The sequence below is a fragment of the Carcharodon carcharias genome, chromosome 16 (genome assembly GCF_017639515.1).
Source record: "Carcharodon carcharias isolate sCarCar2 chromosome 16, sCarCar2.pri, whole genome shotgun sequence".
Classification (NCBI taxonomy): domain Eukaryota; kingdom Metazoa; phylum Chordata; class Chondrichthyes; order Lamniformes; family Lamnidae; genus Carcharodon; species Carcharodon carcharias.
In genome coordinates this window covers 12,027,182-12,171,360 of record NC_054482.1, presented here as the reverse complement: position 1 = coordinate 12,171,360, position 144,179 = coordinate 12,027,182, and the positions used below count along the sequence as shown (strand labels likewise).

Genomic DNA, 144,179 nt, shown 5'->3' with positions numbered 1-144,179 from the left:
TGGTTACACATTGCACAGGGAAGAGGCCCTGGACTGAGACACCTGCCTTTATCTTGTGCAGAAACCAAGGTTTCACATCTGAGTGACATGAACACTGCTCATCGGAACAAGGAGCCGTAGACAAGGAGACATTCTTCGGAATTTACTTACAATAGTGAACATTATGTACAAGTGATTAACACCCGTGCCCAGGCTGTGCAACTAAATCTTCTTAACCTTCCTAACCCTGCCGCTATGTCTTGGCCATCCACAGCAGAGGTGGAGGAAGCCTGCTGACCACTACACCCGGTCTCTGATGACCTTGACGGACATCCTCTGTAGGGCCGAGACCTGGAGGATCCTGACCTGCTTTCGGGGTCCTGCTGTGTGGCAATGTCACCTTCCTCAGCCTGTGGAGCTGGAGCAGTAGGGTCACACGAAGAGGGAACTTGGATCGGCCGGACATTCCTGGAGTCACCTAGGTGGATGGCCCTGGGTGTCGAGCTGCTGGTCCTCCTCCCTATGGCTGCCTGAGGACCCCTGCCTGACTCCTTGAGGAGAAGGGGAAGCTGGAGTGAAGTTGAGCTGCCCTCCACCCCTCTCACGCTGACAACTATGGCATCAGTGATGGCGTTCAGCCCGTGCAGCAGTACTGAACCGATGTCATGGACCAAGGTCTCCATGGCAACCGACATCCTACCGGTGTTGACCTCGGTGCGTTGGTATGCCGGTGCTTTCACCTCAGCCTGAAGGTGGACGGACTCCTCCCTCATGCCTTGTAATCTGAGGAGTGCAGCGGACCTCACTTCCTGATGTTCCCGAGCTTGTCTTTGCAGCTCCAGCAACTGGGGTACGACCAAGTCCAGAGGCTCCCCATCTGACTCAGACTCAGCAGATTTCTGGCCTCAAGAAGTTCTTCAAGTGCCAGAAACCTGGGAAGTCCCTGCCTCCGCTTGCTGTGGATCAGACAGTCCTGATGTGCTCACCAGATTGTGACCCCAAGGCTACTCTGGAACTAAGAGCCACCAAGATGTGTGTCCCTGCGCTGGTGGAGGGTGTGGGTGAGCACTGTGATGGGTCTTCAATTAGGGTGTCATCAGATTCTTCTTCCGAGGTGCCTTCAGGACTTGAGTTGAGGTGTGCCTGCGAAAGTAGGGAGAGATAATTGGTGCATGGCAGGGGACTGCAGAACAGGGCAAGTGACTCACAGTATGGTTGTCTGATGGATGTTGCACTGCTGGATCCTCACTTGGTTGAGCACCGCCAACCTCACTGTCAGCACAGGACTGGTCCAGCTCGTCACTGGCCAGCTGGATGACTCCATTTTCAACACCTGTGAGGACCTTGATGTCGGACATTCCTCCACCAGTCTGTGACCTCTCTCTGTTGTGTGTCAGGTTGAAATGCATGAACACAGGTGGACAAATTGTAAGCAGGACGCCTGCCAGGCCAGATGAGAATGCCTGGCATGTGTGGTTCCACCAATAGAGGAAATCTCTCCCAATTCACTATCAAAACTCATCATCATTTGACAAAACTATGTTACTCTCCATATTTAGTCAGATGTTAATTGTTGCAGAATCTCAAGTCTCTCATCATAATCAAAGCTTCACATCCCTCATATTAGCCTAATGAATCATATTTGTATACAACAATTTCAGGAAGCCCATTGTAGTGAGAACATTAAATTATATGTCCTACTTATAAACCCAAAGATTGTTTGCCTTTTCCTCTCACTATCTATCTACACTTGCACATTCACGGAATTACATATTTGAACCCCTAGGCTGCTGTATGAATAACCTTCAGTGTCATTCCATTGTGCACATACTCTGATCACTTCTTAAAAACACATTACCTGTTAACCTATGTCTTTCCTGAAATCTTTTGAGGTTCACCTCACTATATTCTGTCATCAGCAGAGTTATTTATCTTGTTCCCTACAGCTCAAAGTCAAGTCATCTTTATATATTCAGAACAGAAGTGGCGCCAGCATTAACCCCTGGGATGCATCACTGGCAGCTTGTGATCAACTCTGCTATATCCATATATCCTAACCCTTTGTTTCTGATATTATTGCAATTTTTGATGCTTTAGATTAATCAGAATGCTGAATAATATTGACTATTATTTAGATATTAGTATAAATACTAGAAAATATTGCGGTCAGCTTCAACACTTATTTCCTAGATTTTAAAAGGGGTCCAATCTCACCTCATGCTTTTGTATAATCTCACCCTATTTGTTACTAGGGAAAGGACATGTTCCTCTTCTTCAGTCTCTTATGTGACACAATCTCTCTGATGTAATGTTCCAATTTTGCCATTATAAACAGGTTGAAATCCTGTCATTGCATCATGTCACATTCACGTCCACATTGTAAAACTGGTGACATGCCAGTGGAAATGAATGAATACTTCTTTAACAGAATAAACAACCCTGAAGAGGGCATAGAGTCTTTATGTTTCCGATTACTTTTGTTTTAAAATTGAACTTCTTTTGTTGAAATGCACATGCCACAGCAATGTAACTCATGATGTGGCACAGCTTGCCTCCAACAGTGAAGTAAATTTCATAGCTTGAGGTTTTAAAGCAGTGTCACTGTTGTCTTAAAAGTATTTTACAGGAGATTTAAGAACTTGCATTTGACAACTGGGAATGTAAACACACTATTGCAATATGGTCATAGTAATCTGTGGTCCCGTGGCACCTAAGGTAATCGGCAATACATTGAGGTTGTTGCATCATGCCTTGCACTCCCTTGTCTGTAGAATCCAATTAAATGTTGTTAGTATGGTTGAAATGTCCCTTTAACTGCAACAGAACTGGGTGGCTTGAGTAGCATTCACTATTGGATGACGTTCAATGGTTTGTGAGACAAGTAGAGGACAAAAAAGAAAAGCATCTTTAAGCTTTGCATTTGCAATTCTTTTGGCATTTTCCACAGTACAGAGATTTCCACTAAAGAGACATGTGTTTTCACCAGATAATCCAATCACTGTCCCCAAGGAGACTGTACGACTGATCTCAGTTTCCAGCACCAACACTCAGCTGCACTATGAGACGGATGTTGCTGTGCAGGTAGGTAGGTGCTACATGCCTCTCAGGCCAGTACAGTGTCAGCAAAGGTTCCTTAACAGTTTGCTTCCAGTGGCTGAATTCTCTGAAAGATAAATTTTTCACAAGCTTTCTGTGTGAGATGAATTAAGTGCCTCGATTCAAATATATTCTGCACAGTATTGGTTGAATGGAGTAACATCAAAAATTAAAGTCTTAGAGTAGCATGCAGTACCCATCATGAATAATTGTAACGTTAAATCCCAAGTGTAAAACATGAGGATTTTCATATTTGATCCACATGCCTGGAATTGCTGCTTTCTTTTGCCTCCATTAATGAGCACTCCAGGCAAAGCTCACATTAATCATGTTATAGAACCAGTAAATAATGTCATGCTAATATTCTACTTTTCCCTATTTCAGTATTTTTCTCTGTTGTTTCTTTTTCTCTCTTCACATTTGTGAGTCAGACCAGCGTAAAATCCCATATAACCAGACTCCCCCACTCTAGTGACTGTTCTTCACAGCTGAATTCAGTAACTGTTTGCAGGCTATATAACCATGGGGAAAGGGAGTGGAGGGACATACCAGAGACAAGCTGGACCCTCGCTCAGTAAACATACTTTCGAGCAACTTTAGCAGGAGTAGGAACCATTTGCTGATTTTTGCGCCATAGTTACAGAATAAGGGGACACTCATTTAAAACTGAGATGCGAAGGAATTTCTTCTCTCAGAGGGTAGTGAATGTCTGGAATTCTTTACCCCAGAGAGTTGTGGAGGCTAGATCACTGAAATTATTTAAAGAGGAGGTAGATAGATTTTGGAAATATCAGGGAGTTGAGGGTTATGAAGCGCTGGCAGGAAAGAGGAGTTGAGGCCTGGGGCAGATCAGCCATTATTGAATGGCAGGGCAGGCTCGAGGGGCTGAATAGTCTACTCCTGCTCCTATTTCTTATGTTCTTATGTTTTGTTCTCTCTAGCCCAAGAACCTGAGATCAGTTATAGTATCTCTATTACTGATCCAGCCAAGATCAACTAATTAGTACACACCAGAGAACAAAGTGCAGAGGTGCAACCTTCCTGGTCATCATGCCTCAGGACCTGTTTATTTTTCCACTGAGCCCATATGTAGAGCAAGACTTTTCTTTTTAAAGGGGCTGCTATAAGCGAAAGACAACATTTGTTGCTACAAGCTCTGGGCATCAGATAGTTCATATTTCAATGCTTTTGGTTATGGTTCAGAGTTGCATTACATAATTAATGCCGAGCCCAAGCTACATGTCCATTTCTTTTGTCCATTTTGAATGGGTGGTGAAATAGCGTAAGTTCTACCTGTGTCACTTTGTGTAGAAAGATAGATTGATTGCTCCTTCCTGGTAGGGGAGCATTTTGCTCCACTTGGTGCTTCACCACTGCCAACTTGGCTGAGACCTGATTTCCTTCACACAAAATCCAAGCACACATTTCAGCTACTGTCTTTTATTGATTACAAGTCAGTCAGTTGTGTGGTACCATACTAGACCCGTCAGTGGATTAACATCAGAGGTGGATAATCTGGGGCGTCCCTATGTGGCTCAAATCAATTAACATACTTTGTTTTGATGAACAAGAAGCAAAAATGTTTTGTGTGATTTTTCTGACTCCCAACTTGCTCATTTTTAACTTAGATCCCAAGTATTTGAATTCTTCCCCAAAGTCAATCATTTCCTTGAATCAATATTGTCAATTCCCACCATAATCTTGAACATGCCATGTAGATCGACTAAAAGTTCCTTAGTTTTAAAGATAAACGAACCCAACTTTTTAAACTTTTTTTTTTAACAACTTCAGCTTCTTGTATTGGAATCATCCAGGCAATGCTTGATCTCATGGAAACTAACCTGACAATAACAAAGAATGACATGTATTCCCATCATCCCATCAGGTGAACAAATCAGTACGTCAACTACTGGGAAAATGCAGAACGTATCCACACACTCTGTAATAGTTAATCAGTGAATAATAGCAAAGACCAGCTTACTATCTGTTTCCACTATCAACAGTCAACTCTTTGTTTCTATCGAATCATGGTTTCACAGCACAAAACCACTCACCTAATTTGGCGCAATTTGCAGTTAATTTGCAGTTTCAGTCATGACAAATTAGGATTAAGAATTTAGATCAAGTAGAAAGTTTCCATTCAAAGGCAGATATAAGCAAACGTGAAATTCTCATGAAAGGCCTTTGAAGTGGACAAAGATCATTCGGTGTGTTTCTGAGAGATAATTCAGATGTAAGAAGGAGATGGCAGCTGTGCATTATCTAAACAAAATCATAAATGCAAAATTTATAAATCTCCTTCACTCCAGCTGACAAGTGGTAAGTAACATTCACACAACACAAATGCCAGGCAATGACCATCTCCAACAAGAGAGAATCTAACCTCGCCCTTTGACATTCAATGCAATTACCATCACTGAATCCCCCACTATCAACATCTTGGGAGGTTACCATTGACCAGGAACTGAACTGGACTAGCCATATAAATACTGTGGCTGCAAGAGCAGGTCAGAGGCTAGGAATCCTGTGATGAGTAACTCACCTCCTGAGTCCTCAAAGCCTGTCCACCATCTACAAGGCACAAGTCAGGATTGTGATGGAATGCTCCCCACTTGCCTGGATGAGTGCAGCTCCCACAACACTCAAGAAACTTGACACTGTCCAGGACAAAGCAGCCGCTTGATTGGCACCCCATCCACAAACATTCACTCCCTCCACCACCAACACACAGTAGCAGCAGTGTGTACCATCTACAAGATGCACTGCAGGAATTCACAAAGGCCCCTTGGACAGCAGCTTCCAAACCCACAAGCACTACCAGCTAGAAGAGCAAGGGCAGCAGATAAATGGAAACACCACCACCTGGAAGTTCCCCTCCAAGTCACTCATCACCCTGACTTGGAAATATATTGCCGTTCCTTCACTGTCACTGGGTCAAAATCCTGAAACTCCCTTCCTAACAGCGCTGTAGGAGTACCTGCAACACAGGAACTGCAGTGGAGGGCAGCTCACCCCTCCTTCTAAAGGGCATTAAATGCTATAATGAATAAAAAAGATTTATAAAGGAGAGCAGGCTTGTTACAATCTTCATCTGCATCTAAACATCCTTGTATTTTTTTTATTATGTGCGATTGAAATATTCTTGCTCTACTGCATGATTTACTCAGGAACAGCTGCAGTTGGAGTATGGAGACCTGAGCGAAACTGGTTACTGCAACCAATTGTTTGGAGTATGTAAGCAGGCGATCGAGGAGGAGCAGCTATCCAGGAGCACAGGCCTTGTTCTGGGCAGTGGAACTGGTCTCATATCCTTCATGTTAACCCAGTTGTTTCGCAAGGTAACATTTTAACTGATCTTACATATTAACATTCCAAATTAATGTTTCCTTTTATCCTTTCCGGCACCTCCTGAAGTTACAGAATCCTGTTATAGTTCCATGGGTGCCAGCTGTGAACCTGAACCTCACCCATGTGACCATTCTATGGAGATTTACAGCTGAGTCAGGCCCTAAACTCACCTGATGCCCAAACTGTTTACAGCTGTTTACAGCAGGAGGGGGAGCCTTTACTGGCTTTTCTCACTCTTTCTCAGCGCTGTCTCTTTACGAGCAGCCATTGTTTGTGTCCCACCCATCCCATTCTCTCACTGACCTTCTGGCCCACTGTCTACGCCAGCAGCTAATCTTGCCTATCTCCTTCCCATCCAATTCAACCCTCTCAGTCCTGACCTGGTGATGTCAGCCAATGGATCAGCTCTCACCTTCCCACTCTTCATCTCCCTCCATAATGTCCATTCGCTTGTGAACATGGCCCTAGCTATCCATGATCTTATTGAGGATGATTGTATCAATATCATAGTCTTTATGGAAACATGGCTGAGGGGTGATGGCCCTCCCAGCTGCCTATATCTATCTCCACTTGCACGGTCAGGACTGCACCATACTGGTAAGGCTCTGTTCATTAGGTCACATCTTGGCCTGACACCCTACTCCTCTGATACTTTCTCCTACTTTGAGCATGTTACCCTGTCCCATCCTTTCACCTCCCATTTAAAACCCTCATTCTCTACCGCCCACAAGAAAAATTTTGGCACAAATATATCTTCACTGTTTTCCTCCTCCATCAGCCTCTGCATCAAATTACTTCTCAGTGATTTCAACCTCCGTTTCACCTCATCATGTTTTCTCTCCTCTGAGTTCACTGACCTCTTCTCCTCACTTAATCTCTCCCTCCATGTAAACTTCCCAATTCATATTCATGACCACCCCTTGACTTCGCCATCCCACATGGCCTCACTACTCCCACGGTGTCAATCACAGGTAAGGCCATCTCTAATCACTTCCTTGTATCGTTCTCCACCTATATCCCCTTTCCTCTTTCCAACATCCTTTTGCATTCATCCCTGGAAAAAAACTATTCCCAATTCACTTTCAACTGCACTTTCAAAATTTCAGCTGTCTAGCCTTTGATCCTCAGTTTGCCGTGGCATTTTCTGCAGCTACTGATTTCTCAACCACAGCCTTACCTCTAGTTTTGAAGCCCTAGGCCCCAGTAAAACTATACTTCTCTCTCTCAGTCTGGCCAATCCCACTCGTCCAGCCATCTCTCTGCTTCCTTATGTCAAAGGGACCCAGATTTGAAAGGAAATGGCAGCCAACTAGTTTAACCAGATCTGCCTGGGCCACATAAAAGTATGGTCAGGTCCTGCTCTAATCTGCTAAAATTGTTCACTACTCCGGATCATCCTGGAATGCAAAGATAACCCGCGGCATCTTTTTTCTACTGTAAACCATCTTCTTAAATCCCTTTATCCTATTTCCTCCAACCTCACCAACAATAAGTGCCAGGAGGTCATGGACTTCTTTGTCACTAATATTGAGACTATCCAATCAGCTGTTTCTACTAATTCCCTTCCTCTTCTAGCCCATCCGGGTCAAACTTGCTCAAAAGTTCCTCCATGTGCCAGTCCAGAGTTCGTTTCTTTCTCTAGTTTCTCTACTATAACCCCTCATGTCCTCCTCGAGCTCATCCTGTATTGAGACCCACCTCCTGCTTCCTCAACCCTAGTCCCACTGAACTGCTACCCACCTAACCTCCTTTCCTAGTCCCCAACACTAACTGACATTGTTAACGTTCCTCCCTCATCAGATCCTGACTCTCTCCTTTAAACTTGTTGTCATCGCGCCACTCCTCAAAAAACCAACCCTTGACCCCACTATCCTTGCAAACTATCCATCTCCTACCTCTCTTTCCTCTCAAACATCCATAAACGTGTTGTCACCTCCCAAATCCATGCCCAACCTTCAAGGAATCCCATGCTTGAACCCCACTGATCAGATTTCTGCCCCTGCCAGATGTCCCCAAGGATCTATCCTTGGCCCCCTCCTATTTCTTATCTACATGCTGCTCCTTGGTGACATCATCTGAAAACACAGAGTTAGTTTTAACATGTTCGCTAATGACACTCAGATCTCACCACCACCTCTCTCGATTCCTCCACTATTGCTAAACTGTCAGATTACTGGATGAGCAGAAACTTCCTCCAACAACTTCCAACCACATATCTGTGCCATCATCAAGGCCGCCTACTTTTATCTCCATAACATCACATCAGCTCATGTGCTTTCACGTGAAAGGTTCATCCATACCTTTGTTATCTGTAAATTTGGCTATTTGAGTGATTCCTGGCCAGCCTCCCACATTCTAATTTTGAGGTCATCCAAAACTCCACTGACTGTGACCTTATTCACACCAAATCTCATTCCTCTGTCACCTTATGCTCGTTGGCCAACATTCAATCTTGATCACACAGCACCTGGACTTCAAGATTCTCCTCCTTGCTTTCAAATCCCTCCATGGTCTTGCTCCTCCCTACCTCAGTAATTGCCTTCACCCCACAACCCTTTGAGATATCTAAAATCATCTAATGCTGGCTTCTTGAGTAGCTCAGATTTTAATCATTGCATCATTGGTGGCCAAGCTTTCAGCCACCCAGGCCCTAAGGTCTGGAATTCTCTCTCTAAACCTCTCCATCTTTCTGCCTCTCTTTCACCCATTACGAGGCTCCATAAAATCTACCTCTGACCAAGCTTTTGATCATCTGCCCTAATGTCACTTTATGTGCTCGGTGTCAAATTCTGCTTTATAACAATCCTGTGAAGCACATTTGGACATTTTATTCTGGAGAATGCACTATATATATATATATATATATATATATATATACAACCAAGGCCAATTATACTGACCATACACATAACCCCACTGGGAGCAGCTAACTGATCACAGGCCAGGGACTGAACCTCGTGCTCCCTGCTCAGTATGTAAGGCTGAATGCTGCATGAGGATGGGCAATTCCCTTTGAGGCTTCTCACAAGCTCTACTGTTGTGATTATTAAATCATAACAGGAAAGATTTCTTCTTTTTAGTGGAATTGGAAATATGTTTATAAAGAACATGTTTACAATTCTGTTGAACACAAAGAAAGTCTTTCACCAGCCACGCCCCCGTGCCCCCAGATATGAATGAGACCCCCATATCTGATTATGACACTACAATGATGCAGAGCTTCCTCCACATGATATATTGTTCATAACTGAGTATCGGATAACCAGCCACGTTGTGCATTAACTAGGGTTCTTTTTATTTCCTTGCACTAGGTGATCGGGATAGACTACAGCGGAAGGTTCATTAAGACCGCACAGCAGCTCAAATGTTCAGGGCAACAAACCTCTGAGGCCAAAGTTCCAGATTATTTGGACAGAGACAGGGTGGTGTTCAAACAGGTAAATGTTTTGAATACTGCAAATACATTCCTTGTGTTTTTCTTCTTGATATAAATGTGGCATTCACTGAGCTTTTAAGATAAAGACTTTTCAGAATATGTAAAGGCCCAGTCCTTTCTCACCAATCAACTCCCACCTACTTACTCCCCCCATCTCTCTGAATCTGCTTCCTCCTCAGAAAAGCATGTAATTGTTTTGTGAAGACACTTCACACTGACCATTTCTTTGATCTTCCCTTATAGCTTATTCCACAATTCTATTATACATTATATATTGTGTATTATACAGAATTGCATAGAGTATTATATAGAGTTATGTTATATAGTGTTATATATATTATAGGGTATTATATATAGATTATATATTTTGTAGAGTATTTCTTACTCCAAGACACTTGTATTCTTTGTCATGGACCACACTTTATCTTCCTACTGCCACCCTGACAGACAGCAGCTAAGTCAATACATAGCATGGAACTCAGTGATCGAGTGTTCAATCTATGGGACAGGTCCCCTAGGGAGATGTTGGAAGCAGTTTGTACTCATTCAGTCAAATATAAAATAAATAGATTTCTTTCAGAAAATAACATTTTGTGACACTGCACATGAATAATTTGAGACATGATGTATGGTAAATGTACCATGCTGGGGTCCGAACAGGTGACTTTGAACCTATGGTTCCCAAAGTTTTCCAACATTGGAGGTTTTCCTCACATCATGTCTACATCTGTTGTAGACTAAATGATAGAGATTGGCTGCCACGATTAGTCAACAATTCCATTATAGGTGTATCATGAAACTACTTGGAGGTGAACCAAATGGATTTTGGTCTTTATCATCTGGCAGTATCGGATAACCAGCCACGTTGTGCATTAACTATGTTCAAAACATTAGGCCTTCCTAGTTTGTGCAGTGCATTTACCCACTAAACCAAATGGATGTTATTGGAAGCATGTCTCATGTTAGTACTTCATGTGTAGACACACAAAAAAAAATGAAGACATCCTGCTATCTTATTAAGATATCTCCAGAAAATAATGGGAAAGACAGTAGCAATGTAAATGAGCAGGGTTCTCATTTAAGCTCCTTCATGATTTTTGAGAAAGTATTTTCCAAACCATTTGAACTAATTGTTTGTGCACATGTTCAATTTCTGCAGCTAACATGGATTCCTAATGAAGTTGGACATCACAGTTTTATACTCCTCGATTTCTTGGATCGTACCCTTAATCCCTCAGGTAAAATGCTGTGTTTTAATAAATGCCTGAAAGAAAGTAAAGAATTAAGTAGAGAATTGAACCGTGCTGTGCTGTTCTACTGAAGTTTGCCTTTTGTTTTAATTATTTTAAATTATATTTAAATATTCTTGTAGAAAATGGCTGCCAAACTAAAGGTCACCCAGCTGTGACCTCGGAAAAAATGTCTTAATATACTACTCACTTCTATAAGTACTGAAAGACCGTTTAAAGATCGGAAGCCTGCCATTCCTGTAGTAAATGGGAAATGTATGACTTTGTTGAGATGCTGTGTGTTGAGTTCAGCTGCAGCTGAGGTATGATGGAACACGTTCCACTTACCTATGATTTGTATCTCAGAAATCACTTCTGTAAAAATGCATGTAACTTATAATCTCAGGCTTCCTAATCTTTAAAGAAAATAATTTCCAGCTTTCCCCTCCTGCCCTTGAGAGTGCTGATTGGGATCCTGCTAAGATTTAGCTCCCACAAGAAGAGACAAAACATACTGGACTATTAGTTCTCTTCAATAGTTCTACATTAGTAAACCTATGAAAATCAAAAAAATAAACTACAATTTTCCATACATATGTTGCTCAATAATTTGGAGTGATATCGATGGTATGCACAGCATTGTGTTTCAGCTTGTAACACTGCATAATTTTACACATATAATAAGGTGCACTGAATAACAAATCTATTTTGGAAGGTTATCTGATAAACACATTGTTTTCACAACTGCAGGGAGGTTGCTTCATACCTCTCCCCAACTCCCCCACTATGATAAGACAATGTTCTGGTATACAAGAATCAAACCCAGTTGTTTTAAGCACCAAGATAAAAGCAAAAAACTGCGGATGCTGGAAATCCAAAACAAAAATAATCTGGAAAAACTCAGCAGGTCTGACAGCATCTGCGGAGAGGAACACAGTTAATGTTTCATGTCTGTATGTCTCAACAGAACTGTTCTGTTGAGTCATACGGACTCAAAATGTTAACTGTATTCCTCTCCGCAGATGCTGTCAGACCTGCTGAGTTTTTCCAGATATTTTATTTTTGTTTTAAGCACGGATGTTTTGCTAGAGGCCTGTTCTATAGATTCACTAAATTGTGTGTGATGTGTGGTGTTGGGGAAGGGTGCAGTTACATCCAGCTTCTGGTTTTATTTAAAGTGTATTGATTTCATGCCTTTTTGCGTTTGTAAGTATAATTCGTCAGGGGTTGGCACTAGTTTGCCAATAACGATCATTAGCCCATATGACTCAGAGACCTAGGGGAACCTGACTAGAACTGAAAATCAGTCTCCTAGTTCATAGATCTTTTATTGTTAAGAGGATAGACTAACTGTGGCTTTAAACTGGCACTGTTAATGAATCTATCTCTTGAAAAATCTTATCATGTGTTTCAATTAGAATCCAATTAGGGTCTTGTGAAGTGATGAAACTTTAGGCACTTGCCATGTGGCCAGTACTTGGCCCATCATGCTTTTTCATACTGTTGTATTTTTCAATTCCCTGATAGACTGATGATACAGGAATAAAAATGCCTCTTAATGTAACAGCCCATTGACATCTAAACTCCACACATGCAAAGCGTCCAGTAAGCTGAGCTACTAGGAAGGCTGAGTGAGGTTGTGTCTAATGGCGCTGTCTTCAGGATAGGAGGGTTAAGGAAGAAAGCAGCACATTTGGAGAAAGAAACTCATATATTACACATGTCTATAGCTGTAAGACTATATTACAATAATTTAAATTTGGGCATTGAAGAAATAAACCCTGCCACAGGTACTTTGGGTCCATAATTTTATTATTCTTTTCCATTGTGAAGGAGAATAGGATTCCACAGCCAGTGTCAATCCTAATGTGACTTTAACAGCTTCCACAATGTGCCCTGATGCAGGATTTTCCTGGTGTCAGGTTCAGTGTATCCCTATTAAGGAAGTGTGCATTTGTGAATATTAGGGTGACTGTAGGACAATGCTTGGATGTATTGGTAAAACATCGTGCCGGTGTTCATAGTTTGGGATTACATGGGAAGATGGCTAAATGCGGAATGTACCAAGATTTCCACATCTTCAGGAAATTATGAAAGAAAATTGGTCAGAAATGTACTTGAAAATTTATGAATAATAGGGAGAGCACCATCTTTGGACTTCACCCAACAAATATATGTGAATTATATTTATAAACATATTAATTTTGTGACGGTTTCTTGTTGAAAGTATGAAGTAGAACAGCATTGGCATTGTTTCCTGTGGCATTCCGGCATTGTTTTCATATTTTTACTTCATGTTTTCTTTACTTTTTACAGAACTAGTCAATCATCCCCTCAGCTCTCTCATAAAACAGTAATGCCATCTTGAGTTAGGCGTTTCTTCCCTGCAAATCCCAACAGAGATTTTATCTTCCTGCAAGTCCCAGCAGAGATTTATCTTCCCTGCAAATCCCAACAGAGATTTATCTTCCCTGCAAGTCCCAGCAGAGATTTATCTTCCCTGCAAGTCCTAGCAGTGATTTTATCTTCCTGCAAATCCCAACAGAGATTTATCCTCCCTGCAAATCCCAACAGAGATTTATCCTCCCTGCAAATCCTAGTCAAGGTTTTATCTTCCCTGCAAGTCCCAGCAGAGATTTATCTTCCCTGCAAGTCAATATTTTTTGAAGTTTTGCCGTACTGTTTAAATGAGTTCAGAATGTAACCTACTTTACTGGGAAAGTAAGGGTGGAATTTTACGGCAGTAGGATTTGATGGTCCTGCCAAAGTCAACGGACTTTTGAATGGCTTGCTGCATTTTAAGTCCCCTCCCCCACAACAATGGGGCCGTAAAATTCCACCCTAAGTCTTTTAACCTGTGGTTTATTTATTTATTTATTGACCCATTTATTTGTTCATTTATTCAATAGTATATTATATTTAATATAAATATAAGTAATGTATTTATTTAAAGGACTGATTAGAATGGGAAATATGATTTTACCACCTAAATGTCTCTGAGGTTTTTGTCCTGTTGAGTAAATATTTACACTATAAAAATTAATTACTTTTTGGTCTCTGACTCTGCATTTAATTCGGTGATGTCCTGATAATTGCAGAGTAAGCAAGTGTGAAACTTCTGCCAAAAATAATGGGATTACTCTACAACTAACAGTTAAAATGGTTTTTAAAAAAATGCAACCAACACAATTGGCTGCTGATGCAATTTCAGCCTGTTCGAGAGGAAAACATCACACTTGCTTCCTCATAACAGACACCATCACCAAGATACCATGAATTGGCAATATCCAAGAATCCAAGCCAGGCATAGAAAAATCTTAGAGGCACAACAAGTAATAATAAGGGCACATTTGCTCGAACAAGTGTTCATTTCCTACACTTACCTTCCCTTTTAAATGATTTAAAGTCAATGAGTATTTGTGTTCTATTGCTGTGTCTTTGTATGCAAAGTGCTTTCAATTAAAATTTTGTAAGTCTCATGGGTCACTACCTTCACGAAGACATGTTTGGCAAAGAAGAGAAAGGAAAGAACATAGGAGAAGGCTATTTGGCCCTGCGAGCCTGCTCCGACATTCAATGAGATCATGGGTGATGGGGTTGTGATCTCAGCTCTGCTTTCCTGTCTGTTCCCAATCACCCTTACTCCCTTACCTAACAAAATTCTGCCTAACTCAGCCTTGAATTTATTCAATGACCCAGCCTCCGCTAGTTTCTGGGGAAGACAATTCGACACACCAATGAACTTTTGGGAGAAAAAGTTTCTCCTCATCTCTGTCTTAAAAGGGAGACCTCTTATTTTTTATATAAGTCCACGTGGACCAGGACAATATAAGTGGAAGCATCCTCTGGGTATCCACTCCATCAAGTCCTCTCAGGATCTTATATGTTTCAATATGATCACCTGGCGTTCTTCTAAACTCTGGTGGCTATAGTCTCAACCTGTTCAACCTTTCTTGATAAGACAATTCCTTCATCCCAGGAATGAGTCCAGTGAACCTTCTTTGAACAGCTTCTAAAGCGATTATATCTTTTATAAATAAGGAGACCAAAACTGCACACGGTATTCCAGATGTGATCTCACCAAGGTACATCTGTAGTAAAATTACCCTACTTTTATACCCCATTCCTCTTGCAATAATCACTAACATTCCATATGCCTTCCTAAACACTTGATAAAGCTGCATACTATATGTGATTCATGTACTGGATATCCAGATCCCTCCATACCACCAAGTTCTACAATCTTTCTCCATTTAAATAGTATACTGCTTTTCTATTCTTCCTGCTAAAGTGGACAAGTTCATATTTACCCAGGTTATCCATCTGCCAAATGTTTGCCCTCTCACTTAACCTGTCTATACCCCTTGACAACTTATTTTCCTACATATCTTGATGCCATCAGAAAATTTAGCTACCATACATTCACTCCCTTCATCCAAGTCATTGATATAGATTGTAAATATTTGAAGCCTCAGCACTGATCCTAGTGGCACTCCATTAGTTACAGCTTGCCAAATGTAAAAGACCCATTTATCCCTACTCTCTGCTTCCTGTTAGCCAATCAATCCTTTTATCCATGCTAATATGTTGCCCCCACACCATGTGCTCTTATCTTGTGCAGTAAACCTTTGATGTAGCACCTTATCAAATGCCTTTTGGAAATCCAAGTACACCACATCTACCGGTTCTCCTTTATCCACCTTGAATGTTACTTCATCAAAAAAACTCAGTTAACAGGTTAGTTAAACATGACTTCCCTTTCACATAGCCATGTTGGCTCTGCCTGATCCAATCGTAATTATCTAAGCATTCTGCTATAAACTCCTTAATAATGGAATCTAGCACTTTCCCTGTGACAGGTGTGAGGCTAACTGGCTTATAGTTTCCTGCTGTCTGCCTCCCTCCTTTCTTGAATAAAGGTGTTAAATTAGCTATTTTCGAATCTGCTGGAACTTTCCAGAATCTAAAAACTTTTGGAAGATTATAATCAATGCATCTGCCATATCGGCAGCCACTTTTTTTTAAGACTCGAGGATGGGGCCCATCTGGTCCTGGGGACTTGTCAGACTTTAGATCTAATAGTTTTCCTAGCATCCTTTCCCCAGTGATGGTGATTGTATTAAGTTCATCCCTCCCTGTCACCTTGTGATTTCCAAGAAACTTTGGGAAGTTTTCTAAGGCTTCTACCGTGAAGGCAGACACAAAATACCTGCTCAACACTGCTGCCATTCCTTTGTTTTCCATTATCAATTCACCAGGTTCACTCTCTAGAGGACCAACTCTAGCTTTAGTTACTCTTTTCCTATTCAGATACTTGTAGAAACATTTATTATTTGTTTACCTTTTGCTCATACTCTGCTTTCTTTATTATCTTTTTAATAATTCGTTGCTGGTTTTTAAAATCTGTCCTACCCCCGATCTACCACTAATCTTGCAGATTTGTACAGTCTTTCTTTCAATTGTACTATATCCTTAACAATCGAATAAACATAGGCATTATTTACACCATGACTGATTTTCAAATAATGCAATGTTACATTCTATTACATTTTATATCATCACATGCAGCTTTTAAACAAATGAGAATATTTGTCAAATGTTGTTCATGAAGGTGGTGTCCCTTTAAATCTGAAAAAAACAAAATGTTCTTTGTGTTGAACATCTCCACCCTTAAACCTGAATGGGGAATTGGACTCACAATCTACTATCTCCAATCATGGTAGTATGGAACTTCATGATGTCAAAGGGAAACTCCATGATGTCAAAGGGAAACTCCATGATGTCATTGGGGAACTCCGTGATGTCAAAGGGGAATTCCATTATGTCACAGGAGGATTCCAAGATGTCACAGGAGAGCCAGTTTTGCACAAAATGGGCAGAATCTAATCTAGCTGGAGAGCTGGTGAAAGCTCCCCCCCCCCACCAACCTTTGGGAAAGGCCCGCTGTATTAAGTGCAGGTCAAGCACTCACGTGGCCAGCCTTCGAGTCTTCCCCAGGATCAAGAACCCCGGGAGTCGTCCTCCCTTCCCGAGTACTGCCAGCCAATCAGAGGCCGACAGCTCTTCATTGCCAGCAGCGCCACCAAGGTAGCTGCAGATAATGCACCCACCAGAGGTCCAGGATCAGCGAAGTACCCAGGCCACAGGTGAGTGAGGGTGGAAGGGGGGTTGCAGGGTGGGGCTCAAGGGATGGTCGGAGGCAAAGGCAATAGGGTGGTTCTCATTAGGCACCTTCTTCCCAGTGCTGGCCCCCTCGATCAGAGACTGAGTGCCTGATAACAAGGGACCCCTGCTGGGAACCTGCAAGGGGTTTGCTTTTCAGGTTTCCTGTATGGCCACTGACTGATCCACCACTGGTTGAATACCAGCAGTGGTGGGATGAGGCCCTTAAGTGGGCATTAATTACTCACTTAAGGCCTCAATTGGCAGCAGGGCAGGAGGGCCATCCACAAGCCTTCCCGCCCTAAACTTAATTGGGGCAGAGGTGGGAAAGCAGTGGGGTCTCCCCACGCAAAACTTTACAACTGATTAAATGAGCCCCTAACTCCAAACAAGTCTCGGGGAGAGCATTAAATTTCACCCAATGCCTACTCTCAGACCGCTCCTGGCCAGCAGCTCCACAGCATTAAATAGAGCAATCAGAGGACTGGTGTTGACTGCAGTAAGTATGTAGATCCCATCATTTTGTAGAGGGTTCTGGGATGATTCAACAACATTTTTCCCCCTTTAAGAGTCTGCACGGATTCCAGATGAATTAATTTTGGATTATATTTTCAGTTTATTTCTCAAGTTTGTGTGTTTTCAAAGTTTCTTACTGAAGTTTTTCTAATGAGATTCCCAGGTGTTATGTACCTATCTATATGCATGATTGAATCCATTCCTGTTTTTATTTTCTAGGATCTTCTAGAAAAGAACAAAATAAGGTCAGATGACAGAGTATTTGAAAGCTGAGGGTTGACTTAACAGTGATACTTAGAATTATGAAAATAAGATAACAGAGAAGATATTTCCACTTGTAAGAATCCAAAACAAGAGGCAAAAATATAAAATAATCATTAATGAATCAAGGAGAATCTTCTTTACCAGGAGTGGTAAAAATGTGGAACTACCACATGGCGTAGTTGACACGAATAATGTATTTAAGGGTAACCTAGGTAAGTATGTGAGGGAGATAGCAATAAAAGGATATGCTGATAGCTGAGCTTGGGTAGGATGGAGGGAGACTCGTGTGGAGCATAAATACAAGCACAGAACAGTTGGACGGAATAGCCTGTTTCTGTGCTGAAATTTCAATGTAATTCCAACTGCAAGTCTGAGATAAAATTCTTGCCTTTATTATCCTTCGTGAAAAAGTGGCTGCCCAACTTTTTGTTTGGGAGGCATCAGAGGAAGAGTGGGTCACCTCTTATGTATGATGCTGACATAAATGTGACACATTGATGCATTCTGAACTGATGTTACCTCATTAAAAACAAACGAATAAATGTTTGCCAAACACTTTTTCACATTTCTTTTAAATTTTGAAGGTGCTGAGTTTTCTTTGTGTTTGATTTTGACAAGTCCAGATGGAGAAGTAATACCAGGTAGATTGTGAAGAACAGAAAATAAAGAGAAGTCAAGTAGCAGTCAGATAAGTCTGACTTATGTTTTATAAATCTGTCAGTTGCAAGGAGAGAACTGAGAGAAGGAAGTTCAACAGTTTGAAGAATTGATAGAGTGAGATACAGTAGGAGATCTTGTTCTCAATATCAATTTTAACAGAGTGAGGTTTGAGGGAGGGGGGCAGGGGACAGTGTATTTGAACTTCAGGTGAACAAAGGTGTCACGGTACTGACCGTAGCGGTGTTCATAAATAAAATAGGCAAGGGAGGCTTTAATTGGGGATTTGGAAGATAGAAATGGGAAAAGTATTACCCATGAATTTTGGGATAATTTCATTGAGCTTCAAAATTTCCTTTAACTGTAGTCTTTAAAAATATCTCTTATTCAATATTTTAAAATCAGAATTGATTTTTTTTCTTTTTCTTATAATCCTATTTTCTTCCCCATTAAATAATTACCTAACTGCTGTCATACAGATCAAACAGAAGCCTTTGCTGCAGTGAACAGGACTGTTGAGTGCTGCTTATATTTTATTTAAAAGTCACTTTCTTTATCTGCCAGCTTGGCTAGTGCGTCTGTCACAAGTTGTACGAGCAAAAGGTTTGGTTGTCATCGCCTCAGAAAAGTGGAGCAGGAACAATCTAGATCAAAGATTTCAAGAGCTCAGAAAGCAGTAAGTGAACAGGCCATTTCATAAAGGAGTGTGATGGCCTTGACCAGACTATGCACAAGTGAATGTTAACATTGAAAAGTGAGCAGCCTGCAAGGGGTAGGTGGGATTTTCTTTGTAACCTTCTTTCCCCCCGACCCCGGTGCTGGCTCATGGTTATGCACTGTAACAAGATTAACTGGATAGTGAAAAGGAATGAAAGTGTTGCCATGTCCTCCTCAATCTAGAGCCAGTGCAGCCAATTGTTGCAACCCAACTATAATCAGCTGACTCTGCAAAGCAGGGATAAAATCTGGGTGCATCCTGGTCTGTCAGTACTTGTGTTTTCTGGTACACTGGAGAGTTGGTTAATTCTTCCCTCTGCAGCCAATTATATTATTCCTACCACCATCCTGGCTGAAATAAACTGAGATCGAGTCTAGGAGCCTGCTGGTTTGGTTTGGTTCGGTTCAGTATTACATCATTTATATATTTCAGCATTGGCCTTTATTTAAAAATCTCTTAAACCAGTTTTGTTTATGGAGCAAAAGTTCCTTTGGATACTTCACTTAAGCTCATGACTGCAACTAGTCCATTAATGGGGAGTTCTAATGATTGATCCTGAAGGATGGAAGAAAGTGCAAAGGGGCAATTTGCTGTGAGAACAACAGGTGTAAGGCATTGAAAGAATCCAGCTGATGAAAGGTCAGATAAACTTTTGCTTCAACCCACAGCAGGATTTGAGATTATGGTTTATTACAAAGCTAAAGTTTAGCTAATTTGAAATGTCCAGTGCAAATTTGTAACTGAATACCAGTAGAATGCTGCACATTGAGTTAACTGGCAATCTCTCTTTTGTCAGAGTCAAAATATATTGCGTATTTAGATGAACTAACCATTTTATTAACAGTGCCACCATAACACAATTAGTACCACCATAAAATGAAACATTTGAGTACATAAAATTGATCAAATATTAATTCAATTATAATTTTAAATATGACATCATAACTACTCATCATTGCATCATTTGGGTGTTACTTAGTACATTTCATTGTCTAGTATCATTTAAGTTGGCAGACCATTTTATGCCTACATTTCCTTGTATATCTGACAAACTAACAGCTTTGAACAAATCCATTCAGGTATGTTTGAAATCTATTTGTGTATGGCTGATGAGCTACTGACTTTGATAATATTACTCTTGGAGTAACCATGTTGGCCGTAGTAGAACTGGGTAGATCTGCCTCCCTCTGTTCTTGTGGTATTTCTTCCTTCTGCTGTCATCGTCTCTTCCTGGCAAATCTAACTTGCATTTTATGATACATGTGTACTCACACTGTTCAACAGTTCTTGGGAGTGTTAAATGCAAATAATGCATTTTAATTGCTTCCAGTTCTGAGTAAAACTGTTTGGATTCATTATTAACTTTGCAGAATGTTCAGCATTATTCCTGTTTCTCAGCCTGCTTCTTAAACTACTCTCAACTCTATCCAGGTTTTCCTCCTCCTCAACTTTCTCATTTTAGTGACACAATTTCACAAAGTCAAATCCCATTTTCGTCTAACTAAAATTATTTATTTTATTGCAAAGTATCACTGCAGATAGTAGTCATTCCGAACAGCCAAATGTCAAGGACTTAGAAAGAGCCTTGTCTTTTATTGTTCAACAAAACCTAATACTCATTGCTAGCTGGAAATTTCTTCTAGTATCCTCCCTCAAATAAGAAAATTGAACGAGTCCCGTCTGGTCTCACATCTGTCCAAACTCCTCATTCTTGGTTCAGTGGTAGCACTCCCCTCTCTGAGTCAGAAGGTTGTTGATTCAAGGTCAACTCCAAAGATTTGACACAAACTAGGATGATTCTTTAGTGCTGTGCAGGACAGCCCAGAAGTGCCATAATTTATTAACTGTTCCCTCAGGTGCAACTAATGGATCTCAGGACATTGAAGATCATCAGGAGAGTTCTCCCAGTGTTCTGGAAAATATTCATCCCTCAACCAACATCACAAACAGATTGTGTGGTCACTTATCTCACTAGTAGCTGTCGGAGCTTGTGTACATTACAGAATGTGAACAGTGCAATTTAATGCTCATCTTGTATTTATATAAGTAATGGCAGAAGGAGGATCTGTGGATAACCATATCCTCAATAATGGCATGAGGGTGCAAAAAGACAAGCCCGTAGCGTTCAACCAGAAGTACCAAGTAGATGATGCATCTCAGCCTCCTCCCGAGGTCCCCACCATCACAGAAGCCAGTCTTCAGCCACTTCGATTCACTCCAAGAAATGGCTGAACACATTAGATGCATCAAAGGCTATTGTCCCTGACAACTTCCCAGCAGTAGTGCTGAAGACTCGTGTTCCACAACTAGCCATGCCTCAAACCAAGCTGTTCCAGTACAGCTACAATCCTGGCAATTATCCAACAAAGTGGAAAATTGCCCTCTTATGTCCTGGACACAAAAATCAGATCAAATCCAATCTGGCCAATTACCATCCGCTGTCTCCTTTCATTATTGACAAAGTGATGGAAGGTGTCATTGACAGTGCTTACTAACTTACTCCCTATTTATCTGCTCATCGATGCTCAGTTTAATTTCTGTTTGTTTCACAGCTCCAACAACACTCAAGAAGCTCAACACTATCCAGGACAAAATAGCCCACTTGTTTGACACTCCATGCACAAACATTCACTCCTTCCACCACCAACGCACAGTGGCAGCAGTGTGTACCATCTACAAGATGTACTGCAGGAACTCACCAAGACTCCTTAGACGGCACCTTCCAATGCCACAATCACTACCATCTAGAAGGACGAGGGTTGCAGATGTATGGGAACACCACCACCTGGAAGTTCCCCTCAAAGCCACTCCCATCCTGACTTGGAAATGTATCACCGTTCCTTCACTGTCATTGGGTCAAAATCCTGGAACTCCTAATAGCACTGTGGGTGTACCTACACCACATGGACTGCAGTGACAGTTCACCACCACCTTTTCAAGGGAAATTAGGGATGGACAATAAATGCTAGCTTTACCAGAGACACCCATATCCCATGAACAAACATAAAAAAGTTTGTTCTTTCAGGCAGAATAACCCCTACATTATCTCTAGCCTGAAAATTTTGACAACCTAGATTTGCAGATCAGTCATTAACCAGGACCAGTTAGTTTTAAGAATGTTTTGTTTAAGAGTGCTGCCTGAACTTTCCAGAACGCATAGTATTAACCCCTTCTGTTTTAATACTGTTCAGGATATTTAAAATACCATTTTTAAGGGTATTTTTCCTACACCAGGGCCACTGTCTGACTGTTGTGTCTTGGCAATATCTTTACTACACAAATAATCAAGGGTCATGTAAAAGCAAAACAAAATTAGAAAAAGGATTGAAATTGGAAGTAGATCTTGTCTAAAACGTGCATTTCTCATATAGATTGTCTTTTGTGGAACAAAAGGAAATCAAAAGCAGAAGAAAACAAGGCAAAAGAGTTACTTTTGTGACCATTTGGAAACCGTGGCATCCCAATGGCTCAGAATTCAGTGGTGACGACAACAAAGATTAATGGGGGTGTCATCCTGGCAACCAGAGAAAAAAGTTATGTTCAGTTCTAAACATTTAATATTACAAGATAAGTCAATGAGAAGTGATGATTGTAATTCCTCAATTTCTGCAAGTGTAGTAGCAACTTTATTGGCTGAGGTTTGTTTAATAATCTTGCACAAAGATCTTGTGATTAAATAGACTCTCTGACCTTGCATAATGTGTTGTTATTTTACTGACATTCATCAGATCTCTCTTGGTGCGGCTATAAAATCTTCCTATTGTCTCCAATTTCCCTGAGCTACCCAACAACCTAAGCCAAGAGGGTGACTTGGCAAACGTACTCCAGCCCTTCACCAATGTTTTTAAGGTGGCTACCAGAAGATGTCTAAATGGAGATGATTCTGTCCCCCATTTTTAGAGTGACCAACTGAAAGTAACAAATTCCAGGCAGTCAATAGTCATTGGGTGAGTTTTCTTTGAAATAAAATAAATCATTTGAGCTCCATCAATATATTTGCATCACTGACAATCTGTGTGAATTTTACGCACCAATTATTTCCAACATTTCATTGACGAGTAGTTTAATAGACATGCACAATAATGATCTGTGAAATTAAACCTACTAAACCTAAGCAATACCAAAGTCATTTCTAGTCATCTATGCTCATCAGCTGCAGCATTTTAGTAATACAAGTGACATTGGTCTTTCATTGTACAATAGATTTAATTGAATGCTTCATGCAATAATTAGTTATTTACAAATCCTGGTTTAAGCTGTTTTTATGTGTTGTAAATCTGAAAGCGAATCACAGTAAATGATCAAGTAAAAAGTGTATAGAAGGACCTATTTTAACAAAGTTAAAAAGAAAAAAACTTGCATTTATGGAGTGTTTTTTATGACCACCGGACATCTCAAAGTGCCTTACAGCCAATGCAGTACTTTTGAAATGTGTTCATTGTTGTGATGGAGGAAATTGACCAAATGGCCAATTGCATTGGCTGAAGATAAATCAGAAAATGCTGGAGACAAGCAACTGTCAAAAAGAGAAATGTTAGCACCCAGATGGTGATCCTTCAGTGCCTCCAGAAAAGGATTTACTTAGCACCTTTAGCAACCTCAGGATGTCCCAATGTGTGTTACAGCCAATAAAGTACTGAAGAGTCTTCAGCAGGGACTGTAAATCTTCAACTGGACATTAAGATGATTACATATATCAGGCAATAACTTTAACCAACAGGCACTTGTCTTCCTGACTCGAGGTCTGAAAGTATGAAATGGACCATAGCTCAATCTAACATTGTTAGTTCTTGTTGCTGGATTTAAAGCCAGCTTAAAAACAAGTGGATATGTGTTAGACTGGTATAAACAGCCTTGAACATACCTCCCATTACAGATCTGAAACAATGGCAGTAAATGTGTTGAGCCACGAGACTGGTCAGATTAAAACAATGCTACTGCTACTAATGCACATCCAAATTCAACAAAGGGTAACTAAAATCTGTTATGAGCAGGTGAGAAGGGGTGAACTGGCTCTACAGTAATGGTTGGTGACAGCAAAGTTTTAAGTTTCTTTTTTCACAAGGATATGCCTTTTTCAAATCAGAATGTACTTAATTATTTAAGGTGTGAGCAATAAGAAGCCAATCAAACAAGGTTTTCTTGAGATGAGAGCAATTCATTAACCAGTAAACCCGAGAAAAACTAATAAAAACACAATGTCAGTCATTCGAACACAACAACACACGATACACACATACGTATCAGAAATGAGGAGAGTTAGAGTCTAATAAGAAAAAGGTAAAAGAATATACAAGTAAGTGTTCTTTGATTGTTCTTGAGGCATAGATACTAAAACGCTGCAGCCCATTTGGGTTAGCTGGTTTCTTGCAAGCGGTCAGATGTAGAAGATGTTGCAATTATTACGAGATCTCAGTTGCTGGTAGGTTTCTGATAGAGTTGGTTTCCTGAGCCAGGTGACACGTTTATTCCAAAAGAGAGACAGAGCAGTCCTCAGCATGTTTCCTCTGCTGAAGAATTTCTGGAAACTGCCTGTGTCACTTGCAATCTCTCTCAAGTAGCAGGGTAGTCTTGCCTTGAAATACTTCACCCATTGTGTATTTCCAATAGGTTTTGGGTGTATCTGTCTGTGGCAGTCATTGTTTCAATATCCAGTACTTTGTAGTCTTAATGTCTCTTCCTTAAATAGTTATGAGTTTCGATGAGTGTCTGGATTATAGGAAATGTCTCCCTCTTCACACTCCTGAGGGTAATTTGTTTCTCACCTTCACGTTGAAATGTGGTCTTACATTTTTAAGCAGTTTGCTCTGTCTCAGTTCAAATTGCAAAATTTCCAGTCAGTTGAAAGTTGAAAAATCATATTTTCAAAAATAAAGGGGCACAGCCTTGTGACAAATCACAATCAGTCTGGTTCATAGTAAAGACAAGTTGCATTGTGTAATAAGACATAATCATACTTTGTAACAAACATCATGAGTTGTATAATTGTGGAGTCAAAACATTTTGAGTTTCTATAACCATCATACTATATTACCGTGGTCCCTTCAGTCACCATTGATCTTGCCAACTACCAAAGAGTCAAGCTTTCCCATGATCTTCAACTATGTTGAATATTGATATGAATATGGACACTGACATGAATATGCGCACAGACTAGAAGTGATATGTTGGGAATAATGCAAATATTGGGCAGGATTTTATGGCTCCCAGGCAGTGAAAATTATTAGAGGCTGGGGAGCAGTCAGGGGGCTCACCTGCAGATCAATTGAGGCCCTTAAGTAGCTAATTAATGGCCACTTTTGGGCCTCATCCTGTCATGGCTGGTTGCAATGGGAGAGTTCCACGCCAAGAGTCCAGCCCTGCAACTTTCACTGCTCAGGCTGCGATAGGGGGAGGTGCCTCCTGGGCCCATTGGAGGACCCCACCCAAGGTCTTCCTTCCCACCCACCCAGCCTGCCTACCCTGGCACCTAGTCCACCCCCCACTTACCTTTCATTCCTGCTCATGGTTGGGTTCTGGGTGTAGTCCCAGCAATGGCCACTACTCCTGGGTGGGGGAAAGGAGTGGGGGTGGGGGTGGGGTGGGGTGGGGGAAAGGCAGGAATCCCGCGCACAAGAAGTCCAGCCCATTGTTGAAAACATTACATTGTGAAGTACAGACTGCACTGAGTAGTTAAAGCAGTAGCCAATCTAAACATAGTCACCTAATCACCATTTGTTCATCTTACTGTCTCCCTAGTTTCCAACTGTAATTGTGTTGTTTACGATGGATTTTTGACCCTCATTTCTCAGGAAAAAAGTTGCTTTGAAATGAACTTCCCAACCCACATCATCAATACCCCACAAAGTAGACTGATAAGGGGAGAAGTAACAGACAAATTCTTGCAAGAGTCATGTGCAGCAGATGCTGGAAATCTGAAATAAAAACAGAAAACGCTGGAAATACACAGTAGATTTGGCAGCATCCATAGAGAAAGAGAGACACATACAAAGGTTTATTGACTTGAAACCTTAACTCTGTGTCTGTCTCCAAAGATGCTGCCAGATCTATTGAAACAAATGCTTGCACTATTTTCCAAATTAAGTATTGCTACAAAAAGTTAAACACCCTCTTTCCAGGTTACTGCTTTAAGTTTTTGAAACATTATTTACTAATCGCAAATTTTATACAAATACAAGCCATAGAAATATGGTTTACTGTGTACCCCGAGAAAAATAAAATAAACACAACCAACTACCCCAATCATTTACATGCCTCAAATAAATTACAAATCGGCAAATATACAGGGCAACTAGGCAACAAGCTCGAGAAATTTCAAGCTTATTTCACAGAAAAATATTTAGTCAGGTTTAAAAATGAAAAAAAGAATTAAACATTTTTAAACATATCTTATTCCATTATAAAACCTTTGGCTAATTTTAAGGAAATCAGTCTTTCAGTTGCTAAAAAGGCAGTATTTTTTTTAATTTTATTTGTACTGCAGATCCAATATGTACATTTTACACCACATTGAATCTCAGCAGTTTCTTTTTAAAATTTCCCCCTTCCCTGCAAGGTGCCCCCATCTCCTGAAAGTACTGAGGAATGGTACCACTGGCACCAAGAGCCTTTGCACCCACCATTCTTTGCGTGTCTAAATGTGGAGGTCATTACAGCTGGGACAGATTCTGCTCTTACATGACATCCTCAATTGCAGTTTCCATTAGTTGTGACTTCAGTAGCGATCAGGTGGACAAATTCTGGTTGATTTGCTGCTGCCCCTCCCACAAAGAGGTGCATGAGACCAATTTTATTGTTCCCAAATCGCTCGTGGGGTCTTCCAATCTCAGTGGGTTTATTACATCCTGTCATTCCATTCCTCAATCAGCCTTCAGTACAGCCAGTTACTTTCTTATAAAAAAATTACACTTGTAAAATGAAAAATTTAGACCATGGCACATATCAACAAGAAGGAAAAAAACAACGTAGAATTTTGAAAAGGAACAACTTAAGTAGAGGTCAGACACTGTACAGCGAACACAGGGAGGGAGTCAGAACCCACTTAAAAAGGAGCAGACTCTGCTTAAGTCAGACACGGTACAGAAAATGCAAGAGGGTGTGAGCATCCACTTAAATATATTCCCAAATTTTATAAATACATTCTCCTCTCATATAAACAAATATGCAATTAGGATTTCACTGTACAGAAAATGCAAAATGCATGAAAATATTTCCTACTTCCATTTCATATATACATAACCCACGTTTATCAAGGAAATAAATCCCTAAATAAATACCTATCTTTTTATCCCCCTGTAGTTTGTCATTTGGAGAGTTTCAACTAATTGAGCTTTCTCTAAAATCTTAAACCGTGACACACTCAGATAAATTTATTTACAAACTGTATAAATATAGCTAGAAGAGGCTATGCTTACAAGTGTGACATTGCAATTATATACAAATGTAAAGAATTGCAGTTTAGCTCTTTCAGTCAATGTAACTTTTTTCTAAGAATAAGTACCATCAGTGCAAAAAAATCCAATTACTTTTTGTATTATATAAAGTGTAAGACGTTTGGCTAATATAAAAATACACATCTTTTGGATGTTCGAAATTCTCCATCGAGTGTCTCTATATCCAGTCCTTAACTGCATCATTCGCAATGGGGAGTCTGCAGGTCAGGTGGATGCGAGCAGCACAGCGCAGCCTCAGGGTAATCCATCATCCTCCATACTGAGTGCAACACGCTGTCGATGAAAGAAAAGTGTAATTTCTTCTTAAAAGCAATTAAGGAGGAAATTTAAAATCATGCTTATAAAGGAGGGGGTGATATTTTGCCCAACCTGCTCAGAGAATGGACCAGCAACATCAGCGGATATACTTAATTTAGTTTCAGTGCAAACAAGCTCCAGAGCAAAGTTTTATTTTTATGTTTTATATAACGTAAATATTGTAAAAAAAAGTGCATGAAGATAATTTAAGAGCTCCTTCATGTGTGGAGCTTCTCGTGATCCACTCTAAATGGTGCATAGGGATAAAAGAGCAAACCTGACCAAAACACAATTGCGTTAGGTGATTATTTAAATACCTTGGATCCTGAGGCTAACATAAAGTCAGTACAGAGGAGTACTTTTCTCACCATAAGAATAATGCTAAACCGCAGAGCCTGCTCACCTCATTTAGTGTTCCCTCCCTTCCAGCTGTGTACTGCTCTCTACTGAATCGGTCTTCTGGTTATGAACAATGTAGATAGACATGGTGCAACCTTACCTTATGGGCAAATATTAAATGAGACCAATTTAGCAAGCTGCTTTTTAGGACAAGTTTTACATGCACTGAAATTTTACATGCACTGAAAAGTGTCAGCTGCATCATAATTCTAGCTTTTGACAGATTTTTTGGCAGGTATACTGATCCAATCTTGGAAGCCGGCTCTTAAAACAGCCTTAAAAACGAAGAAATAGGAGCAGGTGTGGCCATTCAGCCACTTTACATCCTTCCGAAAGGGTGGTGCCCAGAATTGGACACAATACTCCAAGCTGAGGTTGAACTAGTGTTTTGTAAGGGTTTAGCACACTTCCTGGCTATGTATTCTATACTTCTATTTATAAAGCCCAGGATCCTATACGCTTTAGTAACTGCATTGTTAACCTGTGTTGCCATCTTCAAAGATTTTCGCTCAAATATCCCCAGGTCTCTTTGCTCCTGCACCCTCTTTGAAGTTGTACCATTTGGCTTGTACAGCCTCTCAACATTCTTCCTGTGTTGAATTTCATCTGCCATGTGTTCACCCATTCCACCATTTCGAAATCGTGCCCAGCAAATCACCACCCCCCCCCCACCCCACCTCCCAATCCAAGTCATTAAGAGCAAATCAAAAACAGCAGTGGTTCTAATACTGAATGTCTCCTTTCCACAGGGAAGGCTGTTTGCTTGATATATGTGTAGGCAGCATGTGGCTTGGAGGATCTTTTGGAATAACAAATTAAAGCGACAGGAACTTCCATGTCTACAGAAAGGCTTGTCCCTGTGGCATAATCTGTTTGCAGCTTCTCTGAAAGGCCAAGGAAAGAAAATCTGGGCCAGCAAAAACAGGTTCGGTGCAAAGAAGGATATATCTCCTTGTACAATTACACCTGCCTTTTCTTCAAATCTAGGAGTAGAAATCGACCCACAAAAGAATTCCCACACTGTCAACAGTGGCTGTTGCAAGCAATGGTTGTAAGAAACTGCTTTGAACCTAAGAAATCAGGCCTAAACTGCAGCAAAAAATTATTGCAATGATAAAATATGCAGAACAACAAACCTAATCTCACTAAAGTGTTCTGATCTTTAGAAGCCTATTCCCATCATATACTGCTGCACCTATTTCAAGTAGGAAAGAATGAATCAATAAAGCTGCACCAGCCATTATGGGATGTATTTAAATAAAGTCTATACATAAAACAAAGGTTGCGTGGTTCCCCAGCAGAATCTTAAGGAACCCATCATTTTCATCGATTGCAAAATGTTGGTGTAAAGCATGCAGGTTTCACATTTCATGAGGGCTCACCCTCAGTCAGGCCCTGCACCATCGAAACCTCCCTCATTCTCAGCCAGGCCCTGCACCATCGAAACCTCCTTCATTCTCAGTCAGGCCCTGCACCATCGAACCCTCCCTCATTCTCAGTCAGGCCCTGCACCATCGAAACCTCCTTCGCCCTCAGCCAGGCCCTGCACCATCGAAACCTCCCTCGCCCTCAGCCAGACTCTGCACCATCGAAAGCTCCCTCGCCCTCAGCCAGACTCTGCACCATCCAAACCTCCCTCGCCCTCAGCCAGACTCTGCACCATCCAAACCTCCCTCGCCATCAGCCAGACTCTGCACCATCGAAATCTCCCTCAGCCTCAGTCAGGCCCTGCATCATCGAAACCTCCCTCGCCCTCAGCCAGGCCCTGCACCATTGAAACCTCCCTCATTCTCAGTCAGGCTCTGCACCATCGAAACCTCCCTCGCCCTCAGCCAGGCCGTGCATCATCGAAACCTCCCTCGCCCTCAGTCAGGCCCTGCACCATCGAACCCTCCCTCATTCTCAGTCAGGCCCTGCACCATCCAAACCTCCCTCGCCCGCAGCCAGGCCCTGCATCATCCAAACCTCGTCGCCCTCAGCCAGGCCCTGCACCATCCAAACCTCCCTCGCCCTCAGCCAGGCCCTGCACCATCCAAACCTCCCTCGCCCTCAGCCAGGCCCTGCACCATCGAAACCTCCCTCGCCCTCAGCCAGGCCCTGCACCATCGAAACCTCCCTCATTCTCAGCCAGGCCCTGCACCATCGAAACCTCCCTCGCCCTCAGCCAGACTCTGCACCATCGAAACCTCCCTCGCCCTCAGCCAGACTCTGCACCATCGAAACCTCCCTCGCCCTCAGTCAGGCCCTACACCATTGAAACCTCCCTCACCCTCAGTCAGGCCCTGCACCATCGAAACCTCCCTCGCCCTCAGTCAGGCCCTACACCATTGAAACCTCCCTCATTCTCAGTCAGGCCCTGCACCATCGAAACCTCCCTCGCCCTCAGCCAGGCCCAACATCATCGAAACCTCCCTCATTCTCAGCCAGGCCCTGCACCATCGAAACCTCCCTCGCCCTCAGCCAGGCCCTGCACCATCGAAACCTCCCTCATTCTCAGTCAGGCCCTGCACCATCGAAACCTCCCTCATTCTCAGTCAGGCCCTGCACCATCGAAACCTCCCTCGCCCTCAGCCAGGCCCTGCACCATCAAAACCTCCCTCGCCCTCAGCAAGGCCCTACACCATCGAAACCTCCCTCGCCCTCAGCCAGGCCCTGCATCATCTAAACCTAAACTTCTGGGCCTCTTCATACACTTAGAATGTTGTCTTTCGCTCCACTCAACAAGCTACACAATACATAGTTGTATTAAAAAAGATATATTTTATATATAAGATATATATAAATATCTTTATATAAAGGGGATATGTTTGGAAGGAAGAACAGAAAAGGTAGAGCTCTACAACCTGGAAAGAAGGCAATTAAGGGGAGCCTGAGTAAAGAACATAAAATAGTGAATGACTCCAAGAAATTCCATATCATTACTTCAAAATTAAGAAAAGCCACACACAAGCCGGTCACTGATACTTCAAGCGCACTTTGACATCAAATTAGATTCTAAAAGTTTAAATTGCCATTGAACAATTTAATGTGTTAACATATTTGTATCTTGCGTTGGTAGCTCTCACATTAGATCAAAAACATCAATAGCAAAATATTGCTGGTTTGCACAAGGACCACTGTCTAAAGGTAGGGCTCAGTGATGTGACAAATCTGTTTAGAGCAATTCCTAACAGATGTTCAACAGGAGAGAAAACACTTACTGCAGGGTACACATGGCCAATCTGCCCATTTCTCCCAATGTGAGTCTCCTCTACTTCCTCTTCCTCTGTAGTTTTCCTATAGACGGGATTATCAAAGTTCATACTCTTTGTGTTCCTCTTTCTCCAGTTCCTCCAGATCAGGAAACCTCCCAGGCAGACTAAACCAACGATCACTTGAAAGAGTTACAAAAAATACTAGTTCAGTAAACTAAGATAAACTAACATAACAATCATTTAGCAGCTAAAAGATAGCAAAGAGAGACTGGCCTTCCTTCTATACACTGCACACATTTGCCTAGATCGTTTCAGAAGGGACCATTTAATATGGGAGCGATCAACCAATGGTAATGCACCATGTGAAGAGAAAAAATGACCTTCAAATTTCGGCTGGTTCAATCTAACAACTTTGACTAACTGAAGGTTAAATCAATGGTTTTAATGTCTGCATTAGACACTATCCTTTCCCCTCCATGGCCTTGCTTTGTTTGAGGGTTGGATTCCAGCTGTAAACAGGGATTGGGGGAGGGAATCCAGCCACTATTGGATTGGAGGATGGGGGAGGGAAAGAGAGCTGGGCACAAAGGAGGCCCACCAGGAATTCTCACAGAAATAACTTGAGAAAACTTCCTGTAGTCTCTTCCGGCCCGTCCCAAGAGGTGCTCCCCACCTTACTTTAACTGTCGAATTCCAGAGGGTGTCGATTGCCCCAACCCCATGTCAAAATCACAGCGCACCACCTATAACATCAATGGATGCAACTTTTGAATTTGAAGTAGGCCCCAATTGTTTGTGGCAGGAGCTTCAGTTGAGATCAAAGGCAGTGAAGATGAAATAATATCAGCCAGCGATGGAGCGGCATCTGGCCAGTAAATCAATTCAGCTGAATCCGAACCTCTTTGCATCATTCTCACTGAGTGAGTTGTCACAGTTATACCATAGGTTGCACAGTTCAGTGTTTGAGGTACAGTTTTAGCTTCACTAGCTCCATATGGGCATCTGATATCACTATCCATTTGCAATTTTGGCACATGTAATTTTCTGAACAACTGTACATGGTTGAAAGCACAACTGAAAACTGTACATGTTCCATGTTGCCATGACAACCCCAGAACTCTGCAGGGCCATGAATAAGCATATCCAGAAATGTATCATCATCATTGCACATCCTCCACCACAAAAGTGACAGCTCACTAGAGAAGGGCTCCCAACTTTGTCAAGTGCCATTTTGGATGTCCTGCCACCAGGCATTATGGAGTTATAGGACAAGGGCCTGTGCCCATAATTCCCCACGTAACCTTACTTTCCAATAACATTCCCTCACATGCTTCTTGTTCATCAGCAAAAAGTTGAAGAAAGACGTTGCATGGACTTGCAAAGAATTTATAGTCCTGGAATAGGCCATTCAGCCCAACTGGTCTATGTCAGAGTTTAGCTGCTCATAAACCTCCTCCCACCTTACTTCATCTGACCCTATTGACAAAACTTTATATTCTTTTGTACCCCTTGTGCTTATCCAACTTCCCCTTAAATGCATCAATGCTATTTGCCTGAACCACTCCACGTGGCTGCACATTCCACAATCTAAGCTGTCTCTCGGCAAAGGATTTTACCCTTAATTCCTTACTGGACTTATTAGTGATTATCTTATATTTATGGCCCCCAGTTTTGGGCTCTTCCACATGTGGCAAATCTTTGTCACATCTACCCTATTCAATCACTTCATATTTGTAAAGGCCTTGATTGGTCACATGTCAGTCTCTCTGCTCCAGGCTTTCTTGTCCAATGCCCTACACCAGTCATGTCACAAAGGTGGGCCAAAGGGACACGAGACAGAAAATCTGCCACGGACCACAGGCAAGGTAAGACAGGCTGCTGATGATCCTTGGGCAGTGTTAGGTGTATTACTGAACTGGCAGGTAGGACAGGTAGAATAATCTCCATTCCACCCAACTCCCTCAAAGTACTGGGGATCAAACGAGTTATATATGTATATTCGTGGGCACCACGAATGGAAGGTTAAGATGCAAGAATTGCTCATTAGTCCTTGCACTCACTTGCTCTTCAGAATCCACTCAAATCCCTGCACTCAGATGACATCAAATGGAGGGTATAGCCGAATCTCGGATGATGTTTAGTTGAGATTCCATGTATTATCATTCCACTGGATGTGAGCCGGAAAAAAAAAAGTACTGGCAGTCTCATCCTTGCCCCACAAAGATGCTGCCTGTCAGCTTTCATGGCTTTGCACTTAGTGCTGTAGAGGACTTAGGTTCAGGAAAAGATGAGTATTCCCTCCACTGCAGCCCCAAGAAAGGTGCTGGGTGAAGCAGTGGGTTTGTCACCTCTGAGGCCTTGTTTCATGAGGTAGCCCAGGCAGATGCAAGGAAAAAGTCTCTTCACTTAATTGCCCATATGAAACCTATGTGAAATGCAATGTACAGGGCATCACTCAAGTCCAATTCTATTATATCTGGCCAGCAGTAGTTGATGTGAACATCAGATGTTCAAAATTGAAGGTGTTTCATTTCCCTGCACTAACACAAAAATACATGCACAGGTATATGTAACATGGGAGCTAAGTATCAGTGGTCACCTACCTATTGGAATGCCAATTCCCACAATGGCATGAGTGGAACTCAACTTCTTGCTGTCCCCCTGGTTGTCTGCTGTGGAAAGGTAGAAAACCACAATTATGTTACTAACTGGTGCTTGAATGCCAGAGCGTTCCCTGGTGGAAAAACAGTGCAGCGTGAGGAACAACAGAGACCAGGTCCAAGGTGAGGTATGAGGGGTAGATCAGGCTTCATTTCCCCAATATCACTGGGCATTTCATCTGAGCTTTATTTTTGAAAGGCCTAGGTGAAGGCCCATTCTGCATAGATCTTTTGAGCTTTCTAATGAAAGGTGAAAGGTCACAGGCCTGAAACGTTAACTCTGTTTCTCGTTTCTCGAATGCTGTCAGAGCTGCTGAGTATTTCCAGCATTTTCTGATTTTATTTCAGATTTCCAGCATCCATAGTATTCTGCTTTGGGATTCTAAAAGCTCAGGCATGTGCACCTTGGGAAGATTGAGGGAGGCAAACTGCTCAAGTTTTGAGTTATTGTTAAGGAAATAGAAGAAGAACTGAGAAATCAAATGGCATGCAGGGAGGGGGGTGGGGCAGAGATAGGAAGGGGAGATAAATTTGAAGATACTTATTCGTGGAATGTGACAGTGGAATAGAGAGGGGGAGGCAAAGGAGAATGTTACCATCCCATGACACTGCAGCACCCTTGAGAGGTGGTGACGTTCCTACTCCTAGGGATGTTGGAATATGATTAGTTTAAGCCAACAGAAAGGGAATGGAAGGGCACTGACACCCAGCGCCTCCTTGGCCACCTATCTGCCCACCCAGAGTTGCATGACGAAGGCTGGGAACAAGTCACCTATCTCTCCTGGTCAGTAGAGCAAATACTACAAGAAATCATTAGGAGAAGTGCTGTATTGCACGACTTACACAACGGTGAGGAACTGTTACTTTGGATTGCATTGTCTGTATCGGTGCTGCCAGGGAAGAGCTGTTGTGGATCTGATGTGGTGATGCCAATCAGGACTGTTGCACCGGCAGTGTTGGTGATATTAGCAGAAATCCCTGTACTGGAGAAAACTGCGTCAGACGTTGAAGTTGTGTTCTTGCTGGTCACCGAGGGGACAGTCGGAAGCTTTCCAGCTGTTTTAAAAAGGCATGGAGATTATGAAATTCCAGCCAGAACGTTAAAGAGTTTGAAGTGACCCAACTCTAGAAGGCAACAACTCCCCTGGATCCAGATACAAGGATTGGATTTGCGAAAGATGAGAATTATATAGAACGTATAGCACAGAGAAAGGCCATTGAGCACAACTGGTCTATGACAACATTGAGCATCCTTCTACCTCTCTAACCTCATCAACATATCCTTCCCTTTCTTTCCCCCCCTCATGTTATGATCTAGTTTCATTTTAAATATATCTATGCAATTCACCTAAAAAAGCTTTTCCTAATTTCATTTTTGGATTTATTGATGACTATCTTATGCACCCTAGTTTTGGCCACTCCCAGAAGTAGAAAAATCTCCTCTACATTTATCCCATTAAACACTATCAAAATCTTAAAGATCTCTACCAGGTCACCCTATAGTTTTCTCTTTTCTAGTGAAAAGTGGCCTAAGACTGTGAAGAAATTTTGCCCTTGAGGACCTGAAAAAAAAATCCCTGAATCCACTAAAAATTCATAAATAGAAAAAAAACACACTTACTTGGGTAACACTTTCTCATGTCTTGACCAAGTTTCATGTCATCAGGGCAGGCGCATGTGTATTTTGGAGAATGGATGTTGATTTGGGGAGCCGACAGGCACAAGTACTGGCATCCTCCGTTTGGTGTAACACCATGCGTACAGAAGTTTACAACTATTTAAAGAAAGAAAACTTCAGGTTCTGGACAAACATAAATAAAATATTCAATGATTGAATATAAACTTTAGGTTTAGACTGCAAGATGACCCTGACAGGAATTACCTTTGGGCTGTTTTAGTTCATGGAGAATGACAATATCATGTAGATTGTACAGATTATTTGCGAGCGACACCACCTCTCTTCCACTCAGTCTGTTTGCACAGTAAATAGTGTCATGCTCAATGTCAGTCCAGTAAATCTTGTCCTGTAGCCACAAAATAAAATAATATACACTGTAACAGTTAAAGCAAATGGCTTTATGTGAGGGGTGACCAAAGGTGTTTGAATAGTGAGGTTTTTTTTAAAGTCTGCTTATATATGTTGCTATACTTACAATCTGTGATTCCGTGTTGGGTCATCCTCACTGCTCATTTATTAAACTGAAAACACCAGGGTTATGGTGTTAAATTGCTTTGATTTTGTTACTTTCCCTTTAATATTGGAAGGTCATGGATTTGACAGGCACAGGCAAAGTTCTAATTTGAATCCTTGCAGTGTATTTGTGATGCTGTGGCTGGCAATCGCTTTCACTCGCTATGTTTCAAGTACAGCTCAAGTACTGTAATAGGTCACAGTAGCAGAGGCTTAAATTATAATCTGGTCTGTGTCTGTCATTTTTATGAAGTGTTGGTATTTCATAGTCAGGAAAAAACAATGGGGAAAAAAACATTGTTATGTCAAAAACCAGCAGCATGACACCAGATTTGATTTAAAAGTAAGTGGTGCATAGGAGGCGATCACAGAATCACACCACTATGAGCTTGTGATTTGGATTTAATACATTCAATTCTACTCTCTGACAGAGGTCTGTAATGACATAGCGTACAAAGGAAAAAATAATTCATTGGGGCACTAGAAAATGCCCTTAGGTTGAGGATAAGAGGGGATGGAGAGTAAGAAAGGAAACTGAGAAAACCAGGGTTCCTGCTTATCATTGATGTTCAAGTGCATCCATGTAGATGTTACAGGGCTAGACTGTAATGTTCTCCTCAGTCAAATATCCTGCTGTCTCAGCTCACACATTAATAATGACCACTTGGGCAAGGTATGGGAGAGTGGTCAAGAACTACCACAGGGAAGGAACAATGGGAAGAGAAAACAAAGTGTGGAACCAGGTGAACTCTATGCCTTATTCCCACTGGGATAAAATCTTGTTTACCCAGTTGCACAAGAATGATTAAACTGTGAATGTACTTTAACTCACTGTGGCTTTGCAGACATGACAACATAGATAGAAATGTTCACCCAAACACGCAAGCTTTGGTACTGAATGAAACTATAAATTATGACTTTTGCAATTACTTTGGCACCAACGACAATACTCTCAGCTTCTAGCCTTACCTCAAAAACTGTGAGTGCAGAAGGGTGCCCCAGGTATTCTTCCGAGAATAGTAATGTCTTCCTGTTCCCACCGTTCAGGTCGATGCTGGACAGCTCATGCAGTTTGGAGTCAACCCAGTACAGGCGCTGGTTCAGCAGATCTGTAATCAGGTACAACCTCTGAGTCACTGCAGGCTCCTCAACACCTTCCACCAGGGACAATATGCACTTAGTCCTTTCAAAACTGATCTAAATCCAAAACCAAGACACATTGGGAGGGAATTTAACTTCTGGTGTTAGTGTAAAATGGGCAAAATCCGACCGATTGCCCATTTTACACCTGCCTGACTATCAGTTCCACTGACTATATCAATATGTCCCAAGGATAGTCAGACCAACTCCAATTTAGCCAACTTAGTTTACTTTCTACAAGTCTAGGAACCATTGCAAAACATTCAAATATCAGGGAACCAAGTAAAAAATTAGGAAATTAGGAGTCAGAAGGGAGGCCAGATGGATTTTTTTCCTAAATGATCATTCAGATAAGGAATAGTGGTCATTGTTAGCAAGGCCAGTATTTGTTGCCCATCCCTAATTGCCCTTGAACTGAGTGGCTTACTACGCATTTCAAGAGGGCAGGGTATGGGCATGAAGTCACACGTAGACCAGATCAGGTAAGGATGGCACATTTCCTTCGCTAAAGGACATTAATGAACCAGCTGGGCGTTTATGACAATTGACGATGGTTTCACGGACCAGCTTTATATTCCAGATTTTATTAATTGAATTTAAGTTCCCCTGGCTGCTGTGGTTGGATTGAACCAGTGTCCCCTGGGCATTAGCCTGGGTCTCTAGGTTACTAGTCCAGTGACATTACCACTACGCATCATAACAACTAATGTATTACTTGGTTGAATTACTTTTAACCTGTTGTGTTGGATATCTTCCCTCCAGCTTGTGCGTCCACATTAAGGAAAAAAAACAGGCAGGAAAATATGCCCTATTCTGCTTTGCTTCTCTGACCCAATCTGCATCAATTTCACTAAACTTTAATACTTTGCTGTAAAATCATCTACCTAAAGTGATTCCATTTGGCCATTCAATGTTGTCCGTGACAAGTGACTGACGATCGACTCCATTCAGCCCAGCTTTCTCAATCTTTGCAGGGTTACCCCAGTCAGACCAATACATGAACCTAATTAAACAGGACCAAAGGTTTGTGAAAGACTGGTAAATAAGACACTGTCTAAATCAATAATACTGTAAGACGCTTGATGAGTACCTACCCTCGAATTGGATCAACTGTGATGGCTCTGGGCTTTTCAAGCTCAGTACTGATGAGGGTCTTTCTTTTGGATCCATCTGCAGTTGCCATGGAGATAGACCTGGTGCCAGAGTCCGTCCAGTATATGTTTTTGTGAACCCAATCTATTGCTAAGCCCTCAGGAGTATGGAGATCATACTTGATCAGGTTCATATGCTGGCTTGGGTCACTGGCTTTATCCAAAGGGGCACTGCAACAAAGATTACAGAATAAGTGTTCAGTCCAATATAGCAATATTGTCCAAGTTAACCCAAGAGTTGTAATTGTGCCATATTTGCAAACCATTTCTAAATATATAACCAACCAAGCTGAACAATTAAATTATTCTGGATGTTTGGAATCTAAGTTATGAGAAAAAGTTAAGGAAGATGGCCTCAGTTTCCTTGGGAAAGGACAGATTGAAGTTCCTGCTCCTGACTGGTATCTACTGATGGACAGGAAACCCAGCTGTATGGGCATTGGGTGAGGAAAGAATTGCAATAATCCCATAGGGTCCACAAGTCTGCCACTGGGTTAAGGGAGTCAGTTGGTGCATAGCTACTGAAATCACCGTACAACTTGGTTACAAATACATAATCGAAAGTCATATTGAGGTTGTTGGCATAGTTAAGAATAACTTGGGAACCATATGCTTTGGGATCAGCGCAATTTGATGATCTCCCTCATTTTTCATATTCAGGAGGAGAAGAGATGAAATGAGTCTTCAGGATGGTATGGTGGATTGGTCACATGTGGTAGCTTTTGAAAATCCCAACCATGTGTGTGTGGTTAAATGGAATCATTGGCCTGAATTTTACCCTTGGCGGGCGCACGCAATTAGTGGGCCCATGACCAGTCGGGAAACGGGCCGCCGCCCGTGATTGGCCCCCGACCGTGATTTCACGCAGGCTGGCCAGTTAAGGCCCGCCCAGTGTGAAACGCGTATTCCCAATGGTCGGGAAGGGCCGGGCAGGGGGGGGGGGTGGCCTGTCGGTTGCCGGGTCCAATGGTTACTCAGCGGGCGGTTTATAAACGGCACAGGCAGCTCCTTGAAGGTTGCCATAGAAGAACATATCTTCTGCGTTCTGAAGCTCAAAGCCATGGCTGCAAATGCAGTTGAAGATGACAGGTGGGAGGCCAGGTAGAGTGAGCACGTGGCCCCCTGATTTTCAGATGAGTGCCTCACTGTCCTCATTGAGGAGGTGGGGACATTGCCAGGGGGGACACCCTCATCCCCAGAGATGGAAGGAGGAGGCCGTTGCACCTGACAAAAAGAGCTTGGGAGGAGGTGGCATCCCAGGTCAGTAGCAACGACACTGTGCAGCGCTCATGGGTGCAGTGCCATAAAAGGTTTAATGACCTGCTGCGCTCAGGAAGGGTGAGTACTATGTTGGCATAGACCAGTGCGGCGAAGTGTTGAGGTCTGGCCGTACCCCCGTGGAGCTCAGGGCTATTAGAGTCTGAGTGCCAACTGTCAATGACACCAGAGCTGGCCAAGGGGGTGAGCCCTGGCTGCTTGGACTGAGAGCCTTGTGGCTCGAGGACCACAACTCGGATGTGCCCTGCGAGGTGTTCCTCAGCTGGGGTTGGCCAGGCTGCAATGGTGCTGCAGATAGAGAGTGGACTAATCAATGCTCCTCTGTCCTTTCAGGAGAAGACAACCCATAACAACACTGAGACGTCGCGGACCAGCAGAGATCCCACAAACCACCCAGTCCTAACCAGATTTGAGCAGGATGCCTTGGAGCTGGAGAGGCACCATGCATCTCAGTCAGCCGGTCACAGAGACGCTGTGGTGTCAGACGAAGGTAAGAGTGAGGTGCACAGAGGTGAGAGCTTCAGATGGTGCAAACATTCTTGTGCAGTCTCATCATCAATGGGAGCCTCAAAACTGGATTCCCCATTGATCATTGAAAGAGGATGGCACCATGATGCAGATCTCTATGGTCCCACCAGAGCACCTGGCATGCACAGTGACAGTGTGATGACCTAAACTAATGACATTTCGTCTTCTCTCTTAGATTCGCCACCATGCAGCCAATTGCAGGACCCCGAAGAGCCACCCCTGACGCCAGAGCACCGCTGGGCTGCACATGCACCTGCGTCACATCCACTTTCTGAACCAGCGCAGATACCAGCACCTTGGTGGGTGTTAGAGTTCGACTAGAATGTCAGAGCACACCGGTGAGGGCTCTTCACAGTCGCTTGAGGAGCAGGTGGAGGCAGAGAGTGCCCAGGGGCGGCAGTTGGAGGACTGCTGGAGACCAGCATGATGCTGAGTTGAAGGCAGATGATGAGCCTTCAGGCGGCAGATGCTGGATGTCCAGCATGAGGTGAGGGAGGATCTAGCAGAGATCTATGAGGGTATGCATGCTAAGCTCTCTAGTTGTGGAGGAGTCAATGCCGGAGCATAAGCACTGTGTTGACCCTCAAGGCCGAGTGCACTGCCTCCTCCATTGACAGAGTGGCGACTCTCATGGAGAGGCATCTCCAGGAACAGAATCAGGGGTTCTTGGGGTTGGGCTCGGACCTGCAAACCCTCACACAGGCAATGATCTCAGGTGGTCAGTGCCAGTGTGAGAAACGGATTGGGCACCCAGTATCCCAGCCAGGTTCCCGTCCATCAATGGTGAGCAGGGAGGTCCAGAGCAACCTCACATTGGCTCATGAGCTGCTTGCCATCTCTGCGGGGTCCTCTAAGGGCACTCTGAATGATGGCAGTGGCTCCTCCGTCCCTCTGCCAGTGACCGTGGCATCTGATAAGGCTGCAATGACTGGGGAGATGCCAGCCATGGCACTGGCTGCTCCCTCCCAGGGGGGGCCAGCACAGGCTCCACTGGCCAGAGGACGACTGCCAAGGTCACTAAGGCCAACATGACAACAGAGTCAGCAGGCTGTCTCCAATGCTGCTGCCAGCAAAGGGACAGGAAGGGGGTTGGGGGGGGTGTGGGTGGTGGTGGTACCAAGATGCAGCACTCGTAAATGTTAAGTTTAAGGCACCATGAGCACAAGAGGGACTGGTCACGGGTGATCTTCTGTTCTGTAATGTTTTGTTTATGTTTACTGGTCTGGGAATGAAGACCAGAGAAAGTTATGTTAATTTGTTTGGATTGTCAAAGTTAGATAAATCTTGCTTGTGTTTTAATGGCCTAAGTATGCTTCACCTTTTTATTTATTTATTTTTTTATGCAGGGTATGCCAGTATGTAATGCTGGACGTGAGTGATTCTCAACTTTATTGCACAGGCACTGAGAGGACTTTGGGTTCAAATGAAAGGGATGGAGGTGGCAGCCCTGGCATGAGATGGGAGTAGATCTTTGGCAGCCCAGCTGAAGGAGCGTTGGATGAAGGCGTCCCTGGTGTCCCTGCCTCCCTGGAGGATACAGAGGTCTGCCTCCACACCCTCAGCATTCTCCTCACCATGCCACTCTTCTGACTCACTCCTGGGTTCATCCTCTGTGGCCTGTGGAGCTGCATCAAGATCATCTTCCTTCAGTGGGTCCCCCTCTGCCAGTGCCTGGTTGTGGAGAGTGCAGCATGCAACCACTATCAGTGACAACTGGGGTCAGTGGATTGGGAGACTCCACAAAGATCCCCCACTGACCCCTGGAAAGAGCCAGAGGTATAGAAGTTCAGGGTCACTGTGACCTGCAGAGCCAATGGCAAGGGGTGTCCACCCACACAGTTGGAGGTGATCTCAGCCCCAATCATCTGACAAATGGAGGTCATGGTCTCCCTGGAGAGGTGAAGCCTCCTTCGGCATTGCACCTCGGACATATTGAGGTAGCTGCTTCGCCGCCTGTATACCCTGGTGGCAGGATTGTGGCATCTTCTGCGGCTCCTTCTGCCTTGGACTTCCTACTGGCCCTGTGCCCCTTGTGCCTGCGCCTCCCCTCCCACAGGTCGCTCCCCTGGAAGCTGCATTGGGACACCTGGCCCCCTCTCCCTTCTGCCCCTCTCCTCCTCCTCAGAGGAAGTGTCACCAGCGGAGACCACAATCCCCGTTACCAGGGTTACAGAAGGCTGTCTGATACCTGGAAGGATCCACACAGTCAAAATCCTCCGGGAATAAAAAGGTTCAGCAGCATTGCCAGTGTGAGTAGTGAGGAGTTTAGGAGATAGTTTGCTGCTGGCTGCTTATTTGAACTTGACAGCTTCATCTCAGTTCTGTGCTTCACTCTGAGCATTTCCAGGCTTCATTTCAGGACTCACTGGTGTCTCCAAGACTCCCGGAGGATTTTGACCGTGTGGATCCTTCCAGGTATCAGACAGCCTTGTGTTACCCTGGTAACGGGGATTGTGGCCTCCGATCCTGTGCTGCTTTACACCGTGCCCTTGAGGCATAAAATTCTGCCCATTCTGAGTGGTACCTATAATCTTCACAAGAAGTCAATAAAGTTTACAGTAGTGTTGAACCAGACACACCACCAGAACTGTTATTATTCTCTGTGGGAATCCAGATAGTTGCAAGATATTTGTAAATTCCTTAGTTCAATTTGAAATTATTGAGTTGCACATAAATTTCAGGCTCCAAGATGTGCTGTTGGGGCTTTCTTTAAAAAAAACATACACTTTACATTTGCAACAAGGTACGAATGCCACACACACATGCAAACACACACAATACATATTATATGGGGTAAATTTCAAGAGGTCATGTTTTGCTGTTGCAAGGTGGCACCCGCACACATTAGCCCTATTCTAATGTCTATCACCTAGGCTTGGCTGTAGGTTTTTATACCTTCACTCACCAGAAACGTGCCTAACACCTGTGGAAATGTACCATCGCTCTGAAGTCTCCCAAGCAAACTACTAAGACATCCAAACAGGTTCTGGGTTGTTCAAGATGGAGTACATTCCTAGGGACAAAATGTGCTCCTTTTGCAAATACCACCTGATTACTGCACCATGGGCTGCTGTGCCTTTCCCAGGTATACAGCAGCTCAGAAAGGACAAAAGTACAGAGCAGCAATCGCAACTAATGTATCAACAGAACAAGAAGCTGGAAGTTTGAGGCTGGCTGAGCGGGGTCATCTATCCAATGACAAGTCTTCCATGTGTCGTACCCAGAAGTGAAAGATGTTAGATTTGCCTGTTAGATATGGGAATGGTATTCAAAAATTTAACAAGGAGGCCTTAGGCTATATGTTAAAATTTGGCTTTTGACTATATTACGAGTCTAAAATATTAAAAATTAAAATTTGGCTTTTGACTATATTACGAGTCTAAAATATTGCTGGAAAGAGAGACATGTTGCCAAAGATTTTCATCTTGCACTCATCAGGACAAATGCAAGAATTCCAAATTTCAAATGATCACAATTTATACTACAAGACAAAAGAGTACAGAGGAGGCTAGTTGACTTGATTGGCTGAGGCAACCCCCACCCCCCCACCACATTGGCTCTCCAAGCTCCTGGGCAACTCAAAAAAGGTCCCAAGGCATCACCACACTCTCCTTGTCTGTAGAGAATGATCTCTGCACTTGTGGCATGGCTCATTTGTGCTAGCTGGAGGTAATATGCACACACAGGGATCCTTTCTTTGTAGACTGGGGCGTGTTCATGCCTTGTACCTTTTTTGAATTTCCTGGGAGACTGGGGAGCCTATAGCTCCCTGTTGCTTTCTCTATGGTGGTGTCTTGGCAAAGCGGATTCAGCTTGCCAACCAATCAGCATCCTTTTTTCCTGTAGCATAAATTGTTGCGATCATTTGAAATTTGGCACTCTTGCATTTGTCCTGATGAGTGCAAAATGAAAAGCTTCGGCAATATGTCTCTCTTTTCAGCAATATTCTATGCTACCAAGTGGCTATCCTAAAATATTGCAGAACATTGTTTTGCTATACTATGTATCTCACTGCTCTAATGAACATTGTGTAGAGGGTTACTTACCTATAGATCCCTTTGTAGTACAAATCAATCCAATATATCCTGTTAGCTTCAACATCTACATCTAGGGCAACCACATTCTTTAACGCAGAAACAAGACGTGTGTACTCTTTCTTCATCAAATTAATCATTCTGATATCATGGCTATTGGTGAAGAGCACTGAGGGACTTTTACCTGTCAAGAAAACAAGAAAGTTACTATAGTAGATGAAACATAGAACTGATTAAAAGAATAAATGGAACCCACCCAATGTCAATGGAGTGAGAGGCTCTATTTCCTGCTGCTGTGTAGGAATACTGGTGTGGCGAATAGAGGCTTGGGGTTTGTATTTATTTTAGACCCTTTCTTGCGATACACTGCTCTTTACCATGTGCCACTATAGGCAAAATCTCCAGGAGTTGCAAACATATTACTAAACAAAAAAAATCCATTGGGCCCAAAGTTCGTAGGCCTAGGAGAGAGCTGCAAAAGTTCAATCGGCCTGGAGAGCCTGGTTTTTGGATGGAACGGGACTCAGAACTGTTTCTATCATTCGCTTTGTGCCAGTCAGAAGAGGAGACTGAACTGGCTGAAATTTCTGCCCAGCCAATGAGTGGGGACTCAGGAAAAGTTGGAAGGGGCATGGAGGCTTGTCGTTTTATCCAAATGACCCCATACCCATAATTTTGAATGGTCAGAATGACAAATTGGCAGGTACAAAACAGCCTATTAATTGCATGAACATTTCTTCTGCTGGCTCATATGGCCACATGAAGTGGGTGTAATGAAGTCCAACCCAGTTCCTAGTCAGTGTAGATATATGGCACCAGGCTGCTCTTTGTTGGCATAAATTAGCAATTGGGGAGGCCATAAGGGTGCCTGTAGTCTCCAATTTAAACTCCAACTTAATCTAAATTCCACCACCTACATTTTATCCTGCACTAAGTCCATCATGCTTGGCCTTGCCACCCTCTATTTGCTCACCATTCCCAGTGCATGAACTCACAACCCATGTCCCCATATACAAGTCCTTCTGCAATCTTGTCCCTATTGGCAACCTTCTCCTGTTCTAAATTCCAGGATTCACGCTCCAATCTTCCCCCTCTGGCCTCCTTTGCAATATTCCCTCTCCATGTTAGAGCTGTTGTCTAACTTTATTCAACACACTGGAATTCCCTGTCTACTTATCTCCCTTCTTCAAAAGCCTCAGCAAAGCTACCTCTCTAACCACATCTTTAGTCAATTTCCCTGACATAGTTTAGTGTCTTTTTATTATTTCATGAGTGAACATTTTATCAAGTTAAAGGAGCCATTAAAAATGCAAATTGCTGTGGAAAATTGAAGTCATATTGGGGCGATAGGGGAGACTCAAGGCTGCAAATGGGTTAAAAATATTTTTAATAGAAGATTGCGAGGTCTCTGCTCCTGGTGCAAAACAATACATTAACTTTGATGACCATCTAATGCTCTGAACCTTCATTTGCAGTGGACATGTTAAATATAAAATCAGTGAAGAGGAAAAGGAAGGCTGTGATTTCACAGTGTACAACTCTGGAAATGTGAGTGGAAACAGGGATACGATACAGAACACGGCTTGATCATCAAAGCACTTCAAAATTATTGCCTATTCTCATTGCAGTATCTGATTCTTGGAAAGTAAATGCCACCATTTAGTGTTGGATTGAGCTGCATTTCTTGGTTCCATTTCTGGTCTCTGCTGATTTAGCTGATTTCATCCAGGACAATGGGTGGGACGCCACAATTGGCCTTAATAGCTTCTGGGCCAGGGAGGTAAAAAAGATAAATCAGCAAAAAGGTTCACACTCTTGCTATTCAGGGATCCCTGTTGGAAAATGCATTTGTGTTAACATCACAGGATCAGGAACTGGACTAATGCTCAAACTGCCTATCAACAGTTGCCATATCTAGGATCATACACTTTGATAGTATAATTGTACCCAGTATCAGTCACCTTTTAAACGGCAAATAAAAAAGCATACCATCTTACCCACGGCTTTGCAAGTTTCAGTCATTGGATCCATCTCATAACCTTGGAAACAATTGCACTTGTAGCCTCCTTTGATGTTGGTGCAGATCTGGCTGCATCGGTCTAGGTCCTCACATTCATTTATATCTGAAAGAAGCATTTGGACTAGTCAATAAATTCACTGAAATCTCACTCACTTGTGCAGCAGTATTGATTACTGAAACCTGTGTTACAAGACAGTCAGTTCTTTGTTCAAAAGAATGACTGAAGCAAGGAGCTGCCTTGCATTTTAATTACCTCTGCACGTCTTTGTGTCCAGCAGTTTGTAGCCAGCGGGGCATTCGCATTCGTATCCAACCTTCAAGTCTCTACATGTATGGGAGCAGCCACCATTGTTGTTCAGGCATTCATTTAAACCTGGAACGGACACCGCAACAAGAAATAAAGGAAGTACACTTCTATCAGATTGACAACACTATTGCTCTAGTCAAATAACAAAGCATCAGTTAGAAAAGCTCTAATGTTCTCAAAACTATACAATGCTGCAGTCTGAGTAAATCCACGTACACTCCAGTCACATTAGAATGAGACCAACAGGAAATAAACTTTGGAGTTTTAAAAGGATGTACAGCACAAGTTTTCAAACCACAACTCCCAAACCCTAAATCAAACTCTTAGTTACAGCTAAGTTCCCTTAAATATTTTTACGCATCAAAAAAATGTCCAAAATATTTTCAGGTAGTGATTTGATTAAATGCTACATTTTCAGGTGAATGTATCGAACAAACACCCTAGTTTCTGTCCTGAAGGTTCCAGCTAGAATACAGTTCCACCAACACCAGAAATCCAGTGCCTCGTCCAGGTAACCATTCACAATATGAGAGTGCAGGCAGAAACTGTCAACCAGTTGCCTGACTGATGGAGGGAAAGATTCTTCTGGTGCTGTAAGGCCCTAAGTAAAATGTGGTCAGGCAGTTTTGGTACAGTTCATTGTGGCAATGGCCCGCAAGACAATTGCATCCAATTGGTTGGATGACTAAGAAGCTATTGAAGGCTGGTATGAATTACTGCAGAGGATGTTCTTGGAAATCAAGGCTTGGCACATGTTATTAGAATATTGTAGAAGCAGCTTTATTCTACCTAGCCTGACTACTACTGGACATGCCAGCCTTGGCCACTCTCATCTCTGACTCAGAAGGTTGAAGCTTCAAGTTTCTTTCCAAGACTTGAGTACAAAATCTAGACTGACACTCCGACGCAGTACTGAGAGAATGCTGCACTGGTAGAGGTACCGTCTATTAGACAAAATGTTAAATCAAGGTTCCATCTGCCCTCTCAGGTGGACATAAAAACCTCACTGGTACTACTTTGAAGGAGAGCAGCTGAGTTCTCCCCAGTGTCCTGGCTAATATTTATCCCTCATGCAATAGCTGTCTGACCATCATCATGTTGCTGTTTGTGGGACATTGCTGTGCACGAATTCGCTGCCACCATTGCTACATTACAACAGTGACTAGACTTGGTTGTAAAGTGCTTTGGGATGTCATTATGTTGTGAAAGGCCCTATATAAGCGTAAGTCATCTTTTTGTAATACTGACACCAGGTGCTCAATGGATACAGCTCCGTTTCCCAGCACTGACATCCCTTACTGTGAGGGGGTAAAAATTCACAATAAAGGACAAAATGGGGGAAAAAACGGCATTACTTATAAATATTAAAGGAAGCCTCATTTCTGTTGGCATTACAAGGACCTAATGCATCCCTCTGGAATCTTCCACAATCTCATTGCTGTTCCTTTTTATAAAATTACATCAAGGAGAATATTTAGCATACACAATGACTGTAAAAAGCACTCGCCATACTTGATCCACCTTACCACATTCTTTGAGTGGTTCATCCGACCAATCCTTGCAGTCCCTGTGAGAGTCACACACTTTATCCATATCGATACATTCTCCACTCCTGCACAGGAACTTGTGCATTCCTTTGCAAGGGGTCACTATTAAGCATCAAGAACAGTAATATTAGATCAACCCTTTCTCTCAATGGGCACTGACAACTTAATGTCTGACTCAAGTCTCAAAAATGATTAGCACAAACCATTCACGCAGTCTAGCTCATCAATGTGGTCTGGACAGTCAAAGACTTGGTTACATTGTTTAGATCCATGGATGCAGCTTCCATCACTACACTGGAACTGATCGGGTTGGCAAGTTACCATTGCTTTATGAGAAAATAGAAATGTACATATATTTTAAAATTTTGTAAATTATTATACAGGAGAAATTTTTTAAAAATCAGATTTTTAACATTTACTTGCAAGAAAAATTAATGCATAATATCGGAACAGAGCCAAACTAGGAGCCCAGAAATAAAATTATGTGGCTTCCTGAGAGAAAGCTAGTCTGGACACTTGTCTATCAGACTATTAAAGGAGTGGAGGCTGGTGGCTCATGGAAATCACTGAAATTTACAACAAGCAAGGAGGCTATTCGGCCCATTGCTTCCGTACCGGTCAACAAACAGCCATCCAGCGCAATTCCACTTTCTGGCTCTTGATCCGTAGCCTTGTGTATTAAAGTGCTTCAAGTGTACATGTAAATCCTTTTTAAATGTTATGAGGATTTCTGCCTCTACCAGACCTTCAGATAGAGAGTTCCAGATCCTCACCACCCTCTAAATGAAAAAATTTCCTTTCAAATCCCCTCTAAACCTCCTACCCTAAACCTAGTTATAAACCCCTCAATAAGGGCAATAGATCTCCTCCAATTTCAGGGATGTACTAACCTGCCCGTCTGTCTCGTTTGCCTTCTCAAACACTAATGGAACAAGAAAACATCTTGTGCATCACAAAATGCCAGCCTGTTTGAAGATATCACATAAATTTGAGTTCTGATTTTATGTTTCTCTTCACACTGCAGGCTGAAAGATCAGCCAGCCATTACAGATGACTAGATCAAGAGAGTATCCCACAGTACTGTACATACCTCTCACCAGAGCTTGCAAGCTTCAGTTACAATTTCAGACCAGCCATGATCTCACTGAATGACACAACAGGTTTAAGGGGTTGAATGGTCTACTTCTAGTCATATGATTCTCCCTTCTCCCAAAGGACACAGTCAATGAGTTTGTGGACGTAGCACCAGCTGAGGTGGTGAGGAGTAAATGGTAGTGGCAGAGGAAGAGCAAGAAAGTGATGCATGGATGACCATGTAGTTGCTGCCAATATTGCCCTGTATTTTCAGAGGTTCAGCAATGAGATGTCTGTGCCATGCTCTTTTTCATGGACAAGGGGATTAAATGCTGGCCTTGTACAATAATGTTTTTGGTGGGCAGCAACTTGGCTAATAACACAGATGAACCCTACGCTGGGCTGAAAAGAGATCGAGGTAGAAAATTCAAGAGAAGAAGTGATCTTTACTGCCTCTGACAGTGCTATCCTATGTTGAGGTTGGGTGTAGTTCTTCTTGCAGCAGATAGAGCAGCTGTGCAGCTGTCTCCATACTGACTCAGACTGGGGTGACTGACCTCCAATAATCACAACCATCTTCCTTTGTGCAAGAATGACTCCAACCAGTGGAGTTATCCCCCTGACTCCCATTGACTTGTTTTGCTAGGGCTCCTAGATGCCACACTCGGTCAAATGCTGCCTTGATGTTAAAGGCAGTCATGCTCACCTCACCTCTGGAGTTCTGCTCATTTGTCCATGTTTGAACCAAGGCTGTAATGAGGTCAGGAGCTGAGTGGCCCTGGCAGAACTCAAACTGAGCATCAGTGATCAGGTTATTGTTGAGTAAGTATGCTTGATAGCACTGTCAATGACACCTTCCATCACTTTGCTGATGATCAAGAGTAGATTGATGAGGTGGTAATTGGCCAGGTTGAATTTGTCCTGCTTTTTGTGGACAGGACATACCTGGGCAATTTTCCACATTGCTGGGTAGATGCCAGTGTTGTGGCTGTACTGGAACAGCTTGGTTAGGGGTGCAGCTAGTTTTGGAGCATAAGTCTTCAGTACTACTGCCAGAATATTTTTAGGCCCATGGACTGCAGTATCCGGTGCCTTCAGCTGTTTCTTGATATCACATGGAATGAATTGAATCGGCTGAAGACTGACATGTGATGCTGGGGACCTCTGGAGGATGCCAATTTGGATCATCCACTCAGCACTTCTGGCTGAAGATAGTTGCAATTGCTTCAGCGTGTCTTTTGAACTGATGTGCTGGGCTCTCCCATCATTGAGGATGGGGGTATTTGTGGAGCCTCCTGCTCTTCCAGAGAGTTGTTTAATTGTCCGACACCATTCATGGCTGGATGCGGCAGGACTGCAGAGTTTAGATCTGATCCATTGGTTGTGGAATCGCTTAGCGTTGTCTATCACTTGCTGCTTCTGCTGTTTGGCATGCAAATCGTCCTTTGTTGTAGCTTCACTAGGTTGACACCTCATTTTTAGGTATGCCTGCTGCTGCATCAGGCATGTCCTCCTGCACTCATCATTGAAATAAGGTTGATCCCCTGACTTGGTGGTAATGGTAGAATGGGGGAATATGTCGGGCCATGAGGTTACAGATGGTGCTTGAATTCAATTCTGCTGCTACTGATGGCCCACTGCACATGGATGCCCAATTTTGAGTTGTTAGGTCTGTTTGAAATCTATCCCATTTAGCACATTGGTAGTGCCACACAACATGATGGAAACTATCCTCAATGTGAAGACAGGACTTTGTCTCCAAAGGACTGTGCAGTAGTCACCCCTACCAATACTGTCATGGGCAGATGCATCTGCGACAGGTAGACTGGCGAAGACAAGGTCAAGTAGGTTTTTCCCCTCCTGTTGGTTCCCTCAGCACCTGCTGCAGACACAGTCCTTTAAGACTTGACCAGCTTGATCAGTAGTGTGCTACCCAGTCAATCTTGGTGATGGACTTTGGGGTTCCAATCCCAGAATACATTCTGTGCCCTTACCACCCTCAGTGGTTCCTCCAAGTGGTGTTCAACATGGAGGAGTACAGATTCATCAACTGAGGATGAGTAGGTGATAATCTGCAGGTTTCCTTGCCCATGTTTGACCTGATGCCATGGGACTTCATGGGGTCCTGGGTCAATGTTGAGGACTCTCAGGGCAACCCCCTCCCGAATGTCTGCCACTGTACTGCCATCTCTGATGAGTCGGTCCTGTTGGTGGGACCGGACATACCCAGGGATGGTGATGGTGGTGTCTGGGACATTATCTGTAAGGTACGATTCCATGAGGATGACTATGTCAGGCTGTTGCTTGACTAGTCTGTGAGACAGCTCCCCCAATTTAGCACAAGCCCACAAACGTTAGCAAGGAGGACTTTGCAGGGTCGACAGGGCTGAATGTGTTGCTGTTGTTTCCGGTGCTTAGGTCAATGCTGGGTGGTCAGTCATGTTTCATTCCTTATTGACTTTCCTTTAGCAGTTTGCTGTAACTGAGGGGCTTACTAGGCTAATTCAGAGGGCATTTAAGAGTCAACCACATTGCTGTGGGTCTGGAGTCAGAACTAAGCTAGACCCCTTACAGACGGTAGATTTTCTTCCCTAAAGGGCATTAGTGAACCAGATGAGTTTTTAGGACAATCGACCAAGGTTTCATGGTCACCGTTAGACTGGATTTTAATTCCAGATTTATCAGCTGAATTCAAATTCCATCAGCTGTATTAGTGGGATTTGAACTCAGGTCCCCAAAGCGTTAGCCTGGGCCTCTGGGTTACTAGTCCAGTGACATTACCACCACGTCACCACTTCCCCTCAACTTGCCATACAAACCGAAGTTATTGGTTTTTATTTTATTCTTCTTCTCAATTGTTTCCTTCCAGAAACCAAGAGTCCTTTCTGGGATTGGTCCTACAGGTCACTGCTATTGGGCAACTCCCTTTCAACAGAGAATTGTAGTAACACCCACCCACCTCACTAAATGCAAGTTACATAAAAAGCTACAGGATGCTTGCAGCTGACACAAGCTTGTTCTCAGCTAAACTTAAAGAGAAATCTTACGGCAGCCAGTTTCGTCCGATTTGTCTTTGCAGTCCACACCTCCATCACATTTCCAGTTCAGGTGGATGCACTCGCCGTTGTTGCACTGAAACTCAGTTGCTGAGCAGGCACTTGCTGGCGCTGCCTTGTGGCCGCACCTCTCCTCACTCTCATCTGATCCATCGGTGCAGTCTGGGTCATTGTCACAGGCCCACAGCTCAGGGATGCAGATTGAGTTGTTGCACTGGAACTCATGGGGTCCACAGGTGAGCGGAATGCAGTGCTGTTCCTCAGTGCCATCACCACAGTCGTCATCACCATCACACACAAACATCATGGCAATGCACTTATCGTTCCCACACTGGAATTCATTGGTTGGACAGGTCTTCTGATCTGGGGGAGTGGGAGGGAAAGGGAGCAAAAGGAACGGAAAAGAGTAAACACGTTGGTTAAGTTTAGCGTGCAAGCAAAAGGAAATCTTTCCAGAATTATGTCCCTTCACACCCCTCCACCTGCCTAACTTTCAACTTTCTCCTCTCCTCCCCTTTTTGCACTGACTGATGCTGGAGAATGGCCCAGCAGTCCCACGTTCTCTTGGGTATACCTCAGGTCTGCATTTATAGAAGCCTGGACAGGGAGCACTGGCAGGCTACTGAACTGTTGTGTTAGCGCAGCTGAGCCTAATCCCTTTCTCACTTAGGGTCCACATGTGCAGCCTTAAGCAGGAACCCCTGGATAGAGATCAGTAGGGATCACCTTCCAAGATGATTCAATCCAGTTGTCGCAGCCAATTGCTGTTCCACTGACATCAGTTGCACATGAGCAATTACACCTCAATGCTACAGTTTAAATGACTGACTCTGGACATGCCTGTGAGAGGGACAATAATGTCAGAGAGAGAAATTATGTGGGACTTGGAAAATAGCACAATACATTCGTGGGAAATACAATTAGCCAAAACTGATCAACTCTACAAATCACTTTCTTACAGTGAATCGTTCAAAATCATCTTCTCTGAGGTAAAACAGCTCTACAACAAACTAGTCAACCATCTGTCAGACTTGAGCAAAGTCAAGTCAATAAATACTTAGCTGTTAAAAACGCAGAGATTCAAGATACTATATTTTTCCCTTAGTGTTCTTCAGAAAAGCACTGACTCTTGCTAGGCCAATATTTACACATGTGCCAGCTGACCTCCTGTGTCCTATTCGCCAAGGGCATCCCAGCCAAAACTCCTGTCAGCACCAGACATCGACACATGCTCACTCTGCTGGCATCACTGGGAGCAAGAACATCCTCCTTAGCACAAGAGCCAGCTGACATGCAGTGCTCCTCTCCTTGGGTGGGCTAACTCAGCGCTATAGATGGAACGTGGATTCTTCTGGTCTGTATGGCCCAGTGCTCCACATATGGTAGTTAATTCCTCTACTGAACATTGGAGGAAACCAGATGGTAAGGGTTTAGGGCTAGAGCCTCAACCAAAATTCACAAGACGGTATTTCACAAACTCACCAGCTGCACAATTCAACTCGTCGGTTCCATTTTCACAGTCCTTCTCACCATCGCACTGCCACGACATTGGGATACATCTGTTACTGGCACAGCCAAAAGTATCAGGTGGGCACGTAAATTTATCTATACCACATGGGAAAGAAAAGATCCTGAGTGCATTTGCTCCACAAGTGAGCAATTCTGCTTCTTAACTTTTTCAGTCTGGCTTCTTTTAGGCCTACAGGACTTAGGGAGCACTCTAAGGAAAGATTTTATATTGGCCTAAATCAGTGTGTCCAGTCACTATACTACACGTTATTCTGCAATATATATATCATTAAATGTACGATCTTGAATGAAGGTTTCAGGTCTATGGTACAAGAGTAGCACAGAAGACAAGGTAAATCAGGAAGCCAGGTGATTAAGGTGTGAGGTGGGGGTGGGGGAGGGGGTGCCAAGCTACAGATTTAAGATTGCAGGGGCAAAGGAAAGAGTGAGGTGTATAAGGAAGTCCTCAGTTTTCAGATCTCAAGAAAGAGTGAGTTTGAGTAAGAGCGCTGATCCTTGATAGCAGCACTTTGAAGAGAGGACCATCTTTGGGGAGTAGAAGGGAGAAAGGTTTCTACCCTGTTTTCCCTGCAGATGGTTAAGAAGCACAACCTCTGGTAGCTTCCATAAATTCTGAGGTTGAACTGTTTATTAAAAATGTTTCTGCTTGGTCACCGACACTTAGTTGGACCACAGATAATACCACTAAAGTAACAATTTACCAAGGAAGTGCAACACAATGCTTTTCATCCAACTAAGTTTTCATTTGCTACTGTTACACCAAAAGGCGGTTTAAGCAGGTAAATGGTAACGAGCACTTCATGCTCAAGGCCAAGTTCTTCCATAGATTTCCATTGTGTACTTTGGCTTTTTTTGTCCAGCTTCAGGTAAATCCTCTTAGGCTGCCTCAAGCCAACAAAAATAAACGAAAGAGGCACAAGGGATACCAGTAGTAGCAAGATAGCTCCGTGGGGAGGGATGGGATAAGTATACAGATATATTAGAGCCGATTTTAACTCAATGCAAGTAGGTTTTTGAGTGAGTTAAAATCTTGCCCATTGTGCGAGAAGGACCAAGAGAAAGCAGACAATGTTCTGACAGCTCCCTGTGAGTGGGACTGACAGCCATCAGTCAATGAGGGAGGAAAGTGATAGCTCCTTGCAGGAGAGAGAGAGAGAGAGAGAGAAATATAGCTCCCAGTGTCAGGAAAGCAAGAGACACCAGTGTACAGTACATTACACTTGGGAACAATTTACAGTGCACACCTTTATAGCATAATTTTATATCATTTAATTTTTACTGTTGTATAATTTCCTTAGATATGCTGCTCCCCTACATTTCACTAAGGGTTATCCTAGTCAGTGATTTTAGTTTTCAGACAGCAAATAAGAAAGGGAAAAAAATAAATCAGGAAGCTGAGCAATGGATTAGTTTTACACTCATCACTGAGCCCTATCAGATTATTTTATTCATGAACCTATTCAATAGAAAAAAGCAAACAAACTGCCTGATTTCTGGCAAGCTGGCATTCTGATAACTGTGTCTAACTCATTTATTACTGCATTGCATTATCCAAGAAAATTAAATTGCTATCAAGTGTACAAATCCACTTAATAATTCTTTGCAAGCTCTTAAAGCACACAGATTGAAGGAAGGTCAGCAGCAAAGCGCTGCTGGGCCTGGGGGCAGGATCACAAGATTGAGTGGAGAGCTTGATTGTTATTGAAGTTGACTGCACTCACTGGGTGGATCTGCTAGCGCACAACAGGAGCTGTAGATGAACAAGTTGGGTATAGAGAAACCCAGAAAAAGGCAACTTCCCCATGGCGCTGAAAAGGACCATCTGTTTCCAGCGCTATTTCCAAGCTGCTGGTTGGAGCACATGAAACAGTAACTTCCTTTGGAGCTAGCATCGTGCTAATGCAGTGCATTGCCATTGGGCAGGTCAGCTTGGATTGGAAGCTTACCAACATAAAAGGAAGACAGGCCATTTGTTTAATCTGTTTGCAAACAGAAGAGGAAAAAATAATCAAATGCAGCTTAAGCTCACAGGTAACCTCACCTTAAATGGTTCTTCTTGCTGTGTGCACCTAGGCAGTAAGAAAGCTGTTCAACTTCACAACCGAGCCCAATGTGGCAGGTTAGATTGAGTTCATAAGAACATAAGAAATAGGAGCAGGAGTAGGATATACAGCCCCTCAACCCTGCTCCACCATTCAATATGATCATGGTTGATCCTGATTCTCAACTCCACTTTCCAGCCTGATCACAAGAATCAAGGAATTTGGGTGGGTCCAAAATCCAACATCCACAGCCTTGAATATACTCAATGACTGAGCATCCACAGCCAACTCCAAATGTTCACAGCCCTCTTGCATGAAGAAGTTATTCCTCACCCAAGTCCATAATAGCTCTTTGCCCTGAGACCAAAACCCCCAGGTTTAGACTCTCCAGCATGGGAAAAGAGCATCCCAGCATCTACCCTCTCAGGGTCTTATAGGTTCCAATGAGTTCATTTCTCACTCATTTAAATTTCAGAGCGTATAGGCCCATTTTACTCAAACTCTCCTGATATGACGACCCTCTCATCTCAGGAATTAATCTAGTGAACCTTCAATGAACTTCATCCAAGAAAAATATTTCCTTCCTTAGATAAGGAAACCAAAACTGTACACAGTACTCCAGATATGGGTCTCACCAAAGTCCTGTATATCTGCAGCAAGATTTCCTTATTCTGGTACTCCAGACCCTTCACCTTCCTAGTTGCTTACTGTACCTGTATGTTAACTTTTTGTGTTTTGTGAACAAGCAGACCCATATCCCTCTAAATGGTGAGAAACTATTGAATGTTAATGTTCAAAAATTTTGAAAACATTGTCTTTCTATTCATCTCACCAAAGTGAATAATCTCACATTTCTAGGAGCCATTTTTAAGTGATGGGAGAAAATTGAAAATGGCATTTATCTTTCCCAGACATATTGGACTGTTGGTTGGTGGATTCTACTTACATTGTTATTATTTGGGGCTTATTCTTCCTGTCGGTGTGGCCTCAAGACCTGACCTTCATTGTTGTGATTGAGTTTACTTTAGTATCCAGCACAGATTGAACACTTCATTTAGTTGCAATTAGGTTTGTTTCAGTATCCGAGAGATAGTGAACCTTCTTAAGGCTGTGGCAAGCCTATGTTGGGTATTTGTGGCTTAGAACTTTAACCAAACACTCCCTTTTAACATTGGCATTCATGATCCCCACTTGGTTACCTTGTAAGGTGAAGGTGCTCCCACAGTGCTGCTAGGGAGGGAGTTCCTGGATTTGGACCCAACAATGATCAAGTAAAGATGATATATCTCCAAGTCAGGACAATATGTGTGACTTGAAACCTGGGAACCTGGAGGCGAGGGCGTTCCCATGCTCCTGCTGCCCTCGTCTCTCTAGCTGCGGTTGGAAGGGGTGTTGGAGTTTGTGGGTTTGGGAGGTTTTGCTGAAGAACACAGGACTGGGCACAGAAGTGAAAGAAGACTTGATATCTTCCTTGTCCTGTCACACTCCTCATGCAAGCCCTAATCCCAGCAATACGTTCATTCTGTAAATCAGAAAAGCACCTTTCGAATAAATCCATCTGCTTACCCAAGTTCATTAAACATTTCCCCCAATAATCCTTTCCCTGAATTTCCTCAATGGGATTTTCTGAAGTTGACTATTGGGATGTGAAGGGTCAAAGCCAATCACTTTTTAAGTCCTGGACCGGAACTGGCTAGCCAATCTGATGCCTGGCTGCCCTGTCCTGAATGATCAGCTTGTCCTTTGGCTCCATTCCTCAGTATGAGGCTGATTGTTTTTTGCCAATCAATCCAGTGTCAACTGAGTATTTGTAGCTGTTACATTGACCATGCAGGGCGGACCTAATTATGTATCCTCAGGAAACTCAAATAGATTTGTCAAACCTGATTCCCCTTTAGTAAAACCATGTTAACTCTTTCTAATCACATTATGATTTTCCAAATGCCCTGTTACCACTTCCTTAGTAATGGATTCCAGAATTTTTCTCATGACTAATATTAGGCTAACTGGACTATTGTTTCCTGTTTTTTCTTTTCCTCCTTGCTACAACAGCAGTATCACATTTGCTATCTCCTGATGCACTAGGACTGTTCCAGAATCGAGGGAATTCTGGAAGGTCACAACTAATGCATCCAATACCTCTGTAGCCATTTTATTTAGAACCCTAGGATGTATTCTGTCAGGTCTTGGGGATTTGCCCACTTTTAGTCCCATTAATTTCTCCAGTACTTTTTCATTACTAATATTATTTACTGGTTGCTAATATTAGTTCCTGACTCTATTTAGGCCCTGGATTCCTCATTATTTATGATTATTTATATGTCTTCTACTCTGAAGGCAAGCAAAATATTTGTTTAACGCCTCTGCTATTTCTTTATTCTTCATTATAATTTCTCTCAATCTATAAGTGTTTACATTTGCTACTCTCTTTTTACTTGGAGAGGTTTCTACAATTTGATTTTATATTTCTTAATAGTTTACTTCAATATTTTATTTTCTCCCTATTTTTGATCATCCTTTGCTGGTATCTAAAGTTTCCCCAAACCTCAGGTTTACTACTCTTCATGGTAATATTATAAACCTCTTCTTTCTACCTATGCTTAACCTCTTTACTTGGCTGTGAATGGATTACTTTTCTTGTGGAGTTTTTATTTCTCAATGGAGTGTGAATTTGTTGTGAATTGTAAAATATTTTTGTAAATGTTCATCAGTGCTCATCTGCTATTGTCCATTTTAATCTAACCTCCCAATCTACCTCAATTAACTCATACCTCAGGCCTATACAATTGGCTTTATTTAAGTTCAATACCCTAGTTTTGGACTTCCAAATGTCACTCTCAAACTCTATGTGAAATTCTATCATATTGGGCAGAGTTTTCCCCCCGTCACAGGGCCAGGGAGGGGGGTGGAGTTGAAGAGCGGGCACACGCCTCCGATCGGGGGGCGCACCACCATTTTACGTGGGTGGGCCAATTAAGGCCCACCCACGTGACATCCGCACGGGCTGGGGGAGGATTCCCTGAGCTGGGAGTGCGCTCTTTTGCACATGCGCACGAGAAAATGCACTCATCTCCCTGAGGCTAAGTGCTGGTTCAGGGGGATCGGCTCTACAATAAAATATGTGAAAAATAGAAAGAAAAATTTCCCTGACATGTCCCCACTCATGTGACAATGTCACATGAGTTGGGACATGTCCATCACTTTAAAATACAGTTTAATTACATTTTTTTAAAACCCTGCATGAAACCTCACCCCACCCGTACTTGAGGTTTCATGCTTTTTCTAATGCCCGCTGGGGCTCCTGGCCTGCTCACCAACCTTAAGGTTGGACAGGCAGGTCCATTAATTACTTTAATGACTCTGTCAATGGCCTCAATTGGCCATTGACAGGTTGGCAGGCCCGCAGCTGATTCTGCTGAGCCCCCACCTACCTGAAAATTTAAATGGAGCAGAGTGACGTCGGGAGTTCTGCCCAACGTCATCCTGCGTCATTTTACATGTTGGCGAGCAGGCCCCGCCCCCGGCTCGCCAACTGGAAAATCCTGGTCATTATGATCACTTTTTCCCAGAGAATCCCTTACTCTAAGATTACTAATTAGCCCTGTCTCATTACACAAAACAAGATCTAAAATAGCTTCTGCTCAGGTTGGTTTCACAACATATTGCTCTAGGAAATTTGTCTCAATTGCATTCCAGGAACACGTCCTCCAAACCACTTTTGCTAATCTGATTTGTCCAGTCCATAAGAAGATTATATATCCTTTGGTTATTAAATTGCCTTTGTTATAAGGTCCTCTTATTTTTTGATTAATACTCTGTCCTGCAATATAGCCACAGTTCGGAAGCTTTTAAATTACCCCCACCAGCATTTTTTGACCTCTGTTACTTCTTCCTGCTCTCCCAAACCAAGATCCTTTCTCATTACTGTTCTTATGACACCCTTTGTTAACAGGGCCCTCCTTTTCCATTTTGTCTGCCTTTTTGAAATGTTAAGTACCCTGGAATATTAAGTTCTCATGTTTTTTTCTTAACATCTTACATGAACATTAAATATTTGAGCAATAGGGTTGGATATCCTTGAGCAACATTATGTAAGGAGCCAAACTAGGTTGTTGGCTGCGGTGTATATTTGGGGGAGTTGTGGTGAGGTGGAGAGGAGGGTTTAACCCACCACCCCAAATTGTAATATAGTTTATGTGGTGAAGCACTGCTTTTTTGAAATGCTCTGAGTCCATTGCTCAGATCTTCTCTAATGGGCAGAGGAAAGTGAGGGAACCCAATGGAATTAGAATGACAAGTAATTTACATCCAAGACCACAAAGATTTTGATAAAAATTAAAAAATCACTTTCTGAAACAGTTTATGGAATCATCTGGGCTAAGAGTCGGTTACTTGCAACATAACGGTGAATTTCCATTGGATAACCAAAATGGGCTAGCATTAGGAATGGGTAATCTGGTAACACACAAGGTTTTCCACCTCTGAATTCGACAGGTTACAGATGTCAGAACAGCTCATTTCCAGTTAATGCAGATTCAAAATGTTAAAAGTACATGCACATTGGAACAGCTACAGCACTTTATATCTCAGACTTGTTTAGTTAAAGTTCTTAACGCTATATTCCCCTAATAGCATGGGTGTCACATGCATTATTCAGTACAGCACGTAGCAATAGAAATCAGGAATGTGTCAGGTTTGATCTCCAGTTTGTGCTAAGTTAGCTAAACTCAAGCAGGACAGCAGTGAGCAATGCAATTAATCTCAGCACCCCTGTTCTTGGCAGAGGAGGTAGGGTGAGGTCAACCACCTCCTCTCCAATCAATATCTAATTACCACTCCTAGAAAGTGCAGACGTGGGTCAGACCTGGATTAAACTTGGCTGTGACACTGAATAGTTGACTCAGTGTCTATGCACACACAAGAAGAATGGAAACTTTTGGTGAGGGTATGGGAGACCAGCTGGTGTTCATGTGAATTTGAGTCAGTGCCTTCAGGAGAGGAGAAAACTGGAAGTTCCAATAACCCAACTGAAGTTATAGAACAAAGGTAAAATACTGCAGATGCCGGAAATCTGAAACAAACAGAAAATACTGGGAATACTCAGCAGGCCAGGCAGCATTTCTTTCTCTCCTCACTATGATGCCTGATCTGCTGAGTTTTTCTACCATTTTCTCTTTACATTTCAGTTAAATGTTCTGTAGCTTTTAATGTACCCAAGACAATATTAGGAAATAAATAGTTATTAATGTATTCCTTTATAAGTCTTTTGCAAGGAAGTAATGTCCACACAAATCAAAACTACATTTGGTTTATTATTTAAATCACAGAGGCTCCTCATGCCATATTGCAGCTAAGAGAGGCTTTACATCCACCCAAATGATCAATGTAAAAGATTGGTCATGTTTGTCCTCCTGCAAACCATAAAGAGACAGCTGGGATCAATAGCCTCTAATATGGGTCACTGGCTCTTTAAGCTTCTTTAGATTGGAAAATTGCAAACTTTACTCCACTATTTAAGAGAGAAAAATGAAAGCTGGGAAATTAAATAACAGTAGCCTAACAACTGTTGGTGAGAACTTACTAGAGTCTATAATTAAAGGATGGAGTGACTGAACACATTGAAAATTTCAGCTGATTAGAAAGAACCAGCATTGATTTATAAAGGGTAGGTCATGCTTGACAAATCAATTGAATTCTTTTTTTTGAAGAGCAACTATTTTTTTTGAAGTAGTAGACAGGGGAATGTCTATGTATGTTATTTATATGGATATCCAGAAGGCCTTTGATAAAGTCCCACTTAAAAGACTATTAGATACAGTTGAAGCTCATGGAATTAGGGGTAAATTATTGACCTGGTTAGAAAAGTGCTGAGTGGCAGGAGATATAAAGTAGGGATAATGGGCAGGTTCTCCAACTGGCAGGATGTGAGTAGGGGTGTCCTATAAGGATTGGTGCTGGGGCCTTAACTTTCACCATGTTTATTAACGACTTAGATGATGGCATAGGAAGCCACTTATCCAAATTTGCCAATGACAGAAGATGGAAGGTTTTGTAAGCAATGTACTTGGAAGCATAGAATTACAATATTAATATTGTATATAGTAATTTATATATATATGAATGTCGGCCTTTATATCTAGAGGACCCGAATACAAGGGAGTAGAAGTTATGCTACAGCTATACAAAATGCTGGTTGGGCAACACCTGGAGTACTGTGAGCAGTTCTGGGCACCCCACCTTAAGAAGGATATATTGGCCCTGGAGGGAGTGAAGTGTAGATTTACCTGAATGATACCTGGACTCCAACAGTTAAATTACAAGGAGAGATTAAGGTACACAAATTAGAATTGTATTTTCTCGAATTTCAAAGGTGAATGCATAATTTAAAAGAGGTTTTCAATGTATTAAGAGGAAATGATAGAGAGAAATTATTTCTACTGGCTAGGGATTCTAGGGCCAGGGCATTGCCAAACAATTAGAGTCAGATTTTCAGGAGTGAAATTAGGAAACACTTTTACACACAATGAGTGGTAAAAGTTTGGAACTCTCTTCCATAAATGGCAATTGATGTTAGATCAATTGTTAATTTAAAAATCTGAGATTAATAGATTTTGTTAACCAGACATATTAAGGGATATGGAGTAAATGAGGGGGTGTTAGGCTGCAGATCAGCTGTGATCTCAATGAATGTTGGAACAGGCTCAAGAGGCTAAATGGCCTACTCCTGTACCTAAGATCAACATGGTTGGTTCCCCTCAATAGTGTTGTCAAAATCACACAGCTAGATGTAGAACTGAGTCATAATGACCAGGAAAGTCCCAGCTTTGATCCTTGGTCTGTACAGAGGTAGCGGATTCCAGGGCAGCATTGGGGCTTCACATTTAGTATATAGAGAAAGAATAAACACAGCCAGGCTTCATACTCCTGATCACTGTCCAGTAACCACTGCAGGACACTGCATGCATATGAACACTGGATAAGGGCAGGAATGATTCCAATTCTGATACATCCACAGTTGACATTCATAGTTCTATATAGCAAGTGAGGAATGCCCTTTGGGTAGGGCACATTGAACAGTGATGGTGACATCCTAGCACTATACCACTAACTTACATTTATACAGCACCTCGTGTAGTAAAACGATCACAAGGCACTTCATAGGGGAAATATTTGACAAAATTTGACTCCGGGCCACATCGTAACATGGATACTAACTTGTGCTTCAGCAGATCAATGGATGGTGTGGGTAAGTGAGAATGGGGGAAGGGGAAGAGTTTTCTAATTGGCCAGTTGATGCTTAGCTTATTTGCTTAAACTATATAAACTCCAAAATTAATTGTCAATGTATATGGCTATCCAGCCATAGACACCATTGCTGTTAACTATTGTTATTCACTTGAATTTTATTCATTTATATGCATGACAGATTAGAACTCTGAAATAAAAACAAAAATTCAGAATAATTCATAACTCCCTTCAAGCAGTAGCACCACGCTGCTCACAAGATCATGCCCCATTCATAACATCAGTGTATGGAATATAAGGATGTTACGACAGGGAATTTTACACAAAATAACTCCCCACAGGCTGCCTCTAGTCAACAGTTCTAAAGTATTAAAGGAGGAGGTATACATTTAACTCAATAACATTTAGGATTATGGGGCAAATCAGAAAAGTAAATGTCCCTCTAATATAGGTTCTCTGCCTCCACTGAATAGTTCAGTGCTTTGATACAGGACCTTCCCAGTTTACCTCAAAGACCTTTCAGGATATCCTCTTTCCAACTATGGTTACTCACTGCACAATGCAGCTGCTTCATCTGATCCATCCGTACACTCCTCTTCACCATCACAACGCCAGCCCTCCATGATGCAGTCACCACTGTCACAGGTAAATTCCGTCGCTGCACAGGTTTTCTTGGCTGTTTGATAAACAGAATTCACAACACTTAGAGCAATGGATAAAATAATAATTTGATTGCAGCTCAGTTCTAAAGTTCAGACAGATTCTCCATGGCTTTGTATCCACCTCAAGTAGGCGGGTACAATGTTTAAATATTCATTTGGGGGAAAAGGACGTGTTTTATCCTAATACTCGGGTATTAAAAGGCATAGTTTTTAAAAGGGCTCCCACATGAAATAGATGTAACTATGGCACTAACTGATTAAAGGGCACAAGCATGTACGTTGCATTTGGAATATTTTAGTCAACTGTTGACTATTTCTGCTATCTTCTCATATTAACATCAAGGTTCTGGCCTTTATCGCAGTTGTCCTGTGTTTTTTGCCCCAAGTAATACACAGAAATTACAGCACAGAAACAGGCCATTTGATTCAGCTGGTATCCATCTCCAACAAGAGAGAATCTAACCATCACTGCTTGACATTCAATAGCATTACCATCGCTGAATCCCCCACTATCAATATCCTGGGGATTACCATCGGCCAGAAACTGAGCTGGGCCATATAAATACTGTGGCTAAAGAGCAGGTCAGTGGCTGGGAATCCTGCGGTGAGTAACTCACCTCCTCACTTCCCAAAGCCTGTCCACCATCTACCAAGCACAAGTCAGGAGTGTGATGGAATACCCTCTTGCCTGGATGAGTGCAGCTCCAACAACACTCAAGAAGCTTGACACCATCTAGTACAAAACAGCCCGCACTTCCACAAACATTCACTCCCTCAACCACTGACACACAGTGGCAGCAGTGTGTACCGTGTACAAGATGAGCTGCAGAAACTCACCAAGGCTCCTTAGACAGCACCTTCCAAACCCATAACTGCTACCATCTAGAAGGACAAGGGCAGCAGACAGGAACACCACAACCTGGAAGTTCCCCTCAAAGCCACTTACCATCTTGACTTGGAAATATATTGCCGTTCCTTCTGTTGCTGGGTCAAAATCCTGGAACTCCCTTCCTAACAGCACTGTGGATGTACCTACACCACATGGACTGCAGCGGTTCAAGAAGGCAGCTCACCTCCATCTTCTCAAGGGCAACTAGGGATGGACAATAAATGCTGGCCTAGCCAGCAATGCCCACATACCGTAAATGAATTTTTAAAAATCATTTAAGCTCCACATGAAACTCTTCCCACTATATTGGAACTCATCATTCTATCAGCATACCGTTCTAATCCTTTCTCCCTTATGTTCTTGTGAATTCACTCGCTATACCGACAGTGAGCCATCTCCTCCCACCACACACTGTAACTGCATCTCTCACTTCAGGTGGAGCGAGCATCCTTTAGACAAATTGCAACTTCCTATTTATAGCTGTAGCTTAGGAACAGAAAATGTAAAATCTGCTGCACAGAGGGACACAAGAAATAACACATGCCTCAAACAAACCCCACAGTAACCAGGCCAACCGCCAGCCACCAGCTCCTGGTAACCAGGCCAACCGCCAGCCACCAGCTCCTGGTAACCAGGCCAACCACCAGTAATCAGCTCCACCACTATAACTGGAGACTTCCTGCAGATATTAACACACTTTCAGGCAGACAGGGGGGATGGAATCATCCCAGATTTGCACTAAGTGCTGTAGCAGGCGGAAAAAACGTTTCACCCGCCGGTCGCAATGGCAGCTATTCACACCGTATCATCCCAATCCTGCCTCATTAATCATGCATTCCCATGGAAACATGCCGTTCCACTGGCAGGCAGCCTCCGTTTCATCTGCTGTGCCTTCACCTTGCCAATTCCTCATGCTGGGCACCATATTTAAAGTGCAACCATGTGCACACCTCTCAGTGCTTCCAGCCCAGGACTGCTGGACAGAAGACAGACAAGAAGACTGCGGAAACCCCCAATTCAGTGACTCACCCACCGTGATGTCCTCTACCCCGGCTCTGGCTGCAATAGTGGCAGCAACATCATCAATCCAGCTTGTGAAGTGGTGGCAGCGGTGGTCAGTGCCAACGCCCTCCAAATGAGGACAGCCACCCAGTGCCGAAAGCGATGAATGATCTCCTCCGTTCCGCCAGGGTAAGTCACTCTTCTCATCATTCACAATTCACATTCACAAACCCATCACACATCCACAGGGATCTCACTCACTGCCAGTTCAAAGGGCATCACCATTCGTCCTTCACACACACCCTCATTGTCCTCATCCCGCCTATGGCACCAGTCACCACCCATACAGGCCTGGCATACTTATCTGGCCTGGCAGGCATCCTGCTTGCACTTTCTCCATTTCTATTCGTGCAGGGCAGAGATGTCGCAGACCGGTGGAGGAATGCCTGAAATCAGTGTCTTCACTGATTTTGAAAAGAGTCATCCAGAGAAGATCTGGGTTATTCCTGCACTGATGATGAGGTCGACGGCATTGAACCAAGTGAGGATCCAGCAGTGTAACATCCATCAGCCAACCCTGCTGGTGAGTCACTTCCCCTGTTCCGCAGTCCCCTGCCAGGCACTAATTATCTCTCCTTGCTTTCGCAGGCACGTCTGCCAAACAGCCGACACAGTCCATGGCCCAGGTCCTCAACCCAAGCCCCAGAGACACCTCAGAAGAGGAGTGCGCTGAAACCCTCATTGAAGACCCATCGCAGCGCTCACCCCCATCCTCCACCAGTGCAGAGACACACACCTCAGTGGGACCTAGCTTTAGAATAGCTCAAGATTACAATCTGGTGAGCACATCGCACTTTCTGATCCACAGCAGGCAGCGGCAGAGACTTTTCCCAGTTTTCCAGCAATCAGTGGACTGCTGGAGACCAGAAATTTGCTGAGCCCGAGTCAGATGATGAGCCTCGCTCATGTCACAGTTGCTGGAGCTGGAAAGGCAAGCGCAGGAACAGCAGGAAGTGATGTCCGCCACACTCCTCAGATTGCAAGGCATGATGGAGGAGTCCGTTCACTTTCAGTCTGAGGTGGTAGCGCTGGTATGCCAATGCACAGAGGTCAACCGGTAGGATGGCGGTTGCCATGGAAACCGTGGCCCAGGACATCAGTCCTGCACTGCTGCCCGGGCTGAACTCCATTGCTGATGCCATAGTTGGCCTAGAGTGTCAACACGAGGTGGGTGCGGGGCAGCTTGATATCACTCCAGCTTCCCCTTCTCCTCAAAGGGTCAGCCAGGGGTCCTCAGGCAGCCATAGGGAGGAGATCAGCAGGTGTACCCTCCGGGGTCATCCATCCAGGTGATTCCGGGAGTGTCCGGCCCATACAAATCTCCTCTACAGCTCCAGCTCCACAGGCCGAGGAGGGTGCCATTGCCACACAGCAGGATCCTGAAAGCAGGCCGGGACTCTCCAGGTCTTGGCCCTCCAGGGGATGCCTGTCAAGGTCATCACAGATGCAGTCAGCAGGCTACCTCCATCTCCGCTGTGGATGTCCAGGTAGTACCAAGACATAGTGGCACGGTTAGGAAGGTTAAGAAGATATAGTTGTACAGTCTGGGTACAGGTGTTAATCACTTGTACATACTGTTCACTTTGTTAATAAACTCCCAAGAATGTCTCCTTGCCCATAGCTCCTTGTTCTGATGGGCAGTGTTCGTGTCACTCAGATGTGAAACCTTGGTCCCTGCATAAGATAAGATAAGACCCTGTGTCTCAGCCCAGGGTCTCTTTCCTGTGTGCTGTGCAACCTTCCCAGTACATTTATAGTGTGCCTTCATTGTCACTGGTCACGTCAGTCATGCCTGCACCTCGCCGGGGTTTATCAATGCTGCCAGAACATCCTGGGCTGGTGGCACAGAGCTCCGTCTTTCTCTCAGTATGCTCCCAGCACCTTTGAAGTGCACTGCATGGCTGCCCGAAACCTCACCCACCTCTTCCCCACTCCACCTGACTGATTGGTGGCAGCTTTGCCCTCTGGACTGCATGCTGTGCTCTCAGCTCAGGCACAGGCATTCTCCTAACCCGCATGCAAGGCTGCTCTGTTAGCTTGAACCAAGGGGAAGACTGATCCATACCTTAAAAAAGACATTGCAAGGGGCTATGAGTGGCTCTACCAGTGGCTGCTCCATGGCAAGCTTTAGCAAGGAGATTGTACAACATACATAGTCATCCAACTGTTCTGCAGTCCACTAAAACACTCATTAGTTTGCAGCCTGTACCTGAGGGATGAAAAGCTCTGGGGCATTTGGTGGCACTTGCATGCCTCTATGTTGCTTGAGAGTGGGCAGATAAGCTAGAGACCTGACTCAACGTGATCTGAACCGTCTCAGCTGCGGAAGAATGGTCACTTTATACAAGGGTTCCTTAATGTGTGGCCACTTTCCTCCCTCCCACCCCTCCACATGTGCTTGTACACTACTATCAACTGCAGTGCAGCCCCTGCACGACCACCCAACTCACCTCAACTGCAGTGCAGCCCTTGGTCCGGCACTACACTGTCAGCTAGCCAGGAAAACCTGACTTGCCTGTGCCCTTGCCTCAATGCATGGCCCCTGAACCTCGAAATCCAACAGGTGACCCTTACGAGTGCTGCGCAATGTTGCTGTGCACTCACCTCCTAGCTCCCCTCGAAATGCAGCTCGCCAGGCACACACCTTATAAATGCTGTTGTCAAACATGTTGGTCGGACCCAATGCGGGAGGATGATTCCAGCGAGCTGGGCTTATAACAACATGAATTTCTTGACGTGCGGTAGCAGGAAGTGTGGTCCACCATTAATGAGCAGAGCAGACGATTGCAAACAGGTTTTCTAATGCCATGAAACCAATGTTTGGCCTTACCGCCATATTGTCCACTCACCCCCATCCGACACCACTGGGCACGGAAAATTCCACCCAGGGTCTTGGGTTAACATCTCATCCAAAAGACAGTACCTCAATCTCAAGACTTCCCAAAATGTTCCACAGCCAATGAAATGCAGTTGCCATTGCAATGGAAGAGATGTAACAGCCAACGTGCAAAAGGGAAGCCCTCACAAACAGCAATGTCACAACGACCAGACAACTTATTACAGTGATGTTAGTTGAGAGAAAAATATCAGCCTGCTCTTCTTCAAAATAGTGGGATCTACCATAACCACCCAAGGAGACAGACAGGGCCTTTGTCTCAATGTCCTATCCTAAAAGCTGCACCAATGGCATTGTAGCTGTCCCCCAACACCACACTAAAGAGTCAGTCCAGGTGCAGTAAGAATGGAACCCATGGCCTTCCAAATCACAGACAAGAGTGCCAAAACTGGTCCATGGCTGACACCTTTACCCTTTCTTGTCCCTTCAGAACTAAAAGAGTGATATTTTAACTCATTCAAAACCCATCTACCTACAGAGTTAAAATCAAGCCAAAAGTATCTAAAATTGAAGAACATGTTTGGAGAGCGATCTGCATTCTACATACATGGAAATAATAGCTGGAGAGACACTACTCTGGATCACCTGCTCCATAGATCCCAACTAACATTGTGTCATTGCGCATTTATCTGCAACCAACTAGTTGCCAGACCATGATACACGACCAGCTGGGAGCAAGCAGTTCTGAACTTCTATACAGTTACAATGGGGACAGAATCAGGTCTGACTGCATTGCCCTTTACTCTCAAACAGCCTGCCTGGGAGCAATGTTAATTGTGCAGGGTAATGGAGGGGGAATACCTTCCTCCGCTGTACTGTGTCTAAGCAAGAGTTGGAGGAGAGGAGGTGAAAATCAGGGAGGGAGAAAACAGAAGAAGAGCAGGAGCCATACAGGTGGGATTGAGAAACATTGCCCACCTGCTATCATTGCCCAGTATCTGCCAGGTTCACCTTGAACTGAGGGACCACAGCTGAAAATGCAAGGATGGTTTCACTGCACCTGTCGGGCAGCAAGAATACCTTATCATTTCTTTCAGAAAAATCTCTCAATGCTTCACGTATAGCAAATGACTGAGTGAAGAAACGGTTCTCCAGTGGGTAAACACAGCAGTCATTTTGAACACAGCAAGCTCCTATCAAATTACAAGATTAGTTACAAGCTGGTTAATCAGGATTTTCGTGCAGATGTTTGAGAGGAATGTTTGACCTGTTCTTCAAAATTTAGAGTCATAGAGTCACAGGGTCAAAATTTGGCTATGTGACTTCCCATTGAAGAAATTGTTTCTTCCTATGTCACTCTCCATTTCCCTCTCACTTTCTTTTGTGACTATCACCATCTGGTCTTTGTAAATATGTCCCCTCTTCTCATTTACTGATGCTAAACTGTTTCTGGCTCCTTTCCCTTTCCAGCGATTATCACTGCCAAAATGCTTCCCAGTTGGAATGCCTTATCTGAGATGATTGAAGAGAGAACCTTCAGGGCCTGCAGAAGGCTGTCAGGTAGACAGTTACATGAGAAGTGCTCCTTGCTGTTTGTCCAGACCCATATAGTTGCAAATGCATACAGAAGGGGCCAGACCTCATTTTGATAGGTAATTAATGAATGTGAAATTCAGCTTTCCAAGATAGACAGTGGAACCAATAGCATCACTAAAATACATCCGGCTGGCCAACCATAATCTTGGGTACTTCCCACCATAATCACAGTTAGTAATGCTTTCAGTGGCACTACATGAGAGAAGGCATACCAGGGTGACCAACAGGCATTATACAATGACTAGTTGCACCCAGTCACCAAGATGCTACTAGTGTAAATCAATAGGTTTAGATGCACCTGGCTGGCAACAAGCACAGGGGCTCAGGCCAGCAGAGAGCCAGATGCAGAGCTGTGCCTATAGCTACCATGCACAATCGAGATGGCACATTCAGTGACAGTAAGGGCCAGCTATAGCCTAAAACTTGCCACTGCCTTCTGCAGGCTTGCCGCAATGCTGATGAATAAGAATGGTGGCACTAGGCACTGACCTCTTCATTAATCATCGCACTGATATTTTATCTTATTTAAAAACTCACTTGCCATATGATTCTAAACTGCACCTATGTAGGAAAAGTTAATCCAGAGTGTTACATTCATCATTACATAGAATGGTACAAGCAAGGAAATAGAGAGTGTAGCGATAATGATGGACAAAATTCATCAATTACTCTGCAGGACATTGCTGTTCTCGTCCAGTGGGGGTTGTGTAGAGCCCAGCGGGCCAAGGTTGAGTTTTGGAGGTGTGCGGATAGATGAATACTCTGAAGCTTCATCAGTGGGGATCAGGGAGTATTAATGTTCAGTTTTCCCTCAGGGGATTAAACAGATTAGGCACATGTACTGAATAAAGTGAACAATAGCAAGAGAAAAAGAAAGTGAGAACTTGCAGGAACTTAGCAATTAATTCACATCCTGGTCGGGGATATCAATAATTTTCCTTTCCTGAAATTCTAGCCGCAAAAGTGCACAGGTAGTAGATACAAGTTCAGGAAATGCGGGAAAAACTCAGCAGTTCTGACAGCATCTATGGAGCGAGAAACAGAGTTAATGTTTCGAGCCTGTATCAGATCTCAGATCTCTGTTTCTCTTTCCATAGATACTGTTGGACCTGTTGAGCTTTTCCAGCATTTTCTGTTTTTGTTTCAGATTTCCAACATCAGCAGTATTTTGATTTTAAAAGGTGGTATTTTGTTTTACTGCTGTTTAACTATAAATTTCATGGCCACCTACATTTCATCAATCACAAAACCATTCACGGGTAGGGGGTTAGGAACAACAATTGCACTTTATTAATTTGATGAACAGACAGTAATAGACAGGTTTTGCTTCAGTAAAGCAGATGTAAGACCAGAACAGCTCAACAGATTCTCAGCTTTCGAAACACTGCTAGTGAACTCAAACTTAAACAATAATTGAAAACATCCAATTTGTAATTGATGGTTTGCTATGTTATGCTGTTGTGCTACAAAATCAGTCAGAAGCCATCAATAGTCATCAATTGCATTAAAAAAGAAATCTACAAGAGATTCTGTGTACGAGCCAAAGCAGAGCCCCCAGTGTTCGACACTTGCTATTTGATATGCAATCATTCTCCTAGCTCTGGCTACCAACCACTACGAGTTACAATGGAAAGCAAAAACAAAAATTGCTGGAAAAACTCAGCAGGTCTGACAGCATCTGTGGAAAGGAAGACAGAGTTAACGTTTCGAGTCCGTATGACTCTTCATCAGAACTAAAGAGGGATAAGAAATGTAGTGAAACATAAGCTGTTTAAGGGGGCTGGGACAGGTGGAGCTGGATAGAGGGTGTGATAGGTGGAGGTAAAGGAGAGATTGCTAAAATGTCATAAACAAAGGACAAAAGGGTGTTGGCAGTAGTGATATAGCTAAAGGATGTGTTAATGGTAGCATTAAGGATAGAAAACAGGATGAGCAAGTGACAGATGGCCCTAATGGGGTTGGGGTGGGGGGAAGGGATCGAAATAGACTAAAAGGTTAGAGAAAAAGCAAAGGATGGAAATAAATTTTAAAAATAATAATGGAAATGGGTGGGAAAAGAAAAATATATATATTAAAAATTATTAGAAAAAAGGGGGTGAGGATGGAGGAGAGAGTTCATGATCTGAAGTTGTTGAACTCAATGTTGTGTCCGGAAGTCTGTAAAGTGCCTAATCGGAAGATGAGGTGCTGTTCCTCCAGTTTGTGTTGAGCTTCAGTGGAACATTGCAGCAGGCCAAAGATGGACATGTGGGCATGAGAGCAGGGTGGAGTGTTGAAATGGTAAGCGACAGGGAGGTCTGAGTCATGTTTGTGGACAGACCGAAGGTGTTCCGCAAAGCAGTCATACCAGTCTATGTTTGGTCTCTCCAATGTAGAGGAAACCGCATTGGGAGCAGAGAATGCAGTAGACTAAATTGAGGGAAGGTGCAAGTGAAGTGATGCTTCACTTGAAAGGAGTGTTTGGGCCCTTGGACGGTGAGGAGGGTGGAAGTAAAGGGGCAGGTGTTGCATCTTCTGCAGTTGCATGAGAAGGTGCCGTGGGAGGGGGTTGAGGTGTACGGGGTGATGGAGGAGTGGACCAGGATGTCCCAGAGGGAGCGGTCCTTACAGAATACCGCCGGGGGGTGAAGGGAAGATGTATTTGGTGGTGTTTTTATCCTCTTTTTTCTAATAATTATTATATATTTTTTACATATATATTTTTCTTTTCTAACCTATTTCCATTATTGTTTTTAAAATTTATTTCCATCCTTTGTTTTATCTCCACCTTTAGCCTATTTCGATCCCTTTCACTCACTCCACCCCCTCTAGGGCTATCTGTCACCTGCTCATCCTGCTTTCCAACTTTAATGCCACCATTAGCACATCCTTTAGCTAATATCACTACCGTCAACACCCCTTTGTCCTTTTGTTTATGACATTTTAGCAATCTCTCCTTTGCCCCCGCCTATCACTGGCCCCCTATCCAGCTCCACCTGTCCCACACCCCCTTAAACAGCTTATATTTCACCACATTTCTTATTCCTCTTTAGTTCTGATGAAGAGTCATACAGACTCGAAACGTTAACTCTGTCTTCCTTTCCACAGATGCTATCGGACTTGCTGAGGTTTTCCAGCAATTTTTGTTTTTGTTTCAGATTTCCAGCGTCTGCAGTATTTTGCTTTTATCTACAATGGAGACCAATGAGCATAAAAATGAGTCAGTGAAGATATATCAGCTTCCAATTGGTATGGGTAAACAAGTTTATAGTTACAGTTTTACAAACCAAATAGAGAGATGGCAAAGTAAAAATCATGCAACCTCTCAGAATCATAAGAGTGCAGAAGATGCCCTTCGGCCCATCGAGTCTGCACTGACACATGAGAAACACCTGACCTACCTACTTAATCCCATTTACCAGCACTTGGCCCATAGACTTGAATGTTATAATGTGCCAAGTGCTCATCCAGGTACTTTTTAAAGGATGTGAGGCAACCTGCCTCCACCACCCTCCCAGGCAGTGCATTCCAGACCGTCACCACCTTCTGGGTAAAAAGTTTTTCCTCACATCCCCCCTAAACTTCCTGCCCGTCACCTTGAACTTATGTCCCCTGGTGACTGATCCTTCAACTAAGGGAAACAGCTGCTCCCTATCCACCCTGCCCATGCCCCTCAAAATCTTGTACACCTCGATCAGGTCACCCCTCACTCTTCTCTGCTCAAAAGAAAACAACCCAAGTCTATTCAACCTCTCTTCATAACTTAAATGTTTCATCCCAGGCAACATCCTGGTGAATCTCCTCTGCACCCACTCCAGTGCAATCACATCCTTTCTATAATGTAGCGACCAGAACTGAACACAGTACTCCAGCTGTGGCCTCACCAAGGTTCTATACAACTCCAACATGATCTCCCTACTTTCGTAATCTATGCCTCGATTGATAAAGGCAAGTGTCCCATATGCCTTTTTCACCACCCCACTAACATGCCCCTCTGCCTTCAGAGATCTATGAGCACACACGCCAAGGTACCTTTGTTCCTCAGAACTTCCTAGTGTCATGCTGTTCATTGAATACTTCCTTGTCAAATTACTCCTTCCAAAGTGTATCACCTCACACTTTTCAGGGTTAAATTCCATCTGCCACTTATCTGCCCATTTGACCATCCCATCTATATCTTCCTGTAGCCCAAGACACTCAACCTCACTGTTAACCACCCGGCCAATCTTTGTGTCATCTGCAAATTTACTAATCCTGCCCCCAACATAGTCATCTATGTTGTTTATATAAATGACAAATAATAGAGGACCCAGCACACATCCCTGTGGTACGCCACTGGACACTGGCTTCCAGTCACTAAAGCATCCTTCTGTCATCACCCTCTGCCTACTACAACTAAGCCAATTTTGAATCCACCTTATCAAATTACCCTGTATCCCATGTGCATTTGCCTTCTTTATAAGTCTCCCATGTAGGACCTTGTCAAAGGCTTTGCTGAAATCCATATAAACTACATCAACTACACTACCCTCATCTACACACCTGGTCACCACCTCAAAATATTCAATCAAATTTGTTAGGCATGACCTCCCTCTGACAAAGCCATGCTGACTATCCCTGATCAAACCTTGCCTCTCCAAGTGGAGATAGATTCTCTCCTTCAGAACTTTCTCCAATAGTTTCCCTACCACTGACATGAGACTCACTGGCCTGTAGTTCCCTGGCTTATCTCTGCAAATCCTCTTAAGTAGCGGAACCACATTAGCTGTTCTCCAATCCTCTGGCACCTCCCCTGTGGCCAGAGAGAAAGTAAAAATTTGGGTCAGAGCCCCTGCGATCTCCTCCCATGCCTCCCTCAGCAGTCTGGGACACAAATCATCCGGACCTGGGGATTTGTCCACTTTTAAGCCTGCCAATACCTTGTCACTCCCTATATCAATTTGCTCAAGAACCTCCCAGTATCTCTCCCCAAGTTCCATACCTTCATCCTCATTCTCTTGGGTGAAGATGGACGTGAAGTATTCATTCAGTACTCTAGCGATGTCCTCTGGCTCCACCCATAGATTGGCCCCTTGGTCCCTTATGGGCCCTACTCTTTCCCTGGTTATCCTCTGCCCATTGATATACTTGTAGAATATCTTGGGATTTGCCCTACTTTTACCAGCCAGACCTTTCTCATATCCCTTCTTTGCTCTCCTATTTGCTTTCTTAAGCTCCACCCTGCAGTTTCTGTACTTCACTAATGCCTCTGCTGATTTGCTTCCCTTGTACCTGCTAAAAGCCTCTCTCTTCCTTCTCATCGTATCCTGAATATCTCTGGTCATCCATGGTTCTCTGGGCTTGTTACTCCTTCCTATCACCCTAGAGGGAACATGTTGTGCCTGTACCATCCCCATTTCCTTTTTCAACGCCCCGCACTGCTCCTCTGTGGATTTCCCCACAAGTAGCTGTTCCCAGTCTACCTTGGCCAGATCCTGCCTTATTTTACTAAAATCCACTCTCCCCCAATCCAAAACATCTCTTTGCAACTTGTTTATTTTTTTGTCCATAACAAGCTATAGGCATTTTAGTGTCATAAAATAATATGGACTGTTGTGATGTTCTTACAGAGTTTTATGATATTTACTTTGTGAGGGAGCATGTTCCATTAAATACTTTATAAAGTATTTATTGTATAAAAGTAATGCACTGTTAATGTTCTCCCAAGCCTTGGCTAGTTTATTTTGTGTTCCTGTTCAGTAACTGATATTAATCTGTCTCTGTGGATTTTGTTGATCTTAGCCAGTAAGGACAATTCACCTCAGCATAGGGGATGATAGTGGTATAGGGGTAATGCCACAGGGACTAGTAATCCAGAGGCCCAGGCTAATGCTCTGGGGACATGGGTTCAAATCCCACCGTGGCAGTTCATTTAATAATCCTGGAATAGAAAGCTGCATCTTAATGATGGTGACCATGAAAACGAACATTCCCTCCTCACCCTCACTCCCCCACATGTGCTTGTGTACCACCATCAGACCATGCTGCCCTGCCCCAACCGAAGTGCAGCCCTTGCCCCGGCACCACACTGACAGCCAGCCGGGAAAAAGCGACTTGCCTGTGTCCTTGCCTGAATGCGCAACGCCTTGACCTTGAAGTCAACCCTCACGAGCGCTGGTCCATGTTACCGAGCACTCATCTCCGAGTTCCCCTCGAAGTGCAGCTTGCCAGGTGCACACCTTTTAAATGCTGTTGTGAAACACGTCAGCGTGCAACCACGCCAACGTGCTCGGATGATCCAGCGTGGGGGATGATTCTGGCACGCAGGGCTTATAATAATATGCAGATGTCTCTCCATGAAGTTCCCAACATCCAGCAGCGGGAAAGGTGGCCCACCATTGATGGGCGGAGTGGATGATCGCAAATTTGTTTCATGATGGCGTGAAACTGATTTTTGGCCTTTCCACCAGATTGTCCACCCACACCTGCCACAACGCCCGCCGCCAATGGGCACGGAAAATCCTGCCCGTGGTTTCTATTCCTCACGGGCATCCATCATTAGAAAATGCACTTGTGAACCTCAGGCAAGAGTAGGATTCTTCTTCTATAATCTACTCACAGTCAAGTTTGTTACTGACAAGCAATGACATTAAGAATGGCCACTTGGATTAAGATACCAGAGTTTAGCCAACACTACAGGATGGTTGTCCAAGTGTGAGTCAGCACTTGCCATACAATAGGTTAAAAAGCCAGCAACAGTGGGAATATTATGGGCAAAGAGATCAAGAGTATTCTGTCAAAAAGGTACTAACCCAGGCAACTCAACATCAGCATCATCGCAAGTGCATCATATTGTAATGGTGTATTAATAGCCTGAGTATCCTAGTGAGAAGCTGCATTGACAATTATATGGTTAGGTATAGAAAGATCATTAATTGGTATAATGGCTCACAAACTGCCTATCCATGGAATTCTCATGCAAAGGATGATGACAGGCCTAGGATATATATAATAAACAATATGTATCCTTATAGTGCTTTTAATACATTAAAACAGCCAAAAATGAGTCATGGAGATGGCAGCTGGATATCAAGCAATTACAACCCGTTTCTACTGAGCACCTGTAATGTAGGGAGGAAAAGTCCCTAGCCACTTCAGAGATGTAAGGACAAAAGGAAATATTAGGAAATGGTGGCCAACCACCTGATCAAAGTGCTGGGTTTTAAGAAGAGTCTTAAAATGAAAAGACAAAGGTGAAGAGGTTTAGGGAGAGAAGCAGCAATGGAAGAAGGGCAGGAGGGGTGGTGGTGGGTGATACAAAAGCAAAATACTGCAGGTGCTGGAAATATGAAATAAAAACAAAAAATGAGGAAATACTCAGCAGGTCAGACAGCAACTTTGGAGAGCAACAAAGCTAATACTTCAGGTCAAGATGACCTTTCATCTGGTGAAAGGTCATCTCAACCTGAAACATTAACTTGTTTTCTTTCCACAGATGCTGCCTGCTCTGCTGAGTATTTCCAGCATTTTTGTTTTTATTACTGGGGAGGTAATCAAAGGCATGGTCAAGGAAGCAGATTTTGAGGAGACTTCTGAAAGAAGGGTGAGGATAAGAAGGCAGAGGAGTTTATAGAGAAAGTTGCAGAAGATGGAGCCGAAACTGCTTATGGTTCTGCAACCAAAATTGCATTCGACCAAGTGGAGCATCAAAAAAAGGCTGGATCCCAAGGGTGGAGCAAACGTAATGTGCGGAGGAGCAAGGCCTAGGGGAGATTTGAACATAAAGACAAGCATTTGTGATTTTTTTACATTGGGGAATTTGGATCATTGGTAAAAGAGGATGGGAAAGTAAAGCTTAATATGGGAAGTGGTGTAAGTATAGAATTAGATAGTGATGCTCATGTTACTTTCAATTTACTTTAAGAAATGGAACTCTGCAGTCCTTTGCCCAGGCGACTAAATGGATTGACCATAGTATATCCATGGTAGAGCATCCAGTCCTGTCCCTGTTGTTTTTGTCAACATTGATAATACAATAGGCAAGCTTCTATTCCAACTAATATTTACGTAGGACTGATGTAAGTGGAATCTCCTGCTGCTAAAATCAGAGTGAGAGTGCTCTTTCACCAATTAGGACAGTAATTTATTTTTACCATGTCTTCCTGGGAATTATTCTGTTTCATTGGATTAATACATTGAGGTTAAGTAATTTCATATATTGTGATATTACTTTGAATCCCCTTCCCCACTATCAATCCAGCTGTCAAGAACTATAATTTTGTGTTGCCAATAAGGACAGAGTCAGAATCAACACATTGACCTGTCCCTTGTAAGTATGGTCTGCCTAAGAGATGTCCCTCTGCTCATCTCTCCACACCTCGCAGTCTTGTGCTTTCCTCTTCAGTTGCTCATAGGAACCTCCTATTTTCAATTTCAAGTTGTCTAATATCATCATTCTCTCTCGAGCTACAACCCTGTAATCCTCCTTCAATCACCTCCGTCAGGGCATTCTCATGCCTTAGGATGAGGCTAATTCAACCTTGTTGCATTTTCTGGATGATAATGGTCTTTCCTCAGTTCTCCACTATCCTAAGAACTTCTTTACTACTCTTGTGTTCTCTCCAACTGACCCACTCCATCCTTCTCCATTTTCGCAACTTTCTAGTCTTTGAAGCAGATTGCTCCCCCACAAGATCCATGTTCAAATCCAACCCAGGCTGGGTTGGGAGGAAAATCCTCTCCGCCATTAAGGGATCTACATCAAATGAGTTTTGGTCAGTCTCAATTCAATCCCTAATGCGAACAGGTCTAAGCATTAAAGTACAAACAGTTTAATTGGCAATCTCTGTCACTGAAGTCAAAAGGCTGTTTTTTATGGAGGATATGATACTGGTGCAGTAAGAAGTCCTTCCCTAAGGTTGAGATTCAGATACAAAGTAGGAGGAGCTTTACTTTCGCAGATTAGGTAAAGTTCATGTTAGCAACAGAGTAGAAACAGCTTTTCTCTGTAACTAATTCATGTGGCACCTATCCCAGGTGAAGATTCTTCTCAAACTAGGTACAGAAATTGAGAAATCTCCAGCACTGGTTTTCATGTTGTATGTTTTGATAACTTTGCAGGAGTGTTCATTGAGTCAGATTGCAAACTCTATGAAACATAAACAATCTCTTGGCAGCTATAGGGCAGGTTTTTCCTATGGGCTCCTCGGTTCAAGTTTCATTTATTCCAGTAAATTCATGCCCAGCAGTTTGTGCCAGGACAGCTTTCAGAAGCACTCAGTCAGAAAACAATTACTCATTTTTTACCTCTCCTCTCCAGAGATGCAGCTCAACCCGAACTGCGGTCTCATGGAGACCTCACCGATGAGGCTGGCTATTTAATTGTGGAGGTATTGCAGCGGTACTTGATTTTTACAGGTCAGCTGACTTTCACATGCAGGAAGTCTCCAGCAGGCGTCAACGGATGGGGATCGAGAGCAGAGAGCACAGCTAATTTTCAACTCCCTCCTCCTCCTCAATTCATGGGCGCTGAAGACAACTGTAGAACTGTTCCCACCTCATCTCAGCTGGGATCAGCTCTCTCAGCACAGACTATGGGCAGGATTTTCTGCCCGTCTGGTGGGCGGGCCCAACCCAATCTCCGCCGGAGAAGTGGGCCCCGCCGCCATTTTAAGTGGGCGGGCCAACTAAGGTCCGCCCAGCGTGACGTCTGTCAGGAAGCGCTATGCTCTTCCTGTGCAGGGGGGGGGCGGGGGGGGGTGATCCCCCAAATGCAAGAGTGCGCTCTTTCACGCATGCGCACGACTGAGCTTACATCTCCCTGAGGCTAAGTGCTGCTTCAGGGAGATCGCTGACAGCATTAAAAATAGAAAAATATAAAAACCCTTAATGTCCCCCTCATAAGACAATGTCACACAAGAGGGGACATGTTAATAAATTGCATTGAAACTTTAATAAACTTTTTTAAACCCTGCATGAAACCTCATCCCGCCAGTGGATGAGGTTTTATGTTTTTTCAGAAGCCCACCGGGGCTCCTGGCCTGCCCACCAGCCTCAAGGTTGGACGGGCAGGTCCTTTAATTGTTTTAATTATCCTGTCAATGGCCTCAATTGGCCATTGACAGGTCGGCGGGGGGACAGCTGATTGCAATGTGCCCCCACCTTCCTGAATATTTAAATGGGGCAGGATGACGTCAGGGGTTCCCCCGACCTCATCCTACGTCGGCGAGCGGGCCCCGCCCCCTGCTCGCTGACGGGAAAATTCAGCCTTATGAATCAAGGTTGTGCATTGTGCTGCTCAACAAACTATGGAACCACACCTGCCTGTACATTTATTATACAGAGTCATTGGGGAGAATGCTACCTCCTTCATTTCATTCGCAAACCCATAGTCCCAATGATACACTCACCTCTGTCTCTTACGTGTCAGTCAGATGCTTTTGTTTTACACCTCAACGTTGGGAGTTAAAATTTACTTTGGGGGAAAAATATATTTTCAAAATAAAAGGCCATAATGACAACTATTCTAGGCCCTAACCTGCATCAATTTGTCCTGTACTTGAGCGGCTAACTGAGCGTTGAAGTCTTCCTGATGTGTCACTCCTGGAGAGACACAATTCAATCATTTTTATCTACCCTAGAAAACAGTATCAGAACCCGTGTCTAAACACATCCTTCCAAGGCAGGAAAAATGAAATACAAATCTGGGACAGGTAGACTTTTTCTAGAATTTGCAGTAATTGTCAGCATTAAAAATCAGCAACAAATAAAAAGCAGTTGCTCCTCTGATCAAAGCCCACTGCTTTTATACTTCTCACATCACAGCATCCATTCGGGGTAAATTCTCCTGAGCTCATCCCAGCTCTGCCATAATCTTATACCAATCTCCTGAATGTTCATAGCGGGCTCCCAGAGGGATTTCTGCCTGCTGACAGGGGCTTGCCAAGAGCCTCAAGACAGATCCAGATAGTGCTCAGCATGACTTCTGTTATCCACTGAAGGCCCCATCCAAGTCTGAGGCCATCTGTAGGCAAAGCATCATGGAGAAGAGAGGGAAAGCAAGCCGCCACAAGGCTGTCTCCTGTAATTGTAAGCTTTTAATGCTAATCCCACGACTACTCCTCATCTACTGCCATGGTATTCCTGCCAGTCTTGGAGAGCAGCAAGAACGAGAGCAAATGGGAAGGAAAAAAGGTCCAGGACCTGAGCTCCATCTCCAGCATTTGAATGGAGCAAACAGGGAAGGGCGGACAATGATGGTTCTGGCAGGGGTGGGAAAGGATAATTGACATTGGGGGTGGGAGATTGAGGCAACAGTAGACTTCACTGTCAAATTTTATCCCCATCCTTTGGGCAGGTTAGTGGAAGAAATTCGCACTTTAGTCTCCACTACACTAACAGATTATTCCATAGATTTATCACAGAAATAAAATTCTTCCTGAAACCAGTTTTAAGTTTACCTTTCACTAATTTCCATTCAAGGTGTTCTGTCTGTCACATGCCAGAGACATTAAGACCTACAGATATGTCAGAATCCATTTTCAGCTAAAAATTGGATAGGATAATGACAGTTCATGATTTCCTGATTGAAGCACAATAAGTTTGCACTTCAGTTATTTTTAAGTGAAATGCTCTCAGACTGGCCAATGCATTTGAATAAATTCAACACATTTGACTATTTTTTTTTAATTTATTCATTTACGGGATGAGAGTGTCACTGGCTAGGCAAGCATTTATTGCCCATCCATAATTGCCCTCAAGAAGGCGGTGGCGAGCTGCCTTCTTGAACCGCTGCAGTCCTTATGTTGTAGGTATACCCACAGTGTTGTTACAGGGTGGGGGAGTTCCAGGGTTTTGATCCAGCAACAGTGAAGAAACGGCAATATATTTCCAAGACAGGATGGTGAAAGTTTGCTTGGAGGCAAACTTCCATGTATCTGCTGCACTTGTCCTTCTAGATGGTAGTGGTCGTGGATTTGGATGGTGCTGCCTAAGGAACCTTGGTGAGTTTCTGCAATGCATCTTGAAGGTGGTACACACTGCTGCCACTGTGCGTCGGTGGTGGAGGGAGTGAATCATTGTGGAAGGGGTGGCAATCAATCAGGTTGCTCTGACCTGGATGGTGTCAAGCTTCTTGAGTGCTGTTGGAAGTGGACTCATCCAGGCAAGTGGGGAGTATTCCACCACAATCCTGACTTGTGTCTTGTAGATGGTTGACAGGATTTGGGGAGTCAGGAGGTGAGTTATTCATTGCAGGATTCCTAGCCTCTGACTTCCTCTTGTAGCCACAGTATTTATATGGCTAGCCCAGTTCAGTTTCTGGCCAATGGTAACCCCCAGGATGTTGATAGCAGGGGATTCAGTGATGTTAATGCCATTGAATGTCAAGGGGCAATGCTTAGATTCTCTCTTGTTGATGGTGGTTATTTCCTGGTACTTGTATGGCATGGATGTTACTTGCCACTTGTCAGCAACTTGGTCATTGTCCAGGTCTTGCTGCATTTGGAGTTGGACTGCGTTAATATTGATACCCTGATGTGTCATAAGTGTTCATAGAAATAAGAAGTGCTGCCAAATATAAGCAATATTATTTGCTACAATTTTGGGGGCTTTACACAAAGATTTTGTTTACCCTTTCCAATTCTCTTTTCTTTACTGAATGTCCTGACTCATGCTTGGGTATAATATACCTGCTGTACCTCAGCAAATTGGTCACTCTTCATGTTTGAGCCAAGAGAGTGAGAGGGTTGATATGCACCATTTGGCGAAATGCTCTAACAGCTGTCATCCGGACATTTGCATTTTCTAGTAGAGCAGTCACTGATCAGGAGTGATAAACTGATTATTTTTCACCCTTCCTCAGCATAGGGGCCCCATCTGCTGACCCACACAGCTCAAGGTTTAAACTGTGACCTCCTTGATCTGTTTAGCTCAGAATCACTCCATTTACCCACTGAACCATCCAACCGAGGAATTCTGTAACAGCAAAAAACTGAGAGTGATGTTAACACATGCTAATAGTGGTGAGCAGCAACTAATTTTAAATGTTTAAAGCTATGCCAGTTTCCATTCACTACAACAACTCGGAGAAATAAAAGGATCTTGAAGGTAAACCCTAAGACGTGTCGATTACCAACGCAAAATAATTTTCTCAAGAAGATGAATGGTCTTTGCAAGTTATTATGATTCAAAAAGTTATATTTTCATCCAGGAAGGTCATGGATTAGATCCCTGTTTTATGCTCAGTTTGTTGATAGTAAGCTGCTGCAGTGCAAAGACTGCTTCACTTGGCCTTGGGCTGGAGATGGGGAGGGAGGGGAAAGAGAGAATGAATTCACTCAGATTCCTGCTATCCAACAGAACTAAATGTTTGAGAAAAAGCAATTTGGGCAAGGTATCTGAAGACCACATCATCTAGGAATTAGTGCCTTCATTAAAAAAAAACATTTTTTAGGTTCAGCATGAAATCACTACATGCCAAAACAAAACAGCAACTGTGAAGCAAAACACAAATAAGTCTTTTACATGGTTTACCTCATTTCAAATTTTCAATGACTGTTGATTAATCGTGTCAGATAGCAGTTACGTTGAAGGCTAGAAAGCTTGGATTACAGTTGCACAAATCACACTCTGAAAGCTGTGGAATGTAGCATCAGACCAAGTTGACACTACTTGTGCAAGGTCAGATTCAAAAGATGTTTCTTAGATACATGTTATTGTATAACTCTGTATGGAGAGCTGTTACAGAACCCAGCTACATAGAGGCTTTCCCATCACTTCTATGTTACTAGGGCAACTGGAACATCATCAGAATCCATCCCAACTAATGTCAAACCCAATAGTTAATAAGGGACAGATTAAAAGTCATCTAGATCCCAGGCTGGAAAGTAGTTAGAAGTTAACACTTATTTTGGAAAAGTAAAGAGGCCATTTGATCCAATAAATTTATTCCTATTTGAGTGATCACAATTCCACTTCCCACTATATCCTTCATTCCATTCTCAGAACTACATCCAATTGTCTATTGAGCCCATTTATGTTGTCTGCCTCAACAACCTTCCCTGGTAACTGATTCCACAATTGTATTATCTTTTGTGTAAACATGTTCCACTCAACATTTCCTCTTACAGCTAACTGCTTAATTTTTAAAACTTTCATCCCCTGCTATTTGTTCCTCCATAATGTGTTTGGATGAGTTTTTATTAATTCCCTACACAATCCTGAAAACTTCAGTAACCTTGAAGTCTCCTTTTTCCACAAAAAAACCCAAAACTTTATGTTTTCTCTATAATACAAAATTACTAATACTTGGGATCACTTTCATTGCACTATATCTTCCCAGGAGTAAAAATATCCTTCAAATCAGTTGCTTCTTTTGGAAGTTAGCAAAATAGCTCTTTGCTAAGTGCAAGGAAAAAAATTCAGCCACTTATCATTCCCAAGCTGTTTTTAAGGCTCCCTCCAATAAGATTATATCCCAACAAATCAACTATACTAAAAGGGTTCTCATCTCTTATTTTATTGCAATGTTATTAAATGAATTAATTGATATATCAAGCAATTAACCCTTGGATTAATATTCTATTGATTTAAAAGATTAGATCTTTGATACCTTATAACCCGCACAGCATAGTTTCATCCATAGGGAGGGAGGATAAGGCTGGAGGAGGTTGAGGAGATAGGATGGGTCTTCGAATGGTAGCTTTAATGCACTGGGGAACAGGACGTAGTTGTGAGAGCATAGACGAGGATGGGATTAGGGTACAGGATACATGCAGCTGCATTTTGGACAAGCTTAAATGGATGAAGGGTGGGTGAAAGAAGGCCGGTACAGACAGCAGTGGAATAATCAAGCACGAGAATGACAAAAGCATGGCTAAGGGTTTCCGTAGCATGGGGGCTGAGGAAACAATGTAGGCAGGAAATGTCAGAACTGGAAATAGGTACCCTTGGTGACGGAGAGAAATCTAGCTCATATTCAACAGGACAAAAGTTGCAGTGACTTCTATTGAATCTGAATGAAAGCCTGTGTTGGCAGGGTGGGGAGGGGAGGTGCGGGTGGCAGGAGCAGAGAGTCAACGTCATGGGAGCAGCATTTGTGACGGGGACTAAAAGACATGATTTTGTTCTTTCCAATGATAAACTAAAGGGAGTTGCAACCCTTGCAAGATTTGATGATGAACATGCAGCCTGGCACACTGGCACTATATAAATATAAATTGTTGCTGTCAATAGCACCAAAGTGAAGTGGCAGAGAGGTAGAGCTGCCCAAATGTCTGCTGATATCATTTAGTGGTAGCATATAGGTGAGGGAGAGAAAGGTGTCGAGGATAGATTCTTGGGATGTAGGTTTAGTGACAGTGCAGAGAAGAGAAGAAAAGCTCGAGATGAGCTGGCTGCTTTTGAATAGTTAAGAATGGAAAGCTCAGGAATTCTCTCCCTATACCTCTCCACCTCCCTAACTCGCTTTCCTCCAAAACACTTCAAACATACCTCTTTGACCAAGCTTTTGATCATCTGACCTAATATCTCCTTTTGCGGCTTGGTGTCATTCTTTGTTGCTGGGAACATGATGAAAGAAATTTGAACATAGAATTTCTAAAAGATGGGTATGAAGCTGAAAGATGCCAGATGGTCTAGGACAGTGCACCCCAAACATTTTTCCAGTGTGACCCCATTTTTATACCTCAGATTCTATTTTACCCAGGAGCGGGGTGGGGTGGTGGGGTGGGGGGGTTGTTGTTGGTTGGGGTAACTTCAATTGCTGAGCGGGATGAGTGGGGGTCAGTTTAGCTCCTGAGTTGGATGAGTAGGGGGCGGGGCGGTGGGGAGGTGGGAAGGAGTTAACCGTGATGGGAATTGTTTGAACTGCAAGCATTTTTTTTTAAAACCTATTCACAGGGATTTTATGCAGCAGTCAGTCATCAGACTTTAAAGGCCTATCCGTTAGGTCACACCGGATTATCCGTTGCCATTCAGTCTGAGCTCCGCAGCAGCCAATGCTGCCTCGGAGCTGGTGACTCAAAAATCCCATCTCGTGACTGCACTGAGGTTCTCGACCCACAGTTTGGGAAGCCCTGGTCTAGGACCCCAGAAAGAAGAGGGAGATTAGAGATGAGCGCGACAATTAGAGAGGATGGATGATTTACGGGTGGAGTGACAGCAACAATTTTGAATGGGACGTGGCTGGTTCCCAAAGAAAGGCACTGCTAACAATGACATAATCACAGGAACCAGGAGTGGTAGTTGAATGATCAGAAGCACGGTGGAGAAGAGATGCAGGAGGCAAGAGATGGAACTCATGGAAAAACAGAGTTTGGAGAGAGCAAAGAGAATTGAGGCGAAAATGTTTGCGAGATTGTGGAGTTCTAGGATGAAGGAGAAGAGAAAGAGGTAGCAGTGGAGGTGGCTGCATTGGTTTCAATCTTAAACATTTGAGACGAGGCTGAAGAGACCAAAAGCATGGGATTAGGGGAGGCAGTTAATTGTCCAATCTTGTTCTCAACTAATATTTACACACACTCAAATATTAAACAGGAATAGGTGCAGTAATCCTATAAAGGGACCTTATCTGATTTACAGGCTCCATATCCACCCACTCACATTCCTGATCTATACCAGTCACCTAATCTCTGCTCCTCTCCTGACTCACTGCAATTTCAATTCCCATTCCTTCCTTTTCCTCTACTCCATTTTGTGCCCGCAGTGAGCTCAGCACCATGGCTGTCACTATGTCAAAAATGGCACTTATATTACCAAACTTCTGGTGTCAATTGAGGAGTGAGTAAATCCCCTTAACAAAATGACCATAACATTTACCATCAGGTTGAGTTACACCTCACGATGTCAAATACATTCACACAATTTTGTTTTTAATTTTGGGAGCTGTTTTACAACTGGAGACACAGCAGTCACCCCACAGGGACAGGGTGCCAAAAGCTCTCTCACAATTTCATCTGAAAACTTTATTCAGAGCTGAGTTTCAATTTAGCTTTCCGATTGCCACTTTTATTATGCAACACATTGCGGGTTACATTATTATGATTAATTAGCCGATCATCTAATAGTTCATATTGAGTATCTAACTTCCGCAGGAAAACTACCAAAATAAATTGACTTTGAACATAATGTTTTAAGGGGAAGTGAAGTTCCTGCTGTAAAAAAAAATTGCCTCAGACATGAGTTTCGTAATCAATTTGTGACCTTAACAAAAAAAACCATAAATGCTTTATCTACAGGAGATAACAATAAATTCAATGTTGCATGACGTGGACAGAGCAAATACAACTTATGATGGATTGTACTCCAGTACACCCTGTCCAGTTGCTAACATGCTTTTGATTGATTCCAGGGTCAGCAAGTACCGGTAACACTCAAGCTCAACTCGGGCTTTACATTTGAATCTATCTAGAAATGTTTAAAAGGCCTAATTTAAAAATCACATTGCTGAGAGCTTGCTAAATCAGAGCTTTGAACAAAGAACAAAGAACAAAGAACAAAGAAAAGCACAGCACAGGAACAGGCCCTCCAAGGCTGCACCAATCATATTGCCTGTCAAACTAAGACATCTTGCACTTCCGGGGTCCATATCCCTTTATTCCCATCCTATTCATTGGGGAGGGCACGGTGGAGTTACTCCCACCCAATTTAGAGGTAGAAGAAAATACAAAGGATCTTCACTTAATAAAAGCTTTAATTTTCTGATCACCCGCATGTAGCACTAAGAAAGAAACTTACAAAATTCAAACATATTTTGCAACAGGACCACACTTTGCAATGTGGGATTCCTGGTTACCATAGATGCGCGGGGCAGAATTGTCCCCAATTTGCAATAAATGCAGCCTGGCATTTATTCACCGGCCATAATAGTGAATTTTCACGCAGTATCATCCCCTTACCACCCCGTTAATTATGCAATCACGGGAAACATGCTGGATCGCTGGCAGCTAGCCTCCGATTTGCCTGCTACACCATTAACTCGCCGCTTCCTCACTCCAGACGCCATATTTAAACTGCAGCCGCACACACGCTTCTCAATGCTTGCAGCCCAGGACTGCTCTGGTGAAGACATGGCCCCAAAAGCCAAGAAGAGTGCACCTCCCCCGCCCCCCCCTATTCAGTGACGCATCACTGGGACACCTTTTGGACGCCATGGAGGCTCACTGAGATGTCCTCTACCCCAGCACTGGCCACAGGAGGCCCATCAGTTTCACCACTCCAGCTTGGGAGGGGGTGGCAAAGCTGGTCAATGACAATGCTGCACACAAGAGGTTGGCCATCCAGTGCAGAAAAAAATGAATGATCTCATCTGTGCCACCAGGGTAAGGCAACCACCTCATCACTCTAAACTCACACACTCAAGTCCATCACGCATTCACTGGCATCTCACTCACTGGCAGCTAAGGGGACATCCCCACTCACTCTCTCACAAACCCTCACATCTTCGTCTGGCCTCATCTCCTCTGGAGATCACCTCCACATCCACATCCTGTCCATGGCTCCACTCAGCACACACACGCCTGGCATCCTTCTCATTTGGCCTGACATGCATCTTGCTCACACTATCTCCACCTGTCTTTCTGCAAGTCAAGATCGCACATAATCAATGGGAGAGGTCCCAGACCGGGGGTGACGTGCCAGTCTTCACTCCGTCAGACAGTTGCGCGTTGGAGCTGGTCAGAGAGGGTGTGGACCATTCCTGTGGTGACAGTGAGGTCAGAGGCAAGCATCCACATGTGGATCCTGCACCAGATCATCCCTCTCTCAATGTGACTCGGAGTCCACTGCTGTGTGTGTAACGCGGCTGCCAAACACTAATAATCTCCACTTTCTCTCCTAGACACAACTGCCATGTCACCCTCAGGCAACCTTGGCCCTGACCCCAGCGCCAAGAGCACCTTGGACGAGGACCCCAAGTGCAGCACTGTTGAAGACCCATCAGAGACTCACCCACACCCTCCACCAGTACAGCAACACACACCTCGGTGGGACCTAGATGTAGAGCAGCCTCAGGATCACAATCTGTTGAGCACAGCACATAATCTGTTCCACAGCAGGTGGGAGCAAGGACAGAGGTCGTCGGCACTTGGAAGACTGCTGGAGGCAAGGAATCTGCTGAACCTGAGAAGTCAGATGATGAGCCTCTGGACTCGGTCCTCAGTTGTTGGAGCTGCAAAGACAATCGTGGGAACATCAGGAAGGGATATCTGATGTACTCCTCAGATTGCAAGGGATGATAGAGGAGTGCTTTCAATCTGAGGTGAAAGCGCCGGCATGCCAATGCACCAAGGTCAACACTGGCAGGATGACAGCCGCCATGGAGACCTTAGTCCAGGACATCAGTCCTACACTGCTGCATGGGCTCAACTCCATCGCTGACGCCATATTTGGCCTTCAACAGTGTCACTGTAAGAGGGGTGAGGGGCAGCTCAATCTCACTCCACATTCCCTTTCTCCTCAAGGAGTCAGCCAGGGGCCATCAGACACCATCAGGGAGAAGGACCAGCAGCTTGACACCTTGAGGCCATCTACCCAGGTGGACTCCAGGAATGTCCAGTCGATCCGTATCCCCTCTTCCTGTGACCCCATCATCTCCAGCTCCACAGGCAGAAATGCGTGCACCTGGCCCACAGCAGGATACACAAAGCAGGCTGGGGCCCTCCAGGTCTCGGCCCTCCAGAAGACACTGCCAGAGTCATCACAAGCAACAGGGCATAGCAGTCAGCAGGTTGTCTCCATCGCCGCTGTGGCTGTCAGGTAAGCATGAAGATGTAGCAGCAGGGTTAGGAAGGTTAAGAAAATGTAGTTGCAGAGTCTGGGCACGGGTGTTAATCACTTCTACATACTGTTCACTGTTGGAAATAAACTCTGAAAAATGTCTCCTTATCTATGGCCCCTTGTTCTGATGAGCAGTGTTCATGTGACTCAGATGTGAAACCTTGGTTCCTGCACAAGATAAAGGCAGGTGTCTCAATCCAGGGCCTCTTCCCTGTGCAGTGTGTAACCTTCAGACCAAAGTGATGGTCCAGCTTCACACTCACTGGACACATTAGTGATGCCTGCACCTCGATGGTCCTTGTCATTGCTGCCAGAAGGTCGTGGGCAGACATCACAGAGTTCCACCGTTCTCTCTCAGCACCTTTAAGAGGTGGGGCTGCCCCCCACCCCCCCCATCTCTTCAACATCGATGTCTGGTGATGGTGTGGTCCTGAATGCATTAGGTGCTGAAGGCTGACAAAGAATCAGGTGCATTTAAAGTTTCATGGCTGCGAATCCATGATATGACCCTGATCACAGAGCGCAAGCGAGCTACCCTCAGCCAGACAGGAATCAGACATTCACAGAGTCTATGTGGAGATCTATGGAGTGTCCTCACTGCATGTCGTTGTCATCATCCTCCACAAATCTTGCCGCTATTAAGGCCTCTGCTGTGTCTCCATGACATGAGCCTGAGCACTGAGAGTATGTGCGCTGCCATCAGCCACACAGGAGTCAAACGTTTACAGATGTAAGGTGAGGATGTAAAGACTGTCCTCACTGCACCTTGTCATCTTCCTCCATGAATCTTGCAGCTCTGACGGCCTCCCGAGCGTGCCTGCCTCGTCTGGCCAGTGCGGAGGCCTCGTCGCCAGTATCCTCATCTTCGAGGACCTCATCACCCTCATCACCTTCAAGATCCCCCTCATCGGAGGACATGTGCAGCTCTTTCATCTCCCCCTCAGCCAGGTCCTCCCCCACTGTTGCAGCGCCAAGTTGTGTAGCACACAGAAAGCTACGATGATGCACAACCTCCTAAAGGGGACTGCGGAGCACTGCAATCCCAGACCTGTTGAGAAACCGGAACCTCAAAGTCTCAAGGCCTCTTCACAGTGCGCAGTGTGCTTCAAGGCTGTCTGACACCCCATTCGTCTCTGCCCCACTCCTCTTGACTGATTAGCAGCAGCTTTGGCCAGTGGACTGGATGCTGTGCTCTCAGCTCAGGCACAGACCTTCACCTAAACCACACTGCGAGGCTGCGTTGTTAGCTTGAACCTCAATGGATACTGGTCCAAACCTTAATAAAGACATTGCAAGGGGTGTGAGCGTCTCCACCAGTGACTGTGTCATGGCCGCCTTTCGCAAAGGGATTCTACCACTTGCCCAGTCGGCCAATTGCTCTGCTGCCCACTAAAAAGCCCATTAATTTGCAGACTGTGCCTGAGGGGTGAAACGTTCTGGAGCATGTGTTGGCACATTCATGCTTTTGCGTTGCTCAAGTGGGCCAAAAAGCTTCAGAGGCCCGACTCCGAGCATGTCAATGGAGCTGTTGCTGAACAGTCTCAGCTGCGGAAGAATGCTCACTTTTGACAGGCTCTTCACCCCTCTGCCCACCTCCCCAAACCTCTAGCCCACACCACCACCACCCCCCCCACCCCCCACCACCACTGCACACCCCAGCATCTGCTTGCGTATTTCCTTCAATCTATGCTGCCTTATCTCCCCCCACCTGCGTCCCACCCACACTGCAGCCCTTGCCCCAGCACCGCATTGAAAGCCTCCCAGGAAAAAGCGAATTGCTTGTGCACCCCCACTCCCCCCCACCCCATCAACACCCCCCACCCCCGAGTGCACAGCACCTCTTCCTCGATGCCCTACGGGCAATCCTCGTGAGTGCACAGAATCTTGCACAGAACTCGCCTCTGAGCTCCCCTCAAAGTTCAGCTGGTCAGCTGTACCCCTTCTAAAGGCAGTCAGGAATGACATCATTCTGAAGTCGTGCCAACGTGGGGGTAAATTTGACAAGGGGGTAAGATTCGGGTTTGTGGGAAAAATGATGAGATGCAAATGCATTAAAATGAAGTTCCCGATGTTGGACGGTGGGAAACGCGCTCCGCCATTGACCGGCAGAACGGATGATTGCAAACTGGTTTCACGATGGCATAAAACCATGTCCATGATGTTCGCCGCTAACAGGAGTGGAAAATTCCAGCCACCGTCTGATGTGCATCTGATTGTCTTGCAATCTGCTGAAAACTGCATTTACAAGCACATCCATATTGCCAGCAGTGCATCAAGCCAACAGTTAAACAAATTAACTGCAAAAACAATCCCTCAAGGCTGATCAAATAAAACAGAATACTACAGATGCTGGAAATCTGAAATAAAAATGAACAAGGCTGATTTAGAGTTACTTCTTTCATTGAACATGCTGCTCACTTGTTCTTCATAGTAAACCTTCACAATTCAACAGTCAGCATCATTATTTGTTCATAGGATGTGGGGGTCGCTGCCTAGGCCAGCATTTACTACCCATACCTAATAGCCCTTGAGGAGGCGGTGATGAGCCATCTTCTTGAACTGCTGCAGTCCATGTGATATAAGTATATCCACAGTGCTATTCGGAAGGTGTTCCAGGATTTTGATCCAGCGACAGTAAAGGAATGATGATATAGTTCCAGATCAGGATGGTATGTCACTTGGAGGAGACCTTTTAGGTGATGCTGCTGCCCTTATCCTTCTAGGTGGTAGAGATCACTGAATTGGAAAGTGCTGTCAAAGGATCCTTGGTGAGTTGTTGCAGTGCATTTTGTAGATGGTAGATTGGTGGTGGAGTGAGTGAATATTTAAGGTGGGTGGATGTTGTGCCAATCAATCAGATTGTTTTGTCCTGGATAGTGCAGAGCTTCTCGAGTATTATTTGTGACTAGTAGATGGTCGACAAACTGTGCAGAGTCAGGAGGTGAGTTACTTGCCACAGAATTCCTAGCCTCTGACCTGCTCTTGTAGCCACAATATTTATATGGCTGGTCCAGTTCAGTTTCTGGTCAACGGTAACCTCCAGGATGTTGGTAGTGGCGGATTCAGCAGTGGTAATGCCATTGAACATCAAGGGGCGATGGTTAGATTTTCTCTTGTTGGAGATGGTCATTGCCTGGCACTTGTGTGGTGTGAAAATTATTTTCCACTGATTAGCCCAAGCCTGAATGTTGTCTTTGTTTTGCTGCACATGTACAATGACTGTTTCAGTGTATAAGAAGTCACAAATGATGCTGAATATTGTGCAATCATCAGCGAACATCCCCACTTCTGACCTTATGATGGAGGGAAGGTCATTGATGAAACAACTAAAAATGGGTGGGCCTAGGATACTACCCTGAGGAACTCCTACCGTGATGTCCTGGAACTGAGATGATTGACCTCCGACAACTACAACCATCTTCCTTTGTGCTAGGTATGATTCCAACCAGTGACAAGGTTTCTCCCAATTCCCATTGACTTCAGTTTTGGTAGGGCTCCTTGGAGCCACACTCGGTCAAATGCTGCCTTGATGCCAGGTGCAGTCACTCACACCTCACCGCTTGAGTTCAGCTCTTTTGTCCACATTTGGACCAAAGTTGTAATGAACTCAGAGCTGAGTGGCCCAAACAGAACCCAAACTGGGTGTCAGTGAGCAGGTTATTGCTGAGCAAGTCCTGTTTGATGGCATTGCTGATGACACCTTCTGTCACTTTGCAGATTATGGCAATTGGCTGGGTTGGATTTGTCCTGACTCACAATGTCACAGATTGAGATAAAGCATACCTATCAGTTGGTTAGGACACTGGGTGGGTTTTGAGAGAGGAAAAGTGGAATATAATCTGGGATATACCACGTGCCTTCCCCTTTCCCAACAAATGTTTCCCCTTGTTTTTTGAAGAGATTGACTCCCTAGTTTCACACAAGTTTCAATACTTCGCTGTAGTGAATATTATTCCTCAGAGCCTCGACGGGAAGTATAAATGGACTTTTCACTATTGGGTACATAGCCAACCTGATCCTGTCCTCACTGAACAAGCAACACACCCACACTGCAAGTTTTGTTATGTAGCATCCACAAATTGCGTTTCCAATTATTTTGCTTCCATAGCCCTGGGCAATGATGCCAGTAGTAGCATGCAGTTCACTCCCCCGCCCCTACACCCCCAACTCCCACCACAACACTGTCAGCTTTAAAAAGCTGAGCTACCACAGGAGCATTTTTTGTCCTCATTAAAAGACGCCACTTTATTCACTCATGTTTCACCAAGGAAGCTTTCATATTTTAGTCCTGCCTGGGCATAGTAAACTGACTGAAGGGTACTTTACATCATATTCAAACTATTTAAAACAGACAGCTATTTAACCAATTTTCATTAATTATCCATAATTCATCCTCTCAGTCCACTGTTTTAATTTTTAGGATGCCAGTTGTCCAGGGAAATTTCCAGTTCAAACACTGAGACATGGGACGAGAAAGTTAGTAGTACAGAAATACTACAATGACTACATATCAGAAACAGTGGTTTATTCAAAATAAACTGCCAAAGGGCTCACATATCTCACAAGTGTCCAAGTGTCCATTAGTAATGATGGCATAAGATGTAAAATCAAGGACTTCAAGGAAAATGAGATGGAAATCCAAAAAAGGCTGCAAGGGGTTCAAAACAAACATATCCTCACAAATAGATGGTATTTAACCCAGACTACTGAGAGAGAGAATATGGGAGAAGATTATGGGAGAAGATTTACGTAGCACTGATTCATAAGGGGTTAACATGGAACTGAGTACAATACCACCCACACCGTGATGTTAGAGAACGCATGACCCACACCTGGGGAGGAGTCAGTTTAGTATTGCACAGAGCTGTGTGTAGAGGCAAGCGTGGATACAGCTCCTAGCTTGGACCTTAACTTACTTATATAGTTTCTAGTAGTTAATAAATACTTACTGCTGAACTACCTAAGAATACAAATACTTCAAGACCTATCGAACTACGCTCAACACCTTACAACATGGTGGCAGCAAATGGAACAACTCAAAATATCGCAGAGACAGCAAAAGAAAATTAAAATCCTGGGAAACTGAAGAAGAAAAAAAATCAAAGAGGCATTCAGATCAGAAGGAAAGCTCGAGAAGCAAGGCACAGAGGGAAATTGCCAAAGAAAGGCTTGGAAGCTGAAGGCAGAAATTAAATTCCTCACTGCAGCAAGAGATCCTAGCCAGCTTCAAAATGCAGAGGGTGCAGACTCAGCAGACCTAGCAAGCTTGGGTGAAAATTTTTTTTAAATTCCTGGACAATAACAGCTCCAGAAAAAAATTAAATACAGCAGTGGTCAGAAATTGCCATTTACATGGCCATCCAAGAAACCCAGTTCCCGAGCCAGCACCTGAAGGTGTGGCAGCCGAGCTCACTCTGAACAAAGAAAAAAATATTAATTAAAAATTACTTATGACGGAGTAGGCAGCTTAAAAAACCCAGCAAAAGCCGGATTCAACCCTTCTAAGACCTAAGAACATTGCACTAAAGTGGGAAAGACTCTAACCAGTCAGTCCTGGCAGCTTTTGTGGAAAAAATTTAAACTCTGAGATCGTGCACACCATTACTGTGGGAGCCTGCCAAAACCGACAAGCACAGGAAAACCTTTCAAGAAATATGCAACGGCGCCAACTTGGATTTTCGGAAAGCTCTTAGAGCCGAGCCAGCAATTTAAAAATTTTAACCATGAATCAGAAATCCACTCTTCCAGATCAATTTAGACTTATCCAAGGCCCAGGTCAATCACAAAATTGGGGACCCTGGAGAAAGAGATTCCTTAGATACATGATTGCTTCAGGTCTGGATAAAAAGACAGAAGTTGAACAAGTTAATACATTGCTCTGGTCAGTAGGCCCAAGAGCTGATGATATAATAGTTAACCAAGGAATCAATCAATCATCTGCAAAATTTGATGATGTTTTAAAATCATCTGATGCTTATTTTAACCTCGGAAGTAACAAAATCCTTCAAAGCTAAATTTAATAAACGTGCCCAGCAGTCAGCAGAGCCTGCCAACTCCTCCATTAATGAGCTGTACAGAATGGCTGAAGGCTGTGATTACAGTGACCTGAAATCTGAGCGAATCAGGAATAGAACAGTTGTGGGAGTGGTGGATGATGCACTTTCAGACGAGCTTCAAGCGAAGGAAGATTTAATCCTTGAGAAGGCCATACAGATTATCAGGCAATTTGAAATCTGTTTGCAGCACAGATCTATATTAAGGGGTGAAAGCAAACTGAGGTACAAAGTAAATTCCACTGTCCGGTTTGTGAAACAGCACAGAAACAGGGACACTCCAGGCCAAGGGAAGCAATCCTTTAACTGACTAGTAGAGTGACCATGCCAGCGTTGTGGAGCAAAGCGCCCTCACAAGGAGTTATCAATGTCTGGCAATTTCAGCCCAATGTTTTCAATGGAACTGAATGGGACACTTTGGGAAGCTGTGCAAAGCCAAGACATCAAAACACAGAAGATCCCAAGAGGATTCACGAGGTAAAAATAGCACACCAAGAGGATACCCAACTATTCTTCTTGGATGAGGTCAAAGATCCTGGATTTTCGTTCTGGAACGCGAACATCTCAGTTCATGGCCACTCTCAAACTTTTAAGTTGGACACGGGAGACATTGTTACGATCCTATCGAACAAAGAACCATGGCTGAGAGGCCTCTGGCTACAAACAATAGACACACCGCTTTACAGGTCTGGAGGAATCTGGCTTCCTGTCACAGGCATGATTATGGAACTATTAAGCTTTAGTGGCAAACAAATCTTTGAACTGATGTATGTCATCCGGATTTCAGTCTTTTTCTCTCTTGTGCAGAAATGCCTGTGCAGCCCTGAATCTCCTCAAAATGGCAGAAGGTGTCAAGACAACCCACTGTCGTAAATTAGACAGAACCGCAAGTTTCCGAGAGCTTCACCAAGAAAGGTTCTCTCGACTGGGACTTCAGCTCTGAATTGTCTTCTCTTTTTGCAGAGCAGATTTGTCCACTTTCGTTACATCAGCCAGAAGCCCTTCATTTGTCAAACCAGCCATTCGGATGGTTACCATGACACCTCGAGTAGGTGACAGTAAAGAGAGGAACTAGCAACAAGAGCCTCAACCTCCAGCCACGAAACCAGTTGGAGAGATAAACCCTGGGACCACAGAGGAGACGGTCCAATCACCAGCCAGCATGACAGTGCCACAAACAATGCTGGAACTGAGTGGCAGCCATCCACTGATGACAGCACACCGCACAGTCAAATGTAAAGGTGAGCTTACTACCAAGTCACAGCCACACAACAGGAAGAGTAATCTTCCATCCTAGCATGTGTCACAGTGAGCTGCATGAAGGAGGAAGAGAAGAAAAACACCACAGAGACAAGCCCAGAGCTCGTCCGCCCTGCAAAGAGCAGGATAAAGCAATTGCCACTACACTACACTGGGGAATCGACAAAGAGCAACTCAACACCAATGAATGAAAGTAAGAGGATGAGAAGATACCTAGATGCCAGAACAATCTCCGATTCAACGGAGTTTACCTACAGTGACACAACCTACCACTCTTCTGACATTAGTGAGAACAAGATTTGGAAGGGTTATAAGGCATCCTGACCGCCTGAACCTATGAACTCAGACTTGAGGGGAGGATGGGAGTGGTAGATGGAGTAATAGTAATGATGTAATACATGGGGTAAACTGAGATAACTTGCAAGTACGTTGGATAAAGACTTGGGGGAAGGTGTAGTATAAGGGTCTGGCACATAAAGGGTACAGTACCACCAAAACAGTGATGTAAGAGCACACATGAACCACACCTAGAAGTCAATGTACTGTTTGACAGAGCCATGTATAGAAGCAAGAATGGGGACAGCTCTTAGCTTGTACCTTTACTGCGCCTATTTATATAGTTTCTAGTAGTTAATAAATACCTATTGTTGAACTACCTAAGAATACTATTACCTTAGGAAGACATACCAAACTACGCCCAACATCTTCCAACAGAAGATAAAAGATAACAGAAGAAAAACATAGTAATACTACAATGACTACATATCAGAAACAGTGGTTTATTCAAAATAAAGGGCATCACATAACTCACAAGGGACCATTACCGATGATGGCATACAGATTGTCTAACAGACAAAACAAGTAGGAATAATGGGTCATTTTCAGGATGATAGGGTATATATAACCAGCGCAGTTCCAAAAGGATCAGTGCTTCAACTTCAACTATTTGAAATCAATATCAATGACTTAGATGAGGAGACTAAATTTAAATATCTAAATTCCCTGACGATTCAAAACTAGGTGTTAGAAGAACCTGAAGAAGCTACAGAAGGAGATAGACCAGTTAAATGATTGGGTAGGAAGGTGGCAGATGGACTATACCACCAGGAAGTGTGAAATAATCCACTTTGGAAGAACAGAAAAACAGAATATTTTTTAGTAGATGAGAGATAAATGTGCGTATTCAGTGGGTTTTGGTGACCTTAAATCACAGAATGTTAACAATCAGGTAGAGCAAGCAATTTGGAAGGCAAATTATATATACGTTAGCCTTTAATGCAAGGGTGTTGGAATAGAAAAGTTTTGCTGCAATTAAACAGGGCTTTGGAGAAACCACATCTAGGGCTGAATTTTCTCCCTGTTGGGGGGGGTTTGATGGGTGGGGGCGTGGGGGCGCATTCCGATCGGCGCCCTAGATAGGAGGCGTGGCGCCATTTTACGTGGGTGGGCCAATTAAGGCCCGCCCAGTGCGATGTCTGCAGGGAAGCGCTATGCAATCCCTGTGCGGGCTAAGTGCAGCCTCAGGGAGATCAGCTCTACATGCAAAGATATTAAAAATAGAAAAGAAAATATTCCCTTACATGTCCCCTCATGTGACAACGTCATGAGTTGAGGCATGTTCATAATTTCCAACAACACTTTACTAAAACTTTTTAAAACCCTACATAAAACCTCATCCCACCTGTGGATGAGGTTTCATGTTTTTTCAGAAGCCCGCCGGGGCTCCTGGCCTGCCCACCAGCCTTAAGGTTGGACGGGCAGGTCCATTAATTACTTTAATTGATCCTGTCAATGGCCTCAATCGGGCATTGACAGGTCCACGGGTGCGTAGCTCCCGCCTTCCTGAAAATTTAAATGGGGCACGGTGACATCAGGAGTTCCGCCCGACATCATCCCGCGTCATTTTACCCATCGGCGATCGGGTCCCGCTCGCCCGCTCGCCGACTGGAAATCCTGCCCCTGGTGTTCCATGCACTTGTTTTGGTTTACTTTTTAGAGCGAGTGCAGCAAAGGTTCACCAGATTGACCCCGGGATGAGTAGACTTCCTGTGAAAAGAGATGGAGTAGAATAGCCCTATATTCTTTGGAATTTAGAAGAATGAGAGGAATCTCATTGAGGGCTTGACAGGAACAATGCTGAGGAACCTTTACCCTGTCTAGAACTAGGGGTTTATAGTCTCAGGGTAAGGGGGTCAGCCATTTAGGGCTGAGGGGAGGAGAAATTTCTTCATTCAAAGGGTTGTGAATCTATGGAATTGTCTACCCCGGAGGTAGATGGATGCCCAGTTGATGAGTATATTCACGGCTGAGATTGATAGATTTTGGGACACTAAGGGAATCAGGGATATGGAAATAAGGGGGATAAGGTGGAAAAGTGGAGTTGAGGTTGAAGTTCAGCTGTGCTCATTGAATGGCAGAGCAGGCTTAAGGGGTCATAAGGCCAACTCGTGCTCCTATTACTTATGTTTATATGCTCATTATACATGAGCCAATGAATACTGGAAAGGTACCAGTAAATCAAAAAGCATGTAATATTAAAAAAGGGAGGTTAAAATAGACACAGGCAATGGTAAGCCCATTGGTCTTACTTTAATTTGGTGTAAAATAATGGAATCAATTATCCCGAATAAACATAGGTTTCACCTGTACTGTTACAATGCAGAAAATAGCAGTCAAAAAAGATCAAGGGGAAGATCCTGGCTGACCAACCTCTTCGGTTTCTTTTAAGAAGTGGTAACCCAAGTAGACTGTAGAAAATCCTATGAAATAGGAATTTCAACTCTCAAAGGGCTTTCAATAAAGTTGCAGATTAAAGTCTATTATTAAACTCAAAGCTGTGGGGATTCAGGGTAGAGCTATTATGGGGAGATGGTGGTGTGGGGGGCGGGGCGGGGTGGGGGGGCGCGGGGTGGTGTCGGTGAATGAATGAAGTCCCTCAGAGCTGGAGCCACTATTACTTTTAATTTAGACCTGGATTAATGGTCAAAATACAGACAGCACCAAACTGGAAGTGGTATTAAAATTCAGAAATGACATAATGATCAAAATAAGTAAGAAGGCAGAGCAATAGCAGATGAAATTTAACTCAGACAAGTGTAAATATACATAGGAAGGAAAAATATATGACATGTGCTTGATGAAATATGTTTCAGTCATGAAAGATGAAATTGCACTAGACCTAGAGTCAACACTAAGCATGTTGATTAAAAAGGGAGGAAGGGATAGCCCAAGTAATTACAGACCATTCAGCCTAACCTTGGTGACAGGCAAATTATTCAAAAAATTCCTGAGGCATATTATAAATTGTTATTTAGAATGGCAGCGATTAATCAAGGACAGTCAGCACAGATTTGTTAAGTGAACATTATGTCTGACTAACTTGACTAAAACTTTGAGGAGATAACAAGGAGGGTCGGCAAGAGGAGTGCCTTTGATGTAGCCTACGTGGATTTGAGCAAGGCTTTTGATGAAGTCCCACATGGTAGACTAGTCATTTAATTAAAAACTCACAAGATCCAAGTGAAAGTGACAAGTTAGATCCAAAATCAGCTCAGTGGTAGGAAGCAAAGGGTTTTCATTGGGGTTCAATGGGACTCAGTACTGGGTTCTTTGCTGTTCGTTGTACATAACAATGGTTTAGACTTAAATGTACACAGATCCCTGAAGGTAGTAGACCAGGTAGATGAGGTGAACAAGGTATATGGAACACTTTCCTTTATTGGCTGAGGCCTAGAGTTTAAGAACAGGGAGGTTATGCTAGAACTATATAAAACCCTAATTAGACTGCAGCTGGACTACTGTTTACTGCTCTGATTACCAGGAAGGATGTGATTACACTAGAGGGGACAAAAAGGATCTTTGAGGAAGTTGGAGGAATTTTAGCCATGAGGAGAGATTGGATAGGCTGGCATTGTTTTCTTTGGAACAGAGAAGGCTGAGAGAAAGATTTAATTGAGCTGTATAAAATTGAGAGGCCCAGCAGAGTGGTAAATAACCAGAGGGCAATGATTTGAAGTAATTGGCAGAAGGATTAGAGGGGAGTTGAGAAGTAATGTTTTTACCCAGAGGGTAGCGCAGGTCTAAAAATCACTGCCTGAAAGGTAGTAGAGGCAGAAACCCTGATTGTATTAAAAAAACACTTGGATATACACTCAAGGTGCCATAACCCACCGGGCTACGGACCAAGAGCTGGAAGGTGGGATTAGGCCCAATTCTCTCTTTCAGCCGATAAAGCATTATGGTCCAAATGGCCTTCTCTGTGCTGTACATATTTCTATCTCTACCAAATGCAGCAAATAACAAAACCAGAAGAAATTTGAATGATATAGTCGAAACTGCAGAATACTAGTTGGAAGAGGCAGCAATAAAACTTATAGCACCGTAGTCAGGCTTAAATACCACATTCAGTTTTTGGTCACCAACAAAAGAAACATTGATGTGCTGGCAGCAATGCAGTGAAAACCATTAGGATGATTCTGAGGCCTGAACTTTCATCACCGAGGCAGGTAGCGGGAGTGGAGAAAACTCCTGGCTCGCCCCACCACCTCTGGAGAAAGTGCCTACAAAGGTGGGATCTTCATTGCTGGGGACCGGATGCAGGGCTGCAGTTGAGCCAGCCGACCAGGGAAAGAGGTCCGAGGCAGCCACAGGGACTGCCGGGTGCAGAGGTGAGCTGTTTAAAAGGCCACCTTGGTGCTGTGGGACATCGTCCCTGTTAAAATAAAAACAGGAAGACCCTCCAGCCCTCACCCCTCATCCCCCGATACACTCCCAATGCCCCATCTATCCGGTCTCATGCCCCCCACCCACACCCCCATAGCTCCTCATGCCCCCATGTCAAACTATTGCACTCCATCTTACCACCCCCCATGACCCCTTCGCCAAACAATGGCACTCCATCCATCCCCTATGGCTCCTCATGCCCCCATGGCAAGCAATGGAACTTCCATGCCCCTTGACCCACTATACACTGTGTAGAACCAATGAACCCTATAGTGACAGTCGGATGTGTTAAAAAAAAGCTTTAAAAAAAAACAAACAAGTCATTCGTTCATTACTTTCCACTATGTTAACAAAAATTTGTTTTACTACAGGGCAATAAAAGTGTCAATTGTCCTACCCTTTAAATTGTCAACAACAGAAACTGCAAGCCCTTGAAACTATTTAACTTTGTGCATAAACATCGTGAAATTGATAACAGAGATTAGCGAGCCAGAACTGTCAATCAAGCAATTTTCTTTAGGGCCCAGGCTTTTCAACAAGCGTAATGGACTTCTGGGCTCTCAGCCAAGCCTACAGAGTGAGGCTTGGCATTCAAGAGCGTTTACATCTACTCCATAAAATTCTTGACTCTAGACTGGGTTAAGGCCCTTGGAACAGCAAAAATGGGATCTCTGTAAACTCAGCATTAATTTGAAATGGCCCTGCTGAGTTCAGGTTTCCCTCCTATGTAATTCATGCCCTTCCCCCTTTCCCCTTCTGGCAAATATGGGATCGGTCAGAAATGGGGATGGAACATCAGCATCCAGGTCCTGCCTGTCATTTTTTTAAAAGCTCTCTGGAGTTGGCCTGAATCCACCAAAAGCCAGCCCTTGCTGCGCAAGCTGTTGGTGCATTTTAGGAGTAAGAGGCGCAAGCTGCCTGTGGAGATGCATGAATGTCAACCCTGACTAGTAGCAACCCAAAGTTAACTCCAATTACAATAACTGTGGAGTAGGGGAAGCATGGCTGCTCCTCCCGGCTCCTCAGGAAGGTTTTTAATGTTCAAAACCTAACCTTTGGGTGGCAGCCACTATTTAGACCGCAGTGGCTGCTTAAAAACGCTGAGAGGAGAAAGCAATGGAATCAAAATTATTGGGAAACCTAAACGGGATTTAGGCCCCTTAGTTACATATTTTAGGGACCCAAATCCTATTTCAGGCAGCCTCCAGGACACCTGCAAAATTGTATCCATCCAATTTCAAGTTGGACATTTTTCAGGCATCTTTAGGCCATAGGATGTTGGTTCCCCAAAACTGGGCCTTAATGCACCATATAACATCCAAATAATTTTGAATTTCTATCCCATGATCTGCAAATTGGAGAGTGGGAAGGGCACAGAAGAAAAATCAATGTCCACCAGTATTACTTGGGTCCAACACCAAGATTTTTGACATAAATGATGTCTGTTTAAAATGTAGGTCTCAGTTTGTTTCTTCCCCCGATGATCTCCAGCCCTACTCTCAGGGAGAGGCAAAGATATGCTCTCTTGATGCGTGCTTGTATGGTCCAATTGAGACACCCATCACCAAACTTCTCTTGACATTTCTTACAATAACAAGGGCAACATCAAGAACTTGGAAGTGGGAAGGCGGTGCAGTGGAAGGAGCTCCTAGCCCTGTACATTCATGTTGCCCACAGAGTTACTGCATTTACAGAGGCGGAAATTTATTCAGTATATGGTACTACGTTAATCATAAATGGCAATTTTGACCAACACCTTTCCTGGGGGTATTTCTCCTCCCATTTAATCTCTATTGAACTTCAGCAAGATTAATTCAGAAAATATTTACTTCCAAATTTTGTGAATTAATCACAACTGCAACCACTTCCTCAGGCAGGCAGAGACCTGAGCAACAAGCCACAGAAGTGTAGGTTGATGACTCAACTGAACTAATGATTCTGCTCTAATCTGTTTGGATGACAATCCAACATCTGATTTTTGACGCCTGTCCATTTTTATTTTAACATTGGAGAACAATTTGCTCACATAAACAGCAAAATCAAGCAATGTTAAATATTCAACATATCACTAACAAGCAGCCAAGTACCATTTCAACCTGTGCACGAAAATTCAGCTTGTTGCCAGGGACTAAAATATGGACACTCTGCAGCCTCAGTCCACCAGTTATGCTTATTCAGTGGCCAGAACTAAATAAAAATCCATCTGGGCAGTGAGTGAATATCCCAACAAAACTACAAATCGCTGACCATCAGTGCTATCTCCACACTTACTTTATGTGACCAACTGTCTTCTGGCATATATTGTAATGTAAGTAAAAGTTAACAAGGATGGAGAAATCAGTTTCAGTGTCATGCAAGTGACAACTCATATTTCCCAGTACAAAGACATGGCCTCACACAATTGAATTAGAGAATTATAGAAACCTACAACACAGGAGATCATTCAGCCCCTTGTGCCTGTGTTGTTCCAACATGCTCATGGTGTTAAAATCAAATTTACTTATTACTTCGTATTCAAACTCAATATTTTCCAGAAACTTAAAACTATGAAGCTTCTTATTGGATGCAGTTTTCTCAGTAAAATAAAATAACGAAGATGAGGATGGAGAGTTAAATCTGTACTGCAGGGTAGTATGAAATGGTTTTTGTCCATCCCCCAATCCCACACCAACTCTCTTAATTTGTTTCTAATATTTCTGAGCTCTTACATCATTTAATTGCCTTGCTTCTTTTAGTGGTGCTAGAAAAAATGGCCATGTACCATCTGCAGAAGCAAATGTGAAGTTCACAATTGCCTTGAAGACAATTTATGGGTGTGTCAAATTCCTACCATTTGCTTGTCACTGCAAGCCATATGGCCCACTCCGACAGCACTTGACAAAATATGTACTTCAATAGAATGATGTCGGCATAGATTTTTTTTAAGATGTGGAGCACAAGTAGTCCACTGCTGAGTGAAATGTCCCATTTTCAAAATTACCTTTAGATAGCAAATGCAGGGAAATTTATCCTTGTTAAATTGAATAAGTGATTAGCTCAGCATTTCCCAACTTCCTGCTCTCAGAAATCACATCATTCCCGGGAAATTGTTTCTTGGAAGCAACATACAAAGGGTTTTAAAGAAACAATTCTTTCCCGTGTTTTCTGTGCACCATCATCCAGTTTGTTTCACATCTCCTAACGAGGACAATATTGCACCAGTGACCCTAGCAGATTTGTTATAGAACCAACAAAACCACAATCCTATAGTGTTAACACAACTTTAACCCATTAGGGATCTGGTCAGCATCTCCATGCTTTACGCAATCATGTTTCTCTCCCAAGTGAATACACACAACATTCTCTTCATTATTCTGTGGATGTTTACATAATACCCTTTGGTGCACACCTGAAATCTGGGAATAAAATTAAGGTTAGTTTTAGAAAGACGAACTTCTATTCTCAGATCTGTATTTTCATCATGAAATGGGAAGTCCTTTTCTTACATTAATTTTAGTCAAAACTTGTCCCAACAGTTCTTTCCTTTTTATTTGATTTCAATCACACCTACCTTCCTTCTCAGCATATCCCTTGACCCATTCTGTCTCTAGGAACGTACACAGTTATCTTAAACCTGTTCAGAAAGAGTGATATTTTATGTTGCTCCTCGTGGAGGTGGGGTGGTGGGGGGGGAGCGGGCCACATATCCCATCTCCACCCTCATTAAGATCGTGGCGGGAACGACCATGGATGGCTTTCCCATCCCACCACCAATTGAAGGCCTTAAGGGGCAAATAATGAAGGATCTCTTCCTGCTGCTGTTGGTATTAACCCAACAGCAGGCGGACCTGTCACCACACAGGAACATGATCGAGGGATCCAGCACTGGGAAGTGGTGAGGGGGGGCCGGCTGAGAGTCACGAACCTGTGCCTGCTGCCATCATCAACACTCCTCTCTCCCATGAATCCCTCCCGCCATCCCTTTGGCTTGGGTCGCACCTTGATCCTGGGCTTCTGTTGGGTGTCATTTCGGCAGTATCCACCGCCTCCCTGCTGGCGCTGCTGAGCAAAACAGCTGCTGGCCTCTGATTGGCTGACAGCTCCCAGCGGGCTGGAAGGCCACCGGTGGCCAGTTAATTGCTTCGTTGGGGAAGGCCCGCCAAAATACAAGCCAAAATGAGGCAACTTGGGTCTCTTGTCAGATCTACTGCTGGTGGCCAAGACCCCCATCGACTCCATAAAATTCCTTCCATATTGTCCATTGCAATTGCATTTCCAATTCCACAACTCTATTATCCTTTGTGTAAAAACGTCCTGACTGATATTCCTTCTTACTGATAACTATCTCAATTTTAAAGCTTGCATCCCCTGCTATTAGCCCAGTCAGTCAATAACATCCCTGGATCAGTTGTTTTCAATTCTCTTCATAAAACTGAAAACTTCAGTCTCCTCTTGAAATCCCCTCTTTTCCAACTTCTTTCCATAATATAATATTCTCAATGCTTGGAACTACTTTAATTGTTCGGTATCCTTCCAAGGGTGAAATTGCCTTCAAATCAATCGTGTCTTTTGGACCTCAACAAACTGCCCATTTGCATACTACAAGAAAAAATATTTCCGTCACTTCTCACCCCAAGCCACACATTATAGTTTGATTTTGTTAAAGACTCCCTCCAATAAGATCATGTCCCACAAGATCATCCATTTAAAAGTGTCCTTATCTCTACTTTAATGAAATGTTCTCAAACTAATTAAGAGATATACCAAGCAATTAGTCTGCAGGTTAATAGTCTATTGATTTAAAAGATTAAATCTTTGATATCCGAAAGACCAATTATACTACAGAGTTTGCAGTGATGGGGAAAGTGGGCCCAATTTTAACTTTGCACAAATGAGTGGGTTTTGAATGAGTTAAAATTAGGCCTAATGTGGGTGTGAAGTCACCAGAGTTTAGGTAAATGATGAAAAATTATTAATCACTATCCTTTAAATTAGAAAGCTGACCACCTCTCTGGCTCTTTCTTAACATTAAGGTTCAAATTAATACCTGGATGGTGCTGAGTGAAGTACCATAATACACACACACAATCTTTCCTTTGCCGGAGAGTGAATGAAGCTGGTGAACCAGTTCTACTCGACAACACAGAATATCTTAAAATAAAACCAGAATCAGCTGATCTGCAGCACCCATGGAGTGAGAAGCAGAATTAACATCTGGGATTTTGGGTGGTGGGGTGAGGGGGCAGCGGTGACCCCATCCTCCAATTTGAAAGCTAGAGGGCAGCCCCACCTCAGCTGTTTCTGGGATCCCCCAACCCGATTTTACATGCATCAGGCACTTTATTGCCTGGCATCGGGGTTCCCTTTACTTTCAGGAATAAGGTCCCACCTCAAGAGGCACTGGCCAACTGGAGGGCCAGTATTTCTTCAGTCCCTGCAGCGCCGGCCGAGAGCAGTGGCCACTGCTGGTACTGCAATCAGACAAGCCCAGTCAGGCCAGCTCTGGTTAGGTTGGGGGGGAGGGTGAAGGGGAGGGGGGAGGGGGGTTGGGGGTGGGGGGAGGGTGTTGGATCATTTCCGAGGGCAGAGGCTGTCTCCAAGGGGCAATCCTCGACACCGACAGGGGCCCCCATGGGCCAAAGAATGCTCAAACAGTGGGGCCTCCTCCCACCCCTGAGCCCAGAAGGAGGATGCCTCCAGGGTATACCTGGTAGTCTCCCTATGTGGCATAGGGTACGCCTGCTGCTTGTAAAATACTAGCAGCAGCAGCAGGAAGAGGCCCTTAAGTGGCCCTTAATTGGCAACAGGCATGCCACCCATTGCCCATCCCACCCAATTTTCCAACCCCCCCCCCACCCATTTCAACGCCCCACAAAATCCTGACCAACTTTTCAGATGTGACCTTTCATCAGAACTGTTCTGCTCAAAGTTCATTGACTTGAAACATTAACTCCGTTTCTCTCCCCACATGCAGAAGCTGCCAGACCTGCTGAGATTTTCCAGCATTTTCTGTTTTTATTACAGCTCTAATATAGTTGCTCTACATCTACACAGGTCTCAAGCCTCTCCTCTCCTGAAGTCACTGATTATTGTTAGGATACTGTATTATAGGCTGGGATTTTCCAGCCCCGACACCAGCGTAACAGGTCTCCAAATTTTCCCGTCCCACCCGTGACGATGCTCGCCAGTGTTGGGGCCATAAAATCCCACCCACAGTGAAATCAAAATAATGCAGGTGTTGGAAATCTGAAATAAAAAGCAAGTGTTGGAAAAACTCAACAGGTCTGGCAACATCTGAGCAGTTTCATGTCCAATATGACTCAGAACTCCTAAAATAAAAACAGAAAAAGTGCCGGAAAAATTCAGCAGGTTTGGCCTGAAATAAAAACAGGTGTAGAGTTCCGAAGAAGAGTCATATTGAATGCGAAACGATACCTCTCTATCTCGCTCCACAGATGCTGCATGGCCTGCTGAACGTTTCCAGCACCTTGTTTTTATTACTGTAATATGCTGATGCTCCCACATGATCGTGCTACGTGAATAACTGAGTGATTGCTGGCTTGCCGATCATTCATACCATCAGGGTGACCCATTTCTTGGGCATCTCTGGCTGCTGTATAATGCAGCTGTTAGGTCCCTTTAATAAGCAAATGAGACAACCAACTGCTGCTTTAAAAATAAAAACATGTTTTTAAAACGCTTTTGGGAAAGCTGTGCAAACATTTAGCAATTCAGGCAGCATCTATGGAGAGAGAAAAGTAGGGTTAATGTTTCAGGTCGATGACCTTCCGTGAAAAAAACCCTGTTCAGCAAATTGAACAATGCTAAATATTCAACTAATTATAAACAGCCAGCTTGGTACCAGATTGATCTCAGCATGAATATTCATCAGTATCACATGATGCAACTTGTAGCCATCAAAATGACAACGTCACTGACTATCAATATTACCTCCTCATCTTCTGCGCATGACCAATTGCCTTCTGGTCTAGACTATGTAAATAAAATGCTCAATTAAATGGCTGTTCATGCACTGGCACACACTGCCCAGCTGTCTGCTTGCATAGACAATGGGACCTTAAGGGGAAAACCACAATAAAATACTCTTTATTCTTGCTACAATCTCATGTTTTGAAATCAAGAATCACTCATTAAACCACCTCCCCCTCTCAAACTCCATCTTTCTCGAGATCTCCAAACTGTGGAATTCTTAACCACTTCAGCTTTTTCAATAAAATAACAGGAAAAAAAATCAAAGTTAAAAAGTAAAATCTATACTGGAAGAGAATATTAAACAGGATTTGAACCTTCCAGTCCTACTTAGTTTGTTTAAGAATTCCTGTTCTGCCCTGATTACACACAACACTCCTTCTCTGTTCTGGAAATATTTACATTATATCATTCACAGCACATTTGTAGTGTTAAAAAAAAACTACTGAGAAAAGGTCTTCTGCATTTTCACCATGAAACCTGTTCTTTCTGAACTCCTTTTGCAATGTTCTATTTTCAAAGAGGAGAAGGTGAATTGGTCCAATAAATCTGTTCATTTTTAGCTGCCCTGAACTTTCTGCTATTTGAATCCATTTATTGTCCAGAAATGCATTTAATTTTGTGTTCTTATCGAACACCAGAAATGTATTTTGAACAAAGAGGCAACATTGGAACACTTGGCAAACTTTCAAAAGTTGCAACAAACTCACATTTCTGAGATTTATTTTCCCCTTTCCAAAACACTTCCTCCCTCCCTGAAGCCATGGACTCCTTCACACTGACACAATCAATGGGTGATGTGTCTTCCAATACATTTGTCAGGCTTTGGTAACCTAGACAAGGAATTTTGGCAAGGAACATGACCACTGGGCAGGCAACAAAGCTGCTCCTATTCCTGTTCTCTACTGATAGACACACTCACATTTACAATTGGGGTCACTAGAAAAAAAATTGGAAAAGGAGATTTTAGCTGGTTTCTCTCTGCTCCCTAGGTGTCTTTACCCAGGGTTGGAGCAATATAGAGCTTACTAGATATTGCCTATACATGGAAAGCAACCAAACCCATAATATGCCTTTACCAGACTGCCCATCGTAGCAGCATTAGTCGGAAACTATTGGAAGATTCACACCAAGGTAGTCAAAAACTAATCACGTCCTGGACAGAATACAAGAAAAAGTTAGCCATTAGATAGATCTCTCAATTCTTGCCTCGCTCCCTTTCTCTGTTATAACTTCTGAGAGACAGGAGCATAGTAGTAATGTGACTAGACTAGTAATCCAGAGGCTCAGGCTAATGGTCGAAAGACATGAGTTCAAATCCCATCATGGTTGCTGGGGGGGTTTTAAATTCATGAATTATAGAATGGGATTAAAATGCTAATCTCATTAATAATGGTCATAAAGCTACAGGATTGTCATGAAAATCCATCTGGCTCACTAACGTCTTTTAGGGAAGGAAATCTGCCATCCTTACCTGATCTGGCCTACATCTGACTCCAGACTCCCAGAAATTCAATCGACTCTTAACTGCCCTCTGAAACAGCCCAGCAAGCCATTCACTTGTACCAAATTGTGACAGAAAAGCTGAAGAAGAATGAAACTGGACGGACCATCCAATATCAACCTAGGCATCAGAAATGACACAGGTACACTCTGTCCAGTCGACCCTCCTCATTAACATCTGGGGAGTTGTGTCAAAATCAAGGGAAACTATCCCACAGACCAGTCCAGCAACAGCCTGGCATTGTCATATTCCAAATCATATCTTATAGCCAAAGTCCCAAACTCCTGCATCACCATCCCAGAGTATGTCCTGTCCCGCTGGCAGGACAGACCCATCAGAGGTGGCAGCACAGTGGTACACAGTCAAGAGGAAGAAGCCCTGGAAGTCCTGGAACTCGGGACCCCATGAAGTCTCTTACCATCACATTAACTATGGATAACGAAACCTCCTGCTGATTACCACCTAACGACCCTACACCAGCACCCACCAACCCCCCCCCCCACCCCCCCACCCTCAGCTGATGAATCAATGCTCCTCCCATGTTGAACACCGCTTAAACGAAGCACTGAGGGTGGCAAGGGTGCAGGATGACCTCTGGGTGGGGACTTCAATGTCCATCATAAAAGTATGGCTCCATAGCACCACTACTGACCAAATTGTCTGAGTCCTAAAGGACATATCTGCCAGTCTGGACCTGTAATATGTGGGGGAGCCAACATGACGGTTCGCCCTCACCAATCTACCTTTCGCAGATGCATCTGTCCATGACAATTTTGGAAAGAATGAACACTGCGTTGTCCTTTTGGAGAGGAAGGCCCATTTTCATACTGAGAACACCATCCATTGTATCATGTGGCACCACCACTGTGCTAAATGGAACAGATTCAGAATAGATCTAGCAGACAAGATCCTGGAAAACGTTGGCCATTTTCCATATCCTGGGAGCCTCCGCTCAACGAAGGCAGGCATAGATGATGAAATTCATCAAAGCCTCCAATGTACCAATTTAGTCTTAGGCTGACTGAGGAAGAGAGTATTTGAGGACCAGGAGCTCAAGCTTGAGACTAAGCTCATGGTTACCAGTAATCCTTGCACTCTTATATGCTTGGGCAACCTACAGCAAAAACCTTAAAACACTGGCGAAATACCACTAGTGGTGCCTTCACAAGACCCCCCAAATCCGGTGGCAAGAAAGGTGGTCCAACAGCAGCGTGCTGTTTCAAGCCAACATGCCCAGCATCGAGGCGCTAATCACTCAAAACCAGCTCCACTCGGCAGGACATGTCATTTGAATGCCTGACATCAGACTCCTGAAACAACTACTCTACTTGGAGCTCAGTCACAGCCAGGGATTCCCAGGAGGACAATGTAAACACTCTAGTGATGTCCTTAAAGCATCCCTACAGAAGCCAAACATTCCCACCAACTTGTGGGAGTCTGTCGTTTGTGACTGACCAAAATAGAGAAGGTTCATTTGGGAAGGCACCGAACACATTGTGAGACTTTGTCAGAAAGACGCAGGGACATGCGGCAGAACCTGCAGATCGTGCATTGGATTTATCAACCATCTCAGAACCCATCAAAACAAAGAGGAAGCAAGTCATCCTTGATCCCAAAGAACTGCCTAAGAAAAAAAGAAAGCAGTTCATAACTGGGCATCCATCAACCACAATCTGTAACCTTATGGCCCAACATATCCCTCATTCCACCATTAAGTCAAGGGACCGACCCCGGTTCAAAGAGGAGTGTCGGTGAGCTTGCCAGGACAGCACTATGCATACATAAAATGAGGTTCCAACATGGTGAAACTACGACACAAGGCTACACAGTGTATGAAACACACTATAGACGGAGTTCAGCGATCCATCAACCAACGAATGAGATCAAAGTTCTGCAGTCCTGCCACATCTGGCCATGAATATTGGTGGACAATTAAATAATTAGCCGGTGGAGGTGGTCCCAAGGTTCCAAAAACATCCCCATCCTAACTGACAGGGGGAGAGGTGGTGGGCAGTATGTCAGTGCAAAGGACAAGGTTGAAACATTTGCATCTATCCTCAGCCAGGAGTTCCAAGTGGATAACTGGTCCCAGCCTCCTCTTGAGGTCTCCACCATCACAGATGTCAGTCTTCAGCCAGTTTGATTCACTCCACATGATATCAAGAAACAGCTGAAAGCACTGGATACAGCAAAGTCTATTGCTCCTGACAACATCCTAGCAGTAGTACTGAAGGCTTGTGCTTCTGAACTAGCTGCATCCTTAGCCAAGTTGTTACAGTACAGCTACAACATTTACCATAAAGGTGTTGTCAACAGTGATATCAAGCTGCACTTATTTAGCAATAACCTGCTCACTGACGCTCAGTTTGGGTTCTACCAGGACCGCTCAGCTCCTGACCTCATTCCAGCCTTGGTGCAAACATGGGCAAGAGCTGAACTGCAGAGGTGAGGTGACAGTGACTGCCCATTACATCAAGACGGCATTTGACTGAGTGTGGCATCAAGGAGCCCTAGCAAAACTGGAGTCAATGGGAATCAGGGGGAAAACTTTCCACTGGCTGGAGTCATACCGAGCCTAAAGGAAGATGAAATAAAAATGCTGGTAACAGTCAGCAGATCAGGGAGATCTGAGGAAATAAAAACAGTTAGCATTTCAGGTCTGTGACCTGTTTTCTCTTTCCAGCTGCTGCTGCCCTGAGTATTTTCAGCATTTTCTGTTTTTATTACAAACCTTCCAGCACTTGCAGTACTTTGCTTTTGTGTTAGTGACAAGGAAGATTATTGTGGTTGTTGGAAGCCAAACAACTCAGCCCTAGGACATCACTGCAGGAGTTTCTGAAGGTAGTATCCTAGAACCAACCATCTTCAGCCGCTTCCATCAATGACCTTCCCTCCAACATAAGGTCAGAAGTGAAATGTTCACTGGTGATTTAGTACCATCCCAATCTTGTGGATATTCCTATAGCCTTCAGATTTTCTTGCTCAGATACAAATACAATAAAGACTAAAGCCCATATTTTGTAAAAGCAAAAAACTGCGGATGCTGGAAATCCAAAACAAAAACAGAATTACCTGGAAAAACTCAGCAGGTCTGGCAGCATCGGCGGAGAAGAAAAGAGTTGATGTTTCGAGTCCTCATAACCCTTCAACAGAACTAGGTGAATCCAAGGAGAGGGGTGAAATATAAGCTGATTTAAGGTGGGGGGGAAGGTGGGGGGGTGGGTTGTTGGGTGGGGGTGTGGTTGTAGGGACAAGCAAGCAGTGATAGGAGCAGATCATCAAAAGATGTCACAGATAAAAGAACAAAAGAACACAGAGGTGTTGAAGTTGGTGATATTATCTAAACAAATGTGCTAATTAAGAATGGATGGTAGGGCACTCAAGATATAGCTCTAGTGGGGGTGGGGGGAGCATAAAAGATTTAAAAATAATGGAAATAGGTGGGAAAAGAAAAACCTATATAAATTATTGGAAAAAACAAAAGGAAGGGGGAAGAAACAGAAAGGGGTTGGGGATGGAGGAGGGAGTTCAAGATCTAAAGTTGTTGAATTCAATATTCAGTCCGGAAGGCTGTAAAGTGCCTAGTCGGAAGATGAGGTGCTGTTCCTCCAGTTTGCGTTGGGCTTCAGTGAACTTTAGGTCTTGAACTCCCTCCTCCATCCCTACCCCCTTTCTGTTTCTTCCCCCTTCCTTTTGTTTTTTCCAATAATTTATATATATTTTTCTTTTCCCACTTATTTCCATTATTTTTAAAACTTTTATGCTCCCCCACCCCCACTAGAGCTATACCTTGAGTGCCCTACCATCCATTCTTAATTAGCACATTCATTTAGATAATATCACCAACTTCAACACTTATGTGTTCTTTTGTTCTTTTATCTGTGACACCTTTTGATGATCTGCTCCTATCACTGCTTGTTTGTCCCTACAACCACACCACCCCCCTCCACTTCTCTCCCCCCACCCAACACCACCACCACCCCCCACCTTAAACCAGCTTATATTTCACCCCTGTCCTTGGATTCACCTAGTTCTGTTGAAGGGTCATGAGGACTCGAAATGTCAACTCTTTTCTTCTCCGCCGATGCTGCCAGACCTGCTGAGTTTTTCCAGGTAATTCTGTTTTTGTCTCCCATATTTTGTAACAGTAATCTACTTTCTGATTTATCTAATTTCTGTTTTTTTGATGTGCTGAACCATGGGCTTTACTTCTTTATCCTGGTTTCCCAAAAGCAAAAAGGTTTCAATGCTTTACCTGGAAAATGCTGGCACATTCATGTGATCATTTCTCCAGCAAGAAATCAGCTGGAAGGAACAGAGGACTGAGGGAAATGAGCTGTTCCATAGTTTTGAGGCCCTGCAATATGACTAAGAGTAGGAAACAATACGAGTTTTGATTTCAGTACAATGAGGGGGACAGGAAAGTGCAGTGATAATGATCATTGCAGTTTGAGAAAATGCAGAAAGGCAAAGAAGGCTGCAAATGAATATCAGGGTGAGGGAGAAAGAAAAACAGAGAAAAATGGCAAAAGAGACAGAAAACGAGAGAGCAAGAGAAGTAATTGAGATATGCCATTAAGTCAGGAGCATAGGGCCACATATTGATTCTTCGTGGTATTCATAATCACGTTTCAAAATGATTAATGGCAGAAGGAGGAAAAATAAGCACACAGCTAATCTTAACCTTAAATCCAATGCAATTGTAGAGAGTAAGTGATTTTACCTTCCTCTCCCAAGTCTCAATACATACAAAGTGTTATCAAACATTGAGACAGTCACATTTTAGAAACAAGCGGAAATAATGACTTATCCTTCAAATATAATGGAAGGGAAGGAACAAATAACTCCTTCAATTCCCAATTGCTAGTTGACTACCCAAGTAAACCCTAGAAGAATTCTGCCTTTTGTCTCCAGCTTCCTGAGTTTGTGACAAGCAAATAACACTGGGGAAAAGAGACGATCACTGTTCTTGGTGAACAGCCACAGCTGCAGCGCACTAACTGATAGACCGTGACATCATTTTCAACTAATCACAAGTGATCTTTATACAAAAGTCTGTTGTCAAAATGTTTGTTTAATTTATGAAGCACTTCCATCACACAGTGACTCCATCAATCTAAATGCATTGGGGACCCTAGCACAGATATCTCACTGACCACTTTTTCTTTTTAAATTCCTTCAAATTTCCTGCCTGTTCTCCTCAAAGGATTGTCTCTTACTGGGACACAGCTCTACACCACATTCCTCAATGGTGATTTTTTTTTAGTGTAAGCTTTTTCAGGGGATGCTGGCAGCCGATTAATCTGTGGAGAGGGCATCTCATATCCTCACTTTACATCCCAGAAAAATAAGTTATTTCAATTCTCTTTTTGCTTCCCAGAAAGAAAGAACGAACAAGTGTTCTTTCCAGCCAGGTTTTCCTGAACAGTGCTCAGATGCGGGCATCCTGGCTGATTTTCCCCTCTCTTAGCCCCGCAACTCACCAACTGTGATTACCGCAGGACAGACCAGGGTTTCAAATGGAGATTTTGGGACAAATGCAGTGTGTAGCTCACCCACCGCATCCCCACCTGCTCTGGCCTGTCTCCCACTTTACGGAGACCGGCAGAAGCATCTGGTGACCCACCTGCCTGTGGGCCTATTGAGGCCCTCAAGTGGCAAATTAATGGCTGCTTAAGTGTCTCATCCGATCCCCGTCACTATTTTTAACCGACAGCAAGGAGAAGCAGGTAGCCCAGCAGCTTTTACTGGGCGAGTTGATGTTGGGCAGGGGTGAGTGGGTGAACCTCCCTTTGCAGTCCCCTATGCCCATAGGAGGCACCGTACACATTGTCATACCCCACCCTTTGACCCTCCCCCCAGATCTTTCAAACCTGGCCCCCAACCCTTTCTCACCCCCTTCAACGGGGCCTACCAGCCAGGCCTTGCCAATACCGAACTTACCTTCAGTGCAGCCTCCATAACTTCTTCTTCGGGGTCTGGCTGTCCCACCACTCTAACCTGGCACTGCTGGGACTACAGACCTACAGCTCTCTAAGGCAGACTGCCTCTGCAAATGGAAGCAGATTTAAATGTCCCATTGAGCATTAAATGGCTTTGGGGAGTAGTATATTGGAGAAAATCAGAGCCCGTGGGCGGAATGTAGGATAAGGGGAAAGAGAGGCTCAGGCCGAGAGAAGCTCAGGGTCTCCTTCTGAAACTCCTGCAACTCCTGGCCCACAAGGAAACAAAAGGAACATTGAAATACCTTTTCTTTCTAGGCCTCTTAATTTCCAGATTTGAAGCTGTTTAATCTGGTGCTCCTACTCCCCAAAGTTTTGCTCTACAACCCAAGTTAAACAGCTTTTTTTTACTTACATCTCCCAATGTTTTAAAGACTTGCAATCTACTCCTGTGCCAGTGAAAGAAGCCGCACGTGTTAAAAGCAGGGCACTTTTCATAGGGGTAGTGGCCCCTATTGCACTGATACCAGCCGTTCCACCACCTTCTGGACTTTGCATGAAACTGCTACACTTGAGCACCAACTGTATCACACACGTTAAATGTAGAACACTGCATGATTTCACATGACATATCACGTCAAAAACTTGCCACCTTCATTATATGGCTAACTCAGGAATTTGGAAACTTCTCCAGCAGCCTTCTACAAGACACAACCCAGGCTTTACTTTCGCAGTGCCTTTCTGTTCTCACTGCTTGAGGGAAGACTTGGGCATTATGGGGGCTAAATTAGGCTGTGTGGTGTCTTTTTTTTAAAAAAGGTGTTACTTGACTACATAAGGATCAAAATAAGGTCCAAGATGCTCATGGACATTTCTGTGCACAAGTGCACAGGATGCCATCTAGATAGTACATAGCCAATTCGATTCGCTCCACATGATATCAAGAAATGGCTGAAGGCTCTGGATAAGCAAAGGCTATGGACCTTGACAATATTCCAGCAATAGTACTGAAGGCTTGTGCTCCAGAACTTGCCACACCCCTAGCCAAGCTGTTCCAGTACAGCTACAACACTGGCATCTACCCAGCTGTGTGTAAAATTGCCCAGGTTTGTCCTGCACACAAAAAGCAGGACAAATCCAACCCGGCTAATTACTCTCAATCATCAGCAAAGTAACGGAGGGGGTCACAACAGTGCAATCAAGCAGCACTTGCTTAGCAATAGCCTGCTCACTGACGCCCGTTTGGGTTCTGCCAGGGCCACTCAGCTCCTGACCTCATCACAGCCTTTGTTCAAACATGGACAAAAGAGCTGAACTCCTGAGGTGAGGAAAGAGTGATTGCCCTTGACATCAAGGCCACATTTGATCGAGTGTGGCATCAAGGAGCCCTATCAAAATTGGACTCAGTGTTAACCAGGGTGAAAACTCTCCACTGGTTGAGGTCATACCTAGCACAAAAGAAGGTGGTAATGGTTGTTGGAGGTCAGTCATCCCAGCTCCAGGACATCACTGCAGGAGTTCCTCAGGGTAGTGTCCTAGGCCCAACCATCTTCAGCTGGTCTACCAATGACCTTCCTTCCATCATAAGGTCAGAAGTGGGGATGTTCGCTGATGATTGCACAACATTCAGCACCATTTGCGACTCCTCAGATACTGAAGCAGTCCATGTCCAAATGCAGCAAGAACTGGACAACATCCAGGCTTGAGCTGACAAGAGGCAAGTAACATCCACGCCACACAAGTGCCAGGCAATGTCCATCTCCAAAAAGACAGCATCTAACCATCGCCCCTTGACATTCAGTGGCATTACTATCACTGAATACCCCACTATCAACATCCTTGAGCTTAACATTGACCAGAAACTGAACTGGACTAGCTGTATAAATACTGTGGCTACAAGAGCATGTCAGAGGTTAGGAATCCTGCAACAAGTAACTCACCTCCTGACTCCCCAAAGCCTGTCCACCATCTACAAGGCACAAGTCAGGAGCATGATGGAATCCTCCCCAGTTGCCTGGATGAGTGCAGCTCCAACAACACTCAAGAAGCTTGACACCATCCAGGACAAAGCAGCCACTTGATTGGCATCACATCCACAAACATTCTCTCCCTCCACCAGCAACGCACAGTAGCAGCAGTGTGTACCATCTACAAGATGCACTGCAGGAATTCGCCGAGGCTTCTTAGGCAGCATCTTCCAAACCCACAACCACTACCATCTAGAAGGGCAAGGGCAGCAGATACATAGGAACACCACCACCTGGAAGTTCCCTCCAAGTCACTCACCATCCTGACTTGGAAATATATCACTGTTCCTTCACTATCGCTGGGTCAAAATCCTAGAACTCCCTTCCTAACAGCACTGTGGATGTACCTATCCCACATGGACTGCAGCGGTTCAAGAAGGCAGCTCACCACCACCTTCTCAAGGACAACTAGGGATGGACAATAAATGCCGGCCTAGCCAGCGAAGCCCACACCCAGTGAATGAATTAAAATAAAGAGGGTTCCTGTACCCACATCTGATACAGGTTTTAGCAATTTCATGACCAAGTAAGAGATCCCACAGTTGCTTCCAGTCCCTGCTGCAATTTTGCACTGAGTGCCAGTGCTGGTTTCCTCTTGGAACATCAACACCATGCACGATGCAAAGAAATGTAAGCATTTACCACAACCACCACTGCTCGCAGTCCTGAAATCTCAAACCTCACCCCCAGCCTGATCTCCAAGTGCAAGTACCCTTCTTAACCTTCCCCTAGCCCCAGCACTGACCACCTAGCCTCTCAAGCACTCCCCCAAATAGCTTTCCCGAAGCCTGTGATCTCTTTACCAAATCCCCCACTCCTAGGCCCTCCAGACTGCCACAATCCAACCCAATCACATATCTGAAAATTGGAGCACTAACCTGTGTGGGCTCCTAGCATGGCATCATCTACATTATGAGGAGGTCCTAGACCCAAAATCCAGGGCTCCACAGAAATCACCATTTGAGCAGAGCTATTAACACAGTGGGTGAAGCACTGGTGCCCACAGCTTTCTCTCTCTTTTGCTGTTAAGGCCAAAATGAATTTTAAAACTTCTAAGAGAAAAGAAAAATCTACTCATAGGCAAGCTGAAACAGTTAAACAGGAACTCACTACTGAATGCCTGTGTGTAGGTGGTCGGTAACTGAATTAAAAGCCATTACATACTTACGTACTTTATGCACTGGAACATAGGATTTAGGAGCAGGAGTAGGCCCTTCGAGCCTGCTCTGCCATTTGATAAGGTCATGAGTAGATTTTTCTTTTCTCTTAGAAGTTTTTAAATTCATTTTGGCCTTAACAGCAAAAGAGAGAGAAAGCTGTGGGCACCAGTGCTTCACCCACTGTGTTAATAGCTCTGCTCAAATGGTGATTTCTGTGGAGCCCTGGATTTTGGGTCTAGGACCTCCTCATAATGTAGATGATGCCGTGATAGGAGCTAATATTGTTGTGGTCTCAAATCCACTTTCCTGTCTGCATCCCATAACTCTTGTCTATCAAAAATCTATCTAACTCTGCCATGAATAAATTCTAAGGCCCAACCTCTCCTGCTTTCTGGGGGAAGAGGATTCCACAAACTAACCACCCTCAGAGAAAAATATTCTCCTGTTCTTTGCCTTAAAAAGAGATCTCTGTGGTATGTAACTCGCACCAGCAATTGGATTGATTGCCCCAAATTTTTGTTTGTAGAATTCAAATGAAGAGGGGACTATCATTCCATCAGTGCAGATTCAAACTAACTAAAAAGGCCTCAATTCACCATCTAGCCTCTCCTTTACTCCCCATTCCTATGCCATCGTCAGTTATTTCAGCATCTGTCTAGATTTATTTAAAAAAAACAGCACAGATTGCCACTTTAGACACTTTGGCTACAAATTGAGCTGAAATAATAAGTTCACATGAGTGATTCAGTCACATCACAGTCAGAGAGTATTTAGTTAAACTCCAACACAGGGCTGTCATTCTTTTTGACACTGCACTAAACTGAATTAGAAAATTAAGAAAACACTATGGAGAAGACCACAGATTTTGAAAGCGTGCTCAACGTTGAAGTGGAGTACTACAGTGAACGTTAAAATGAAACAATACTGGTGTGCAGTGCTGAATTTTGAAGTTTTGCTACTAATTTCTCTCGCAGCAAACTTCAAATGATTCATCTTCAAGATGTTGTGAAAACTTCAAACTACTAAATTAAAGGAAAATTTATTGAATTAGAGGAAGTGTGTGCCATTGAAAGAAGCTTCAAAGTAACACAAATTGGTAGGCAAGTATACTACCTGATGTCATATACAGATACCATACAGACCAGCATTAGTCATAATCCGACAACATGCCACACAGGCATCCATTTTTACAGTGGTGGATGTTGGGGTTTTCAAGTGTCTCGTCATGGAGAGGCAGGACGCTTGTTAATATATTTCAATCAGGCTCCTACAGTACAATTGGAAGAGGATTTGAAATTAACTGTCGCTGCATGAGTTTTCCAGGGTCATGGAATGGAGACAGGAGCTTTATTTTTCCCTCTGTAAAATTCCATGGGGCATTTCCTCTGCTCTGTCTCAACAACAGGTGGAGCCCCAATCTGAAAAAGATACTGCCTCCTCAACACTACACTGACATTTCCATTTGCTGGTCAGCCTCTAGAAATGAGATTGGCACCACCTCAAAATCAGTTTAATTTCATGTGGTGCCCCTTACTAACAGCAGAGAGGAGGCTTTCAACCATCAGTCTGGGCAAATTCAAACCCAAAATCAAAAGATAAGGACAGAGTTTAATAAATATACTAAGCATACAATTTATATTTAGATACTGTCTTAAATGTAGAAAATGCCCCATGGAATTTTACAGAGGAAATTTTTTTAAAAAACAAGGAAGAGTTAGGAAAGCTAGCTGAAATCTTGAGTATTTAGAAGGTTTTTAAAGATTAGGGGATGAAATTGGTCTACGTCAGCAGACAAAATTAATTTGTACAAGTTGGCAGTTGATTTTTCACTGCACTTGATCTTTCCACTGAATTTCACAGAATGATAGTTCAACCTCCTTTTGGAGTCTTATTTCCTAGTCTCAGTTGCTATTATTGGCTTGAAATCGAAAGCCTTCACAATATTTTCCAAGTCAGTGAAATATAAACACTGGCACCGAAAAAGAAAATGGCTGCCTATTTGGTATGTAATGCTGAAGTAGACAAATTTCACCCTGTGAAAGAAGTAAAGAGGTCAAATATACTTATGGAAGGAATTCTAGAGAGTGGGACCGATGTGATTGGAGAGTCTACCACCAACAGTGTAATGCACAGGGAGGGAATGCACAGAAGCCAGGGGAAAAATTTTCCCCCCGATTGGGGGGGGTGAAGTGCAGGAGAGGGCGCCCCTCTGATCAGTGCCCCCAGTTGGAGCACGCTGCCATTTTACGTGGGGGGGCCAATTAAGGCCCGCCCAGCGTGACACTCGCCCAGAAGCACGGAGCTCTCCCTATGCGGGCAGGGGAGGGTGGTGGGGGGGGGAGGGGGGCGGATTCCCTGAGGGGTTCTCTGCACTCTTTCGCACATGCGCGTAAAAGAGCTCAGAGATCTCCCCGAGGCACGGAGGTGCCTCAGGGAGATTTGCTTCAGTGCTAAAGTTTTAAATAAAGGTTTTTAACACTTTTAAAACATGTCCCCTCATGTGACACTATCACATGAGCTGAGACATATCAAAGAATAAATGTATAAATTTTTATTAGATTTTAGAACACTTCGTGAAACCTCATCCCACCCATGGATGAGGTTTCATGAAAATGCTCTTTGTCTGCCCTCCAACCTTAAGGTTGGACGGGCAGCTCATTAAATTGAATTAATTAGGTTTTAAATGGCCTTAATAGGCCTTTGACAGTCGGCTGTGCGCCCGCCGAACTGAAAACCTAAATAACGTGCAGTGACATCGGGACGCCCACCCAACGTCACCCTGTGTCATTTTACATGTCGGCAAGCGGGCCCCACCTCCGCTCGCCAATGGGAAAATTCCTCCCCAGGAGTCAGAGGACCAAGGAGTGCAGGAAGGGAAGGCTGGAAGAAATTGAGTAGCTGGATGAGAGCGAAGGGGAGGAATTTGAAGATTAACATGATGGGCAGTCCTGGTGAACAGGAGATGGACCAATATGTTTTTGACAAGTTGGCTTCTATGGACGGTTTGCAAACGGAATAATGGCAAGGAGCTCATTGGAGAAATCAAGTCTAAAGATAACACTTTTAAGGGCTTCAGCAGCATTGGAGGTGAGGTAGAGGCAAAGGCAGGCGATGTTGCAGAGATGGGAATATGAATGGTTTTACTGATGAATAGGACTTGGATTGGACACATAACTCTGAATAGAACATATTGAACCAAGATTTTGCATGATCTGATTTAGCCTAAAAGTATGCCCCGTGTAAAGGATAGGGGACAGGGGAGCTTACTGACAGAGTGTGGACATGATAGGCACAAACAAGTTGAAGCTTCTGTTGGAAAAAATTCTGTCTCATTCTTGACACAATATCAGACAAGTAGTCCCAACAGATTTTTTTTAAATTCAAAGGCGTGAAAGACTTGATACTAATGACAATTACATCCACGAATGGGAGACTGAACTAGTTAAAACATACAGTTCTATTCTGGGCTTTGAAAATCTAAAAGCAGTCGGCAGCTATAATTGTCTGGTTTCAGGGTCACTGATTTCTTGTTAACGTACAAATGCAGGAATTAAATTACTCTGCTCCAGATGAAGGCTAACATTTTTCCGTCATACTTTAGTATGAATAATTTTCCTTGCCCACATTATTTAGGATTATCTCAATAGATTTCAGCCAATATATGAGGCAATATATAGAATAATTAATGCAGCTCATCATTTTAGACTGGATGTTCAAAACATGAGAGAAGAAAGGAAGAACTTGACTTATAGTGGATGATATAGTAATTGATGCTAACCATTTAAGTTCTTGCACTTCTTGATCTCTGATAGAACAAGGAAGAATATCAAGTGATCTCTGGTCCAAATGATCTAGAGCACGATCACTAAAATCAGGACAGCTGTCTGTGACACAATGCAGCATTAGAGGGCCGAATCTGATCACCACTTGACATTCTAAAAGAACTGGAAATAGAAGAATCAGAGCCTCAGCCTGGATCCCCCTGTCCAACTTCCTGGAACCTCTGCTCCTTGAGCTAAGACTTTTGAAATTGGTTTTATGCACTTTGTCCTATTAAAAGGAGAAAACATCAACTAAAATGATTACAGTCAAAATCTATCATGCAGTATGGCACTTTTAAAAATTAATTCATGGGATGTGGGCTTCGCTGGCCAGGCCAGCATTTATTGTCCATCCTTAACTGCCCTTGAGAAGGTTGTGGTGAGCTGCCTTCTTGAACTGCTGCAGTCCATGTGGTGTAGGTAAGCCCATTGTGCTGTTAGGAAGCGAGTTCCAGGAATTTGACCCAGCGACAGTGAAGGAACAGCGATGTATTTCCAAGTCATGGTGAGTGACTTGGATGGGAACTTCTAGGTGGTGGTGTTCCCATCTACCTGCTGCCCTTGTTCTTCTAGATGGTAGTGGTCATGGGTTTGGAAGATGCTGTCGAAGGAGCTTTGGTGAATTCCTGCAGTAGAATCCTGTAGATGGTATACACTGCTGCTACAGTACGTCGATGGTGGAGGGAGTGAATGTGGATGTGGTGCCAATCAAGCAGGCTGCTTTTACTGGATGGTCTCAAGCTTCTTCAGTGTTGTGGGAGCTGCACTCATTCAGGCAAGTGGAGAGTATTCCATCACACTACTGACTTGTGCCTTGTAGATGGTGGACAGGCTTTGGGGAGTCAGGAGGTGAGTTAATCATCACAGGATTCCTAGCTTCTGACCTGTTCTTGTAGCCACATTATTTATATGGCCAGTCCAGTTCAGATTCTAGTCAATGGTAACCCCCAGGATGTTGATAGTAGGAGATTCAGTGATGGTAATGCCATTGAACATCAAGGAATGATGGTTGGATTCTTTCTTGTTGGAGATGGACATTGCCTGACACTTGCGTTGCGCAAATGTTACTTGCCACATGTCAGCCCAAGCCTGGATATTGTCCAGGTCTTGCTGCATTTGGATAAGCTCTGCGCACCAGAATTGTCTTTGGCAAATTAATGATCTCAGACAAATTACCAGTAAGAGGCACTACAACTGGTTTTCAGTACCCACAGGTTAGGGAAATCACAACAAGAGCCCTGAATTTCTTCAGATTTTTTGCCATTATGCCAACATAACTTCAGTGCAATGACAGAAAGTCAGAGGAAATGCTTAACTAATATTAAACTGGCTCCTGATTGATGAACCATAACACCTATTAAAATTTATTACCTCCAATGGCTTCCCTTCCCATTCCTACATTGTTACCTCTGGTGTCCCCCAAGGACCTATCCTTGATCTCCCCTCCTTCTGCACCCCCACAAACTTCCCTGACCCTCCACCCAACTATTTCTCATCTACATGCTGCCTGCCCCTTGGCAACGTCCAAAAACACAGGATGAGTTTCCACATGCATGCCGACAACACCCAGCTCTATCTCACAACCACTCTACTGTCTTGAAACTGCCAGACTGTTTCTCCAACATCCAGTAGTGGATAAACAGAAATTTCCTCCAATTAGATATTGGGAAATCATTGGCTTTGGTCCTCACCACAAACTCCGTTCCATAGCTCCTGACCCTATCATTCTCCCTGGCAACTGTCTGAAGCTAAACTAAACCAGTTGTAAACTTGGCGTCTTATTTGGCCACACAACCAGCTTCAGACCACAAATCCGCACCATCATAAATACTGCCCCTTTTCTACCTATGTAACATTGTGGAACTCTGCTCCTGCCTCAGCACATCTGCTGCTGAAATCCTCATCCATGTCTTTGTGGCCTCTATTCCAACACACTCCTGACTTCCTTCCCTCCCTCCCTAGGCATAAGGTCCCTCAAAACTCCGCTGCCCGCATTCTAACACACACCAAGTCCCAATCGCCCGTCACCCTCACTGGCTCCCAGTTAAGCAAAGCCTCACTTTAGAATTCTCATCCTTATTTTCATATTCCTTCCATGGCCTTGTCCCTTCCTAAATTTTCCCTTCCCACTTCGCTGTAATTTCCTCCAGCCCTATAATTTTCCAAATATCTGCACTGCTACAATTGTAACCTGGAGCAAGCCCAATTTTTATCATTTGTCCACAAGCGGCTGTGGCTTCATCTGCCAAAATCCCAAGCTGTGGAATTCCCTTCCTAAACCTCTCTTGTCTCTTTTTCCTCCTTTAAGATGTTCCTTAAAACCTACCTCTTTGACCCAGCTTTTGGTTATCTGCCTTATTACCTCCTTACGTAGCTCAGCATCAATTTTTTGTTTTATAACACTTCCATGAAGCTCCTTTGAATGTTTTACTTTGTTAAAAGTGCTATACAAATGCAAGTTGTTGTAGTAGTTGCTGTTGTACGATGGTGACTGTAACGAGACCTTGTTACAATGGTTCAGTTATGGCTTAGGTTTTGCTCAAATGTTTCTCTCTTGTTCAGTGTCAAAAATCACTACTGTGAATGAGCCCTCGCTCCTATGGTAACATAGCATTTCCCAGGGATCAAACAGAAACCCCATTATTGTAATTTATCGCTCACTGAATTAACACAAGCCCTATCATGTTCTCCTATTCTTTAGACGGTGATAGGATAAATACCAGTACTATCAGACAATGTCAGTTTGGCTATAAATTACAAATCAGATTGAAAAGTAAAAATGAGATACAGCAAAAAATGAGATTTAGCTTTGTTACAAGTCATTTAACTACTACTACCTCAGACATACACAAAGAAGGTTTCACTAAATCTCATAATATTAGTAAACCAGGGCCAACATCCATAACAAAACTTACAAATGGGCTCAAAAAGAACTAAAGAACTGGCTGCTTGCTGTCTGCAATTTTCCTCTCATATCCTTTGTAGTTCAGAACCAGGATACAGGAAATCAAAAGATGTCTTCTATTGATAAACAAAGCTCTTCAAATTAAAGGAATAGTCTTCACCCAAAACTAGATTGAAGCCATACACGTTCACCTAAGTGAACTGGCAGCAGTCCATGGAAAGTGGCTTCTACTTGCTTTGCAACCAGCTTCTATTTGTACAGGATGAATGCCTTTGAAATGACATTTTTCACACCGCACAGCGATATATAGAGTCTCCAACAAGTGAAAAACAAGTTAAGAGGCAGATACATGTAATGGAGATTCTCCCCATCATGTGTTACGAAATCTTAAATGGTCAGCAACATTTCATAAATAGAAAATAAAACTATTTGAATCTTCTAACTTGGATTGTGACTGAACCACCATTCTTCAGTCACACAGCTTGCTAACTCGCAGTGCCTTGGACCAAACGTAATTAGTGGCTACTTAGACAAGGTGCAAAAGAACCTAGCAACTGCCATCATCTTCAGAAGAGAAGGAACAATTGGTGCGGCTGTGGGTGGGAAAGAAAGATATTCTTAACAAGGGGAAAAATAAAACCAGCACATGAGCAATTCACAATCTATTTAATTCAAGATCATGTGGTTAAGATGGTAAAATATTGAATGTGTTTTAGTTAGTGCTGATGTCATTAAGTTCTCAGTCAACTTAAAAGCAAGGAGGACCAGCACCACAGACAATGGTAATACCAAGATAATGGCCCAGATCTTCCGATCTCCAGATCATCGGAGACTGGGTGTATGACCCAAGATGCACTTTAGGACCCTGCGGAAGCCCCCAACACACTGACAATGACCCGGGCAGTCCGAGCTTCCGACGGCTAATTCCCCAGCTCCCGGGGACGCGTCATTAAAAAAGGCTCCGACTCCGAGTTAAAGTTGGAGACTTCGGATAGTTCTGACTTATTTATCTGAATAGTTACCCAAGAAATATCAGATAGAAAAATCCTAATCTAATCCTGGGTAACTATACAACTGACCCCACCTCCCCACCCAAGATTCCCCCCCACACCCCCCCCACAACCACCCCTCATGAACCCAACTACACCTCCCGAACCCCGACTACACTCCAACCCAACCTGACTAGCATCCACCAGCCAATTCCTGCCCCAAACATACTCCCAACTCCCCTTGACCTGACTAGCCCCCACCACCTGACTCCTCCCCCGATCAGGCCTGACTAGCCCCCGACCTGACAATACCTCCCAAGCCAACCCAACTACCCCCACCCCACCTGCCCACACAGGTACCCGTTCCCCCACACAGTCAGAAGTTTGGGGACCATTAAACACTTACCAGAACACAGCAGCTAGTGCTGTAAAAAGGGGGCAGGGGGGTGGCTTCTGCACAGATTCTCTCTGCGAGGATTCCTGTGGCTGAGGGGGTTCCGCAGGATCCTCCATCGGAAGTCGGAACTTTTTCAGCACACGCAGGTAAGTGGGTAGTTTTGGTGTCATCAGAGTTGGACACGGGAATTCCAACTCTGATCGGATGTTTTGGGCCAATCATTCATTGTGGTAGCAGACCAGTGCATGACGATCTGCAAATACAGCCACGCTGCTGCTAAGAGGTTAAAATGGTTAATGTTCTAATCTCTTGCAGTGTTGCAGATAGTCTTCTTTTAAAGCATCCATCAACCACAAAGAGGAGCAGCAAATTGAGCTGAAACAGGAAATCTAATTTAGGTTGGAGTCATGCCGAGCACAAAGGAAGATGGTTGTGGCTGTTGGAGGTCAATCATCAAAGTCCCAGGACATCGCTGCAAGAGTTCCTCAGGGTAGTGTCCAAGGCCCAGCCATCACATTTTACTGAATTCAAATTCCACCATCTGCTGTGGTGGCATTCAAACCCAGGTCCCCAGAGCATTACCCTGGGGATATCTTCAGCTACTTCATCAATGACCTTCCCACCATAATAAAGTCAGAAGTGGGGATGTTTGTTGGTGATTGAGGGAGAGGCAGTGGCGTAGTGGTATTGTCACTGGACTAGTATTGTTCTGTGTAATGATCTGGGGATCTGGATGGGTTTGAATCACACCATAGCAGATGGTGGAATTTAAATTCAATAAAAATCTGGAATTAAAAGTCTAATGATGACCATGAAACCATTGTGGATTGTTGTAAAAACCCATCTGGTTCACTACTGTCCTTTAGGGAGGAAATCTGCTGTCCTAACATGGTCTGGCCTACATTTGACTCCAGATCCACAGCAATATGGTTGACTTTTAACTGCCCTCTGAAATGGTGTGACAAGCCACTCAGTTGTAACAAACTGCTAAAAACAAGTCAATAAGGAATGAAACCGGACGGACCACATAGGCACCAGAAATGACAACAGCTCATAGCACTGTATGTGTACCTACAGCACATAGACTACAGTGGTTCAAGAAGGCAGCTCGCAGCCAGCTTCTCATGGACAATAAATGTTGGCCTAGCCAATGACACCCACATCCCATGAATGAATAAAAAAAATTACACAATATTCAGCACCATTCGCGACTGCTCAGGTGTTGAAGCAGTCCATGTCCATGTGTAGAAAGACCTGGACAATATTCAGTCCTAGGCTGATAAGCAGCAACTAATATTTGTGCTTCACAAGTGCCAGGCAATGACCATCTCCAACAAGAGAGAATCTAACAATCACCCTTTGACTATCAATGGCATTACCATTGCTGAATCCCCCACAAGCAACATTCCAGGGGTTACCATTGACCATAAACTGAACTGGGCAGCCAAATAAACACTGTGGCTACAAGAGCAATTCAGAAGCTGGGAATTCTGCGGCGAGGAGCTCACCTCCTGACTCCCCAAAGCCTGTCCACCATCTACAAGGCACAAGTCAGGAGTGTGATGGAATACCCTCCACTTGCCTGGATGAGTGCAGCTCCAACAACACTCAAGAAACTGGACACCATCCAGGACAAAGCAGTCCGCTTGATTAGCACTCCCTCCACCACCTTAAACATTCACTCCCTCCACTATCAACAAATCATGAAAGCAGTGTGTAAATCTACAAGATGCACTGCAGCAACTCACCAAAGCTTCTTCAACAGCACCTATCAAACCTGTGACCTTGACCACCTAGAACGAAAAGGGCAGCAGATACATGGGAACACCACCATCTTCAAATTCCCCTCCTAGCCACACGCCATCCTGGCTTGGAACTATTTCATCATTCTTCACTATCGCTGGGTCAAAATCCTGGAACTCCCTTCCTAAAAGCACGGTGGGTGTACCTATGCCACATGGGCTGCAGTGGTTCCAGAAGGTGGCTCACCACCACCTTCTCAAGGGCAATTAGAGATGGGCAATAAATGCTGGCCTAGCCAGCAAAGCCCACATCCCATGAATGAATAAAAATAGGTTTAACACTTGAGCAAAGTAATTTTCCCATAGCATCAAATTCCTGTGTCCAATTCTCCTACAATAAAAGAGAAACAGCGGTGACACCAAACATACCCTCCTGTCTAAGCTTGACAATAGCTTCTACTTATAATGCATTTTATATAACAAACGTCCCAAAGTACTTTATAGGGAATTAGAGAACAAGAAGCAGAAAGTCAGAGGTAACTTGCAAAAGATAATCTGAATCTTAAAGAGATATGTGTTAATGAGGCTTCTTAAAAGGTAGGGATTCAGGTAGCAAAGGACTGAAGAATAGATTTCGGGAAATTGTAACTGAAGACTTACCCATCAATGCAGAAATGGGGAGGTGCACAGACAATAGGATATTTACATAGTTGTGAATGAGGACATAAGTCTGGAGATTGCAGAAGTAAGATGAAATAAGGCCATGGAAGAATATGAAAATGAGAAAGCATTAATATTATGGGGATGAAGAGTCGATTAAGGTTCGAGAGAACAGGGATGATAGAAAACCCTTCCTACAGGATAACATAAAAGCAGTAGCTATGTGGGAGATTTGAAGTTTTGACAGGCTGCAACTCAGGAATTCAACAGGGAGATCATTGATGAGACTGCTTACCCAGCACATCTAATACTGGGTGAACGGAAATTTCCTTGACTAAACATTAGGAAGATCAAACACATAGTTCAGGCTGTGCTACAAAGTCCATCCTTCTCTCTGGTAAACCTCAATCTGAACTAAACCTTGGTGTCATATTGGACTGCAAGATGAGCTTCCAACAACATTTGCACATCAACAACATTTTGTTGAGTCTGGTGTTCAGTCTCCATAACATCACCCAACACCACCCTGCCTCAGCTCATCTGCTGGTGAAACCCTCATCTATGTCTTTGTGACCTCTAGACTTGACTTTTGTCTCCGAGTTGGAAGGTTGTGGGTTCAAGTTCCACTCTAGGATTTGAGCACAAAAATTAAGGATGGCGCTCCAGTGCAGAATTGCAGGAATGCCGCAGTGCTGGAGGTTCCGTCTTTCAGATGAGACTTAAACTAAGACCATGTCCAGCAGTTATCCCCAGTGTCCTGGCCAATATCCATCCTTCAATCAACATCACAAAAACAGATGACCTGGTCATTATCTTTGTGGGATCTTTCTGTGCCCAAAATTTGCTGCTGCATTTCCTAAATTATAACATTGCTTACACTCCAAAAGTACTTCATTGGCTGTAAAGCACTTTGGGATGCCCAGAGGTCGTGAAGAACACTATACAAAGGTTACGTTTTTCTTTCTCTTGGCTATTCCAACATACTCTTAGCTGGCCTCCCACGTTCAACCTTCCATGAACCTGAAGTAATTCTAAACTCTGCTCCTTGTGTCACTTACACCAAATCCAACTCACCTATCACCCTTTTGCTCGCTGACCTATATTCGCTCCCGGTTAAGCCACATCTCCAATTTAAAATTCTCATCCTTGTTTGGTCTTGGCTTTCTCTATCTCTGTAATCTCCTTTAGAGCCACAACCTCAGAGATATCTTCACTCCTCCAATTCCGGCCTCTTGAGAATACTCAGTTGTAATCACTCCAACCCAAACCCCACATTCTCACCAGGCGTGCTAAGTTAAAATCATCATGTCTCTCAGTATTTGTGCTGGTTGTGTGTTCATAGGTGGAAGAACCAACATCAACAAACAGTTCCGGATTAATGTCATACTAAATCTTCATCAAATGATTAATTTGATGGCATTCATTCAACAAATCTGGACAGACAGTAATTTACTAAAATCGAAAACTTTAGATACAGTACATTGGACATTTGTGTCTTTAAGCCTAAAATGTAGCAGTAGCTCAGTGTTGTTACTAGCTTATTAAAATGCTGCAAAACAAAATTGCACTTGTCAATGGACCAAATATTCCATGGAATGGCCAACGCTGTTGTGGGTAAGGGGAGGTGAAGGTGCATAGTCGGGTGGTTAGGGTGGGGTGGGTGGTCATGGGGTCAGTACCATAGTTACCCAGGAGCTAGAACTGGTTTTAATCTTTCTAAATTTTCCTGGGTAACTATGCTGCTAGGCCTTTGACTTCGCATCAGCGTTTTAGAGGGTTCCTGGCGCAGGGTAATCACCCAACAGATGAAGTTGAAACTTCCCAGGCACTTCCCACACAGTCTTTGCGTGGGGACTTCCGAGGGGTCCCCAGCACATCTTCCGGGATATCTCCGGGTATGATGCTCCAGAGAATGGAAGATCTGGGCCAATATATTTTATTCCAATGCTATTAACTCGTTATGTCAAACTGCTTCAACCATCAAAACCAGTGACAGTCCTTGTTACCTTCATGTTTCACTAAAGTGTTGAAAACAGCTCAAAATGCTCTCTCCTCCAAACATGGCCCACATGTCTAGAAGTGTGCTGCATTTAATTTTTCAGAGTTTCAGTAGAGGTAATTTGAACATTTCACACATTCACTGCAACAATTATGAAAATCCCAATGCTGCCATTGAGTTTCCCCATACATTATTATTTGTAGAGTGGGAAGATCACAGCACTGATCCCCAGTCTTTCTGGGTTAACTAATCTTAGACAGTTTGAATTTTTGTGAACTCCCTTTCCAATAAATGTACTGCACTTACTCAAAGTGTAGCACTGTGTATATATTGGTACATCAGTGCTTTACTACTTTAAATTTGTGGACATAACAAGGGTTCTTCTATTAAGGCCTAGTGTCCCAAGCCTGCCTTGCCAATACAGAACAATTTCCTTTTCTCATATCTACATCTATTTAGATATTACAGGGGAGGAATGGGAAGCAATAATTGCTCTGGTCACTGCATAGCAAACAGAAGTGAAGAAGAACGTGATTAGAATTTCACTATCACTACACATAGGTGACAAGAAAAAATATTCCTGCATTGCTTTAAATATCGCACCTTCATTTACAAAACCACACTGACTAGTATAAGCTATATCAATCAATATACAATAATATCATAGCAGTAATCCATCACTGTATCAAATTTACCCAATCCTCAATTTTCTGTTGTTGGCGAATTGACATCTGAATGCACCCAGTCAGACACTATTCTGCAATATGGGAATATAATTTCAAGACTTTATATTTCAGGGTAGTGGAAAACAAAACCTCTCAGTCCTGTTTTGATTTGACAGAACATTCATTAATCTGACAATTCCATAGTTACTGTTGATATTACTCCATGAATGGCTGTGCTTGACCAGAATGAGAATTGAACTCCCCTCTGTCTCAGGCAATCCAGCTTTGTTTGATAAAATTTAACAAAGAATACCTGCATGCGAATGGGCAACCAAGACAATCCTTCAAATTTGGTTCTCCTGTGCTGAGGTAACTACACAATCTTCAGCCAATCAAAATGTATGCAAATAGATAGTTCCACAATCATCATTGCTATTCTTCATTGAGGTAAGCAAAGAATATTCCAGGTATCAAAATGTTAAATAGTCAGAAAAGTTTTGGGCTTATACTGCTTAGAAACATTTTTGTTTTGAGATAAGTGATGGAGAAATATCAGGAAGGCCAATGCAATATGAAACGTGTTTTCATCAATCTGGAGAAGGCTATGACCAGGTGCCTAGAGATGTGCTAGAAGTCCTGGCATCCCTGAGAAGAATGTACCACTATTACAGGATATGTACAAGGACACGTACAAGGAATGCCAGAGATGGGTATGAAGCAGTGAGGAGGAAGAGAGAGAATTTCAAAGTTAAAACTGGATTGCAGCAAGAACCAGGACTGAACCTGATTGTCATGGATGTTCTAACTGAGCAAGTGAGACAGGAAATTCCACGGTCAGTGATGTTTGCAGATGACATTGGGCTGTGTAGGGGTTGATGAGAACATTACTGAGTATCTGAAGAACTGGAAAAAAGTGCTGGAAAGCAGGAGGGTGAGGATCAGTAGACCATAGACCCAATTTATGGACTATTAGTTTGAGCCTAGGGAAGAGGATCAGAGTGAAGGGTGTAAAGATTATGGGTGAAAACTTGGAGAAAGTGAGTAGTTTGAAGTATCCGGGGTCAGGGGTGGTAGGAGAAGGAAGTATGGAAATGGAAATTAAGCAACAGAATAGCTCTGGTTCAAGCCATTGGAAGAAGTACAGCGGAGTGTTTTGTGATAGAAAAGTATTGCTGAATCTGAAAGGAGGAATCTACAAGACAGTTGTGATATAGTCCTTGTTGTATAATGCAGAAACTAGGACAACAAATGGCTGGATACTAATGAAGTGACGAAAAAGGACAATATCAAGAACCAATACATCAGGGGGTCAGTGAGGGTCGTGGGAGGATTAAAGAAAGTAGTTGAGAAGAGATTGAAATTATAATGACCATTTGTTTGCGGGGAGAGAGGGAATTTGGTGAGGTGAGTGATGGAAATGGGACTGCCAGAAAGAAAGAGAAGGAAATCATAAGACCAGATGGAAAGGTGGCAGGTTGGGGGGGGGGGGGGGGGAACGACAGACTTAACCACAGCGGACCTGGAAGAGGAATGGGCGAATAACTGGAGGAGGTGGAGAAGTGTGATCAACCAGCATTCTGTTGAGTGCTAAATAAAATGGGAGGAGGAAGGAGAGGGAGAAGGGAAAATTAAGGATTGGAGAAGGAGGAGGAGAAGAACTGCCAAGAAACCAGAAGACTGAGGTCACCCAATTCAAATTCAAGATTACAAGTGGAATTGACAACACTTACCTAGATAAATTTTGCACCCTGAAGAGGAGTTCAAATAACAGAAGTGCACAAATAATAACTTGGGAGTCAGGGAGACCTTTCTCCACCCAGAGAGTATGTTGCAAGGGAAGATAGACAAGCGGCACATGCACACATTTTCTGAATACAAAGAATGAGGGATATGGCAAGAAGGTAGGTCAGTGGGGTTGATAAAAAAAAAGGACTTTTTAGGCCAAAAAGTCTATTTCTTGATCCTAGAAATGCTTATATCCCTAAGGGCTAGTTACGTATGTTTTGAACGAGTAGAACATTTTATTTCTTCAAAATGGAAAAAATGTTCCTCATAATTAGAATGTGATTGGGTATCATTTCCATGTGATATAAAAAGTATTTAATGAAAATATAATCTTCCTGTACTATAAATAGTAGATGTAGGCTGAGAAGCCATGGGTACGGCTTGTATCTTCATAACTCATCTTTTAATTAAACTAGTTGAACAAATGTGTTGCTGATTACTCTGAATGCTGTTTATACCATGCAGGAAGTAATTATGCTAGAAGAAAGCATTTGTTTCAAAATCAGAGAGATCATATTGTAAGTGATGTAAATATTATAAATTTAGGTCATCTTCAATGCAGCCACAAGAAGCTTGACACCATCCAGGACTGAATCAACAACGCTGCCAAAAGATTTAATATCCTATCCACCTCACCACCAGCACAAGGTGCCTGCAGTATGTACAATATATAATACAGGATGCACTGCACCATCTCACCAAACTTACTTCAACAATATCTCCCAACCCTATGACACCTATCACCAAAAAGGACAAGAGCTGCAATATCACGGGGAACCATAACCTCTAATTTCTCCTCTAAGTTATTCACCATCCTGATTGGATATATGTCATCATTCTTTCATCATGGCTGATTCATAATCCTGTACTTCCTTTTCAAGCAACACTATGGAAAGCATTATTACCACAAGGAAGGCAGTCTACTACAACCTTGCCAGCAACACCCACTAAAACTAGAGCATATGCAAGGACACGCTCAGTGGAGCAATGAACCAACCTTTTCACAGTAAACATTGATTAAGGCAACAACATTGAGTGCAAAAAAAGTGAATAATAGTATTTCTTTCATGTTATTCTACATTAATTTGAATTAGATTAAGAGAAAAAGAAATTTCTCCATTATTTCTGCTTTAATTTCTTTCTTTCTTCTCCTGTGCTACAGATATTTACCATGCACACATCCAGGTCCAGGGAAGCCCTTGGTACCAGTAATCAGTCTTGCTGTATAACCCAGGCTGTTAATGCTAGTAGGCTATTCAACAATGGAAGACACTTTGGCCAAGCCCAATCTTGTCTTTATAATGCTGTGAAAACATGCTTTATATTAAAAAAAATGATTTTTGAATTTTCGGGCTGGAAACCCCTAATTGAGATTTAAAAAGACAAAAGCCACATTCCAGTGACTTGGAGTCACAGTCAAAGATGACTGCATATTTTCATCACTGTACCTTCTGCATTTCGAAACTAGTGACAATCTGTCTGCAAAGCCACACCAGGCACAATGGCTTTGAAAGAAATCAATGGGGGCCATCTCCTATCCCATTAGCAGAGCATCCAAATAATCGTCTGGGTACTCAACCAGGCAAAGACAAACCATTAGACATAATCACATGGACAATGGGACCCTGGCCAAGAGAGGAATCCTCAACCATGATCTAATCAAGGTAACTGGAATACACTAGTCATGACCAAGTCTGAATAGCAGGGCAGTTGGAGAAAGAAGGTCATGTGACAACCAACTGTGTGTGTGTGTGTGTGTGTGTGTGTGTGTGTGTGTGTTTAAGCACCTGCTTTCTCTGCAGAAGAGGACAAACAACTGAGACACCCAAGGATCAAGACTGAATTTTGAATCTTGTCTGGTGATTTGGACTACCCAGGTGCTGCAGACAGATTTTTAAATCTCAACCCAGTGCTGCTGTCTCCAGAAGGACAGAAAAATTGTCCGTCTATCTAGTTAAACCGCCTTGACTCTGAAATCAACAGGATCACCAAATGAAAGCAGCAAGACCACTAACTTCAGCCTGAAGCCAGCCAAGTCAACCCCAAAAGAGCCATATACCCCTTTAATTTTACTGCACTCTAGACTATTTAATCTTTCTTCCCCGTCCTGTAATCTATCTGCATGTGTGAACTTCAAGTGCGTGTGTGTGTCTGTGTAAGTCACAGCATATTTCATTATTTTCCCTTAGGCCTTGTAAAATATAATAAAACTACACCTTTTCCTTTGTAAAAATGCAAGAAAGCCTGTCTGTCTCTTCCGTGGTCACAACACAAACAATTAAAAAAATCACTGAATTGGAAAATATATCAGTTTTTTTTTAAAACAGCAGTTGTGGTCAAACAAGGAGCGGAAAAGAGGACAGCCATTCTACCCCTCCTCACCTGATTGTAATAAGAACCTTTTACATCTGTATACTTTCCATTAGGATGCCTGGATAATGATCGGGATTGGGACACATCCCAATCAGTAAAGCAATTGTAACATTTCAATTAACTGAACATTGACTGTGGATTAATGCCATATCATTTACTGGGTTCACCCACTAAGTCATAGTGGAAACACTACAGTGCAGTTGGATCTGTTCAGTCTGACTGATACCAGTATTTCAGTTAACCTAGTAAACAAACCTTTCCACTTCTGCAGCTTATCTCTTTATTGCGTATATGAACCAAATAGCATAGTGGGGGCAGAGCAAGAATTACACTGAATCACATCACGAAAGCTAGAAATATGGTGCTTTTCACTCAGGTCCTGCAAATATTGATGAGAATGTAGGTCAAGGTTGGCAGGTTACTGAAAAGCAATTGGTACTAATCAAAATGATACAATTTTATGATTTCAAAAGCAAATTTAAAATAGTCTTAGTTGAAGAAATAGGAATTTGTGTTTGACAAATAGTAATAGTGAAAGATTAGAAAGGAATTTTACATGGCCTCTGTGAAATGACTTTATTTTCAGCAGCTTGATAGAAGGGGCAATATATATTTTTTAAAAACACAGTTGTTATCTTTCAAGGTGTGTCCGGAGTTTCAAAGTTAAAGGTTTTGGATAAGAAATCCACATCTACTTCAAATTCCCCAGCCTCTACCCAAGTGGATTAGTTTGATTTTAATTTCTTAATTTTTTAAAGAATCTGTCTTAAAATTCTATAGTAATTCTAAATCAGTTTTCATTAACAAGATTAAATTAGTTTGAGTTCAAACAGAATTTTTAAAGTATGAAGTATAACGATGTAATATGATGTTAATGCCAGAGACGACATATTTTATGAACGGGAAACAGGGTTTGACCAATTTGAATTTGAGGATATAACTAGTAGAGTAGATAAAGGGGAACTAGTGGATATAATATATTTGGATTTGGATTATGATGTGCCACATAAAAGGTTATTACTCAAGGTAAGGGCTTTAGGGTGATATATTTGCATAAGTAGAGGATTGCTTAATGACAGAAAGCAGAGAGTAGGGATAAACAGAACATTTTCAATGTGGCAGGCTGTAACTAGTGGGCTGACACAAGAATCAGTGCTGGGCCTCACTAAATTATATGTTAATAACTTAGACGAAGAGACTGAGAGTAACAAATTTAATTTTGCTGGCGATACAAAGCTAGATGGGACAGTAAGCTGTGACAAGGACACAGGCTGAAAAGGGATATGGATACATAAGTAGGCAATAAGGCGATACATGGGGTATAATGTGGGGAAGTGTGAGGTCATTTACCTTGGTAGGCAGACTAGAAAATCAGTTTTTTTTTTAAGTGGAAAGAAACTTTCAAATGTTAATGTTGGGAAAGATTTAGCCATTCTTGTTCTAGAATCACAGCTAGCATGAAAGTACAGCAAGCAATTAGGAAAGCAAGTGGCATGTTGGACTTTATTGAAAGGAGTTTGGAATACAAGGGTATTGTTTTGCTACAATTATACAGGGCTTTGGTGAGACCACAACTAGAATACTGTATGCAGTTTTGGTCTCCATAGCTAAGGAAGGATATACTTACCTTGGTGGTGATGCAGGAAAGGTTCACTATTTTGATTTTCGGGATGAGGGGGCTGTTCTATGATAAAAAGTCAAGTAGAATAGGCCTAATTTCCCTGATGTTTGGAAGAATGAGAAGTGATCTCATTCAAACGTTTACGATTCCAAGGGGACATGCCAGGGTAGATGTGAAGAAGTTGCTTCCTCTGGCTGGAGAATCTTGAAATAGGGCTCATGGTCTCAGGATTAGGGGTTGAACATTTAAGACTAAGATGAGGAGGAATTTCTTCACTCAGTGGGTTGTAAATCTTCAGAATTCTCTACACCAGAGGGCTGTTGATGGTCTATCGTTGAGTATATTCAAGGCTATGAAAGGTAGATTTTTGGACACCAGGGGAATCAAATAACATAAGGATTGGGTGGATAAGTGGATTTAAGGTCAAATATCATCCAAGATCTTATTGAATGGTAAGGCAGAGTCATTGGGCCTTATGGCCTACACCTGCCCATATTTATTATGTTTTAATGTATGTGTTATGCTACTGAACTAGTAATCCAGAGGTCTGGACTAATAACTCAGAGAATGAGTGTTCAAATCGCACCATGGCAGTTTGAGAATTTGCATTCAGTTTGGAAACACCAAGAAATAAAAAGACAGTATTTGTAAAATTGGCCAAGCCACTTTGGAATTGTAAAAACCAAACTAGTTCACTGAAAACCTTCTGTCCTTACCTGGTCTGACCTATTTATGACACAATATGGTTGACTCTTAAACATCTACTTAAGTGGCCCTGTCACTTTGTATCAAACAGCTATAAAGAATTGGGTGCAGTAGTTCAAGAAGAGCAAACAAAACGGGAAATGTGTTCAATGTTTATTTCACTCACATCAATACAGATCCCAGTCTGCTCCTCATCATGATTAGGGTCCTTACAACTTCTGAGCAGTCAGGAACTACATCCTGCTCGGAACGAACACGTTTCAGTAGTATTATTGTCTAATCATGTGACGCTGTTAGTTTATTTAGTTCGTTTTCTCCTCAGTTTCACTTTCCCTTCCCCCGCTCCCCTTCGTTTCAAACCACACTGTTCCTAAAGACTGTGGGCCCATTGTGAAAACATTTCTTGGTTGACTTATAGTTCAGTCCACGTAAATTTGCAACTCCGCGGTGACTCGGCAAATTTGACCTCCCAGTTAACTGCGCCAATTTGCATGAATCCTGTCGGATAGCTCACAACATACTTCTTCCGGCTTTACTTTTGAGATCTTGAAATCTACCTGAACAGCCACATATGTTTTAAATTCAACAACACAGCACTCTCTTAGTACAGTGCAGATTAGGTACTCAAATCTGTAATGGGGTTTGAACTCATTAACTTCTAACTCAGAAGCAAAGAAGCTTTCCAGTGAGCCAACTGAGCCCCCTTACTTAACTTTTGAGTTGAACCTGCCCTCTCAATAAGTGAAATGCGCCCTGTGGGCGTGGATTAAAGGTGGGAGGTGTGTCTAAATTGAAACCATCCATTGGTAATTCGCGGGCACGTGGACAAAACTGCTGTTCTGCAGCTAACCAACGACTGCGTCGCTTCGTTACTTAATTGGGAGACGGAAACGTCCCCCATTCATGGAAGGAGGCAGAGCGAAGCCGGGACAAAGCTAACGGTGATGAAGGGGAAAAGCTGCACTTACTGACACCCAGAGAGAAAGAGAGAGAGAGAGATGTGTCCCAGACTGTAACAATCCACCAAGCGACAAAAGCCCTTAGCTGCAGAGCACAAGTTAATTTGTACAGCATTTGTACAGCATCTGTTGGTACTCACGGCAGTCTCCCTCATCGCTGTTGTCGCCACAATCGTCCTCCCCATCGCAACGCCAGAGTAAGGAAACACACCGATCATTCCTGCACTGAAACTGACCCACGTCACAGTGTAGCCGAGTACCTTCATGGCAGGAAAAGCCTCATTTAAGCTTCTTGTAAAGTCACACCGTTGCGAAAAGTGGGGACAAAACAAAAGGACGCAACCGCAGTAATGCAGGATTCCTAACGCAGCTACCCGCCGCAGAAGTGGCCCCTCGGCCACCTATTCCCATCTTAGTCATTATAATATTGACATTTGAAATATTTACGCAATAGGAAACAGCAAGTTCTGTTATCAGAAACAGCAACGGATGCTCCAAAAGCATCCTGTTTTTTTTTAAAAAAAACCCTAATGGTACTAAATCAGACATGCGTTCATTGATAGCGCGTTGGCAGGAGAGACTACTGATATTTCCGAAGAGAATCAATAATCTTCCGCCTGCCGCTTTATTTCAGCCCTCCCAATCACAATCACAATCCCACCAACTGCAATGAAAAAAATGGACCACCGTCATTCATTACAAAAGAAATATAAACATGTGGTTTTTAAATGCAAGTACTGACCTTCCGCAATGTGCAAATTCAATAATAAAAGCGTGACTGAATGAACCCACATTGTCTCTCTCGCTCATCCCCTAATGCTCCAACCTCTCTCTCTAAATATCACTGTTCTCTGAAGAAGCCGAACTGGTTTGAATATTTCAAACAGCAGTTACTGACGTAAGTGATTTAGAAGGAGGAACCCGCAATCGCACACGCCGCCTTACTTAAAGGAAGAACATGTGTGGGAATAAACCTGAATCTAGCTGTCGCGCTAAATACCCAGCCTTTAAAATTGAGCAAGGATCTTCACTGATGGCTCTATGTTGTGCTAACCCTGGGATTGCAAAGATCTGACCCCAGTGAGGGAGTAACAGCTCAGTGGCATTACCGTCCTTGAATCCCCCACTATCAACATCCTGAGGGTTACCATTGACCAAAAACTGAACTGAACTAGCCATATAAATACGATGGCTACAAGAGCTGGTCAGAGGCTAGAAATCCTGCAGTGAGTAACTCACCTCCTGACTCCCCAAAGCCTGTCCACCATCTACAAAGCACAAGTCAAGAGCGTGATGGAATACTCCCCACTTGCCTGGACGAGTGTAACTCCAACAACACTCACGAAACTCAACACCATCTAATACAAAGTAACCTGCTTGATTGGCACCCCATCCACAAACATTCACTCCCTCCACCATCGATGCACAGTGGCAACAGTGTATATCATCTACTTACCAAGGCTCCTTAGATAGCACCTTCCAAACCCATGACCGCTTTCATCTAGAAGGACAAGGGCAGCAGACACATGGGAACACCACCACCTGGAAGCTCCTTCATTGTAGTTGGGCCAAAACCCTGGAGCTCCCTCCCTAACAGCACTCTGGGTGGGCCTACACCACATGGACCACAGCGGTTCAAGAAGGCAGCTCACCACCACCTTCTCAAGGGCAATTAAGGATGGGCAATAAATGCTAGCCTAGACAGTGACGCCCACATCCCATAAATGAATAAAAAAGAAGCAGTGTTAGAAGTGCCTTCAAAATTTCTGGGCCAAGGAGAAGCAAAAATAAGGCAGGGTCATCACTCCCTGAGCACACATTCTGGGAAATGTTTGTGCCGATGATGAGTGACCACTGACCAAGCCCGAATGTGATACTTGCCATCCTCCTTAATACATTTACATCTGGTCTTTGCTCATTCTTCAACCTGTTGGACTCCCAGTCCATCTTTCCTTCTCCTTGAAAATGTGTTTATGTTCATCCTATTTCTAAGAAAGAATAATCCCACTTATCTTTCCTTAGTCCGTATTGACTTGATAGTGGGGCTTTGTAAAGTTCTGGATGCTGATGTTAATAGTAAATCACAGAATCACAGTGCAGAAGAGGCCCTTCGGCCCATCAAGTCTGCACTGACATGTGAGAAACACCTGACCTACCTACCTAATCCCATTTACCAGCACTTGGCTCACAGCCTTGAATGTTATGACATGCCAAGTGCTCATCCAGGTACTTTTTAAAGGAGGAAATCCGCCTCCACCACCCTCCCAGGTGGTGCATTCCAGACCGTCACCACCCTCTGGGTAAAAAAGTTTTTCCTCACATCCCCCCTAAACCTCCTGCCCCTCACCTTGAACTTATGCCCCCTCATGACTGACCCTTCAACTACAGGGAACAGCTGCTCCCTATCCACCCTGCCCATGTCCCTCATAATCTTGTACACCTCGATCAGGTCGCCCCTCAGTCTTCTCTGTTCCAACGAAAACAACCCAAGTCTATTCAACCTCTCTTCATAACTTAAATGTTTCATCCCAGGCAACATCCTGGTGAACCTCCTCTGCACTCACTCCAGCACAATCACATCCTTCCAATAATGTGGCAACCAGAACTGCACACAGTACTCCAGCTGTGGCCTTACCAAGGTTCTATACAACTCCAACATGACATTCCTACTTTTTAAGCTATGCCTCGATTGATAAAGGCAAGTGTCCCATATGCCTTTTTCACCACCCCACTAACATGCCCCTCTGCCTTCAGAGATCTATAGACACACATGCCAAGGTCCCTTTGTTCCTCAGAACTTCTTAATGTCATGCTATTCATTGAATACTTCCTTGTCAAATTACTCCTTCCAAAGTGTATCACCTCACGCTTTTCAGGGTTAAATTCTATCTGCCACTTATCTGCCCATTTGACCATCCTGTTCATATCTTCCTGTAGCCCAAGATACTCAACCTCACTGTTAACCACCCGGCCAATCTTTGTGTCATCCCCAAACTTACTAATCCTACCCCTCACATAGTCATCTATGTTGTTTATATCAGTGACAAATAATAGGGGACCCAGCACAGATCCCTGTGGTATGCCACTGGACACTGGCTTCCAGTCACTGAAGCATCCTTCTCTCATCACTCTCTGCCTCCTACAACTAAGCCAATTTTGAATCGACCTTATCAAATTACCTTGTATCCCATGTGCGTTTGCCTTCTTTATAAGTCTCCCATGTGGGACCTTGTCAAAGGCTTTGTTGAAGTTCATGTAAACTACATCAACTACACTACCCTCATCTACACACCTGGTCACCTCCTCAAAAAATTCAATCAAATTTGTTAGGCATGACCTCCTTCTAACAAAGCCATGCTGACTATCCCTGATCAAACCTTCCTTCAGAATTTTCTCCAATAGTTTCCCTACCGCTGACGTGAGACTCACTGGCCTGTAGTTCCCTGGCTTATCTCTACAACCCTTCTTAAAAAGCGGAACCACATTAGCTATTCTCCAGTCCTCTGGCACCTCCCCTGTGGCCAGAGAGGAATTAAAAATTTGGGTAAGAGCCCCTGCGATCTCCTCCCTTGCCTCTCTCAGCAGTCTGGG

At 43.4% G+C, this 144,179-nt stretch overlaps 1 protein-coding gene across 3 annotated transcripts; it reads right to left on the bottom strand.

Annotated features, from left to right (window-relative positions):
* Positions 1-26,856: 26,856 nt before the first annotated feature.
* Positions 26,857-141,454, bottom strand: lrp8 (low density lipoprotein receptor-related protein 8, apolipoprotein e receptor). Of its 3 annotated transcripts, XM_041208376.1 has the most exons (19): positions 141,331-141,454; positions 140,729-140,848; positions 64,105-64,227; positions 54,217-54,339; positions 52,726-53,097; positions 48,808-48,930; positions 48,584-48,706; positions 47,004-47,123; positions 46,728-46,853; positions 44,743-44,914; positions 38,834-39,061; positions 38,624-38,742; positions 37,569-37,708; positions 36,291-36,432; positions 36,030-36,182; positions 35,252-35,464; positions 34,352-34,420; positions 31,755-31,927; positions 26,857-28,131 (listed from the first exon to the last, which is right to left on the bottom strand). In XM_041208376.1, exons 1-19 carry the CDS (start codon positions 141,380-141,382, stop codon positions 28,093-28,095), a joined length of 2,730 nt encoding a protein of 909 aa, XP_041064310.1. In that variant the 5' UTR covers positions 141,383-141,454; the 3' UTR covers positions 26,857-28,092. The 3 variants fall into 3 exon arrangements, with proteins under 3 accessions (XP_041064310.1, XP_041064311.1, XP_041064312.1); XM_041208377.1 differs by lacking the exon at positions 54,217-54,339; XM_041208378.1 differs by lacking the exons at positions 140,729-140,848; positions 141,331-141,454 and adding an exon at positions 139,796-140,332.
* Positions 141,455-144,179: the final 2,725 nt, after the last annotated feature.

Bases quoted from the DNA above. Each gene is read 5' to 3' on its own strand.
- lrp8 (XM_041208376.1), bottom strand. From the start codon at position 141,382: ATGTGGGTTCATTCAGTCACGCTTTTATTATTGAATTTGCACATTGCG. The intron at 48,931-52,725 runs GTAAGATTTCTC...TTTCTCATAAAG, and splicing joins ATCGGACGAAACTGGCTGCC to CAATGGTAACTTGCCAACCC. The intron at 34,421-35,251 runs GTAAGTCGTGCA...ACCTTTCCACAG, and splicing joins TAACAGTTCCTCACCGTTGT to CAGACAACCAGGGGGACAGC.